At 35.3% G+C, this 144,179-nt stretch overlaps 9 protein-coding genes, 1 long non-coding RNA gene and 2 pseudogenes across 16 annotated transcripts in view; 5 read left to right on the top strand and 7 right to left on the bottom strand.

Annotated features, from left to right (window-relative positions):
* Positions 1–654, bottom strand: part of LOC113740452 (putative disease resistance RPP13-like protein 3) — a 2,673-nt gene extending 2,019 nt beyond the window's left edge. The window contains exon 1 of the mRNA XM_027268082.2: positions 1–654. This exon is cut by the window's left edge and continues 2,019 nt beyond it. Within this exon, the coding sequence (XP_027123883.1) occupies positions 1–654 (654 nt within the window).
* A 1,423-nt stretch (positions 655–2,077) lies between these two features.
* On the bottom strand, positions 2,078–3,074 carry LOC113739006 (uncharacterized). Its single transcript, XM_072044826.1, has 4 exons — positions 2,823–3,074; positions 2,434–2,711; positions 2,353–2,375; positions 2,078–2,294 (listed from the first exon to the last, which is right to left on the bottom strand). The coding sequence occupies exons 1-4, from the start codon at positions 3,072–3,074 to the stop codon at positions 2,140–2,142; spliced, it is 708 nt and encodes a 235-aa protein (XP_071900927.1). The 3' UTR covers positions 2,078–2,139.
* Positions 3,075–12,602: 9,528 nt separating this feature from the next.
* LOC113739899 (uncharacterized) lies at positions 12,603–19,511 on the top strand. Its single transcript, XM_027267308.2, has 6 exons — positions 12,603–13,037; positions 13,578–13,691; positions 14,262–14,342; positions 17,829–18,001; positions 18,139–18,235; positions 19,110–19,511. Exons 1-6 carry the CDS (start codon positions 12,609–12,611, stop codon positions 19,218–19,220), a joined length of 1,005 nt encoding a protein of 334 aa, XP_027123109.1. The 5' UTR covers positions 12,603–12,608; the 3' UTR covers positions 19,221–19,511.
* A 56,010-nt stretch (positions 19,512–75,521) lies between these two features.
* On the bottom strand, positions 75,522–80,992 carry LOC113739005 (DUF21 domain-containing protein At2g14520-like; annotated as a pseudogene).
* Positions 80,993–82,096: 1,104 nt separating this feature from the next.
* LOC113739898 (uncharacterized) lies at positions 82,097–88,247 on the bottom strand. 2 transcript variants are annotated; one of them, XM_027267306.2, is made up of 5 exons: positions 86,391–88,247; positions 84,546–85,535; positions 83,709–83,934; positions 83,003–83,145; positions 82,097–82,601 (listed from the first exon to the last, which is right to left on the bottom strand). In XM_027267306.2, exons 1-5 carry the CDS (start codon positions 88,002–88,004, stop codon positions 82,296–82,298), a joined length of 3,279 nt encoding a protein of 1,092 aa, XP_027123107.1. In that variant the 5' UTR covers positions 88,005–88,247; the 3' UTR covers positions 82,097–82,295. The 2 variants fall into 2 exon arrangements, with proteins under 2 accessions (XP_027123107.1, XP_027123108.1); XM_027267307.2 differs by having other exon boundaries at positions 84,546–85,439.
* Positions 88,248–91,661: 3,414 nt separating this feature from the next.
* LOC113738416 (M phase phosphoprotein 10-like) lies at positions 91,662–99,140 on the top strand. The gene is made up of 13 exons (XM_027265606.2): positions 91,662–92,507; positions 92,650–92,714; positions 95,261–95,390; positions 95,560–95,676; positions 95,783–95,920; positions 96,501–96,569; positions 96,688–96,729; positions 96,889–96,957; positions 97,391–97,462; positions 97,540–97,593; positions 97,686–97,827; positions 98,471–98,533; positions 98,614–99,140. Exons 1-13 carry the CDS (start codon positions 91,782–91,784, stop codon positions 98,628–98,630), a joined length of 1,704 nt encoding a protein of 567 aa, XP_027121407.1. The 5' UTR covers positions 91,662–91,781; the 3' UTR covers positions 98,631–99,140.
* A 763-nt stretch (positions 99,141–99,903) lies between these two features.
* Positions 99,904–102,989, bottom strand: LOC113739004 (transcription factor ABORTED MICROSPORES-like). The gene is made up of 9 exons (XM_027266261.2): positions 102,700–102,989; positions 102,474–102,576; positions 102,222–102,401; positions 102,060–102,138; positions 101,881–101,949; positions 101,024–101,707; positions 100,633–100,941; positions 100,370–100,546; positions 99,904–100,269 (listed from the first exon to the last, which is right to left on the bottom strand). The coding sequence occupies exons 1-9, from the start codon at positions 102,833–102,835 to the stop codon at positions 100,057–100,059; spliced, it is 1,950 nt and encodes a 649-aa protein (XP_027122062.2). The 5' UTR covers positions 102,836–102,989; the 3' UTR covers positions 99,904–100,056.
* Positions 102,990–108,009: 5,020 nt separating this feature from the next.
* On the bottom strand, positions 108,010–111,696 carry LOC113738687 (uncharacterized). The gene is made up of 5 exons (XM_027265930.2): positions 111,507–111,696; positions 110,537–110,641; positions 109,520–109,775; positions 109,285–109,362; positions 108,010–108,488 (listed from the first exon to the last, which is right to left on the bottom strand). The coding sequence occupies exons 1-5, from the start codon at positions 111,546–111,548 to the stop codon at positions 108,352–108,354; spliced, it is 618 nt and encodes a 205-aa protein (XP_027121731.1). The 5' UTR covers positions 111,549–111,696; the 3' UTR covers positions 108,010–108,351.
* A 3,812-nt stretch (positions 111,697–115,508) lies between these two features.
* On the top strand, positions 115,509–118,080 carry LOC113739492 (uncharacterized). Its single transcript, XM_027266713.2, has 3 exons — positions 115,509–116,575; positions 116,758–116,808; positions 117,818–118,080. The coding sequence occupies exons 1-3, from the start codon at positions 115,759–115,761 to the stop codon at positions 117,865–117,867; spliced, it is 918 nt and encodes a 305-aa protein (XP_027122514.1). The 5' UTR covers positions 115,509–115,758; the 3' UTR covers positions 117,868–118,080.
* A 2,654-nt stretch (positions 118,081–120,734) lies between these two features.
* Positions 120,735–124,416, top strand: LOC113739895 (anthranilate phosphoribosyltransferase, chloroplastic-like; annotated as a pseudogene).
* On the bottom strand, positions 123,636–125,240 carry LOC113739896 (uncharacterized). Of its 2 annotated transcripts, none has more exons than XR_011813079.1 (3): positions 125,024–125,240; positions 123,968–124,028; positions 123,636–123,866 (listed from the first exon to the last, which is right to left on the bottom strand). It is a non-coding gene; the product is annotated as an uncharacterized lncRNA (long non-coding RNA). The 2 variants fall into 2 exon arrangements; XR_011813080.1 differs by having other exon boundaries at positions 123,973–124,028.
* An 823-nt stretch (positions 125,241–126,063) lies between these two features.
* LOC113739894 (TSL-kinase interacting protein 1-like) lies at positions 126,064–139,286 on the top strand. 5 transcript variants are annotated; one of them, XM_027267302.2, is made up of 15 exons: positions 126,064–126,448; positions 129,773–129,940; positions 130,834–131,034; positions 131,483–131,565; positions 131,667–131,714; positions 131,829–131,938; positions 132,752–132,836; positions 132,958–133,240; positions 134,674–134,808; positions 134,901–135,025; positions 135,115–135,353; positions 136,725–137,082; positions 137,853–138,272; positions 138,377–138,502; positions 138,748–139,286. In XM_027267302.2, exons 3-15 carry the CDS (start codon positions 130,899–130,901, stop codon positions 138,967–138,969), a joined length of 2,370 nt encoding a protein of 789 aa, XP_027123103.2. In that variant the 5' UTR covers positions 126,064–126,448; positions 129,773–129,940; positions 130,834–130,898; the 3' UTR covers positions 138,970–139,286. The 5 variants fall into 5 exon arrangements, with proteins under 5 accessions (XP_027123103.2, XP_071902166.1, XP_027123102.2 ...); XM_072046064.1 differs by lacking the exon at positions 126,064–126,448 and adding an exon at positions 127,037–128,313 and having other exon boundaries at positions 129,920–129,940; XM_072046063.1 differs by lacking the exon at positions 126,064–126,448 and adding an exon at positions 128,773–128,787.
* The last annotated feature ends 4,893 nt before the right edge of the window (positions 139,287–144,179 follow it).

Here is a 144,179-nt window from a genome sequence, read left to right as displayed (position 1 = left end):
GCAGACCCAAGCACGACAGTTGAATCTCTCCCTGACATCAGCATGGTTATAACCTTTTTTGGCTAGGGTTGTCTTACCAGCACCTCCCATGCCAATGATTGAAACCACACGGCGGTTTCTGTCCTCTTTCAAAAGTTCTGCCACCAGGGATTTTGTTATCTCCTCGAAGCCCACTATATCCTTGTCCTCGTTGAAAGGAGAGGACCGCCGGAGCCGTTGAAGCTCTTCTCCATGTGTAGTCGTTCCCTCTCCAAGATTTTTGATACCGTACTCTTCGCGGCTATCAGCAATCTCCTTAAGCCTCATCCGTAAGGACTTAATCTCTTTACCTATCTTGTAGAGGTTCACAAATTTCAAGGGATAATATGTCAATTTGGTGACGAGTCCCTTGTCCTTTATGAACTCAACTTTGCTGGCAAAGATCTCAATGATATCCTCCGCATCGTAGGCAGCATCTCTGATTTCAGAAACCCAGTGGCGAATCCTTTCCTCTTCATCTTGCCTTTGATCTGCATCTTTCAGGAAACACCGCATCCGGACCAGATCATTTCGGAGTCTCTCAACTTGACGTCGAACATCTTTCAGGAAAACAATTTTTTGAATCAGCAGATCGCCAGTTCTCTCAATAACAAAAGAGAGAGCAGGGTCAGCCATCCTGGAAAAGTGAGATTTGCTTTCAATAACCAGTAAAGGAGGAGAGAAGCTCTTGCTGTTGGGTGCAGCTGCAAAACTTCTAATCTCTGTGGTTTTTAACTGATCTCAGAAGAGAGGCTCGATTCTCACGTGGTTCATTTTCTCTTCCAGTCAAAAAGAAAGCAGCTCAATTCACATGCTGGGTAATTGTGGTGCTGCTGGTGGCGTCTTTTTCTCTTCAATGATGGATAATTGTAGTATTAATTTTTGGCAACATTTGGATAGTTACAACCACCAATGAAAGGTATCGAATGAAAAGCAAACCAAATGATAAATTCTACGAATCTTTGGGACAAAATCACTGGGCCAATGGCTCAATGGTCACCGGGAGGGAACTTGGACTGTCGGTGAAGGTTCAAAGTTCACCAGCAATGAAAACAACCTAAGAATTGAATCATAGTATTCTTTTGATCTAGTTGGAATTATATACCTATTAGTCCCTATTACAGCCTCTTTAGGCTCCTCTTCCCCTAGATTATGATAGAATAGATTATACAAATATATCGTTGCTGAAAAAAAAAATCTTTGGGACAAATTTGTGCTTCCAAAATGACGTAGGAGAAAAATAGAATCATTTTTAGTCCAATTAATTAGGAATCTAAAATGTAATAGAATTCGTTAATTAAGAGTTAAAAAAAAAGGAAGAAAGCAACCAAATACGAAATTACAATAAATTACCCAAACCACAACGCATGAATTGCCTTGCAAAAATTATTCATGATACATATTACACTTTAAAAAAGATAATAATGTGTCTCTGCCTTAAAAATCTAAAATTAACTATTGACTAATGCTGTAGCTCATATGCATGTATCATATAATAATTGCTAAAGTAACTTTGTGACTAAATACATTAATTTTTCTCCCTTAATATGCAAGTGTTCTAAGTGTGAACAAAGCTAATGTTATGTAAGTATTAATTAATATAAGGTGCATTAAATAATACTACATGTTATTTAACTACTTTAAAGAAGTTGGTAGTCAATTTACAAAATTTAGCCGACTGTATCCGTTATTCATTAAAAGATATCGTGAAATTCATTGATATTTGTTTATTATGGTGTGCAATGAATTATGTAACCAACTGAAGACTTAGATAATTGCTTAGTATTTTGTCACTAGGTAGCACTCGAATTCTATACTTAAACAAAAAAAAATGGTAGCAACCAAGAAAAAGAGAGTTAATTGTGTTTATATCACCAAAATGTGCAAAAATATTGCACGTTCAATCCAAAAAAAAAGTAGGAAAAATTATCAATTTAGTCCTAAACTTTTTTTTTCATCGATTTAATTTCTATACATTATTTATAGTCAATTTAATCTCTAAATTTATATTTTGGTTCCAATCAAGAAATTTAACTAGTACCGCATAATTTCCATCAGCTTCCCAATCAAGCAACCAGAAAGGATATTTTAGGGACTTCCATTGTGGAGCCTTAACCAAAATTAACCGAAACAAAATCTTATGAGAAATATCCACCCAAGCTTCCTATTCTTCCAAAAACAAGCCTCCGGCATAAGCTTAGTCGCCGCCGTCCTCATGGGCTCGGACTTACACCTGGTCAACACAAACGGCTCGTTACCCCGACGTTCACCAGCTTCTGTTCAATCATGGCCGCCATGGACACAGCTGCTACCGTCGGCAGAGAGCAGGAAGACCTCGGCGGCAGAAAAATCTCCGGCTGTTGTTGCTCTTGCTCTTGCTGTTAGGACATAAGCTCCTGCGGCGATGGGTGTGGTTATGGTCCCATTGGAGGAGGGGGAGGATGATTGGAGTCGGTGCAGCTGACTTCCATCTTGGGGTCCTCTGGAGCGTTGACTAATTTCTGGTTGGTGACAGCTGCTGCTGGCCGCCTCTCCGGTAACCATCGGACGAAGTCCGTACTGCAGACCCATGTCTCCTTGGAAACTTTCATTGACAGTTTCGGCTCACACATCATCAATAGCAAACATTCCGGCAGCGTATTTGACGATGATGATGAGTTTTCCTTTTCTTCATCCTCCTGGATAGTCTCTCTCTATGGTGGTGCCTTTGGTTTCATCATTTTTATCAACTTCCACATCTTCGTATGCTCCTCTTGAGGCGGTTCTTGGCTTTCTTGGCCATCTGCTGCTTCAATTTGCTCGACCTTTTCACTATCAGATGCATTTTCTGCATCATCAGGTTCAGATAACAAAAAGGTAGCGGCAGCCACCGGAGGAGCCTCCGCAATCCTATTTCCAGAAACATCGTACTTGTTGTAAGCCACTGCCGTCTCCGAAGGAGCCTCCTCCGCGATCCTCTTTCCATAAACAGCGTAATTGTTGGGAGCCACCGCCATCTCTCTACCGCTGTGAGGCCCAACCTTCTTCTTCTTGTTGTTTTTCAGTCCAAAAACCATGAGACGCCATGGCTGGCAGCGTCCTCTTCACCCTTTACAGGTAAAGCTACTCTTTTTCAGTTTTCAGTTTTCAGTTTTCAGTTTGCTGGTTGCCGCCTTCTACTGTTTCCTGGGCCTTTTCCTCGAGAACACCATAGCCGAAATCACCGTTACCACCGTCTTTTCTTTTGCGGTAAAAATAAGTAAATCCATCCCCTCCCCCAAAAAAAACACAAAACACCTTCTCACCATAGTCGCCACCACTGGAGTGTGGAGTGTGGACCAATCCCTTTTTCCCTTTCCCTCTCATGTGGGATGACAAGAACAGGCCTGAGTCCACTGGAGCCTTAACTAGATTCGGTATCCGGCTGCATTCGAGGATGGGTTGAAGGTACTGCATAGGTTGGCTAAGCAGGCCACCACCCCTCTTTTGTGAGAGCTGAGCAAGAAATTTTTTTGTTTTCATTTTGGGTTTTGGTGGGTATTTCTCATAAGATTTTGTTTCGGTTAATTTTGGTTAAGGCTCCACAATGGAAGTCCCTAAACTACCCTTTCTGAGTTGCTTGATTGGGAAGCTGATAAAAATTATGCGGTGACGTCGCCGCTAAGCTTCTTGATTGAATCGAAATATAAGTTTAGAGATTAAATTGACTATAAATAATGTATAGGGACTAAATCGACGGAAAAAACAGTTTAGGGATTAAATTGACAATTTTTCCTAAAAAGTATGGCCAATTTTATGTGTAATAGATGAGCTGAACATTGTGTTTAATACATAAAGGGGAGAGAAGGATTAATTAGTTATAGGGAGGCTTCACCAAATGAAAGGAATTAGGGGTTATTTAGTGAAGTGAAATCTACATTTAATGAATAAGAGAGACTATGGAGTAGATTGTTATTCTGTTGCTAAATAGTGTAATCACAATATCTATATTATAGAAGGTTGTAGGAGATTAATTAGTTTTCGATCGTTAAATAGTGTTACGAATTTTGTATATAAGAAATCAGAGGGAGGAAGCAGGGGGATTCTCCTTTAATTGCTAGATAACATAGGAAATTTGATAGCGGGTTGAATAAAAGGGTGTAAGCGATTAATAGGTTGTGTTTGGATTGCATTTTCCGTCATTTTTCATGGAAAAATTACTGTAGCGATTTGATATATGTGAGGGAAAAATGTGATAGGGAAATGTGATCACGGAAAACGATAATATTTTCCGACGAAAACCTTCAATCCAAGCAAGGCCTATTAGTTTTTATCGCCAAATAGTATACTGAATTTTATATTTAATTTGAGAGTATATATGGAATTGACTATCATTCAATTGCTAAATAATCCAGCGGACTGTATATTTAATCTATAAAAGGTTGTAGCCTTGTAGGAGACTGATAAGTTATTGAAAACCCTATGACTTTGAATTCTTTAGTTTTGATAATTAGCAAACAAATTATAAAATGAACGAATATTTTGTTCGAGTAAAAATGTCAAGAAATGAAGAAGGCTCATTGAATATTAAGAATTACACCAAGGAAATCAAACAAGTACACGAAGGATGAAGAATGAACTGAGTAGTGTTTAATAGTTAAATTTCTCATCTACCAGTTTACAATCACAAATTTTTTTTTTCAAAACTAAAGTAGCAATGATTTGACAAAAAAGAGTTTTTTTTTTTGGAAAGAAACATTTAAGTGGAATCGTGATGGATTCAATATGGATATTTTTTTTTATGCAGGGGGTGTCACCCCAGACTTTCGGTCCAACTAATTCCTTACAGTTCAAGAAAGGACGATCCAATTCACTCCGAGCACGATAATTATGAAACTCAACACTGGTCAATGACTTAAAAAAGGATTACATAATCGACTGAGCTATTCCACCGGGTCGATTCAATGTGGATATTTGAGTGGAACACTTTAGGTGGATGCTAAATGGACATCAGGCGCTTTATACCCATATAATATTATTAAAAATTTTTAATTTTCAGCATCATCATTCCTAAATCTATATCCATGAATGCGCAATAATTATATAGTTGATGAATTGGGATTTCGCTATATTGAATTCTGCAAGTTCAAATAAATTTGCACTTTTAAATTGCAATAAGTAGTACAGTAACCCAGTAGGTTCCATTTAAAAAAATTTAATCGAAATTTGGTTATCTTTAGTTCAATAATAACTCCTTAGTTTTTCAAAATATTACACTGACACCGGTTTTGCTTTTCGTTCTTTTTCGCTTTTAAATTGGTGGATGCTGTAATCCATTACATCCAAATTGGACGGAATTGATACCGGTTTCCGTTTTGGTTGCGTTCTTCTCAAAATAACAGCCTTGATTTTGGTGCCCATGGTTTTGGATACTACGGTAAAGTCTTCATCCTTGGTATGAACGGGGAACGATGAATTTTCCACGGGCCATACCCATGGCAGCTTTATAGGTAGAAAGAACAAAATAGTACAAGATTCCTCTCTTATCAGATATCAAGTCAATTTTCCATCATTTACCTTTGCTTTCTCTCTTTGGAGCAGAGCGGAAAACTGGCCTCAGCTGTCCCCCCCATTATTGACGAAAATATGGCATGTAGCGTCCATGGTCACAGGGCCTAGATCTCATAAAATCCCTTTGCGGTACATTGACATGAAATTTGCCAAATTATTGATGATGGGACCAATCCTAACATGCATGATAATTAATCTGTATCTCTTTTTTTTTTTTTTTTGAAAAAAATGATTTGTTTCATCTCTTACTTTTTGATAAAAAATATTTTTTATCTCTCACTTTTACAACGCTGTAAGATAATTCCTCACTTTTTAAAAATAAAACAAATTAGTTCCATATTGATAACCTAATATATTTGGATTGTAAATTATTTGATATATTTTTATTGTAACACTTTTTGTGATGTGATGTATGTGAGATAAAAAGGTAATTGAAAAGATAAAAAATTGTATTGAAAATTGTAATGGTGATGTAAGCAAATAAATTTGGGTAAATAATTCTCCTATCCAAACACTTTCGTGACATTAAGTCTAGCAACATCACTATAGTTCTTCCAAGTCTAGCTACATATGATACATACGTGACATTAAGTCACTATAAAAAGGAAAAAAATTAAAAATTATAACATAGAAAACAAACATTTCTACCTAAAAGAAGTTAAATTTTTTTGAGATAATGACATTAGTCAACATAAAAGGGAAAAAAATTAAAAATTATAACTAAAAAGCAAACCCCTAAGTTAAAAAATTTTATACAAAAATTTTTTAAACATTTTAGAGCGAAGGGTTTGTTTTTGATGTTATAATTTTTAAATTTTCTTTTCTTTTTAGACAGAATGATTTGTTTTCGATGTTATAATTTTAATTTTTCTTTTTATGTTAACCTAATATCACTTTCTCAAAATTTTTTAATTTTTAAGAGAGAAGGTTTTTTTTATGTTGTAAGTTTTAATTCTTTTTCCTTTTTTTGTTGACTTAATATCATGCATATGTCAGATATAGGTAGATTTGGTTAACACTAAAGTGATGTTTCAATTTTACCCTTGAAATCTATATCAAGTTGTTATTTTGGGATTAATTTGCTTTGTTTTTAAAATGTGAGGGACTGATTTGCTTCATTAAAAATAGCTTTTTTCCTAAAATGCGTGGGATGAAACATATCATTTTATTTCTTTTTATTAAAATACAGAAAAATCCCGTACAATTTTAAAACATATATTTCTAATATCTCGTGATTTGAACTAATTTTAAAAAGTGATAGAAATCATCTGAATTAACTAGTTTGAGATACACACACCACTATTGCGAGTATTTACTGGAAACAAGTAAATTTTTAATTGATATACCTATCATACCCTTAGAGTTAAATAAAATGGTAAAATGCACAAGGTCCCTGGTGGTTAAGCAAACTTACAAAAAAAAAAGCCTCTTATGATTTCAAGTCATATAATTTGATATTTTGTGGTTTGAACTAATGTAAAAAAATCGAGGAAAATCATTTAAATTCACAAGTTTGAGATAAACGCGCTTCTATTGCAAGTGCTTGACTTGGAAATTAATTTCTTAAATCAATTTTTAGTTGATATACCTATTAAACCCCTTAGAACTCATAAAATTTTTAAAAAACAATCGAAAACTGCTAAATACAATTCACCTTGTTTCTATACATAAAATAATAAATAAAAATAAAATACCACCCCTATCTCTTTCTCCACTGCCACTCTTCTTTTGCCACCACCACCCTTCCCTTGATCACCGGCCCCTCTCTCTTCGTCTTCCTCCTCTCCTTTCTTTCTTCCTCTCTTCCCGTTCCTTGCATCCCGCTCTCTCTCCTCCCTTCAAGGCCATTTATCTGCAACCCCTGTCCTTCCAATGACCATAATTAGTTGTGGGAGAGAAAGAAGGGGTCGTGACCAGATCACCATTTCCCCAAACCTTTTCCTCTCCCTCCTGCAATAAATTTGATCACAAGAAGAAGGTGAGTAGGTGCAAGGAAGGGATCGCAAAGGGATAAGAAGGGGAAGGAAGAGAAAGGGGGAAGTAGATGAGGAAAAAGGAGAGAAAGAGGATTGTGATAATGCGGAGGGTAACAATTGAAGGTGGAGAATGCTGGTGACAGCAATAGGTAATCATAGACGGTTTTTTTTTTTTTTCATAGATTGGCTTAACCATAAGAGATTTTTTAGTAGATTTACTTAAGAAACTTAAGAAAAAATTGTTTAAAATGTCTCTCATATTTTGCAAAATGACTTTTTTCGTCCCTCACTTTTAAAAGTGTAATTTTACGTTCCTTACAATTTCACATTAGTCAAATTTGGTCCCTACTTAAGTTTCTAACTATTTTTTAGTAGGAATCCATCATGTGCTTTACACGTGATCATTTTTGAATGGCAAAATTATCAAATCAAAATTTACATAATTTAATCCATAGTTCCTTATATTTTATAAAATGAATTTTTTCATTCTTTATTGATCATATGTATGAATAGTTTTTTTAAAAAAAATTCATGTATATATCTATTTGATTTTACTTGAACAATATGAATAGCATGTAATATATCTCTATTTGATTTCGCTTAAATATACTGTTTAGGTGAAATCAAATAGATATATATATATATATATATATATATATATATATAAGGGTTTAAAAAAATTGTTAGTTTTTCACTCATGTTCATTTTCTTTTACTCAAAAATTGAAAACAAAGAAGACATTTAATTCTAAACATTATCAAGTATTTATATCAAATTAAATTTGCACAAAAAGAAACAAAGGAAAAGTATGATAAAAACAATAAGTGATTGGTACTTTCAAATTTTAAAATAATCTCAAGACAAATAATTCAACTGTCGGTCTTAAAAGTGGAGAGAAGAAATTTTAAATTTAAACTGTAATTTATAAACATGACTATAGATTTCGAATTAGGACCTATTAATTAGATAGCCTTACTATATAACTCAATAAATGAATTATTACCAAAATAGAAAATGTCATAAATATTGAATAGATTCACATAGTGAAATCAAATAGATATATACATGGGTATAATTTAAAATTATTAATTTTAAACCCATATAAATATCTATTAAATAGCATGTGTACAACTACAATTAGTCTGTTTAGGTGAAATCAAATAGAAATATATTATATGTTATTCGTACTATTTAGGTGAAATAAAATAGATAAAGCCATGTGTTAAAAAAACTATTCGTACGCATGGTCAATGAAAGATGAAAAATTTTATTTTGTAAAATGTGAGAGATGAAAAAACTTTATTTTATGAAATGTGAGGAATGAAACAATTCATTTTGTAAAATGTGAAGAACTATGGATCGGATTATGTAAATTTTGATTTGACAATTTTGCACCTAAAAATTGATTACATGTAAGGCATGTGGTAGATTTCAGCAAAAAACTAGTCGAAAATCTAGGTAGAGATCAAATTTGATCAAAATGAATTTATGAGGGATGTAAAATTACACTTTTAAAAGTGAGGGACGAAAAAAGTCATTTTACAAAATGTGAGAAACTTTTTGAAAAAATTTTCCCTAATTAGGATGGTCTTGTAGGGGCATTTTAAATATTTCGTAGAGTAAAAACAGTCAAAAAATGTCATTAATATTTTCTTTTTCGAAATATCTTTGCAATATATAATGTCAAATGATAACTGTACGGTGTAAACACACAATGCCATTTTTGAAGTTCCTATTTACCCTTAATTAGCCCCGATCTATTGTAAGACAACTCCACAATTTTTTTTTGTCAATTGTTATCATCCATTTTTATTTCTACTCCTATTTTAACCTATTTTAGAGGAAACCCAACTACATCCATTGAAAAATTAACAGGAACTGAATCACCATTGGATCAGATGGGTACACAACGCACCCGTATGCATTTGAAAAAGCCACATATTATGGTAGAGTGATGAAATGTTAGGTTTGAAGTTTTGACCTCCCATTTCATCAAGACTTTAAGTCATTGGTGACAATTAATATCAATTCACATTATCCACTAACTAGTTTTGTACCCGTTCGTTGAACGGGAATCGTTGAAAAATAATAAATTATTTAGCCAATTTTATAAAAATGTTGATATGAAATACAAACTTAATGTATGTTTTATTATAACCTTTCTTAAATACAAACTTAATGTATATGAAAACTTACGATAAAAATACTTGTTTATATCCTATCTCTTCATACAGAACAAATAGAAAATAAAACCAAAACACACAAAATTCAAGATATGTTACTAAATGCTTACAATTGAAGATGAACATGTCTTTTTAAAAAAGAAAAATATGTATCGAAAAAAGATGTACCTGATAATCAAGAGGAGTGAAAATCTAAAATCGATACTTTAATGTGCAAACCACTTGCACTGAAAATACCTAACCATGAATTTGATGCTTGAAATTCATTTATTAGGGGCTATATGTAGTCATAAGAATTGATAAGCGTATAAAGAGATATTGATAAGAATATTAAAAGAAGTTTTATCTTAATTTAAGTTGCTTAAAGTACGTAACTTTGGGTAGAAAATAAGAATTGATAAGGATATAAAGAGATATTGATAAGAATATTAAAAGTAGTTTTATCTTAAATTAAGTTGCTTAAAGTATTTAGCTTTGGGTAGGAAATAAAAATTGATAAGGATATAAAAAGATATTGATAAGAATATAAAAAATAATAATAAAAAATAGTTTTACTAAAGGCGTGCATGTTAAAGAAATTATACGGGTCATATTTTGTTATACCTAGAAGTTCACAAACCAAAAGAAGAGCAAGCAGTCGCAAATATATGATTATGGTAGAATGATAAACTGCCTCAAATATAGGATAGAATGCTTAGGATGGTTATAAGACGGTTTTATAAGTCATACATGGATGACAATGATGGTTTTATATAGAGGTGGCAATTTGGATTGAAATCCATTTATCCATCCATATAATCCATAATTAAATGGATTTGGATTATCCATTTATAGTATTGGTTTTAAATGGTTGACCAAAGTAAAATCATTAAATTAAATGGATTTATATGGATTATCCACAAAAATCACATATATCCGTTTATTTAAAAACCAAATAAAAGTAGCGAAACTTATTAGCTAACTGAAATCTCGAATTTTATATTTGAAATTAAATTTAGATAGATATTGATAATTGATTTCATACTTATGAAAAAGAGAGAGATAAGCTCCATATAGAGCATAAGTTATTTTTAAAAAAAAGGTGGAAATTGAGATGGAAGAGCGTAGGTAATTTTATAGAGTAAGTTGAAACTACTTGCCGTGTCATTAAATCACGTAGAAAAGAGAAATTATAAAGTGATAAGAATGAGAATACGGCTTTATTATATATATGATTAGTAATTACCACTCTCTCATTCCAACTCGCACGCTCTCTCTCTCTCTCTCTTCCTTCTAAAGCAACTTCCTCTTCCTATACTATCATCCGGAGGAGAAGTCCACTAATTCCTTTATGGATATGGATATGGTTTGATACCAATATTTCAAATATTAATAAAGGATTGTGACACAAAATAAAAACTTTATAAAGACATAATTTCCATATTTGTAATTTTTATTAATTGCACACCCATTAGGGTGTGCCTTATTCACTAGTGATATATAATAGTTGGACTATGTGTTTAAAGAATATTTAAACAAAATTTTGAAAATGATCCTTCTAAACTTTACCCATGTTTACGCACATTACAAAACATCTTCGCTAGCAACTACAGAAAACTATCAAGGACTAAAAAAATGTGAAGGAATAAACGAAAGAATGTGATTTACCAAAAAAGTTTAATGCGTCAATGATTCCTTAAAATTCATCATAAATCATAATCATGCATTTGAATTCTTATATCTATTGTAAGCCATCTTGCATAGGAACTTGCATTTAGGTATGAGAGAGAAATATGTTTTTGATCCCTAATTTTTACTAACAATCATTAATTGACTAATGAATCTACTAACAAAATATTTTTTTGGGTACATAGGAAAATATTTTTAAGTTAATGAAAAATCAATTTGTTGAACAAAAATCATTTTAAAAGCAAAAGTTGGAAAATGCAAAAGAAGAAAAGCCAGGAACTCGCCCAGTTGTCCTTCGATCACAAAACATAAAATATACACGTGTAACTTCCTCCATCAGAATCTACAAATATCTGACTTAACATCCTTTTATTCCCCAAATTGCCCTTGTAGTTTCAAACAAGTTGGTTACCATACCGCAGAGTGCAAATGAGTCGAGCATAATCAACAACCTTGCAAGCTTGTTGTTAAACTTCAAACTTGAACTTACATTGAATAAGTTCGAAATCAAATTCAAACAAATTAAACTACTTGACAGTTAAGTTCAAGTTTCATATGTGAAACTCAAAAACTCAATCAGTTTAATCAAACTTCACACATATACATATATAAATATATATTTTTTCTATTTATTAGTATGAAATATCTATTTTATCTCTCGTACAAATTTATATATTTTCTCCATCTCATATATTTAATCACATTTAGAGATATGTGCTTTTTATGTATAGCACGCTCCACTAGAAAAATTTTTCTTTTATTTCACTTTTACCTTTAATCATGGCTGGTCAAAATAAAAAGTAAAAAGTAATCACATCATATTTGTCTTTATACATCATTAACGAAGGGTACAAGGAAAATTTTACAATATAAAGTAGTTCGAAATGTCAAATATGACAAATATTTTGTAACCGCTAAAAAAAAGTATAACATTTTTAATGGGATAAATAGGATGTAAATATAAATTTATATTTTTTAAACTCTCAATTACACTCGAAACAAGCTCAATTGGGTTTGATGAGTATGAAATCAACCTTGAGTTTGAGTAATGTAAAATTAAATCGAATTCAAAATCTGGTTTCACCTTCAAGAATTTGATGAATTTGTGCCCGAGTTTGACTTCAAGTTTTTTTAACTTAGAGTCGAGCTAGTAATCCATTCAATTTGATTCGACTCGACTCGACTCTTGCCCCCAAAACTGTAATTTCACACAGTGTAAAGTACCACTAAAGAAATGCACCCCATTTCCGAAAGAGAGATTCAATCTTCATATCCCAAAAATTCCTTCAGGAAAAACGTTAAAAAGAAAAAAAAATTCTTAAAAAAAAAAATGCAATCAATAAATTTCAATATCACAACCGATTTCAACGCGGTCAGGAAATCGACGTGGCCGAGGCCCAGCCGGCTCAGCAATGGACTCGGCTACGGCCATGGCGATTTCCAGAGAAAGCAAAGGTTGAATTGCAGACATGATAACGATTATTCTTCGCGGTCTTGTAGGATTGTAGCTTGTGCTTCGGAGAGCCAAAGTCCGGGTGGTTCTAATCCGGGTTCGGTTCGTGGGTCGGGTCCTGGACCTGGGTCAAGCCAGAGTTCGTTTCTTTCCCCGGGCCAAACTTATGCACTGTTGAAGCAACAAATGGAAGTCGCCGCAAAATCTGAGGTTAGTTAAATTAGTGTTTAATTAACAGTTAATTAGTATCATAAGTTGAGTTTGTTAATGTTTACTCAACGATTTATTAGCTAAGCATCTTTAGTTTGAATTTGCTGATTTTAATTTGGCATTCCTGAAATTGTTAATGCCACTTCTGTGACTTTTTTTTAATGATGTGAAAACACAATTATACCTCTATATTTGCCTTTGATTACATTTTAGAGTGGTTGTAAATTCAACAGTAATATGGGTAATTTTGTCTTTCCATGCATATCACACAAGTCAATGTGAGTGTCAATGACAAAATACAGGGCTTGCCAATATTAATATTGAATAGATATTGATTCTGACTTACCTTGACAATGTTGGAATATTTAGAGAGAATTCTAGTTTGTCAATTTTGCTGTGATTTGAAACTCTGTGTGTGTGTGTGTGTGTGTGTGTGTTTGTTTGTGTTGTTATTATTATTTTTTGGGTTGATGTTTATGCTGGAAGAGGTTAAGTTGGGAGAAAGGGTTGTTGTATAATGGTAGAGTTGTTTGATTATAGGATTACGAGGAAGCAGCAAGGCTGCGGGACTCATTGAAGACTTTTGAGGATCAGGAGCCAGTTTTGCGGCTTAAAAGATTATTGAAAGAAGCCATTGACAATGAGCGGTTTGAGGTATGTATTTCCTCTTTGCCTAAACTCTTTCTGTATCAAGGGATATCATATTAAGAGTGGAAACAAGGTTTAAGCAATTGAAACGTAAGGGAATGCGGAATGTTGAGGCAATGTTCAATAAATTGGATTTGAAGTGAATTATGCTTATTTAGCCTTTTATATATTGTTGAAGCATTTATGATTTAAAGTGGACTATAATGCTGGTTTTGCATTTCTTTTATGGTGTTGTGCATAATATCACCACAAGGTTATTAACATGAGAATCACGGACTATTGACTAAATGTAGTAGAATATACTTTTTATTTGCTGTATAAACTAAACAATTGGCAAGTGTAATGTATCATGCTGACTGTGACATTCTGTCCTTTTTGAATATTTGCTTGTTGGGTAATAAATTTGCTTACCTCAGCCTTCGGTACATCATTCCACTAAAGTGAGCAAAAGCACTTGGCTAAGATGTATTCTTTGCTAATCTCTTGAACTAGTTGTTTTTGATACTCTTTGATAATCTTTCTTTCTGTGGCCTGCTGCTCTTGGTCACATGCATATGTATGCAACTGCACATCCAGGATGCAGCTCGGTATCATGATGAGCTGAAGGAAATTGCCCCACATTCTCTCTTGAATTGTTCAAGCGATGCTACAACCTCGGTACGATAGCGCTATTTGAACCTAATGCCTCATTTCTGATATTTCATCCTGTCACTTGGAGTAGCTTGTCATAAGTGTCTTTCTTAAACTCACGCTTTTTTATTTTCAGTTTTTAATGGTGGAAGCATGTTCACTGTTTTGAGGTTATCATATTGTATCGGGCGTTGGCAGCTTAGATGTAAAATTTTCCTTTTCTAATGCAAACTCTGAAATGTTTGTAATTAGCATGCAGTTGAACTTTCCTTGCATATATCTGGATTCTTTAATCATAGCACAAAATGTTGCAGACTAAAGTTTCATATGAAATAAGTTGCTGAATTTAACAGGATGTTTTAATCCGACAGTTTAAGAAAGCTTGGGCTTCCTGCAGACTTATACAGCTACACTACTTGTCAAAAACCTGTCCATAGGCACTTAGTTATGTATAGCTAGGGGCGTGAAGTGCCTGATCTGTTAGTGCACTTTTCATGCTGCTTACTTGCACTCGACAACAATTGTCCTGTACATCAGATTATAGATGTTATATATACTGATGAAAGTTATATAGTTACTGAAGCCACATGTGCTAAAAGTTATTAATCTTCAAATTCTTCCAAAGATATTCATTAGAGATTGCTCAGTAAAGTTATGGAGAAGGAGAAAGTTGTTTAAAGTTTACCACTCAGCAACTACTCTTTTCATTGCTCATTAGCAGAACCCAAACTTTGCAACTACTGTTGCTAGTGGTCCTTCTAGGATTTTGGCCTATAGTTTATAGGACAAGAGATACAGGCAAGTGCTTTTGTTAATAACTCTGCAACTTGTCTTTGTCTAGGAGGCTAAAGTATGCTACAGTTACAGTCAACTAGGGAAGATCTATGTGAGAAATGATATAGGAGATTATGCGATGCTTGTCATGTTGTGAATTGTGGTACTTCCAAGGAGTGTGTTTAGGGATATTACACAAATTTGCTATCCTTGTGGAAGAAAAGTACCAAGCAGAAGAATTGATAACAATATGGCCCATATAGTCCCATGGCTAAAGGAGCTTAAATAACACTTATACCAGATATAACCTGTAGCTCACTTTTGGTCTGATAATTAAATAGCTATAGCATTCGCAAGGAATTAGCATTCTTCCAAGCAAGTCAAATCTGGAGGTGTGGTATAACTTAGTAAAAGAAGGCATTACATGGACAGAATGAGGTAAAGGAAATCAAGAAAACGGACATTGTTTTATTCATGAAACTTCAATTTGAGTTTACTAGAAAATTCATCCAAATTCAGGTATATGTTGCAAACTATTTGGATGACTAGAAGATCATCACAAAAGGAGTAGTTGTTTAGGGATAGTGGTAAACAAAAACCAACGTCCTTCTTATAGATGTTGCATACAGTAAAGAAAGAAAAAATGTCTTTGGAGCATGTGTTAACATGTGCACCAAATGTAAAATTATTTGGGACAATGAGGGCAAAGGCGCAAGATCCCCTTATGGGATGTTGTCCTTTAACACTCCAGAGAATCCTTGAAACTGAAATGGGCACGTAAAGCCTGGGTCTAGTTATGGATGAAGATCCCATAGAGTCCTCAAGAGGAATTGGCTTGATGCACAGGCGAATTTAGCCCTCTTAGGCTGGTTTAAAAGCCAAGGGCTAGCTTTGATATGAAAGAATCCATGCATCTAACTCAAAATGAGTCCTAGCTAGTTCGGGCCTGGCATGGCATCTATATTAACTTGTTTAGGATCCCTTACCCATTTGGGACTTTGTCCTTTAGGACATGTCTACTTTAGCTACAGAAGTAATCTCTTTGGGATCCGTTTCTGGCAAAGAAGGATGCAGGAATTTTTCTGTTGGTGGGAATAAGTGAACTGGTCTATACTGGTGAAATCTGTTAGGTTTCTAAGTATGAGATGCAAGTTATTTCCATAGACAGACCTAGAAGAGGAGTAGGTCACCAACCCCAAGATCTAGCAAATGACCATGCAGGTTGCTTCTTTGAAATGGTTTTTTCTTCTTTGAGAAATGACCAGTATCATCTTCAAAACTCCTGTTTCTTTTGCCTCTTAAAAAGTTAAAAAAGTAGAATTAATTCCTTTGGAAGGTAAAAATTTTTCCTATTAAGTTGTAGTTAGATTTTTTGCTCTAAATTTATCTTATGTAGAAAATTTTGTTCTCAATAAGTGTAACTTCTGCACCTGTCTATGTTAAATGATAGTTCTTGAACTTGAAAAATGTAATGGAGCTTAACATAGGACACTCAAAAGGCAACATAACTTCATTGCTTGTTCCAGTTTCAGAAATGGCATCACAAGTAAGCGAATGTTTGCCATATGACAGTCCTGAATACTAGTCACTTTGGGATTTCTCATTTTTCCCACTGAAATGACCTAAATCATCTACCGTCTCTTGAGGTATAGTAAAAAGCCATGATAGATATTGATAGGTGCTATGGACATGTGATGCATTTTTAGAAACAAGTTTTGAAGCATTACAGTGCTTCTCAACTCAAATATACAAATTCAAATTGATTTTTGTGTGGCTACCATGCCCATTTGGTATGTGGGAATTAATTCTTTCTTCACAAATCAGTTGTGTGGCAAGATTTCTGAAAATTGGGCGACATTTATGCATATAGAGAAGTATTATGCAGGTAGTAATATTTTAACTTCTAGTGGTGTATTGTGTGAAGAGTGCGCCATCTCTCTCTCTCTCTCTCTCTCTCTCTCTCTCCCCCTGTGTATGTACAGAATAGTCCATTCTAGAGTTTTCTCTACAAAAACATCCAGTTTTTAAGCTTTCTTCACAGCTTAAAAAGTTTGGCCACTGTAAAGTTGTATTAAGGAAGTTGTCATATTCTTGTTCCTAGGCTTTGTTTGGTTGCCTATATAGAAAGTTTTCACTATTATAAAAACAAATGAACAAGAGAAATAGTGGGATCTTACCTCTTTTCTTGAAGATGAGCTCGTTCCCTGGTTAGTGTACTTTTTTCAGTTTGTGTAGTTTGTACCCTATTCAAACTGCTGTTCTTGGTGTCCGTATTTGTTACTTACTAAAAGTCATAGTACTACTATTTGAAGTTCAAGTTATCTACATTTGAGGTCTATTTTGTTTAGACCTACCACTTGAAAGATTTCTTATACTTTCTAAAACTACCAGATTTATTTCCTATGCAGGAAGTGATATCTGAACATTTTTTAATTTCATTTGACTTCTGATGCTATCTATTTATGAGTTTTTCATCTCTTACATGATGGATATTGGACTTCTTTTTCATTGTACATGTATCTGCATGTATAATGTACATATACAATATAGGAAGGATAATTTAAATACCTATGTTCATGTCCTTTTTTTTGTCATGCATCAGTACTAGTGCTTTGCACACCTTATCCATGCACATTAGGAACTTTGCTTCATCACTCAGTGACTTATTACTGCTTTTGAGTTTGGGATGGTTGAGACCTTGTGCCGTTGCATTTTCTAAGGATGTAGTACTGTTTTCAGGGCATAAGGGTCCAAGTTAGGAGTGTCTACATAGAAGGCCGAAGTCAGCCTTCAAAAGGCCTGTATTTCTTTGCATATAGAATAAGAATCACCAATAATTCAGACCGCCCTGTTCAACTTCTTAGAAGGCACTGGATCATCACTGATGCCAATGGGAGAACTGAACATGTCTGGTAAGTTAGATTTGCAGTCTCATATGTCATATACAGACTGAAGTTATCAAAATTGGATTTGATATCATCATCTTAATAACCCTAAAAGGCTGCTGACCAATCTAAATTTCTGGCTGTCATTTGTCTTCTTCCGACAGGGGAATTGGAGTTATTGGTGAACAACCAGTTATATTACCTAATACTGGTTTTGAGTATTCATCTGCATGCCCATTGGGCACGTCGAGTGGGAGGATGGTAAGATAGTCTGATATTCTTTAATGGCTATACCTGATGTAAAGTGCCTATAGTCCTTCAAGTTGTAAAATGTAAGATGATATTTTATTCTTTAAAGTTATACATGACGTAAAAAAGCCTAAAGCATTTTAAGTGGTAGGATGGCAAGATGATCTGTTATCTGTTACTTATTAATATTATACATGCCATAAAAGCCTAATTATTTTCTTGACAAAGTAAATCAGTAGAAGTTGTGGGAAAATTTTTTTTAGAAACGAAGTTGATGGCAGCTCCTCAACAGTATTAATGCTAACAAAAGAGGAAAACAAATATATCTTCTCCACAAACCAAATTACTATGGAAGTTTAAGAGAAAAACGAATGTTTGGACCATTTGAAGCTTCATTAAATCTTGAAATGACGTTATGAAGTAGATTATTAGGTGGTAAGAACTAGTTTTTATATCCAGTAATTCCATTTTAAGGAATGAGATACTTAACCATTCTGGAATACATTAAGAAAACACATGGGTGTTTATCTTAATACAGCCCCTGGGAGAGGATGGAAAGGTCTAAACTATTGTTCACTGTTGAAATCATCTTTTTGATAATAGAGATGATTAGTGTTCTATGCGTTAAACTTTTTTCCCTTCTCCACCCCCTCTGAGGACAAAAGGTAGTTTGACAAGTACATATTGATGCCAACTTATAGTGCTGTCATCTGCTGTTCTGCATAATATTGTGAGTGCAATAAATTTTAGGGCTAAAGGTGTCTATTTTGCAGTTTGCCAATCTTTTGGTGACAAACTAATATTATTTTTCAATGCATGTTCATTTCAATTTCCTGTTTAAAATTAGTGGTATATTTATGTTTCTGCTGGTTTGTTACTTGAATAGGAGGGGGACTTCGAGATGAAGCATGTCGATAAAGTAGGCTCGAGGACATTTAATGTGGCTATTGCACCCTTTTCTCTCTCCACATTTGAAGATGGTGGAGATAGTTTTTGAGACGAGAACTGAGAGAGAGACAGCACTGAGATTTAGTTGAAGATGCATCAATTTGGAAATGAACCATATTTTAGTATATTTGTAGACAAAGAATCTGTAGAGTAACTTATAGGACATAGCCTTGTATCCACAAACAATGCAAGAATTTATTTTCAGGTCTCCTAGACTTTGGCTCGTTTGCTGCTGTCTGGAGAATAGAAACAACTCTCACATACAATTGTACAAGCCTTTTGTACCTGCATTGTATACTCACATTGGATTATTTTTAAGTGCCAATTTTTTTAACTTGTATATTTGTCTGATAAAATACTTATAGGTGAACTTGAGAATAAGCTTCAGCTGCTGGGGTTTGCAAGTAGCAAGAGTGCCTCTCCCACCATTTTCCCCTGCCCACTGGTTTGCCCCAGTAACCACCCCCCCCCCCCAAAAAAAATTCCAATTAAAGAACAGATTGAGATTATCCAAAATAGACATTTCTTGCCACTTTGGAAGGCAAGTGTCATCAACCCCTTGATTTATGTTGTTATGCTCCAAAGAGGTCGAAATTTCCTAGCTGCACAAATTAGAGAGTACCAACATAGAAGACAGTCAATTAATATCACCTTTAATAGCATAATTCATAGTTCCAAGTATGAAATTTTTTTTGTTTTTTTTTTGTTTGGATACTCTTGAGGTCTTTATTGCAGTCATCCGATGATTCTTGAGTCCTGACCAGATTCCTCTTCATCAATAGATGGATTTTCCAATTTAGGAGATACCCAAAGTCCAACATTGAGCCCAGACAATTTCACACCTTCTTTTTCCATATTTCTCTCCATCTGCATAAAACAGTTAAACATATGAATCATCTCCCGTGGAAAGCATAACAAAAATGATCAAAACGGAAGCAACAAACAAGGACCAAGCAGTAAGTGAAAGTAGAAAACATTCTTGTTAGGAGTTTGGGACATTCCTCCTAGAACATAAGACTCTTGGTACAAGTACTCTCGGTCAAAAATTCTTATTTAGAATTTTTCTTAGAAATTTATTGTGCAGACCTATATGCTTAGCAATCTGTTGGCTGATAGGGGAATTTAATTGGTAAAACGTCATTAATATCCTTGGATATAGTTAAGTAACCAAAGTACCCTTCTTACTCTGCAACTTATTGTATATACGCATATTGAGGTCTATTTGTAATTTGTATGGAGAGAGAGGATTCGGGTGAGAGAAAATAAATAAATTCTTGATATACCTAAATTATCGGTTAGGTTTAGAGGGAAAAGGGTAATTTGGCTACATAACAAAATTTAGGAACATTAATAACTTTCTACTCATTAAAATCTGCAACCAATGAATTGATTGGAGGAGATAAAAAAAATTTAGGAATGGCAACGGGGCGAGGGACACTTGTCCCCTCCTGCCCCCACCCCACCCTGCTATCCCTATGGGAGCACCCATCCCACCACCCACTGTTATTGTGTTTTTTTAGAAAAAGTATTATTGTGTTAATTGTAATTAGGAATTTAGTATAAATATATTAGTAAATTTAGCATAACTAATTAATAATTTCTATTAGTATACATGTATAATTATTAGTATAATTAATAATATTAATTATATTATATATACTAATATACATTATATAATACTTATAACTAATAATATCATTATTATAAGTTTATAACTATTTATATATACATATATAATTTTTTTAATCAGTGGTAGGGCGGGGAATGGGGCGGGGGACCTCATTTTTAAATGGGGGAAAAATGCCCCCAGCTAACCCCACCAACTCTCATTCCACGGGCACTTGTCCCAATTGTCATCTCTAAAGAAGTTTCATAGTTTGGAGGGTATATAGTGCTGAAATTAATTGTTTGTGGCACTTCGACTTTGAGAAAAGTTCAGAGGGGTGCTTTTGCAGTTTAACCTTCAAATAATGAGAACATCTGGATTTTTACGTGCTTTTGAAAAAGTGCTGCCTAACAAATTAGTGTATGGCATTAAAGACTGGGGAAACTTCAATTTCAGAACAAATTTTTGACCACCCCCCCCCCCCCCAAAAAAAAGTTAATGTACAACATTTTCTGGGTGGAATATTATGGAAAAATAAAAAAAAAATACATTTTACAAGTTTTGTAAATCAATGCATACAAGTCAGTGCAAACAAAAAACAACAGTGTGAAGTACATAGCATTATTTAGTTAGTACAAATATTTAACCTTTCTTACAAAAAACCAAAAATTTGAAGGGGAAGTTTTGGGTCATTTGGATTCAACCAAAAATATTCAACCCAACGCATAAGTTTGACTTTGTGAAATATGTAGTTCCACCAATGACTACATAGTTCGTGTAAAAGTTATATATACTAGTGTTAATGGCACACCTAATATATGTGCAATTAGGGAATAATTAAAATAAATCAATTTTGTATAAATTTTGTTTGTTACATACAAAAAATTCATCTAAAATTTTCATGAAAGAAGTTTGCTTTACATGATTATAGTAATATGGTAGTTACAATACTTGGGTGGTTATGAGTAGTTACATTGGCAAAATGTGACTAGGGCTCCGTTTGATAACACTGAATCGATATCCTGAATTCTGAATTCTGAATTCTGAATACTGAAATAATTAATTTGCTGAATTTTAAGCACTGAAAAGAGATATATGAATGTCTGAATCTTAATGCTGAATCTATTTATACTGTTTGATAAATATTCATAACTTAATGCTTAATAAGCTAAATTGTACAATTTTGCCCTTCTATCTTTTAATCCAAAAAGGAAATAGAACCTATGATTTAATTAGCTTAAAATTGTTAGGTATGAAAAAGACAATATTTATTTTTAAATCAAATTAATATAAAAGAAGAAATATATTATGCAAAACATTACAATCCAATAATTCATATAACATATAAATTCGACCTAAAAAATTTAGAAATGATTGTTTGAATAGAGAATATCAGATTGTTTTGTTTAATTAGATAAGGATTTTGAATAGAGAATATTAGGTTGTTTAATTAGATAAGGATTTTGAATGTAATTAACAAACAGGGATAGATTTAGTAGATAAGATAAAGTAGTTGAAGTAAATCTCTTGATTCTTATCAAATTAAGCATTCAGTTACGATTCTTGTGCTGAAAAAAATACATACAAATTCAGCGGGTGAATTTTTATTTATCAAACACCCAAAACCTCTTAATGTCTGAATGAATTCAGTTTCAACACTTTTTTATGTTATCAAACAGGCACTAGGTGATTATGGTAAAAATTGAATTTTTAAAAGAATAAAATTGAAAGTTCAAAAGATGACAAAAAGTGTTTACACTAACTATCATTGCTCAAGCATTATATCTACTAGTGCTTCATGCACACCCAAAATGTGTGCAATCAAAAATACATAATATTTATGGTCATATATTTTAAATAAAATTTTTATTATTGAAGCAAACTTTAATCTTTTAAATATTTTTCACAGAATAATTTTACATTGGTAGTTATAATGTTTAGGGGTAGTTATGTTGAAAACATATACATAAATAGTTAAAAGCAAAAATAGTCATAGGTAGTTATAGGTAGTTAAAGTAAAAGTTGTTTTATAAGGGAAAAAAAAGCTTATAAGTGCCAATAAATGTTAATCCTAATGTTAACCCCAAACCCCTTTCTCAAGCTTTATATATAGTATAGATTAGTGTCCAAGGCACAGATTAATAAAAAAATTGTAAAATTTTTTTATTATATTTATTGAAATCATTTTGAGTTCATTAGTGGGTAGCTTTGATGAGTAGTTTATTATGGGTGTTATTAGAGTTTTTTGCTAAAATAACACTCTTTCTAAAAAATATTCTCAATATGATTCACTTTCAAATTTTATTCCCATAATGATGTTATTATTACCATCTTATTATCCTGATTGCCACATAGGATAACAAGAAAGGAAAGTTTTGATCTAGTTTATAGTTTCCAACATGAGTTAAAATTTTTAATTTTTTTTAATCATAGAGACACAATAAGATTGCATAACTTTGATAATTTTCTTATAATTATTTAAAACAAATTCTACCATTATTGACCTGACTATGATTGGTCTCTACATTTTTCTTGAAATGAATCAAACCTATTGCATATATTTTTTTTTCAAAAATTAAATTTGAAAAATTCAAAAATTGCAACAAAAATTATAAGTAATAACAAGACAAAGTTACAAAAACTTCAAGGTTATCATATTTGTTTATATTATCCTTCTTACTCTTTGAAAAAAAACTTTTACAAGATGCAATAAAACTGAAATTTTAAAGTTTTCAATTGCAAACTAAAAACTGCTAGATTATTTTCTCCTAAACTTTTTATCAAACACACGGTGTGAGAAATCATTTGTTAGACAATTAATATTCAAAAATTTTTTGAACGCCATAGCAATGTTCCAAAAATTGCACAATAGAAAAGATAAGAGAATAATCTTTGTTTACTTTGATATTATCAAGGATGATAATGAATTTTTATATACTGTTAATATAAATATTAACTTCTCAAAATTACGTTTGACAAGGAAAAGGCAATGAAAGGAAAAAACACAGGAGAGAGAGAATTAGGAAAAATATTAGATGGAAAAAAGAAATAGAGTGTGCCTTTATCTCTATCCTAACACATGTGCAACCTATGTGGCAAAAAAAAATTATAAAGGTAATAAATTTTAAAATTAGGTTACTTTGGGTATATGTTTTAGAAGGAGAATTATTTTGATAATAAACTCGGTGTTATTATGAGTAGAAAATTGTTTCACAAATTGTTAGCAGTTGTCGTCCAAATTAATTGTGGGTTTACAAAAGATATAGCCATAGTTGTCATCTTAATGATGGTTGTGGAAGTTGTAAAATTGTTTGATCCTATCATAAAGGGGAAACTTTGGTAAAACAAAAAAGATTAATCTTTCCTACTCTAACAGCGCTGTATAAATGATAACTATACAAAATCTAAATTTCAAAATTGAACTTTTGCACCATGTTATTAATCTAATGGTGATAGTGTATACACTGTAAATATATATAAGATTTACTCAAACAAAAAATGATAGCAAAAGTTTACACCCAGCCAAACTCTTACTTCTGCTTTATTATAAAAAGCAAATGACACTATTGATCGCTAAACTATGCATAATTCTCTATATTTTGGTCATCAAAGTTTACTACTTATTCACCTAAGCAGACCAAATAGATAAACCCATTTTTTTAAGAGTTCACTTACAAAAAGTGACTACAAATTATGATATTACCAGGCGATAGAAACAAATATGAGAATCTCTAAAGCATCGTTTGGATTGAGGGAAAGGAAAATAGGGGGATTTGGTTTTTGTTGCTTGGATGGAGGGAAAGGAAAGGAGAGGAATTAGAGGGATTTGGTTTTTGTTGTTTCGATTTTTTTCAATGCAAATGCATAGCTTTTATTGATAGTAGAAATGTAGCTTGACAAGTGAATCTCAAGTGCATGAACTGTACTCTTTACAGTAAAAATTAAGAAGAGAAACACTTGGGAGATATTCCCCAATCCAAGCACAACTTCCAAGTTTCCTGATTCTTTGGAATTTGTTCCATTGCAAGCATCACATGATGAATCTCATCTATGATTTCCAGCATAATACCAATATTTGTCGTAGGCTTTGATTGAAAGCAACATTCCTAGCTTTCCAAATATGATAAACCATAACAGCAAATGCTAACCTTTTGATTCTAGGAATAAAGCCATCACCCACCCAATAATGAGTAATCCATTGTAGTTCCTCCTCCAATTGAGAGAAATTGTTGTTTGGATTGACTTTTGATAAGGGAAGGGAAAGGATAGGGAGGGAAAAGAAGAAAGAAGATCTAGTTATTTTATTGAATTATACTTTCTGTGCAAAAGTGGGCGGAAATTGAGGGAAATAAAACTAAATTAATTAAAATAATTTAAATTCTTTTAAAAGATCATTTTTCTCTATCTTTTTCATGAAATTAACACTTAATCTTTTCCTTCTTCAGTCCAAACAAAAAATTAGTTTCCTTTCTTTTCCTTGCATACTTAACCCAAACAAGATGGAAAGAAATCACTTTCCTCTACTTTCCTTTTCTTTATTTTTCTTCGGTATCCTCTCCTTTTTTTTTTCTTCCTTTTCTTCAACCCAAGCGGAGTTTAAAGGAAGTGAATTATTCTTTAGTTTGTTTTTATCGTTTAATTGTAATGTTGCTAAATATAGGATTTTCCTTTTTTTTTTTTTAAAGAGAACTTAGAAAGATAGACGAAATACAAAAATCTACATATCTACGTGATGCATTATTTTGAAGTTGGTAAGAATTGAATTTCCTCATCCTTGGAGACTGATTTATCTAAAAAAAAAATTATTGGGTAATATACTTTTTGGATACCATCCGTGGGGATGGCAGAATTCGATAGGATTTAGGAATTAGAATAGAAATTTTTCTAATTTGCTGCTTCAACAAAGAAAAGGAATAACTTCTTTATTAGTAGTAGTACGAATTTCCTCATTACATGAGAAACTCATTCTCTCTCTCTTTTTTTTTAAATTATTGGGATATATGTTTTTTTGGAAACTACCACATATAACGGGGTAGAATTCGATAGATACTAGAATTTCACAGTAATTTCTTACTTACTCTTTCAACAAAGAAAAGGAATAACTTTTTTATTAGCACCAGTCTTGTGTCAAATTTACTATAACAATCCTTAACAGAATTGTTTAAGTATGGAAACTTGGAGATGTCCTAACAATTTGAATATAATCAAGTAAAATTCTACAATCTCTTTTGGATACCATATCTATGATTGTAAGTTAATAAACTTTGCCGGATCATTCAATCATTTAAACTCCTAAAATCATCTAATGATTGATATCCTTTTCTATTATATCCAACGGTGAATTGATACTCATTGGATATAGCACGCAAAAGATACTGTACCATAGGACTCTCCTAAAATTGGTCTCCGTGAAATAGTGTACCATAGTTATCCTCTTAGGAAACTACCGTAAGTAAGAATGGTAGAGTTTGAAAGGGAAAAGGATTCTAATCCTTGAAGAAGTATTATTTATGCCAAGAACTTATCATTATAAATAGCAGTATAGTGTTATGTTTATTCTGCACCTCCTCCTTCGTGTTCTTGACGCTTGGTCTAACAAAATACCCAGCGTTGCGGGGCGTTTCAAAAGTCCAGGGGTAATCGCCTTCATCATAACAACATAATACAGTAAGTTTCTTTAGATTATGTATTTGCTTTGCAGTAATATTTTTTTTAAGAGTATTCAGTTGTTTTTTCTTACTTTTCTGTTCAATTGCTACGTAAATTGTCTATTGTTGTTCAGTTATTTTACTTGTTGGATATACATAGCAAAGGTCCACTGACAAATAGATATTACGTGTTAGGTTTTATTGGTTACTTTTATTTATTGTTTGAAAATTACATTAACATCATGAATGGGTTCTTTTTTTAATTGGTAAATTAGTAGGGAAGGGATTGAGGTTGAACTACTAGGCATTTTTAGCGATTCAATGGTTCTTTCCCTCGGAATCTAATTAAGACAAGGTCCTTCGCCACAAGGGCAATGCGAAAGCGGTATGGCAATCACCCGAAAAATTGGACATCAACTGGTGGATTAAAATTAGCCCGCAAAGCCTTGTAAAGTTAATAGGTGCAATATATTTAGCATAAATAATCTATCATTTAACATTGTCAGTATTTTTATTCCATTTTTTTGTTATATTTGTAACAACGTGGTCCACAGGGGCAAAATTACGGGCCTAGTCAGTTTTTTGGATGTTTATAATAAATTTCACTTTAACTTATTGTAGAAGTAGAAAAACTTTGTGCAGGGATGGAGCCAGAAAAAATTCTTAGTGGGAGCAAAAGTAACACTAAAATTTTTTACCTACACTTTTTCTAGTTTTTTAAGCAAAAAAAAAATTCACCAACAAGTACAAATGATGCATATATTCCATGAAAAATATAAAAAGACAAATTCAAAATTATTAATGTAATAATAATTTTATTTCAAAAACAAACTAAATTATTTGCAATTGCTCACTGCGAATTTTTATATTTTGATAACTAATTTGGTTGTGGAAATAAGAATGGCTCTCAGTTGTGGAGGAAAAATGGGAGACCAGTGGAGGGAAGGGAAATTAAGAAGTGGGGACAAAGGAAGTGAATGATATGATTGAATGAATTGATCAAGAGTAAGAGTAGCTAGCTGCTTGGTTGTGCAAGGTAGTGGCTCTCGGTTGTGGGAGAAAAATGGGGGACTAGAGAAGGGAAGGGAAATTGGGGAGTGGGGCCCAAAGAAAGTGAATGATAGGATTGGTACTTGCTAGTTGAAATGAAAAGATTTTTTCTTAACTTATTTCAAATGGAATTTATGCCCACGTATCTTTTTAGAATTTTAGTTTATGAACTAATTTAAAAAATCATGTAATTCTTTCACATCATTTCTAAGAAAACTCTAGGGGCACACTTAAAATTATGTTAAAATTGTATAAGTATTATAGGAATTTAAGGGGCCCCCAATGCGCCCACCTTAAATCCACCCCTGACTTTGTGTATTTGATAGTTAGACAAAATTTTTCCTTTTCTTTTTATTTTTTTTTCTTTCTCCTCCCTTTTCCCCACATCACCATTGCTTTTCATCCTCCCTCCTCCTTCACTGCCAGCCTTTGCTCTCCCTCGCCACCGCCATCGATATCGACAGCTACCACAACCTTTCCCCTATTTTCTCCCTCTTTCCCTCCTTTCTTTTCTCCTCCCTTCGGCTCCTTCCCGCCCCTATCTCCTCTGGTCATGCAACTATTGGTCGCAAGGGGGGAGGAAGAGGAGAAGGAGCAGGAAGAGGAGGAGGAAAGTAAGAGAAAACGAAGGGAGGGAAGAAGGGGAAGGGGAAAGAGGGAGGAGGAGAGGCAGAGGAGGAGAAGGGAGGAAAGGAAGAGGACATAGAAAAAAAAAGGAGGAAGATGGTACTGGTGTTGGCGCTAGCAGTGGGTTGAGGTACGAGGGGGGAAGAAAGAAGAAGAAAAGGGGGAGGAAATAAAAAATTGTATGTTTTTGGGATATTGTTGAGGTTATGTATATTAAAAATTTTGGGGGTGATTTAGAGAGGGATGCAAAGCTTGAACGGTTACTAGTAACAACTGTTTGGAACATTATAACTCTATGTGAACAAGGTGTAATTCTACGTGAACTTCTTGTATATTCTTACAATAGAGGTAGATATTCTGTCACTATTCATGTGAGTTCCATATGTGATATTAGAGGTGTGATATTCTGTTACTGTTTATACGGGTCCCATATGTAATACTTGTAGCTCTGTTAAGTTTTACACTTTGTTCACGTAGAATTACATTGTTCCGAAGTAACCCCTCAAGCCCCGCACCTTTTAGAGAGTTACTGTAGACAAAGTTGAAAAAAAAACTTATCTATTAAATACCATTCAAAAAACTTGGTATCCAAATAAACCCATTATGGGTTCAAAATGGCCAACCTAAGTTACAAAGTAGTCTGTAGACTTAGGGTGCATTTGATAAAATTGAAATCTAAAATCTGAAATCCATTAAATTAGTGAATTGTTAAGTATTAAATTTGATACATTTGAGTGTATATCACATTAAGTGATAAATAAATAGTTTATCGCTTATTTTTTGGAGTAGATTTTATTTAGAGAATTCAGTGTCATTTAATAAATTTAGACGTTCTAGTTTGGTTATCAAACACGTTTAAATATATTAAGATCTAAATCCATTAATTTTAAGTATTGAATTGAATTATCAAACATGATCTTAAATTCTTATACAATTCCTTTCTTTTTCACATCTTCATTGTGGGACTAGGTACCTGAAATTATTTTGCATCCTCGCAGAGTCCATCACAATATAAATTATCCAATCAGTCATGCTCGAACTCTAGAAGTAATCCTTATCCGATGTAACATTTAGTCTTGTAGGTTCTAGAGGTGGCCCTCGTCGAGTATGGCACATAACTTGTTGCGATTCCTTGTGTAGTCAGAATCATAATACCGCTTGGCCCTAAATTCACCATGCAAAAGACTACGCGAGATTTACTTTAATATCAACTATAACGCTCTAGGTTCATGGGTTAATCTAAATAACTTTTGAGTAGAATTACGAGTTCAAAATGATTAATCCAAGGCACTAAGTAGCCCGCAGGTCTAGATTCTCTTGTTTTCTTTTAATTTTTTCTTCAATGTGGGATTACGGGCCTCCCAAATGTTTTTTCATTATTATGTAATTATTGAATTTGTAAATGCTCTTAAATTACAATAAACCCATCCTATGGATAAATATTTGAGTTTATAGATTTCTTGTTATTTTGGCATCACATATTTTCTCATGCTTAGGGTATGCCTCTTGTAGGAGATCTTTAATAGATAAGTTTTTTTAACAACTTTATCTATAGGAATTCTTTAAAAAAAAACTCAAAATTTTTAAAATACACGTTCCAAAATTTTGTTTGCCTTTCATCTTCTCCCACTTTACCATCTTAGTTCACCTTCAGTTGTGCGGCCATAGGTTGTGGGGTGGGAGGAGAGGGAGGGGGCACAGTGAAGGAAGAGGGGTGATGGTGGAAGGGGAAAGGAGGAGAGAGAGAGGAAAGGAGGCAAAAGGCAAAGAGGGAGGAGGAAAGGGAAGGGGGGAGAGAGAGAGAGAGAAAAAAGAAAAGAAAAGGTGGCAGTGGCAATGAGAAGGAAAGAAGAGAGGGAGCAGGAAGAGTAAGATCTAGAGTGGGGAGGAAGAAGAAAGAGGAAGATAAGGGAAAAAATAAAGAAAATGAAAATGAAAAAAGAGAGTTTTTTCAATTTTTTTAAACCCTAAATACGCAAAATTTTCTACAATTTTTACAATAAATTTTCAAATAGACACCCACAAAATATGCGTTCTAAATTTATCTTTGTTTTGAAGACAAATCATATTCCCAACAAAAGAGTTTGTTTCTGTCACAAGATTGTAACCTTGTCTTCAAATAGTCATCTTAAATCGCCATTTTTATCGTTCTTTTTCTCAATAAAATACTAGCAATAACACTTCTATGGTAAGGTTTCACTCTTTCCTAGTCCTGATCCAACTTCATCAAGAATGGACCATTTAATCTGATTAATTAAACAAAAATATACTTTGCCTCCACTAAAAGATTTTGCCGTCGTAATTTTCTTAAGTACATGAATTTTTTGCATAATTTTCTTGAATACATGTTATTTTGATCAAGTGACTCCATAAATTTGCATGTTATATTATGCTAATAATTTGTTAAACTATTTGATTGTAAGTTTACTAGATTTTATTTAAAAGTAAATTATATATATATTAATAGTTATACATTGTTACGGTTGGTCAATGACACATGCCAAATTTGAAATCTATATAAGCTAAATTTCAAATTCAAAATTTTTGAAATTATTTTTCATTTAATTCTTTCAAATAAGTCTAACAATGTAAACATTGTCAGTGTATAAAAAATTAAATCTTGTATTTAATTCAGGGATTACATTTTTTCTTAAAAAAGCAATTATTTACTAGTTTTTCAAAGAAGTGTTTCTATTTTATCGGAATTTCTTAGCTCTAACAAAATTTTAAGGGTTAGGGTTTGTTGACTCAGAGTACCTCTCTTGTGAAGATGCCTGCAAAGCGATTACTTGAAGGGGATAGTCATCATAATGTCAAGAATCCACCCAACTTTAAGCGTGAAAGGGCAAGTCAAGGTTTTTTAGAGGTGAAGGACATGGATGAAATTTATAAAGCTGCAACTGCTATAGTTGCGGCTATGAAAGCCAACCTATTGAGAACTGCAGGACCAAGTGAAGTGAATAGTGAGTACATAAAGCCAAATGATGCAAATAATGTCAAGTCTTTTAGGGCGAAGTTGGATTTGAAGAATGTGAAATTTAATTCAGCAATGGCATCTAGGGGGCTTCATTGGGATGTATTGTTGCCTAAAGCAATAGATGATATGTCTCACTCGAATACCTCGCATCAACCTCTACCACTTGGTAGTGATCATCAAAAGTTGAAGGCTACAAATTCAACAATAGCAATAAGGGAGATTGAGATTGATTGGGATGCTTTGCCATCCGATAAAAGTAATGATTTGTCTAACTTGAAGACCTTTCCCTTGCCCCTGAAATGTGCTAGCGAATATGGAAACACAAAGATTCAAGAAGGGATTGGCCTTTTCCACAAATCACCAAATTCTGAAGAGGCTCATCCTTTGGCCAACAGAAGTTCTAATTCGGAAACAAAGCCATTCAAGGTGAAAGTAGAAACTAATAAGGACATAGATGTGGATGAAGACAATGATGACTGTATCATTGTTGAAGAGAAATCAAGTAAAGTTTGTCAAGGAAATTTAGTCAAGGACCTATTCGTTTCTAGTGACGTCACCCAACAAATTTCCAACCAATATGTTCAAGGGCAAACGTTTAGACGATGCGAGGTCAAAGAAGAGGAAGATGATAAGGAAGAATATGACGAGGATGTTTCGGTCCTATGTGCTTTTGAGTCGAAGAATCTTCTTCAATCAGGATTCAAGGACCACAACAAAAGTCAGATAGACCATACAGTTGAGATTAGCTATTCATCTGAGAAATCTGGGGAATCTTGTGTGGGAAAAATTGGCAAGCATTCTGATATTTACTGGGTTGAAGATTATAACAAAAAGAGTATGGAAACAAAGGAGGCCCATGATTTGATAAATATGAGTATTGTTCCTTATGATGCAGCCATTGACATTGTGAGTCGTAAAAAGGTGCAGAAGATCCGTAGTCTCTATAATGAGCTATTCAAAAGTCTCCTGCATGAACATGAAGAAAAGCGGAAAGGAGAAAAAATTTCACAGCAGATACATGTTAAAGCAGCAATGGTTTTAAAGAAAGAGCAGAGATGGGTAAATGTCAAACCCTCTTTTGGACATGTTCCTGGTGTTCATATTGGTGACCGGTTTCAATACAGGGCCGAACTTTGTTTGGTTGGCTTGCATCATGAACTAAATGCTGGTATCAATTATGTAACCGTTGGAGGAAAAAATTATGCCAATAGTGTTGTGGATTCAGGCCGTTACGAGAACATGGTCAAACGTCCTAATATTCTTCTGTACTCAGGGCAAGGTGGAAATCCTAAAACCAGTATTAAGAATATAGAAGATCAAAAACTAGAAAAAGGTAACCTTGCCTTGAAGAATAGCATGGATGGGAAATTGCCAGTGAGGGTTATTCGTAAAACCAAATTGGCACAGGATGCAATTGGTAAAGAGATGTACATCTATGATGGTCTTTATGCTGTGAGTAGGATTTTGCCTGAAAGATCTGCGGTTGGCAAGTTAACCTTTATGTTTGAATTGGTTCGAATGTCAGACCAACCAGACTGTACTGCCTTAACAATCAGCAAATCATGAAGAGTACAAGTTCAATAACCAACTTGGACCATAGTAAGGCTATGTTATGATGCGCGATGCCAACATGTCTAGTCAAGCTCAGGAGACAGGTATTAATTTTAATACGTAATTCTTAAGTTATGAGGAGTGAAGTCAATAGTCTAGTCAAGCTCAAGACTACAAGTTCAAGTTTACTTTGATTGCTAATTGTCCATTTCTGAGAATAAATTCTTGTTCCTTTCCTCCGCTACTTATTACCGTGTTTAAGTTACGGAGTTCACAACCCTCGATCATCTCTCTCTCCTCTCTCTACCCTCAACCTTCTCTCTACTCTTCTTACTCTGTAGGAGAGAGATTTTGGCCTTAAGCCAAGGTCTCTCTTCCTCTTCCTTTGTTCTTACTTTTATTCAATAAAGTCTTTTCCAGGCTATCCTGGTGAGAGCTTTTTTCTCTCTCAGGCTATCCTAGTGAGAGTTTTGTTTAGATTTTATTTTATCTTTTGTTATTTATCTTCTCAGATCTAAGAATTTCTTCAGATCTATATGTTAGATTGAAAATTTTTTGGATCTTCTCATCAAATTTCAACATTAGTTTTGATCTTGGACTAGTTGGGTACAGATATCTATGGAGCAGTTCATTCAATTGGTCAGATTTGATGATTTGTAATTCACAATGTAATCCTTATATTTTGTAACTCTGTTAAATCTAATGATTTTTTAGATCAAATATATCTGAGACATGTTCAATGTATTTTCTGCCATTAGTGCAGATTACTTTATCAAACAAATCATGCTGAATGATTTCCAGCTAGATTATTAATAATATTAACTTATGTTTTATATAAATAAAAAAGGTTACGGAGTTATGAACCAATTTATCAACCTTGGCTTTGTATATGTCATAATACTTATATCACACTAAGGGTGCGTTTGATAAAACTGAAATATGAATTTATTAAGTTATTGAATAGTTAAGTACTAAATTTGATATATTTAAGTGTATATCATATTAAGCGATAAGTGAATAGTTTATCACTTATTTTTTAGAATAAGTTTTATATAGGAAACTCAATTCCACTTAATTAATTTAGATATTCAATTTTTTTGTTATCAAACACTAGGGGTGGGCAAAAAAATCCGCCGATCCGAAAACCCGATGAATCCGATCTGATCCGATCCGAAAAATAGGATACCCGATCCGATTTTTCTTAGCGGGGCAGATGAGGGTCGGGTACCCGAAAAATCGGGTACGGATACGGATCAGAAAAATAAAAACCCGCGGGTACCCGACCCGCAGGGTATATTTTATAAATATTAAAAAAGTAGGGATCATTTTATAATTTTCTAATTTTTAATTCTAAGTGCAAGTGAAGTGGCTCGCAGCCTCATATTCTAATCCTATATGATCTACTCTTCTCATTTTTTTTTTAAGAAAGCGAATATTCTCGGTGAAACATGAACAAAATGAAAAAAAAAATTTGTGAAACTCTGTTATAAAAATTGTTCATCCCTTTCATCTTTTTTATTTTTATTCTACCTCCATCGATCTTTCCTGCAAATCTTGCATCAATTCAATCAAAGATTTTTGTTTGGAGTTTCAATTTTCTGTTAGCTAGATAATTAAAATATTTGTGTCATTCATTTGCAATTATATCTCTTTAATTTGTCTCTTTTATTTAGTGTAAGAAATTTATTTTTCTTTTTCATCACCTTAATACCATAAGGTCTATTCCAAAGATGTAAAGAAGTTGGGGAAGATTTTTAACATTATTTTTGGTTATATTTTTTTCAAAAATAATTAGTTCTATTCAATTCTTTTCCGAACTTGATTTCACAATTGACTTATTTGAGATGCGGTCTTGTACCATATTATCCTTGGGGAAGTTACCAAATACTTATTATCCTTGTGTTTGTTGTGTTGTAGAAGTATGAAATGTGTGAAAATGGTGATGTACTCAAAATTATTATGAAACTTCGTTTTGTCTATTAGATATTCTAATATGTACTAAATTTATGAGATCGATTTGATTATTGGATGAAATGTGTGAGAATGGTGATGTATGGACTTTAATTACAATATCTCTACCAATATTAATTGGAAAAGCATGTTTTTTTTTATTGAAAAACATGTTGATATTAAGTAGAAAATAAATTTTTTTTATTGAAAAATAGTTTTTTTTAGGGGCGGGTACCCTATGACCCGCCCCTTTTTTTCGGGTACCCGAAAATATTAGGAGCGGGTTAGGGTCGCAAAATGGCTGATCCGATATATTAGGGTCGGGTCAGTCAAATCATGTTAGGGGCGGGTACCCAACCCGTGCCCACCCCTATCAAACACATATGAACATGATAAAATTTGAATCCATTAAATTTAAGTGCTGAATTGAATAATCAAATAGCACTAAATCTCATAAAAATTGAGAGTCGATTTGTATCCACTATGCAGATTTGCGCTCGGCAAGACAGATGTGTGAGTAGGGCGGACAAACGAAGTTTTTAGCCATTTTTACTTTTTAATTGCTTCGTTTTCTATTCTAATTAGATGTATTTAGGAGTTTCTTACATCTTAATTAACTTCCCTATTGTACAATTTCCTATTCCTTATAGGTAACTAGTAGTAGTGGTGCTCATAAATAGATTTAGTTAGGACTATTGTATGAATCCAATATCTTTCACAAACAAATCAAATTAACTCTTTGAGTTGTTGGCTTTGCCATGTCCCCTAGGGTACGCTCTAAATTTTTAGATTCTTATTGAATCTTTTTATTTTTGAGGTTCAAAATATGTATCGACCTTGGTTCTTTCTTATGAAAGGTATTCATGTGACCCTTTCTTCTAAATCACTTTTGTCGCCGCGCTAGTTGGTACCAAAGTAGGTTTCTTCTACGATGACCTCTAATACACATCACGAATGCCTAGATATCATTAATGCTCGCTAGCATCAATAGATGCTACTCTAAATAGGATAATACAGAAACTTAAGGTCCAGTTTGGACAGCCATTTTCAGCTGAAAAATTGCGTTATTTTTCGTGATCACATTTTTCTATTACCTTTTTTCCTCATATACATCAAATCACTACAATAATTTTGCTACAAAAAATCCAAGAAAATGCAATCCAAACAAGGCCTAAGTATGCAGCTACAAGAGAAAGCCGTAAACAACATGTTAACATGTTCGAGATTGATATGCAGTTAGGAGATTCGCTCATGACAAACCAATTATTCATCATATCTCTCCATGACCTCATAATTATCAGATTTATGAGGGTCAAGACCAGATCAATTAATAATAATATCATATCTAAGAGATTATAACACCATTTGTTGTAGCAAAATCTGAGCTAGAAGTAACAGAACCTGAAATCGAGGAGCAGGAATATATCTGTGAACTTGAGAATAATAGGAAGGATTACATTTAGGATTGTATTTATGATCCTAGTGAAGAAGATGAAGAAGCTAAATTTATTCCATGTTTGTCCATAGTAGAACCTAGGGTAGATTTAAATTCTCCAACCATAGAACTCAAGGTGTTGCAAGAATTTAAGAATCTAGAAATTGATGAAAGTTTTGTAGATTATGCACCAATAAATCCACCCCCATCGAATTTGTTGTCTAACAATTTTGTGGAAGCAGTTGTTTTCCCAAACAGAGAAAACATCACTCTTGGTGAAGAAATTATGTTTGACAAATTTTCTTCGGCTAAAGATTTTCTTGTAAAAACTAAAAAATTTAAATTTTACATCACCCTGGCATGCACAATCAATTTTTTAACCTTTTTTTTACCCTTTCATCCCTACCTACCCCTACCTGTCAGGCACATGATTCGATCCTTGAACTTGACAATGGAAAATATTCAAAAAACCTTTCTCTGGCCACTGGAATTTATTTAGTTGCTTCTCTAAATTAAAAAAATAAATGTTATTTGGAGTCTATTTTTTGTTATTTGCACTCCTACGATTTGCTTTATCATATAGTCTAACAAATGAAAACTATATGGGTAAAACAATAGCGGAAGTGTGAATAACAAAAATGGAAGTGCAAATAACATAGATATCCAACTTACTGATTTATGAAATGCGGCTAAAAGAATTCAAATGAAAGTTGATTAACAAAGATATTGAAAAGTATACTAACAAAATATCGCTTAATTGGTAAAACATTTCATCTATAATTTAGAGATCACAAGTTTGAAAGTAGAGAACTAGTATTGATTTTTTGTTTTTTGAAGAACAAAGAAGATGAAAAGTAAAACAAACAAAAGAAATACGTTGTTTGTCCCATCTTGACTAGAATTAATCACTTAAAATCAATATTCAAGCGATCGATAACAAATGTAAGAATAGTTACTTTTGATCCTATTGTCATTTCCATGCATGTCAATAACTTTTCCAAGAATATGAACCAAAGAAAAGCTATCGCCAAAGAAAAATATTAACCAAAATATGAAACTAAACATGGATTGAGTTTCTAAACATTTTCTTTTTTTTTTTTCAAAAAACGGCAACGTTTTATTACTAGTGAAAACGAATTACATCATAACTAGGCAACTGCCATACAATCTACTTGTGCATGCTCAAGCAGCCAAGCTGGGAAGTTTTCCTTCCATTCAGTAACTTGCTCCAAATTGACAGCTAGTTTAGCTAGATTGTGACTAACAAAGTTGTTTACCCTATTTGTAAAGGCAAAACAACATTCATCAAATTTTGACTTAAGTTCCCTAATATCATGCACTACTGTTGCAGTGCCCACATCATCTTCCTTCCCATAGACTATTTTAACAACCTGCCTGCAATCAGTTTCTAACTCTACCCTTCGCCAACCCTGTTGCTGTGCCACTAGCATAGCCTCTCTTAATGCCTTCGCTTCCTCTAGCTTGGGATTGGAACAACTTGAGTTTGGTACAGCCCAAGCCCCCCAGCAACTTTCCTTGGCAGTTTCTTGCTACCAATCCCTAACCTGCTCTATCATATTTTTGGTTCAGAGCTGCATCATAGTTAACTTTCACCCAGCCTACCTTTGGCTTCCTCCAGCCTATCAAGGCTTCATCCTTGCTTGCACTTTGTTCTCCAGCACCCACCCCTACTTCCTAAGCATCCTGATACTCCTTCCACTCCCTCATAGTTCTATCAACCGTTAGCCTCGGGTCCCTTTGATTGTCATTGAACTGCCTCTCATTTCTTGAGTTCCAGATCTATCAAAGCAAGTTAACAGTTAAAACAATACGCTCCCTCCCATTCTCCTTCTTTGCTGCCCCCCTCAACTCTTCCCACCAATGCCAGAACTTATTTGTATAAACCTCCAGCCCTTCCCAGCTTAATGGTGCAGCTTTCCATATGATCTTTGCATTGTTGCAAAAAACCAAACAGTGTTCAATAGTCTCCGTACTCTCCCCACAACATTTGCACATATGGTCCCCTTTTAAACATCTCTCCCTGATTACAGCATTTACTGGACGAACACCATGCAAACATTTCCAAATGAAGTGTTTCAGTTTATGTTTCATATTTAATCCCCATAAAAAGTTCCAATTCTGGTTTGTACCTATTCTAGTACAGCTAGTGTCGGTCTCTGTTTTCCCCTGCAACCCCTTCCTTCTCTTTTTTTTTTTGCCATTCTATATCCTGATTTGACTGTGTACATCCCAGTAGTAGACCAATTCCAATAAATTCTATCTTTCATTGGCTACACACTGAGCGGAATTCTCAGTATATTCTTCCCTCCTCAAACACTTGTTTAATCAGCTTTCTATCCCACTGCCCTTCTCTGATAAGTTCACTCACCCTCTGAATCTTGATTCCTTTCCTTCTCTTAGTCCTGACTCTGCCACTTTCTGAGCTAGGAAGCCATCGATCCTCCCAGATATTAATGGATTTCCCATCCCCTACCCTTTTTCTTATCCCCTCCTCCAGCAGTTCCTTAGCACTCAACAAACTCTTCCAGCACCATGAATTAGCACTAGAGGCCTTCGTGTTCTAGATGGATGCACCCCTGAAATATTTAGCTTTCATTATCCTGCTCACCAGTAGATTGGGCCTAGTCAGCAGGGTCCAGAGCTGCTTAGGTAGCAGTGCTAAGTTAAACTCATGTAAGTCTCTAAAGCCTAGTCCTCCATCTGCTTTGACCTCAGTCATTCTTCCCCATCTGAGCCAGTGAATCTTATGCTCCTCCTCCCTCTGTCCCCACCAGAAATTAGCCATCTCTGAGCATATCTCCTTGCATAAAGCCTTTGGTAACAAGCAACAAGATATCACATACGTAGGCATAGCCATTATGACAGACTTAAGAAGCACCTCTTTCCCAATTTGACTTAGTAGCTTCTCCTTCCACCCTTTGAGCCTTGCAGTGGTTTTCTTCCTTATAAAGTCAAACACTTGCCTCTTAGATCTCCCAATAACCAAGGGCAAACCCAGATATTTGCTCTGCAGCACTTGTCTCATCCCCTGCAGCACTTGTCTCACATTTCCTATATGCATTCCTAACATTCCTACTGAAGAAGATGGATGATTTTTCCATATTGATCAATTGTCCAAAAGCTCTTTTGTATACTTCTAGAATTTCCTCAAATGATCAGCTTCCTTCCCACTTGCTTTGCAGAAAATCAGTGAGTCATCTACAAAGAACAAGTGAGAAAGCCTGGGGGCTCCTTTAGCAATCCTCAGACCTGTCAGCTTTCCCTGTTCATTAACTTGCTTTAGCAAAGAAGAAAATCCCTCTGCACACATCAGAAACAGATATGGGGATAAAGGATCCCCTTGCCTTAACCCTCTAGTTAGTCTAATGAAACCTGTATTCTCACCATTAATGTTCACTGCATAGGTTACACTAGTTATACAGTTCATAATCTAATAGGTTAAAAACAAAAAAGCCCCTTGTGCTAAACCTAATATACAAATAAGCCCTCTATGGTTTCAAAATATACAACGCGACACCTCGTGCTTTGAACTAAGTTGTAACACTGACGAAAATCGGTAAAATTAACGGGAACTGATGAAAGGACCAAAATGCCCTTGTATAATACCCAAAAGGCAATTGAACGGACTCATTTCTTCCCTTCAAACCCTACGAAGAAAGAGAGAGAGAGGGAAAGCGAGAACGAGAGAGAGGAAGTAAAGCCCAACCAAACGGAATCAAGTAAGAAGATCGAATGAGATGAAGATTTATTCTAGAAAATCGAAGGCAAATAGGTATGTATGCTATACTTCGTTCATGTTATAATTAATCAAAATCAGTTCATGTATGTTATAATTAGTTTACAATTTAGGGTTACCCATCTCAGATTTTGAGGGCTGATGATGTTATTTACACCCAAATATGCAATATTTGGGTGTTTACCTTAGAAAATTTCTGATTTTGTGAGTTTTGAGACTGGTACTTTGGATTTAAAATAAAGATTTTGCTGTTTTGGGACTACGACTTTGGTTTTGAAGCCGAGATTTTTTTTAAAATTTTGGGTGTTGGAACTAGGAGTCATGCAAATAATTTCTGATGGGAGATTTTTGCTGATTTGGGACTGCAAGTTTGGATTTAAAGCCGAGATTTTTGTTGATATTTGGGTGTTGACTAGGTGACGCAAATAATTTCTGAAATTTCCATTTATGATGGGAAATTTTTGCTGATTAGGGGTGTTGAGTAGGATCTGTTTGTGTGTGTTTATGTGTTTGAGTACGACTCAATCACTTGTTATTATAACAAGATATTTAACAAAGAATTGTAAGTAAAATTTCTATAATTGTTACTGTCTTCTCTGATTTAGTGGTCCAGAATGTTATTAAAATTGGTTTTCTGTTTGTGCTTTTATGTTTATTTGGTTTTCTGTATATCAATGATGGAGACATAATAGTTGGGAGACTAAAGAATATTTATTATATTCCTTGAAACACTCAACAGAAGAAGACAAGTCAGAGAAGATAGTAGATATACATATGTATTTTGATGAAAAATTTAGAGAATATCTTGCCCTCCACTACACAGGAACCCATATGGCTATCTTAAAAAATAGACTTGAGGACCATATTTGCATAGTTAGCCTTTGCAGGATGTTTAAAAAAGTGGATGAGGATACAACTAGAGTGACTTTCTAGTTTTGTGCTCCAGAAGTAGACTTAGATGGTGGCCTACATCCAATTAGGGACCATGATGATGTTAAATTGATGAATAAAGCACATTGGGGTTTGGCAACAAGGATAATATATGCCTATAGTGGGGATGATCCTTTTGAAAAGCCACTAGAACATGGTAGGGACAATGTGTTGGAGCCAAATTCGACAATGGATGCATCAACAACAAATAAAAATGCAGATGGGGTACATAACACCAAAATAAACAGCGGAGATGGTGGGGTACAAAAAAAAAGATGGTGTTAGTAATTGCAATCCAAATAAGCCAAATAATACTGATGATGATGAGCCTGAATGGTTGAAGGAGGGATTGGAAAAAGCAGAGGATGAGGACATTTTCGCAAGTAAAAAAGATGTGGACAGAAGTAGTAAACCAGAAGGTGGGTCCATGCTACATTCCACTTATTTTAAGCCTTATCACGTGTTCTCTTTCCCTGAGAAGGTGGCAATCAAGAGTCTTGCCAAAAGTGAAACTAGTAAGGAAAAAAAGTCCAGTAAAAATAAGAAGCAGTCTGCAGGGCCAAATAGCATTGGGGAAATTTCACCTCATATCTCATTTCAGATTTCATCTCAAGCTGCATCTCAAGCTGCTGACCAACACCCATCTCAGATCCCATCACAAGTTGAAGTAGGGAACAGTAAAAACGCTGAAGAAAGATCAACAGAAGAAGGAGCACCATATACACCAGAAGAGGATTGGCAAGAACTAGTAGTTTCTGATTAAGAGTTGCTGGACAAGTGCGGATTTGATGATGAAGGCCATGAAGAATGTTACGACTTTAACCCTGAAGTGGAGTTTCTCAAGCCACATTTTGAGTTGAAGGTTGGGCAGAAGTTTTCCAATTTCAGAGTTTTTATATGTGTTGGTCGAATGGTTGGTAAGAGAGGGATATGAGGTTGATTGGGTAAAAAATTACTCAAAAAAGATTATTGCGAAGTGTGCAAAGGGCTGTTCTTTGAGGAATCGTGCAACACCAGTCCAAGGTGAAACTACTTTTCAAATTAAATTATTGAAGGGCCAGCATGTTTCTGCTAGAGATTACAACAAGAAGCATGTAACAGCCAAGTATTTGAGCGTGAAGTACCAAGACAAGATAAGAGGTGATCCGAAATGTGCCGTGAATGAATTTCAGAATGATATTAGAAGAGATCTAATGATTAACGTGTCCGTTGCCAAGACACGCAGAGCAAAAAGAAAGGCAAAAGATGAGATGCTTGGCACGGATATGGAGCAATATCACCACCTTTGGAGTTATGCAGCTACAATTAGAGAGACAAATCATGGTAGCACTGTCAAGATTAAGCTTGATACAGCAGAAGAAGGTTCACAATAGACATTTCAAAGACTGTATTACTGTCTTTATGCTTGCAAACAGGGGTTCCTCGATAGCTGTCGACCAATAATTGGTCTTGATGGGTGTTTTTTGAAATCTGCGTTTGGTGGTCAATTGTTGTCAGCAATTGGTAGAGATGGCAATGACAATATGGTTTCAATAGCTATAGCAGTGGTAGAGGTAGAGAGGTATGACTCATGAAAGTGATTTCTGGAACTACTAATGGCTGATCTGGGACTTGGTGTGGAAAACATACTCTGGACATTCATCTCAGATCGACAAAAAGGACTGATCCATACAGTGAATGAGCTATTTCCAAATTCTGAACACAGGTTTTGCTTGAGACATATGTACCAAAATTTCAAGCAGAAGTTCAAAGGAAAAGAGTTGAAAGACTTGTTCTGGGCAGCAGCAAGTGCTGGGAATGAAGTGGACTGGAAATTAGCAATGAATTCCCTTGAAAAAGCTTTAAAGAATGCAGTTGAATGGCTGCAAAAAGTGCCAAGTGTTTTATGGAGTAGATCACATTTTAAACAAAGTAGCAAAACGTGATATTCTTGTGAACAATCTTTGTGAGTCATTTAATAACTATATCTTAGAATCTAGAGAGCTACCTGTCATAGGGATGCTTGAGTGGATTCAAAAAAGGCTCATGCAAAGGATTCAAGTGAAGAGGATTGGTATGTAGAAATTTCAAGGAAAAATATGTCCTAACATTATAGAGAAGATTGATAGGAATCTGAAATTCAATAGGTTGTGTATTCCCACATGGGATGACAAGAACAAATATGAAATTGACTATGGGCCCAGAAAATCTGTTGTGGTGGATCTGAAGGAACAGACTTGCACATGTGGCTATTTCCAGTTTACATGTTATCCTTGTACTCATGCATGTGCTGCAATAGGAGCACGTAGATTGCCTTTGCTTGATTATGTGCATGCCTGCTACAATAGAGAAAATTACTTGAAAACATATGAGCACACTATCACACTTGTCCGAACTAATAAGTACTGGGTGAGATGTGAAGAACAACCCCCAAAACCTCCTGCAGTTCGAAGAATGCCTGGCAGACCCAAAAAGATCCGGCAATGGGCAGCCGATGAGCCTAAAAAGGGTCAAGTCTCAACCAGGAAGGGTCTTGTGATAACTTGCAAGAGATGTTTTCAGCCAAGACACAATTCAAGGACTTGCAAGAATGCCATTCATCCCAACTCTAAATTCTACAAGGTAACACAGCTTACAGATTTCATAGGCTGAGACTGTCCCAAATCATTTTAATTGAACATTAATATGAACTTGTTTTTTATAGGCACCTGACACTAATGTAGTTGAATCAAGTTCAGAACTTCATTCATCAGCTTCTTCATCAATGGTGCCCCCGCAACCAGTCCCAAATCAAGAACAAGCTTCACCTGTTAAAAAAAAAGCTGCAGGCCCGGGAAGCAGTATACGCAGCCAAAAATTGCGAGTGTGGCAAAAAATGTGCCTGCTCGACAATCATGTTCTCAGGTTGGATTTCATGTAACGCAAAAGTGATTTAATGAAGCATTTTTCCTTCAAACATTCATATTTTCTACTTCAATTGCAGCCTATGAGTGGAACAACTTCACCAGCAAAAGGACCCTTTCGTCCTACTATAGCTAATGTTCTATACAACCTAAGGTCTAAAAAAGCAAGAAGATGTTAGAGTTGATTTTTGAAGTGAACTGTATGTTTGTTGATTGTCTTTTTGTGTAGTTTTAAGGAATTAGTGGTTGCCGTTAGAGTTGGTCGCAAACAGCTGGAATGTATGTTTCTGATGTATTTTGTCTACTCTGTTTGGAATTGTTATCAATTATTGCAAACTGGAAACTTTGATGTATTTTGATTGGATGTTTTTGTCTATTTTATTTGGAGGATTCTTGTCAGGTGTTGGACACTTTAATGTACTTATTGACTGTTTTAATGGAGCATTATGATTATGGGCTGCAATGGTATTTCTCAATTGCAGAAGAAGCTATTTCTGGGTAGTTTTTATGGGCTGGAATATTTCATGTACTGTTTGTCTGGGCAGTTTTTGTTTGGTGGGATGTATTTTGTCTACTCTATTTGAAATTGTTATCAAAACTGGAATGTATAGTGGGATATATTTATGGAATGTTGGGTGGGATATATTTTTGGAATAGTTTATGGACTGGAAACTTTAATGTACTTTGGTATACTTATTACTCAAAACTGGAATGCAGAAGATGGTATTGTGTGTGCTTATTGCTCAAAACTGTTTTTAATGCACAAATATGATTACAAGTGTATATAATAGTTAGATGTTTGTTTCATTGTTTTAGGTAGGACATCTTTCGAAAAAAATAAAAGAATAAAGTGCACATTTCCATGAACAAAACAAACTGCCTGATTTTCTTCATTTCCATTCATAAGCTTCTTCATTGTCTTATTTTATAGACATTTTCATCAACAGAAGCAAAAGTGAAAAAATAGATACCATTAGACAATAGCTAACTAGTACTTTCAAGTTCTTCACTTCATCATTCAAGTTTTTCACTTCAGAATTCGAGTTCAAGCACGACATATGTTCTTCAACCATTGGCCTCTCAAAAAAGTTTCCTCCGCCGGTTTCATCTCTATAGATGGGATTACACCATGAGAAAAATCTGCATTCATCCCTTTCACAAACAAAGTACAACATCCCTTTGGATGGCTTTTCGGACTCAACAATCTTCACCTTTGCCTTTCTTCGACAGTCGCATAGCTTATATTGGTACCGTAGATTTCTAGCTCTACTATCCCCTCGAAAGCTTGAGGAAGACATGAGCAAATTTTTTAGCCAGTCATTTCCCTTCATCAGTAGATAAATCCCAATTTAGTTACCAACATTCTTACTTTAAACCCTAATAACAACAATTTGTTAGCCAAAACCCAAAATCAAATCCTTTTACCTTAGCCAAGATTGTGTAGTAGTTCCTCGCAGGTTGACTTCGTATCTGGAGAATGGCTTTACCTTTCAAACCTCCTGCGTGGTAATTTGATTTCTCCCAAAGGCTAGTTCAATTTCTCTCAATCAAGTAGAAATCGATTCTGTACACAAGCATCGCTGGGAGGGAGTTTTATTGGGGACTAAGGGGTACAATAGGGATATTTGCTAAAAATTAAGTATAAAGAATTTGTTTTTAGCTTCCAGTACATCAGTCCCGTTAATTTTACCGATTTCCGTTACGGTTACAACTTAGTTCAAAGCACGAGGTGTCGCGTTGTATATTTTGAAACCATAGGGGGGCTTATTTGTATATTAGGTTTAGCACAGGGAGCTTTTGTGTTTTTAATCCTAATCCAATTAATCCATCTGGGACAGAACCCCATTTTCAGCATCACTTTGGCCAGAAACTCCCACTCTACCCTATCATACGCCTTAGTATATCTAGTTTGATAGTCATATATCCCTCTTTCCCAATCCTTTTGTTTTTTAGGAAATGGACACATTCATGAGCTACAAAGACTTTATCTAAAATTTGCCTTCCAGGAACAAAAGTAGATTGTAACTCACTAATGCAGCTATTCGGGACAATTTTAAATCTATTTGTGAGCACCTTAGAGATGATTTTATAGACCACATTACACAAACTAATAGGTCTGAACTCTGTGATTGTGCAAGGGGAATCTGTTTCAGGAATCAGACTTATTAAAGTCTCATTGAATGACTTAAGCAAAAAACCAGAATGGAAGAAACTTTACACTGCCTTAATAACATCAGACTTAATAATGTGCCAAAATTTTTGGAAAAAAAACAGGAGACATACCATCTGGCCCTAGAGACTTGTTTGGATGCATCGAGAAGACTGCTTGACTTATTTCCTGGTCTGTGACTGGCCTGATCAGTCTCCTGTTCATCTCAGCAGTGACAGTCTGTGGTATTCCTTGTAAAATTTCTGCAAAATCATCTGGCTTTTCTGAAGTAAAAATCTGTGCAAAATAGTCTAATATCTCCTGGTAGGTTTCCTCTTCACTTTCACACCACTCCCCACTCCTTTTCTGTAGTACACTGATCTTATTCATTTTTCTCCTACTATTTACCATAGCATGGAAATAACTAGTGTTCTTATCCTCCTCCTGTAACCACTTCACCCTAGCCTTTTGGTTCCAATATAATTCTTCTCTCTTATATGCCTCAGCCAGCTTCTTTTTTAGATGTAGTAACTGAGTCCTATTACCTTCATCTGCCTTCTCTTTGATTTTCTTGATTTCTTTTTTCAGCATTTCTATCTGTTTCTTTGAGTTTCTTGCACATCCTTTGCTCCATCTCAACAGGGTTATTCTGACTTGCTTGATTTTACATTTGACTTTGTATAGTCTACAACCTTGTTGCTGTTCTCCCCAAGCCTTCCCTATCACCCCTCCTATGTCCTCTTGCTGTAGCCATCTTCTATCAAATATAAATCTTTTCTTCCTTCTCCTTCTATCAGGCCATGTGTCCAACACCAAAATACAGTGATCAGATGCCTCAGTTTCTACATGGAGGCACCTTGCCTTATCAACCTTTCCAGCCCAATCTCAAGTACCTAAAATCCTATCTAACCTCTCCTTTACTTCACTTTTATTTCCTCAATTATTACTCCATGTCCATAGAATTCCCACATATCTTATATCAACCAATTCATTATCATTTATGAAGGATCTGAAATCCTGAAAACTCATCTCTGCTCTCTGTGTTCCTCCTCACTTTTCACTGTTAGACAGAATATCATTAAGATCTTCCATGATGGCCCAGTGCTTTCCCCACATCACACTTCGCCTAGTAAGTACCTTCCACTGATCTCTTCTGATTCCTGCATCTAAACTAGCATAAGTGCCTATACACCACCAATCAAACTTTGCTTCATTATCTTCTATCAGCAACTCTATAGTAAAGTTGGTAAATAGAATTTTCTTTACTACCAATTCCTTTTTCCACATTACAGCCAACCCCCCTGCTATACCAACTGGATCCACCACAAAAATATTGTCAAATTGTATCCACTGCTTCACTTTATTTAGGTAGCTCTTATTCTTCTTAGTTTCTGATAGAAACACTAGAACTGGAGAGTGGAGTCTCACGACTTCCCTCAGTTGGGGAACTGTCAAAGGACTCTCCACACCTCGACAGTTCCATAACAGAGCCTTCATGTAAACCTTGGAGCCCCTTTTAGGGTGGGCTCCATTCCCTCAGTCAGGTCCATCCTCTCACTAGATTCATTCCCAGTTTTAGCTCTCTTCCTATTTTCCTTGCCTTCTTGCTCCTCAAACACCTCCCACTCTCCACTATCTAGCTTCTTTTTCCCTTCCCTAGCTCAGTCACCCCCATATTAATCTCTCCTAGTGGCTTCCTCTTACTTACCTCCAGCACAATCATTCTTCACGTCTTATTGCCATTTTTCCTCCCTGTAGACCTGTCTTTTTGTTCATCCTCCTTCCTTTGTCCCTTGCTTTCCCCACTCAACACCTCACATTCCCTCCCCCCTAATAATCCCTCAGCAAGCCTGTTCTCATTTGCTTTGCCTTGTACTCCATCAATCCATATCAGGTCATCATCTCCTTCCCCTCCTCCTCCAAACTTCCCTTATCCTGTTGTTCCCACAGCCCCTTTTCCTCTCATATCCCCCCTCATCTCCACCCTCCCTAACTCTACCTATTCCTACCTCCCCATCTCCCTTACTCTCCCTAGCCTTTTCAACTTCCCCTCCTTCAGTACTCCTCCCTTCTCCCGCACTTTCCTTCCTTTCACCCCTCCCAGACAAACCATTTGATTGCTCACCTTTGTGAAAGTCCTCAGTATAGGCTAATAACAACTTATTCTCAACTCTCTCCTTATTCCTATTATTCTGAGTGTAACCTCGCTCCTCATCAGCCTCCCCGTTCCCATTCCCATTCCTATTCCTCCTGTTTGGACTTCGAGGATGACTCGCTCTTAGCTAATTTCCATACTGGGAATCCCCCTCTATATTCATCCCTTTCTTTCCACAATTACTATGCCCAATCAAACCGCAACCGAAACAGAAATTTGGGCATTTTTCATATCTAAATTCAATCCACCTCTTCCCACCACTACAACTAACTATGATCCCTCGAGGTAAAGGCACTGAAAGATTAATCTCAACCAAAATTTTCAAGTGTTTACCCTCCTTCCCTCCACTCTATGGGATAATCACATCACATACCTTTGGGAATATGCTACCTATCTTCCTTCCAGCCTCTTTTGTGGCCCAATGTAAAGGAATGTTCCAGATCTGGACCCAAATTAGCTTTTTCTTCAGAGCCTCTGCATCATCCTCCAGCCCTGCTACCCATTTTAGCAGAACTAGTGGTTATCCATCGTAGATCTATGGCCTCCTACTCATCACCGCATCTATGTCTCTTTCCCTCTCAAAAATAAACTGAAACAATTGCGTCCAATTTCTATTACCTTCACATTCTTCACCTGAGACCACACACCACTCACAAAGCTCCTCATTCCACCTATGTTCGCCTGCTTCTCTCCCCAAACCTTCCTGATCAAACTCAGTCTACATACCAATACTCTTTTTGCTACTTCTTTCTCCTCCAGGCAAACACCCTCTCTTTCCTCCTCAGAGAGCTTGAACTTTCTTAGAACTTCTTCAATATTCTCCATTCTTCCCACAGCCTGTCCACTGCCTTTTCCAGGTTCCTTTACAGGGCAACACCAATCTGGAATTAGTCCGCGTCCTATGATGCCTCCAGTCAAGATCCAAAACCAAATCTGAAAAAACGCACCAACACAGAATCAGAACAAAAACGACACAAAACACGAAAACGAAATAAAGAAAAAGAAAAAGACACAAGTTCTGTCACTCCTAAAACGTAAAGGACTGGAACATTGGGATAAAGCTGGCTACATCTCCTAGAAATTCCAAGCTCAATTTCAAAGAAGTAGGTAAGTTCGGTAGGTTTCCTTCTTTGGGAAGTTTTTAATTTTGGTGCCTAGATATGAAATTATTTTGGGAAAGTTTGAAACACCTACAGGGGGTGATTTTCTCTCTCTAGAATAGAGAGAAAGTTGCTCTCATAGAGAGAGATTGTAGATAGCAGTGAGTTTCTAAACATTCAATAGATTAAAATGTTGGTTCGAGGGCAACTTTTTGTTACTGTTTTCGGTTTACTTCATTGAAATAGATAAAACTTATCAGGCATTGATTAAGAGCTTGAGATCATGTTGCATGGGTTTGTGAATTGACATAATGGCCATCACTTATATTTTTCTATTGAGAACTTTATGTACTTTTCTTTTCTTTAAAGACATTGGATACTGATTATTTTTTGGGTATATATATATATATATTGTTTTAATTCGACAGAATGATAGTATAAACCAATAGTAGTACTACGCTTGATAAATCTCCTAGGCCTTCAAACAATTGTCCAAGCATATGCCTAGCTCCTTTGCATCTGCAAAATCAAATACTAATTGTTAGTCTCAAAAACAATGCATCTCTGTATATTATCGGAAGTTTTTCTTAATCCTATTGATAATGTAAGCTTACACCACTGGCTGTTTCATCCGAAGTGTCTGATTTTATCTTTTAACAAAAACAATTGCATTGAAAGGTCGCTTTAAAACTACACATTAACAACAGACCCATTTATATTGAATGTTCAATAAATTCATATTATGAGCAACTTTTTTTTTTTCAAAATTTTTTCCATCAGGGGAGGGATAGAATTTAAAAAACAAGCAGAGAGAGGAGATTTGAACCCAAAACCTCTGCATCCTAATGTCTCAACCTAAATAGTACAAATAGATAATTACATGTTTGTACCTTTAACATATGTATACACGACACAGAATATACGCCAGCATCACTAGTGATTAATTGATATTAGTTTTATTAATTGTCGACAGCGTCATGTCATGCTAATGAAATCAAATTAACAATTAACATTTAATTGACTATTTAGACACTAGCAAAATCATGTATATTAAGAACCACGAGTAAGAAGAGCCTGTGCCAATATTATGGGTTTATGTCATTCCCTGCATAAGAAATTTGTTCATAATCCATGACTATATTCAAGGAAATGTATCTAACTTACTGTTTATATATATAATCACAATTATTACATCTCACAAAAATTAATTACAGTTTTTCAAATTAATTACACTTTTTCTATAAACTAAGGGTGCATTTGTTGAAATTGAAGTCTGAAATCTAAAATCAATCTATTAAGTTAATAAATTGTTAAAAACTAAACCTGATACATTTGAGTGTATTTCACATTAAATGATAGTAATAAGTGAATAACTTATCACTTATTTTTTTAAACAAGTTTTTTCATAAAATTCAGTACCACTTAATTAATTCATATATTCTATTTTCTATTATCTTTTTTTTTAATTTTTTTTTAGTGTAAGCAGGAAGGCTCGAATCCGAGACCTCTTGCTTACACTCCCTCCCCCCATACCACCCAACCCAACCCTCCCCCTTTCTATTTTCTATTATCAAACACATCTGAACATGTTAAAATTTGAACTCATTAAATTTAAATATTGAATTAGATTATTAAACAAAGCTAACACTTGAAACCTTTATTAATAAGTACCCAAACTATATATTCAATATGAATTAAAAGAAACATATATATATATATAATATCATCACATTGATCCTTTGCATTTAATTTATATATTCACTATTAAGGTGGTAAGAATGTTGAAGAGTTTGTCAGGTAGGCTTAGGCAAATACAACATCGTTCTTTTTTGGATTTGTCTAACCCCCAAGTCTTATTATAATGAAAATGTGAAGTTGATCAAGGAAACTATCTAAATGCAAAGAAGGGTGAAGATTTTATTGGGTGCATTTAATACATTGGATTTTTTTATTGGAAGTATAATGGATACGCATTTTAGTTACTTAAATTATAGCTAAACTATCATATAAATACATACTAATAATTATTATCCTACATTGGATACATTAAATGTATCAAAAAATCCAATCACTAAATCGAAATGATGATGCATACCTAAAGCAAGGATGAAAATGAGATTCGATTAATCCTCAAGAAAGCAAAGTATAATTATATCTACACTTGATAGATGGCCCAGAATGGATGAATACAATAATTCCTTTTTGTGATGTGACATATATGAAATGAAAAGGTAATTGAAAATATAAAAAAATGTATTGAAAAATATATTTATAATACAAGCGAAATATTATTTGAAAAACTTATCTATCCAAACACACCCGCAAATGAGTCCAAGGTGAAGTGGAGCATCTTTTTTTTTTTTTTTTTTTCTGTCATGAGTTTATGGGAGAGTACTCTAAGTCTTACAAATTTAGTAAAATAAAGATGATTTGAGAGTTGAACTTAGTATCTCACAATTCATCATCCCCGCTCTGCTGCGTTCTGATCTTGAGGACAAGTGAAGAAGAACTTTAAAGTATTTAGCACTCAAATTGGTTACAAGAATATAGTGACTGATATTCCAGCTTTTGGGAAAAAAAAAAAGAAAAATCAATACTGGATTTTTCTCAAAATGTTACAGTTTCTATTTATAAAGTTCTTTCAAGTCCTACATACACAATTTGTGTTTCAATTTGCACTTCTTCAAAGCCTTCATAAAAAAATGTAGATTTTACATCTGAAGTCCCAAATTTTGTAGAATTAGTAAGTTGCAAGTACATTTTATTGCTTCATATGCATTTAGTCACTTATCTGATTTAATTTCACTTTTTCTAACAGGGAAAAAAAACTCGAAATCCGCCTGCAAATCATGCAACCAACAACGGAGTCCCCGCTTGTACAAAATATAACAAAACCCTCTGAATGTCAGTCTCTTACTCCTCTGAAAAATTGGTTTTTTCATCTTGTGCTTCTATAGAGTTTTAAAGGGCTATTTCTTGTTCCAATCCATACTTATGGCGCTTGTGGATTGACTTTTTGCGGCACGTCATTTGATCAAGGAAAACTAACAGAAGGCATAGAGTCATAGACCATGCAAAAAGCCAAAGTAGAAAGAACATAGGAAATTTTCTGTTTTTCTTGTATTAATTCATTAATTGCTGGTCCTCCTAATGGTAAGTGGCAAGTATACATCTCCACAAGAAATCACCCACTAATATTTTGAAATCGTTCTTGTAATTTGTCCTAATTAGTACTTTATCATCTTGTCGATACCATACAAACTATTGACTAAAAAATTTTTAAAAAAAATTTCCCTCCTCCAACCCTTTTTTTCCTGGTAAAAGGAGAGTAGGGGAATGCGAGCAAGGAGATTGAACTCACTATACCTAATCTAGTGGAACAGTAAGAGTTTACGACTGGCGATTCGTTTTTTCGCCCAATTGCTAATCGTTCTCCAAATTTACTGCTTCATCAATATACGACCAAAAGTTTGGCATTGTTATAGACAAGTTTGATGCATAAATAGACCATCTCACAATAAGTTGTCGTGCCCCATTTTTTAAAAAAAAAGTGTTAAAAATAAATATTTTATTTTATTTTAGAAAATAAATAAAAAAGGGTCTAAAATGGAACTTAGAATATGCGACGATTTAGACCCAAAATGATAGTCTAAAAGGGGTTTTTAGAAAAAGAGAGTCACCACTTAGTATTGAATTTAGGTGTACCAAGTCACCCAAAATATATTTTTAAATGAAAACAAATAAAACTTTTTTTAGACGATTCCAAATCTTTAAAAACGAGAGAAAAGAGCTCGTGAGTCGCGGTTGAATAAAAGGAAGGCAAAGATTTGATTCATTCAAATCTAAGGCACACTTTCAACCAAATTAAGGTTAGTTGTGAGATTTAGTCAAAAAAATTTTCTAATATAACCCTTAACTTATTACAGCTTTTAACTTATTACAGTTGGATGTTTCCTATATAGATGTAAAACTAAATCTAGGGGGTATCGAGAGAGACAAAATGTCCCTTTGAGATTTAGTTGGTGCAAATCACATTAATTGTGAAGTTCAAGAATAATCCTTTGAAGAGGTCACGAATATGCAAAAAATGATACTTAAAAAGGAAATTATGATATATACATGACCTAGAGGGGAATGTAAAATAACAGGTATGAGAGACTAAGATTTGTGACACAATTTTTCTTCTTATAGAGGGGTAATAGCATGCTAAAGCTTTAAAAAGCCATATTCGCCCATTTTCCATATTCAAAGGGTGATTCTTTTAATCTAGACAAGTAAATGGACTAATCTATTTTTCTAATTATCTAAATGAAACGCAAGTTTAAATGATATGATTTGCACACATAGGGATAAGGGAATAAGAGAATATATCTTGAAAATATCCTAAAAGGAAAAACGCATGAAATGCGATAAATGTCACACAAAGTATGAATCTAGCTAGCACGAAAATGGCCTAGAAGGGACTAATATTGGACTTCTACAAGTTTCACTAGTATTGGACTAGTGAAAAATCGGGGAGAAAAGATACAACTAGTGTTGAACTAATGTGGTGACGTCATACACTCACTATAAATAAATAAAGCATATAAAGTATAATTAAAATAAATAAATACATAAAACACATAGAGTATATAGAGCACATAACACATGGATATAATATTTAGATGCAAAACCCTAGAGAAGGCGAATAAAACACATAAGCACATAAGACCTAACTATTACATTGGAAACCCTAACTATAATCTAAAAAGGGAAATATAAGATAATAAACCTATTTAACCTATCTATTACATTTATCTAACTCATTACATTTCTTGCAAAAATAAACCTATCTATTATATCACCTATCTAATTATATTTCTTGCACAAAAGGATATTACCTATCTATTACAGTTTGGGCATTTAAATGCCTCCAAATAATCATAAAACTTAAATTAAACAAATATAAAATGAATGAAAGCTTAAAACAAACAAACAAAAGAAAAACACATAAAACATATAAACACATAGGAGCACATAAAAGGAATTTAAAGGATAATAGGGGTACCTCCCTTTTGAAATAGCAGCTAAATGTGGGGAAGGAAGAGTTGTTTGCTTTTCCAAAATCAACACACGGGTCAATACATCAATTTAATTGATAATTTTAAAAGAGAATGCAAACATATACTAAACTCCCCTTTTTATTGTGAAAAATGTAAATAAACATAAAGCAACCAAACTTTACAAATTAAATACATTTAAATGAAGCACAATCAGCAATTAAAAAAGAAAAACAATTATAATTGAGAAATAATAAAAATTAGGGATTAAATTACAAAAATTAAGAAGCTTTTGGGGTTAAATTATGGTTTTTAAAAAGATTAGGGATTAAAATTAAATAAAAACAAAGTTTAGAGACCACAATGCAATTAATTAAGGACCCAAGTGGAAAAAATCTAAAATTTTAGGGCTACAATAAAATTACTCAAAAGATTAGGGGCCAAATTGCAGAATTCTTTTTCTGGTTTCACAAGAAAATTTACATTGCGCCATCTTACACATTTGGGCTGAATGACTTCAGCCCAAGAAAAATAAATAGATCCATTTTATTCAAAATACAGCCCAACCCAATTCATTTCGACAACCTGAAACCTAAAAAATATTTGGGCTTGAACTCTAAAACCCAATATTACAAACCCAAGCAAAATAAAACAGCAGTCCACTTCTCCCCAGTAAAGATAATATTCCAAGACAATTTTCCTTTTTCTGCCCGTTTCTTTCTTTCTCTCTCCTCTTGTTGCTTGGCCGACTTTTCTAACCCTCTACCCTCTCCCTAAGCACTAATCTCTTAGCTTGTCAAACGAAACCAGTAAGGTAAAACCTTGAGAATAAAGGCTGAGATGAAATCTAGGGTTTGGTGGCTTTATTTGGTCTTTTAGATCCATTTTACCATCTGTTTCTTGCTGGATTTTTGGGTGGTGAGGTGTTCTGGTACGAACTAGTCTTGGGGGTGGGGAGGAGAAATTGGAAGCAAAAACGAATTTAAATTGCGCAAGAAAAAAAATCCAGCTGTTTTCTTTGCTTCTTGTATTGCTGCGAAGGAAGAAGAAGAAATCGCACATGCAAGTTGCAAAAAAAAAAAATTATTCGTTTGGATTAGCTGTTTTTTGGAGTATTTTTGAAAAAATTTACTGTAGCAGTGTATATGAAAAAAATTTTACTATAAAATTTTTTTGAAATATTTGATATATTATATGGATGAGATGTTTTTTTAATTATGTGTATTACTGTAGCATTGTATTTGAAAAACTTATTTTTTGAAAAAAAAGCCATTTTTTTTTGTTTGAACAATAAACACATGGGCCAATAGGCCTTTTCTTGACTTCTTCTTCAGGCTTTTTGGTGGGTTTTTGCTTGGGTTTTTGGGTGGATTTTTGGTTGAGTTTTGGGTAGGAATTTTAATTGGGGTTTTTGGTTGGGATTTTTATTGAGTTCAAACAAAGAAAATCCCTACTTTTTTTTTCAATTTTTGAAATCCCATTTTCATTTCTCCTTTTCCCTACAAAGTAACACAAAAATAAAAATGATTACTTAAACAATAAAGATGAAATAAAAATAAACAAGTTTTTTTTTTTTTGGGGAAAAATTTGGTGCCTACATCAGCTAAATCTAACCTTCACCTTCACCCTCCTAAACCACGTTTTATATGGTGTTTCAAGATTTAATTCATCATCTAATACTAAAAAGATATGAACTAATCAAATGGTAATCAGGCTACATTACACTTTAGACAGTGGTTTAAGGGAAAAAATAATAGGAATCCTAATCAAGATATTCAGAAAAAAAAAGGGTGCAATTGGACCAAATCTAGTATTTTCTCAATCAAATCTTCCAAAAAGATCAAATGAAATCCGACAAACAGTTGATTTCTACCTGATTTGACTCATTATTTGGTTTACAAAAGTTCGGTGGAGTCCGCGCCGGCCATCTGATTTCACTTGTTAGTCTAGCACAATTGTGCCTGCATGATGGATCCTTAGCGCTTCGGCAACATAAATATATCAAGCAGTTTACCTTGATTTTTGCGAAGAGACACTACTGATTACTGAGCGTGTTTATCATTCTATTTTCCTTTCTTTTTGTTTTCCGGTGAGGGGAAATAGAGAAAATCATTGATTTTATCCCTTGTCAAGCAGTGTTTGGAAGAGCATCAGCAGCGAAATTACTTTCTTTGAGTTTATATTCTGATTGACAATTGAGGTTCCTGTTCATCATCTCTTGACCCTCCATCAATGCCAATGGAGTTGTACAAACAGATTAGATTTTACAGCTAGCGGGTAGTTGACTATCTGAATGGATCGGCAAGGCAAATGATCTTCTATATCTTGAGCAAGTCCCATACCATTAATCATAATTAAAACGTATTAGTTGAATATTTTCTTTACGATCTCGAAAATGACTTGTTATGCCTGCTAATCCATTAGGAATCCTAGAACCATCAGTAGTAATAATAATTAAGGGACCGATTACACGACCAGGAATCCATGGCAATTCAAACATTTCAATTCATCTATTCGGAAATCTGTCCGGGTCCATACATTCTAGGTGCCGTTAAGGCGGTTGCCGTGGAGGTTGAGGAGGCGGAGCTGGTCAAGGGAGAAGAGGGAGTCGATGGGGCCTCGGAGTTACCATTAGAAATACCCAAAATACCCCTGCTTAAGTGTTCAATTAGAAGTTTGATCGAAATTACAAGATGGCGCCGCCGCGGTGTTCCTCAATTGAAACCGATAAGTAAGTATAGAGATTAAATAGGGATCAAATTGACAGTAAAAAAAAAGTTTGGGGACTAAATTGACCATTTTCCCGTTAAGTTTCATTGAGCCCATAAAGTAGACCATGACCAAGTAATGGTTCAAGCTTGCCAAAATTCAATCCTTTCGGCAATAGTTTCGGAGAAAAGAAACTTCAACCAAGGCGTACTGTTGCGCAATGCCAAGTATAACAGTTCCACGTTCATCAAAAACTAAAGTGCAGTTTGGCAGTTATAACAAACTACACCAAATTACAATCAAAAATAGTGAAATTCTACCATCCCTTTTGGTTATCATATTCATGATTGTAATATTCCAATAGATTTTTACTATATCATTCAATAATTTAAATTTCTAAAACAATTTGAGGTCTGATAATTCTTTAATATGTCCAACTCATCGACATGGTATCCAAAAAGTACCGTAGAACTCCCCTCAAATTTATTTTGCATTCGTACCTTCGGATGTACGTAAGGTATATGTCTTCAAAATTTGGCACGGTGTAATTTTAGTTCTTAAAGTTTTGACAAAAATAAATTTGGTCCCCAATATTTGGCATCCGGTGTGATTATAATCCTTAAAGTTTTAGCAAAAACAGATTTGGTCACTAATGTTTCCTAGTTGAAGTAGATTTAGGACAATTGATGAATTTTTTCAATTACTAATGGAATCAGCCATGTGCAGTCATGTATTTGTTAAATTAATTTTTTTTAAAAAAAATCAGGAGAGCACTAACTTTGAATAATAAAAATAACTGACATAATAACAAATAGCTAATTTTAACCAAGAAATCATTAAAAAATAAAAAAGAAATTCGTTGTACCGTACTAAAAAATTGAGTGTTAGATTTTCTATTTGGAGGCAGTGGGTATAGAGAGTGAAAATGAGTTCAATATTAATGAATTAGATGCTGTGACGGATTTCAATTTCATAGTTTAATAAATTTTATTTTTTATCTTTTTTGAATGTTAATTATTTAGCACATGTGTTACTATTCCTTAATGTTGTGTTTCTCTATTTTTAAATTCAATTTAAACAAAACATGACTATACTGAACTAATTTTGTTAGTGATTGTCCTAAATTTACTTTAAATTGCAGACATTGACAACCAAATTTGTTCTTGCCAAGGTTTTAGGAACTAAAATTATACCTGTGCTAAATATTGGAGACCAGATTTATTTTTACCTAAACTTTAAGGAATAAAACTGCAAAGCTAAAGATTAGGAACTAAAACTACATTTTTGTCTCATTAAAATGAAGGGTTAATTAGAACACCGCCCGTATACATGATTTGCCAAGAAAATAACTCTAACATCCCAAAAATCACATTAAGTACAATCTGGAATGGAGATCTTAGTTCCTAACACTATACTGCGCCTTCCTCGAACCTCTTGTAATTTTGTGCAAAATATTCATTTGGCGCAGCTCGATTTTGTGTTGAGTAAAACCAGCGATATTGGTATATTTCCTTTCTTTGAAAGTAATGGGCAAATTTATTTTAAGATGAATTAGTTAAGAATAGCAATCACAGTGTAAACAAAGGCAAATATTAAACTATACACGTCTTTGTGTGTTTCAAAATATCTATTGAATAGCCCTCGGGTCAGCTCAGCCGGTGAATTCTTGGGGATATTCTTTGTTGGGCGCGGTTTGAGTCTGGCTTCACATATCGCTTGGGTGCTCTCAGGGGACGGGGTACTCCAGGTCCAGGAGATTAGTCCGACAAAGTTGGAATACTCCTGGGTTGACAAAAAAAAAAAAAACTATATATTGAATAGTAAGCAAGAACAAACTATTGCCAGTTAATTGCCTATTATGAAATTATACAACTAATCTATTTCTCTATTGAATCTTTCTTGTGGACCAAGAATAAAAGTATAGCTTGATAAAGGCACTATTAAACTTTGTACAACTATAATATCTCGAAAGTCACCCAAAGTATAAATCAAACAACATTGTTGTCATTATTATTCTGCATTTTCATGAAGAGCATGTCCGAACCTCAAAACTTTTAACTATTCTCGATCACAGATGAAACAGGAAGCTCTTAAAAAATGGAATGACAATTGATTTAGGGGTGCAAGGTTTATTATTTATTGAAAGATTTTTCTTCAGAGCTCAGGCAACTTCAGCTGTCAGTATTATGACGTCCATTGTGGATGAGATACAACATGTGGTAGTAGCTTGGTGGAAGATTCCATGAACACAGTAACCTCGGAATTTAGCTCTGGAATGGGGCGTGTCCCAGAAGTGTTTTTGCTGATCTACTTGTATATAGTATAAGCTTTATTATGTAAATCTACATTGCTGATGTTAACAAAAATTCTTATAGTACCCCCGCGCTCCCCCCCCCCCCCCCCCCCCCCCCCCAAACCACCCTAAACACCAAAAAAAAAGGATCAACTAAGCAAATGCATATATTCATTTAGCCCAATCCGCCATATTTTTTGTTTCAAGAAACCTCCAATGTGGTGGATACAACTGAACCACGTTCAAGAGTTCTAAGAGAACTTTCTAGTTTTCATTGGATATTATGTGCACATCAAAACTCCTTAATCTCTATTAACAAGAACATGTTCACTATCCAGGTTAGGCACTCCAACAGGACTGGTAGCCTGCTTGCTTTACAGGTTTACAATCATAGCTGGTCTATCCACTTGAATAGTCATTTAAATCCCAAATCATATTAGAAATAGTTTTCGAAAAGGGGTTCTAGTTTTTATCCTTTTTTTCTTCCTTCATACCCATTTTGGTTTTGGTTGAATTGCAATGGCAACTTTACATGAGATCCATTAGCTATGCTATAAAAACAGGATTTGATTCTTAAGACTTCAGTGATTTCAAGTGGAATTATTAGTTTAGTGAGAATCCGTCTTGCTGCAAATCACTTCACCACTCTATGGAGAACTTGAAGAAGGAGCATGTTTGTGAAAATGGTTCAACTTTGTAGCATAAAATTGTTACATTGATTTTGCTTTAAAACTATGTAGAGTGGCTAGAAAAATAGCTTTAAGTTCGATTAAAATTAACAACTCCTTATTTTGGAGTTTCAGTATTATTCTTTCTCCGAGAAAAAAGAAAAGTTGGACAAATTGTCTTTTGAGAATTAGTCTTGTGATCGGACCTTTCAGCAGTCACAAATACACTTCATCACCTTCAGTACTGTTTTCCCCACCCTCGTATACACAAACTTTAGATAAACTTCTATTTTTAATATAACATTTTCATTAGTTCCTGAAAACCTTTTTCTTCTCTGGTGTTTTTCTTTCTGCAAAAAAGCCGAATGTATTGTGTTTTAGCTTGTTGTCATAGTCCGGACATACTCTTTTTCTTTCTTGGTCACTTTATATCGCGCGTTTGATTTTCTTCATTTAGGTACGATCTTAACTTTCCACCGATTCAAATAATTTAACTTAGATAAAAGTTTCTGAATCTAATGAAAGCAAATTAAATTTAGATACTGATTGATGTTTTATAGCTCATTAAGCTTTCGGGTTTCTCATCCGTCATGATTCTTATTCTAAATTAATTTCCTGTTCCCTACATCTGTTTGGTTCTTTACAAAGGAATTTTTCTCATGCAACTGATGCAAGTCACACGACACTAGATATAGCTAGTCCAATCTAGCCACCAAATTTTGGTTGACATCTTTTCTTTCTTTTTTTAATTGCTTTCTTTGGGGAGAGATGTGTATTCATGCAGAGAGGTTTTTAACATCTTTGTACTTGTCATATTTCTCTTCCTACCTATTTACTATTTGTAATTTTCACGAAAGAAAGACCGGAAAGAAAGCCTGTTGCCCTGCAACTACTAGTTCAGCATCCCACATGAACAGCTCTCTCGGCTGGACAGTTATCAGCACAGAAGGAATGAACCATAAATGAGGTGCCCATTACAACCTCCAAGCTTGACTTTAAAAGCCTCTTAACATCTTCTCATGTCTTTCAGGAGCTGAATTGGGATTGATCATCAACTCAAGTATCTCCTCGAATAAGAGGTATGCCCTTCTTCTTCTGTCTACTCTCTATGATTTTAGGCACTTTTAACTTTTTTTTTTTTCATTCTAAAGATTAATTTGTAGGAAGCAATATCTTTCCAAATCTGTATGTAATTGAGCATATAATATGCTGTGACAATGATGAGTGGATTTGCGTCAAATAAAAGGAAAATCTTAGTAGACTTTGGTCCTGTTGATGTTTTTAGAGGTGCTTTTTTCTTTTAGTCTTCATTGGGAGTTACATTAATATTTTCACTTCTTTATATTCACATTATTGAATGCCGAGTGGATTTTGAGTGAAATAAAAGGAAACTCTTAGTAGACTTTGGTCTTTTTGATGTTTTTAGAGGACCTTTTTCCTTTTAGTCTTCATTAGGAGTAACATCGTTTGCACTTCATTAAATTCACATTATTCAAAAAAGTTGTTGGAATATCATGTAAACACGTTTTCGACTCACCTTTTTATTACACATTCCAGGCTCAACTTTTTAACTGCACATTCAAACAGTAATCAGTGCTATTCTTGCCAAAAAAAAAAAAAAAAAAAAAGCAACTGAACTGGAGGTGCTTTTGATAGGGTAAGAACATGCACTATTCTTCGTTCTTGTGGCAAATTAATAATTACTTTGCTAGCCAAAAAGAATGTCCTTTAATCTATTCCCTGATTTTTCACTATCAGTAAAAAATATCGCTTAATAATCTTTTACCTGTTCTCTGTACTTACCAGTAGTTACTACATGATTTTAACCTTTTCTCTGTAATAGTACTTACTCCATGATTGTGGTTTTGGCATAAGAGCGCGGAGTTACTTTACCGGGTGCTTGCCAGTAGCTAACTTTGGATCCTGGAGATTAAGTTTCTAGCAATGAAAGGTGATTCTTCTTCTTCTCTCTTTTTTTTTTCCTCTTCTTTTTCCTCTTTTAAGCATTCTAGTGATCTTTTTCTCTCTTCTTGGACCACCTTTATGAAATCCCTTTTTTTTTTTTAAATGGAAGGGCTAATTCTACAAATTTCGTACAATTGCATTCATTGTACAAAAATGAGTCAATCTTGAAATTTTGCATCAAAATTTGAAAAAAAAATTTGTTTTTCCTCTTCATGTTTTAAAAGACCAAAAATAACTCAAGGGCTACTTTTTATTAACAACTGGTAATCATATAGGATGTAAAAGCTGCAATAATTAGTCTCTGAATTGTCATCTTGAACTCAATGTCTAGACTTAGACAAATTTGCCAAGTCCATTTTGTGACATATTATGTACATGTGGATGGAATAAAAACAGCCTAAGCCCTAAACCTTAAAAAAAATAACTAGCCGTTATATGACTGCACGTCTTGATGATGTTGCTTAACTAATTATCCAATTTTTTCCTTGTGTGATAATGAAAAAAAAATTAGCTAAGAAATACTAATCATTGGAACAAAACAAAAGAACCCTTTTATGAAAAGGCGGCATTATCTGTATCTCTAATAAAAGAACCCAAAATCTCAAGATTATAATTGATGAATCATTATTTTGTTGCCCCTATGTTGGGGAATGTCCTGTCCTATTCAATGTTGGCATGGTGTCAATCCATCTTTCAATGTTTACTTATTGAATACTTAATTTTACTTCTTGAAAAAGGAACAATTTTGCTATACGTGTGTTGGCACCCTAAGATTCCAAAATGTATGGTCCTTTGGCCCATCTACTCACGGGGTGTTTGATTGAATGCATCCACTAGTAATGTAGCATATGACCACGCAAAAAAGCTACTGCCTAAGCCAATTGCTTTTACTTTGGATCATCACATGTACCGAATCTTCTTTGTATCGTTTCCTTTTCTGTTTTGCTGAGGAGATTCTAATGCTTGGTCATGAGACATAAATTATCAATTGTCATCGTCTGCTCTAACGAGACATTGAGATATAAGAATGATTCCTCTTCCTGTGAAAAGATGAATATAAGATTTATTGTCGCTCTAATTGTCTAGTTTGGTTGGTCAAATTTCAAATAGATAGGAAATAAAGGGTATGTCATGCAATTAAAACCCTTTATAGTGGTGTTCGTTAGTGTAAAATAGGTTTATCCTGATATGATGGGAAAAAAACTATTTTATTTTACCCGCACATTATAAAAAAAAAACTTATTCTTAGAGTACAGATTTCATTTCCAAGTTTGCTAACCAAAAAAAAAAGAACACCATTGCTAAGTACATGTATCCTAGGTAAATGGTGCCTCATGAAAGAACATTTTATGTCACCGGCAATATTTATTTTTCGTATCATTCACCTCTCTTGAAACTTTACTTGTTTCGTGATATTAATGCAATAGTGTCATCATTTCTTCTTCTTTTTTCATTTTCTTTTTTCTGAGAAATCGCGTAGACAAATGCCTACACATATGTAAACATCACACTTTACAGACTAATCAGTGCCTCTAATTGTGAATTAGCATATTGATGAATTGTGGATTGAGCCCTAACCTTGCCCTTAAATTAAATTAGACTCACATTTCATTAATTAAGACTAGTCCGAATAATTAGTTTATATCATAGTATGTATTTGAACTTTGGACTGATCCTACAGTAATGATATTTAAACTTTAGCAATCTCAAAAAATTGCTTGAGAAATACTTGAAACATTTTACCCCTAGGTTTCATGATTATTTTGAAGAACATCTTTAAAGTTGCAATCCTACAGTTGAAAAGTAGACATGGGGGACCTAGACATGATTTTAGCCCCAAATGGTCAAATATCAACAATGTCGGTGTATTTTAGAAAGTCCTTAACAGATTGTTTCAGATTTAGGAAGTACCAAATCAATCCCAAAAAAAAAAGGTGATGAAGTAGTAGTCAATCGTCAAAAACATTTATGCTTATAAAAAAAATCCCCAAAAGTAGAAACTCAATAATGTTGTAAAATTGAGAATGGCTATTTTTTGAAGTTTTTATAAAAAAATATATTGTAATGATTTGATATATATATAAGGAAAAAAGATAATTAGAAAATGAATTTACAGAAAGCGTAAAAATTTTTCTGAAGAAAAATAACAATCCAAATGAGACATTTTGCAACCTTTTCTATCTCAAAATATAAATGAAACATTTTGGGAATACATTTATAAAGGTGTGGAAATGTGTGTTGGGAATCCCATAGGAGCAAACATTGGGGAAAATTTTTCTAATCTGAGAATGTGTTGCGAGTGAATTCAACAAGAGTAATCATTGGGGAAAATTTTTTTGATTTCTAGTCAAAATCAAACTTGATTACATTTTGAAGACCACAAAAAAGGGGGGTGAGGTCCAAGGTGGACATAACACGGGTTCCCAAAGAAATAACTTCAAGAGAAAAAGCAGTGATAAATAAATTTAAAAAAAAAAAAAGAGAAAAAGAAAAGGAGGTTTTCTGTTAATTCTGTTGACCAGGGTCCCACCGAACATGAGGTCCCACCTACACCGACATAGATCAAGACCTTTTTGCAAAGACAAAGAGTATACGAATGTGATAACGAGTCACCTCTTCAAACTTGGAAATTTTTTTTTTTTTTTTTTTTATCTCTGAACTAAGGATAAAACGTGTACGCAATATATATATTTATATATATATGTGTGTGTCATGTAGGGAAAAAAATTGAATGCCTATATAGCGAAAAACAAATGTATATAGTTAAATAAAATGATCATTTTGAGATTATTACAAAGAACTTATACAATAATATGTACTAGAGCTGTAAAAGTCAATATGTTGCTTGTAGTGCATGATTGTGTATTATTCTTTAATTCCTGAGTTATTATGGTAGACTGAGCTAATTTTTGGAAGCTCTGGTACAGGTTAGATTTGATATAATTACCGCAATATGCAAAATTTTACTATAGGATTGAAGATCTGGACAAAGTGAAGAGTTAAAATATGGCTTTGATTGGTGGACTAATCTTGATCTTTATGCCATAATTATTTCATAGAGATGTCCTCGTACAGACCTTTATGCCTTTATTGTGTGAGTTCAGAACAAGTTATTTAAATGTTCAAAAAGAAATCCAACACAAAATCCATGTAAACAGAGATGGGGTCCCATATTCCACTGTTTGAGGAATATGAAAATCCACAAAAGATTTAAACAGGGCAGCTGCACTGTTACACTATACAAGAAAAGGTGACAATAATTCCTTCAATTCTTGAAAAACAATTGTTTAATGTTTGCATGGGACTTTATGCCATATGGAGATTGTGACAGGAGATATAGACTAGACTAGTCCTTTATTGTGAGATGATCATATGGGGATAAACAAAAAAGAAGCTTATGCTCCAAGAACAGAACAGAACACCGCCCTTTATATGCCCCTGTATTTGATTATTTTCTTATAAAGCAAAGAAGCAAAGCATCTCCTCCCTCCACATATCTTGCTTTTCCCTGTAAGCATTCCCCTACTTTTCTTTGCTTGCAATTAATAACAATACCCTTCCCTTTTTCCATCTTTATGTTTTCAAATTTTTTTGTATGTGTGTGCCTTTCTGTGTAAATTATGCTGCGCATTTATCTTTCTCTGGAAATGCACAGTGAAAGTTTGGAATCTCTGCTTGCTTCCTGCCATGAATGTTGCTCAGTTTTCATACCATCATCTTCCCTTCATTGGTTCTAGCTGGCAATATTCAATGCTTAGGATTTCCACAAATCATTCACTTCTTTTGTAGTTTTTGATTCAAGTATTTAAGTACAGCTTTCATGGACTTTGTATTTAAAGTCCTATACAACACGCTTCTGTTACAAGTCTCAAGTTCTTGTACTGAAAAGCCTGCATTTCACAGAAGATAGTTGAAACTCTATTTGTGTTGTCTAGCTTTTGGATTCATTATCAGTTCCCAAATTCTCTGTAGGAAACACCATTCTTGGAATTGTTTCTGTTAAATTATTCATCATCCCAAGTTATCTTTTGATACACTGGAAAAACTTAGCCCTTTTTCTTTTTTGCCTTGAATACAATTTTTGTTTCATACAGAAGGAAATTTCTTACAAATTTGTTTATTCTTTGGTTCCAAAACCTGTTCTTTGGGATTTTTGTTCCCATTTTGGTTTATCATTCTTTTCCAAATTTAACTTGGAACCAAAGCTGAGAACTGGCAATATTCAGCTATTGTGTTGCTGAAGATTGAAGCAGAGTATTTAACAGCATGAATTTTTTAACAGGACCTTCAAAAAATTCTTGGGAGCCAATCATGACTGGGGACACAACAACCCCAAGTTACTGGCTTAACTGGAGGGTGTTGCTTTGTTCCATTTGGTTATTAGTCTCGTTGGTTTTTGCATCAATTCTTATTTCCAAGTACGAATGTTTGCGCAATTCGAAAAGTAGGAGTAGGGAAAGACTAAAAGATTCAGCCGGAGTTGTGTATGAAGATGAAGTTTGGAGGCCCTGCCTCAGAAGCATACATCCTGTTTGGCTGCTGGGATACAGAATTGTTGCTTTTATTGTGCTAGTATTAATGCTTGTTAAAGTCAAGCCACAGCAGCAACTCTTGACTTCTTGCTGCAGCCGCAATTCTTGATTCTTGACTGTGGCAGAATTTTGTAATCCCACATCTCCAGAAGCTGAGGGAATAGCCTCCATTGTTTCCTATAAATAGAGAAGGCCTTTGAGAAGTTTAAGTGCACCACTTAAGAGAGTTATATGGGCTATTAGCTTCTTGAGTCATTTAGCCCATTTAGTCAAATATTTTAGGCTCTCTTATTTTGAGTTTAGGAATATTTTCTAAACTCTTTTGTAAGTGCCTATTGGCCTAGGAACCACTTTCCTACGGTCTTTTGTATTTCTTCTTCATAGTAGAAATATTGCTCCTCCCTCGCCCGTGGACGTAGGTCAATTTGACCGAACCACGTAAATCTTCTGTGTCTTTTATTTGTTTTGTTATCCGTCTTTATATGGTCGGTTTTACCGCCTAATTATTATATGGCTGGTATCTACCGCCTATCTATTATATGGTCGGTTATACCGCCTACTTTGTGCTAACTTGAGTTTGTCTATTCCTGGCCCGATCCTAACAAACTGGTATCAGAGCTGGTTATTACATTTTGCAAGACAGGTTCATCTGGTGGAGTCCGTCCATCCTGTGGGGCCCACTCATCCTGTGGGGTCCGTTTATCTGTGGGGCCCGCTCATCTTGTGGGGTCCTTTCATCCCCCGTGGGGCCCGCTTATCTCGTGGGGTCCGCTCACCCTGTGGGGCCCGCTCACGAGACTTGCATATTTGTTTGGCCAGTTTTTTTTGAGACAAACTTCACGTTACAGATTTTGTGGCAACAATGACGATAACAAAGACGGTTGTCGAGAAATTCGACAGGAATGTCAACTTCGGAATGTGGCAGCTCAAGATGGAGGCCATTCTTGTTCAAGACGGAGTTGATCTAGCGATTCACGGAATCGAGAACAAACCAGAAGAAGTCAAGGATGCGGATTTCGCCGATATGGATAAGAAGGCCAGATCCAGCATAATCTTAAACCTCTCCGATGAGGTATTGCGTGAGGTAGCAACGGAGACTTCGGCCAAGGCTATGTGGGATAAATTGAAAGCCTTGTATATGAAGAAGACAGTCGAAAATCGGCTATATTTGAAGCAGAGTTTGTACATGCTTCGGATGTCTGAAGGTACATCTATACTCTCCCATCTTGATAAATTTGATTCCATTATTATGGATTTGGGGAATATAGATTCGAAAATTGATGATGAAGATCAAGCCCTATTACTTTTGTGTTCCCTTCCCCAGTCTTTTAAGCATTTTCGCGATACTATGATTTATGGAAAGGAGACAATTTCGTATCGGGAAATTAAATCTGCATTAAAATCTAAAGAGCAGATAGATAGGGACATTACTGGGGAAACTAGTGGGAGTCAAGCCGATGGCTTGTTTGTTCGGGGTAGATCTGAAAAGAGAAACACAGAAAATAGAAGTAGATCCAAATCCAGACATAAAAATGTGGTGTGCAATTATTGTAAAAAGAAGGGCCATGTTATCTCTGATTGCTTTAAATTGAAAAATAAAGAAAAGCAAAAAGGGAAATTTGTTGAGAAAAATACTGAATCCGCTGAGGCTAGTATAGCAGCTGATGAGAATGATGGAACTATTTTCTGTGCAACGGAAAATAATTTTAGGTCTAACAATGAGTGGATTTTAGATTCGGGTTGTTCATATCATATGTGTCCCAATAGGGACTGGTTTTCAACATATGAATCAACTGAAGGTGGAGTTGTCTTAATGGGCAACAACGCTGTTTGTAAAGTTGTTGGCAAAGGCACAATCCGGATTAAAATGTACGATGGTATTGTGAGGACGCTCACAGATGTTAGACATGTTCCAGATTTGAAGAAAAATCTCATCTCTTTGGGCACTCTTGAGTCTATCGGGTGCAGGTATTCAGGTGGAGACGGAGTTCTCAAAATCACTCGAGGAGCTCTTGTTGTTATGAAGGCACACAGATCTGGTACTTTGTATATTTTGCAGGGATCTACTGTTACAGGTGCTGCTGCTGTTTCTACATCAACTTTGTCTGATTCTGATTTTACCAAATTATGGCACATGAGATTGGGGCACATGAGCGAGAAGGGCTTATCTATTTTATGCAAACGAGGTCTTCTTGGTAGTCAAAGTATTGGAAAGATGGGACTCTGTGAACATTGCATTTTTGGAAAGCAGAAGAAAGTTAGCTTCCAGTTGTCGGCAGTTCACAGGACAAAAGGAACTTTGGACTACATTCATTCAGACCTCTGGGGGCCTTCTCGTGCTTCTTCTAAAGGAGGTGTCAAGTACATGTTGACTTTCATTGATGATTATTCAAGGAAAGTTTGGGTATATTTTCTTAAGCATAAAAATGATGTTTTCCTAACTTTCAAGCAATGGAAAGTTTTGATTGAGAAGCAAACAGGAAAACACATTAAGCGGTTGAGAACAGATAATGGCATGGAATTTTGTGGAGGTGAATTTAATGAATTCTGCAAGAATGAAGGAATTGTTCGGCATCACACCGTCAGGATGACGCCTCAACAAAATGGTGTGGCTGAACGTATGAACAGAACGCTTTTGGAGAGAGCAAGATGTATGATCTCCAATGCAGGGTTGACAAACGACTTTTGGGCAGAGGCGATCAATATGGCCTGTTATATTGTCAACCGTTCTCCTTCTGCATCTCTTGATTTCAAAACTCCTGAGGAAGTTTGGTCAGGTACTCCTGCTGATTACTCCAATTTAAAAGTTTTTGGGTGTCCAGCATACATGCACGTGAATGATGGAAAATTGGAGCCTAGGGCTAAAAAGTGCATTTTTCTTGGGTATGCTTCTGGGGTGAAAGGATACAGATTATGGTGTCCTGATCCCAAATCTCCAAAATTTGTGATCAGTAGAGATGTTACTTTTGATGAATTGTCTATGTTATCTTCCAAGAAGGAGTCTTCCAGTCCTTGTACTACTGATAGTACACAGAAGCAGGTGGAGCTTGATATTGGCAGTTCTGGTCCTTCTCAGACCAAATCTTCTATTCAACAAATGCCAGTAGATGCACCTGAGTCTACTGTGGAAGATAGTTCAGAAGAAGAGGAATATTCCATAGCCAGAGATAGACAAAGGAGAGACATTCGACCACCACAAAGATATGCAAATTTAGTTGCATATGCTTTGTCTATTGCAGAAGAAACTGATGCAGTTGGTGAGCCTTCCACCTATTCAGAAGCAGTTTCTTGTGATGATTCTGCAAAGTGGTTGATTGCGATGAATGAAGAAATTGAATCTCTTCATCGTAATGAAACTTGGGTTCTTGTAAAGCCGCCGTCAGCTAAGAAAATTGTCGGTTGCAAGTGGGTCTTCAAGAAGAAGGAAGGTATTCCAGGGGTTGAAGATGCAAGGTATAAAGCACGATTAGTTGCAAAGGGCTATAGTCAGGTACAAGGTGTTGATTTTAATGATGTGTTTTCACCTGTTGTTAAACATAGCTCTATTCGTGTTTTACTTGCTTTAGTTGCCATGTATGATTTGGAGTTAGAGCAGCTTGATGTTAAGACAGCTTTCTTACATGGCGAACTTGAAGAACAAATTTATATGAAACAACCCCAGGGTTTTGAAATTGAAGGTAAGGAAGACCATGTTTGCTTATTGAAGAAATCCTTATATGGATTGAAGCAGTCTCCAAGACAATGGTATAAAAGGTTTGATTCCTTTATGTTGGGTCATGGTTATTTGAGGAGCATGTATGATAGTTGTGTTTACTTCCGGAAGTTAAATGATGGTTCTTTCATTTATTTGCTGCTTTATGTTGATGATATGCTCATTGCTGCCAAGAATTTGTCAGAAATTCACACTTTGAAACTGCAGTTAAATAGTGAATTTGAAATGAAAGATTTGGGAGCAGCTAAGAAAATTCTTGGCATGGATATCAAGCGAGATCGAGGAGTAGGGAAGTTGTTCTTGACCCAGAAAAATTACCTTGAGAAAGTTTTGGAGCGTTTTGGCATGAAAGATGCTAAACCAGTATCTACTCCTCTTGCTAGCCATTTTCGGCTATCTGCTGCTCAATCACCAAAATCAGATGAAGAGGAAGATTATATGGCACGTGTACCTTATTCCAGTGCAGTCGGCAGTATTATGTATGCAATGGTTTGTACTCGTCCAGATATTGCACAAGCAGTCAGTGTTGTTAGCAGATATATGTCTTGCCCTGGTAAAACACATTGGCAGGCTGTGAAGTGGATTCTCAGATACTTGCGAGGTACTTCAAATGCATGTTTGGAGTTTGGAAGAAATAATAACACTTTGGTTGGTTTTGTAGACTCAGACTACGCTGGAGATCTTGACAGGAGAAGATCACTTTCAGGCTATGTATTTTGCATTGGCGGTTGTGCTGTTAGTTGGAAAGCTACTCTACAACCTGTCGTAGCTTTGTCTACTACTGAAGCAGAATATATGGCTGTGACCGAGGCAATCAAAGAAGCCTTGTGGTTGAAGAGTTTATTTAGCGAGCTAAGTCTATATCAAGGTGTTACTGATATTCACTGTGATAGTCAAAGTGTCATACACTTGACTAAAGATCAGATGTATCATGAGAGGACAAAACACATTGATGTGAAGTATCACTTCATTCGGGATATCATTGCTGAGGGAAAAGTCCTTATTCAGAAAATCAATACTAAGGACAATCCAGCTGATATGTTTACGAAACCTCTTCCAATTTACAAGTTCAAACAGTGCTTGAACTTGATTGGTATTCATTGTTGGTGATTTATGCCCATTGGGGCTTATGTGGAGAAGGTGGAGCAATTTTACTATTGTCGATAGTGGTACTCAAAATTATGCCAAGGTGGAGATTTGTTAAAGTCAAGCCACAGCAGCAACTCTTGACTTCTTGCTGCAGCCGCAATTCTTGATTCTTGACTGTGGCAGAATTTTGTAATCCCACATCGCCAGAAGCTGAGGGAATAGCCTCCATTGTTTCCTATAAATAGAGAAGGCCTTTGAGAAGTTTAAGTGCACCACTTAAGAGAGTTATATGGGCTATTAGCTTCTTGAGTCATTTAGCCCATTTAGTCAAATATTTTAGGCTCTCTTATTTTGAGTTTAGGAATATTTTCTAAACTCTTTTGTAAGTGCCTATTGGCCTAGGAACCACTTTCCTACGGTCTTTTGTATTTCTTCTTCATAGTAGAAATATTGCTCCTCCCTCGCCCGTGGACGTAGGTCAATTTGACCGAACCACGTAAATCTTCTGTGTCTTTTATTTGTTTTGTTATCCGTCTTTATATGGTCGGTTTTACCGCCTAATTATTATATGGCTGGTATCTACCGCCTATCTATTATATGGTCGGTTATACCGCCTACTTTGTGCTAACTTGAGTTTGTCTATTCCTGGCCCGATCCTAACAATGCTGATCCTAAATGTTGCCGTTGATGGAGGAGGCATTTTTTTATACTATACACAGTAAGTTCCCTGAATTTCCTTTTCTGTTTCTTCTGAGCTATCTAAAATCAAGGTTCAGGCTTAGACAAATGCTTTGGTGGATATTAATTTTGGCACATAATGGAAAATCAGGGCAAATACCTCCTTTATGAATTGCAGATGTGTTATCCGCTGGATTTGCTACCTCCTACTCCCTTTTGTTGTGAACATTCGTTGGCATGGAAAATGCATCTAATTTTGCTATTGGGTGATTGGCAGGTGGACCTTTACATTGGTTACTTTCTATTTTGCCGTAAGTCAATGGAACCTCTGATAGTAAGCATTTTTATCTTGTACCCTTGCTTATGAAAATTGTTATATTGTAGCTTGGATCTGTGCTCTCCATGTATGGATGTTACCAATATCACAATAGAATCGGTGCTCGATATGATGATGAGAGAGTTGATACTGAGCATGGTGCTGATGGAACCTCCAGAAATGCTGCAGAAAACTCAAATGTGTCCAATGGTGCAAAAGACTTTGACCCTAGTGAGCAACTACATGATCGGAAGATTGCTAGTTTTTGGGGTTATGTGTTTCAGATCATTTTCCAGGTATGGACAGATGCAGCTAGTGATATTTCCTAAGAAGTGAGAGCAGTGTCAGTATTCTCCATTGACCACCCTTACCTCCTCCAGATACAGTAAACATTACGTTTTCAATTAAGATAATAAACACATTCAAAAATTGTAAATCTTTTTTAATTTTGTGCACCAAATTTTGACAAATAAGCTATTACTGTTTTCTAGATGAATGCTGGAGCTGTATTGCTGACAGATTGCGTGTTTTGGTTCATAATTGTACCGTTTCTTGCCATCAAAGATTACAGACTGAATTTTGTAAGTATCATAACAGCTTGAAGTTCTTTCAGTTTTCATTGAGATTGTAATAAGCGTCATAATGCTCGGTGTTTACGCAACTTTACGTGTGCTACCACATGGAAATGTTTTCGAATCAAAATTTGATAAATCATACCAAATGATACTTGATGAACTGCCTTTCAGCAGAAACCTTCTGGAACTTGAGAATTTTGCTTTATATGAGTGGACTTTTTTGCTCTCAGCTTAACTAGGATTTTGCTTTCTAAGACTATGGTATAAAGGCCATAGTCTGTGCATGTGCCTGGCTCTAACATCCAGAGGTTCTAAGGAGCCAGCTTTTATGCAGCTTGTACCCTACAATATACCCAAACTTGCCTCATCTAGTGTATGAAATTCATGCACTTCTAAGTTTGTTACATAGACAAGGTGTCTGCAATGGGAAAATCATCAAAGTTCCAATGTATGGTGTATCCAAGAAAATCTGCTTCTAGCTTCTCAAACTTACTTTTCTTTTTCTAACTGATTGTGGAACTTTCATTTTGCAGTTGATTATAAATATGCACTCAATCAATGCCGTTTTTCTGCTTGGTGAGACTGCATTAAACTGCTTGGTGAGGGTTATCTTGCTGCTTTAATATTCATTTCCTAGTTCTTATCATGAGTCGCGACTTACTGTATTCTGTTACTTCATTTTCAGCGGTTCCCTTGGTTCCGAATTGCATACTTTGTCCTATGGACGGTTGTTTATGTCATTTTTCAATGGATTGTTCATGCTTGTATTTCACTTTGGTAAGCTAGTCTCTTTCTTCCATCTTCGTTTCATATAAATGCTTGTTTACGTTTCTGGTATCATAAATAACATAATTTCTGAAACAGGTGGCCCTATCCATTCCTTGATTTATCATCTCCATATGCTCCGCTGTGGTACGTATTCTCGCAAAACTCCTACATGAAGATTGAGATGCTCATTATAAGTTGGTCTAGAGGAGAGGTCTTTTCTTCAATTATTAGTCAAGAAAGAAAAAAATTTGTATGTAGTGATCGATTTTCGAGTTTGATCCATAACTTGTCTTGGTATTCAGATATGTTTTGCCTTCAATCTTTAAGATCCAATTAGAAGTACACAGTTTTGGCCCTTTGTACTCTTTTAAAAGCCATCAGAATGAAGTAGGAAAGATTCACCTATATTTTCCTCTCGTTTTCTCTTTCAATGCCCTTTCCCTGGTTCTGGTGCTCTGATACAATGCAAAGCCTAGTTGTATTTTTTCAGATTGTTGTTCAGATGAGATGCTTTTGAGGACTTATCTGATATTTCTTTAACCTTAATATTTCATGTTAATGACCAAGGATCAAGCAGTAGGTCTGATTACATTCTGCTTCTTAGACTAACTAATGAGTTATATGTCTAAAATGGATATTTCAGGTACTCATCTGTGGCATTGCTGCACATACCATGTTATGGTCTTTTTGTTCTGGTAATTAAGCTGAAACACTTTCTTCTGTCAAAATGGTTCCCGCGGTCTTATCAATGTGCTCGGTAATGCGTGCTGAATTCAGTCTTGAAGCCAAACTCAGCTCCAGAAGGAAAAAGTTGGTTTTCTCCCTTGAATATACTTGCTAAACAGGAAATCAAGAATGCTATCCATGACAACCAAGGTTCTTTTGAAGATCAGATTTTGAATGGTGTTACAGAAATACAGCATACTGTTACAGTAGGTGCAAGAGACCATAAGGGGGGGTGCTGCATTAAATTTTGGTTTGCAGCACACAAAATCTAGTAAAGCAAGTAGAGCAAATCTTGTTCATGCAACCATTTTCCAGTGCTAACAGACTTGTAACTGTACACAGATGGTAGAGAAACACATAATAATTTCCATAAGCACAGATTGCCCTATTTTCAGATATAGTTTGTGCACATTCTTGATGATCTTTGTCTCCTACAAGGTAATGCTGTTGATTATTAGGCAAGCCTGCAGAAACTGTCTTTAACTAAAATCTCATTTCTAAAACTCCAAAACCCTCGTTCTAGATAGGGCTGCAAACGAATTAAACTTCTCGCTAGAGCTGCAAATGAATCGAACCTCTCGCGAGCTAATCGCGAGCAGCTCGACTTGAGTTCAAGGTAAAAAATACTAAGTTCGTTAACTCGCGAGTCGACTTGAGTTCGATTATATGTATATATTATTTTTTATTTTAATAGTAAAATTACATTTATATTCTTAATATTTTATTATTTGTTAAGAAAAATTATTATTTTATTCATTTTTTAAAAAATAAAGTAACTATTTTTTATTTTTTTAAGCTTGTGCTTGACTCAAATTTATTTTGAGCTCGTCGAGCTTGAGTTTCATAAAATTATGTTGAGATTCAACTCGATTAAATCGAAATTCGACTCGACTCAACTCGTTTGCGCCCTTTCCAGAGCACTATAACAAATAGCTAGTCAGTTATGGGTAAGGAACCATCAGAGTTCTCGGATCAACTCATGTCGGGAGGCAAGTGAAACAATTCAGCAATCATTAGACTGAGCACCCAAAGTGATTGAAGAGGATAACAGAGTTTTTTAGAAACATCGTGCGTCATAATACTCGGCACAGTTCTTGCAGTACGCACTCCGCAAAATTGCCTCCAGAAGAGATGGGAAAACCACGCTCTCTTAGTTCAACAGTCATCAAATGATAGACAACTACTAAAATGCACCTTTAAGCACAGATTGTGCAGAGACTTAGTCATCTGTGCTGCTTTGGCAACCATTAACAAATACTATATTTTGGTAAACTGCATTTCCATAACTCTAATTGGAGCAAACAGTAGGGAGAGGTAACCAGGTCACGGCCTTGACAAGAATTTCACATAATCATGTGGACTGTGGTTAATTCATGCAGATAAGTTTAAGCTCATCAATTACTTTTGCTGCTCAAGCTTCTTAAAATTCCAGAGTAATACAACTTACACGACTTCAGCTTAGAAATATCAGTCAGACAACTCCTCACCACAGATGGTTGCATGATATCAAGCTGAACTTCTCCTTGCAAGTTGGAAATTAATGTAATATGAAATTTGATTGAAAATTTCTGATAGGAGAAAGCAAAAGTTTCAGATCTTAATTACAAGGTCATATGCGGATTGCTATCAATCATAGAACAACAGATTCCAGAAGTTTTTTTTTCTTCTTCCTTTTGTTTTCTGGAATTTATACATGGCAGTGTTGAATAAGTAGACTTTTTCTAACCTAAAGCGCTATAAGTTTCGAATAGTGCTCTAGCTTTACATGATAATCCAAGTTACAACCAAAATAGCAGCAAAATTTTGAGGGTTGACAGATATGTAGCTTCACTTCTATGGACAAAGTCAAGCATGAACTGAGATTGCAAATAAGAAAATATGAGATGCACCAAGTTTTGCAAAATTTCATCCCTTCTTTTTGTGTGGAGAACAGGAAAATTGAATCTTGAGGACAAGTCCTATGCTGCAATATATGACCACACACAAAACATGAATTACTCCTACTTCGAAATGTTTTGCTCGATGGCTACTTCATTTCATGATGCATCTGCTCCCCCGGAGGAGTCCTATTCCATTCCTTCTCTCTGCCATGCTTCCGTGCCAAAAATGAAAAAACTCATATTTTCCAGCGGCATAGATTATAGTTATTATCCTTTCTTCTTACTCACTTTTCTTTGTCGACCAAGAATCAAGAATCATGACAACTCAAGAAATCAGCATAGACTCTATAGTTTTCTTTGCTTCTTACTCACTAATTTTTGCGTACCAAGAATCAAGAAGACTTCGGTTGTATTAGTAAACTAGGGAAGTAATTTGATTGTACTTCTATCACTAAATTCAGTGCTCCCATATCTTGCTTCCTGATCATTTAAAATTCTTTGTGAGGAGCCGCGGAAACTTGAGCGAGATGAGCCAAGATGATCCATCTCATCATAGATGTCCTCCTGGATCAAGGGATATGTTTCTTCAGAGATGAGTAGAACAATAATATATTAAAATGGCGGGGAAAAAAACCGAATCCTTACTTTCAGTAACTCCTCAATGACATCTTCCATGGTAATTATACCAACGACTTCCTCTTCTTCAGGGACTGTCAAAAGAGGGTTATCACTTATATTCAAGATCTCTGGGTGTGATTCTCCAGACCACCTCCTACTCCTTGAGTTTCTTCTTCTTGAAACATTGTCATTTCCAGGCAAAGTCTTCAGCATCCTCAGTGATCTTTTGAAGCTTCTTCCCCCCAGAAGGCTTTGACCAAGAACTTCTAACCTTATTTCTCTTTCTGAAGATGAAATCTCTTTCAATTCAAGATCTTTAAGAAACAGGTGAATGCAGCTTCTAACATGCAGGTGAGACTAACCATTATCTGGGGGTCTAAAAGCCGGCTTCTCAAACTTGCCAGTTCGTGGTCTAGTGACTACAGCCATGTGGCTTAGCCCTCTCTGAAACTGATTCAATAATTCAACTAACAGCATTGTTTCTGGCACCCTAGCAGGTCAATGATTAAACTTTATCCCATAACATAGCAAATACGCATGTAGTATGAATCATTAGTCAAAGAATATCATTGAAGAAGTTGATGGATGAAATTCAGATACACCATGACAGCACTCATCTAGATGAACAGCTCCAAATGTACGTTGAAATAACTACTTCATGTAACTAAGTTATACCAACGAGGGAAAGCAGTAGTTTGCATTCCTTCCCCTATTTGAATTTTGAATCTAACGTCTATGGAATTCAAATCTTTGTTATTTCTGTAGAAATCAGCACTGGAACCTAAAACATCTGTTCAAGGAACATAAATCCAAATTATATGAAATTCAAATGCAGTGTGTATGAAAATTTTCTGCTATGCTTGGACAAATCATCAGTGCACAGTCATTCTGTGTGAGAATCAAACACAAGTACAGGAAGGAGAGTGTAGAAAAGCATTATAAGGACCATCAGAATATCAGATACAATGGATGATCACATCAGAAAATACAAGTTAATAACTTCCTTTTTATTATTATTATTATTTTTTGCTGCATTTATTGGGCTCACAAATACAGTGTAAACAGAGTTTAAGGTTTCTCTTCTCAAAAATATATTACAAAAAATTTCTTTCTAATTCCTTCAGTCGAACATTTTATGAGCTCAATTGAATGATGCAGATACCTAGGAATAGAGCGGATTGTGATGTTCTTTACTGTTACTTCCTCTGCTGGATTCATCGTAAGTAAGTTTTTCACCTGCAGTTTACATTTATCATATGAGCAACAAGCACAAAAGAAAGATCTTCAGTAGCTTAACCTCAAGTAGAACATGAATAATGGATGACAGTGAGGAACTCTTGCTCATCAAACTAGAAAATGAGAAGCATCAGATTTGGAAATGTAAAATTTCAACTATATGTACTATTCAGTATTGATATTTCAGGACCAAAATCGATGAAATTGGATACCAATAAAACTAGTTGACTTTCTCAAATACTACTTGTAATGGTTCAAAGACTCGGCTGAGACTAAGACAACTCGGCCGAGGCTTGGCTGAGTTGTCACCGAAACGGGGCTTCCCCAACCAATATCGGGACGGGATGATTTCGAAATAATGAGTCGCCAAGAACTCGTCCGAGACGTCTCCGAGACGGATAAAAATGGTCGAGTTGTTCCGTTTCATCCCGAGTCATCTCAAATCAGATCGAATTTTTATTATTTTTGCTAATTTTTATCATATTTTTTTACAATTTTTAGAATATTAAATATTTCAAAAAATTATGTCTCGTCGAAACCGCGACCGATATGCCAAGATCGATATGGAACGGTCCAGATTGACGTTGAACCATGCTTGTAACTTTCATCAAAGGAATACTTTCAAATGCTTGTAACCGTTCAGGCATTGTTTTACAGAGTATTCCATGGTAAATATGAGGTGTATCAGTAAAAAGGAAAACAATTCTACAAGATTCCTGTTGCTTGAGTACCTGGAGTATTCAAAGGTCAGATTATCCAACATTCGTCGTTGTCAGTATCAAGGACAAGCAATTACAAAAAGTAGGAAACTACAAAGTCTAGCAGACATCCAAAGAGGAAGGAAAGAAGCAGAACTTGGGGAACTATTTTACAATGACAAAGACAAAAAGGGAAACAAAAAACCAAAGAAGTTGCAGTAGCAGATTACCAGAATAAGTCCTATGATATGGCTTGGATGGTCATGGTATACTGGCACCCTGCTATGTCCCTTTACAAGGATCAAGTTTAACAAATCCCTGCTTGCACAGTTAAAAATGTTAAACATCTGTACTATGGCTTTTTAAAAAATCTTTTTCTTTTATACGGGTTACAACTTGTGAGTCAAAATATAGGTCCTACCTGTCAAGTTTTGCGTTGATGTCAATTGAAAAAATTTCAGATGCAGGTGTCATTGCATCTTGGCTGTTTTTTCAGTGAGTTCAAGTGCGCCTTTGATAATTGATACCTGATGATGTGATAAGTCACCACCTTTCCCAGCCTATTCATTCCGAAATGAGGAAAGTTTCTCGAGCATGGTTTTGGATCCATACAAATTGGACGACAAAGCAGGAGACAAAAAGGGGTATCCACTCATGATTTCCTCTACATATGTAGATCACAGCATTGCCACACAAAAAAACAAAAGAATCCTGTTGAATCAGGAATAAGCCGTACCTGATTTCCATGCAAGTCAACCAGTGTTTTCAACTCAGCCCGACGATACAGCGCAATACGCCCTCTTCCTAGCAAAAAGTCTAATAGCTGACAGAGATATTTCACTATAAGTTGGTAGTCGAAAACTATATATCGAGGAGTAAATTTAACACTTCAGTTATGACTTAAATTAGGAGGTTCACTGGAAAGACACACATGAAATTAGGACAACTAGGGAACCTTGCTGATAGGATATGCAGCAGGAAAGCAAATCCAGACAAGTAAATGGACAGCAGGAGCCATAGCTGCACCGGCCACCAAACCATGCTTGGAACACACAGAATGTGGTATAATCTGCATATGAAATGTCCTTTTAAATCAGAACAATGAATGATATACTAATTTGTTATTAAGAATTTGCACTCCAAGTACTTTGTGTTTTGGCCTCTTTTGGCCCTATCTTAGCTTTTATTCCCTTATCTTCACAGCAGGAGAGGGAGAAGAAGCAGAAGAAAGACAAAGGGTAATATATCTAACACCTATTAAAGTATTCTATCAAGTTCTGGTATACTAAATTTTTATTTTACTGACAATTTATCAGGTTCAATATAAGTTCGGGCAATCCGGGATCCAGAGAGGAACTTACCTCACTAAAAATAAGTATAAGTGCTGAAGAAATAAGTATTGTAGCTGTTTCTGGGATCAAATGATGAAGAAAAATAGGAAGTGCCTGAAAAAGAGAATTTACTCAACTTGCTTCTAGTCTTGGCATGTTGGGGGGAAAAAGAAGCAAAGAGTACAAATATGAGGCTCTGTAGCTACACCAATTTAGTATGTGCTTCCAATATATATATATTTATGCCTTACCTCCACAGCAAAGGCTTTGCTGATTAAAAGTGTGCAGAGCAACAGATGGCGTCTCTTGACAAGAGACAATATCCTTCCTGTAAGAATGTTTAAGCACCATGTATAAAACAAGCACATCAATGATCAAGAAATGCCTAAGAAATTGCAATAATAAGCTTTTTAAACGCCTACTCAGTCATAGAACTAAGTTGTTTGTAAGCTAGATTTTTGCATCAGTTTATAAACTACTTTCCATTTGTCCCCCTGCACAATATACCTTCTTAGGCTGATGTGCTCAATAATTTTAGCCTCCTGAAGTGACAAAAATGAACGAATTTCATTTCTCTTTATCTTGCTAACACCATAAAAACTTTTTGAGTGTGGAAAAATGTGGCTAAAAAAGACAAAGGAATGGAGCGTTTGTCGATTTTCCCTTTCTAGCACTTAATGCTGTGATGGCCTTTGTCAGTGTTTTTCGGCTAGATAATCAAACTATCAGCTGAACAATCAGAGGTTCAAAATTAAGCATGTATAGTCAGGTATTTTGGGTTACAAGTCAAACAGTAGTCATCAAAGAAATAAAAATTGGATTCGAAATCGGCAATTTGATATGGTATTTGTGGAGCAGCAAACAAATTAAAGAAGAAGAATATCATCTACAAAGTGGATTTCGGTGGCAGAAACAAGAGGGGTCGAAATGAACATACTGGCGTAGAGACGACTCTTGGATGCACCAGACTTCACAAGAACTTCAAGATCAACGAGATTCATAGACATGTACCCCAATGTAAGGCCATTCATCAATCCAGCAAACAACATTAAAATAATGACTACTAGAATCTGGAAAAAGAAATCTGAACCACAGCATTTGATATACTTCTTCACATGATGATTCTCTACATAGTTATCATAGTTCATCTTTGCCTTTCTTGGCTGCCAACTTCTCATGTGCATTCCTTATGATCTTGTCCCTAATTATAGTACCAAGAAGAATCATTTATTTCTGAAGGCTAATGAGCATTTAGTATTTAGAACTTAGGTAATCAATTGGACAAAACTGCATTAATGGGGCGACAATTCCAAACCTCTTGTGTAACTCAAAAGCAAAGTTCAGCTTGATTGGCGCAAAAGCAGAATATTATGGAATAATCCCTTGTAAGTAATGGCTGAAACCAATTATTTGAACTGAAAACAGTTGTACTTTTGATCGAGCATTTTGTTTCTTGTGCATGCTGCTATATACACTCAAAGCTGCTCATTGTTTGTTGAACAAAGAGTTCAAATGATAGCAGCAGAATTGTATGCATTGCATTTGGATCATATCACTTCTATTCATTCACTCTGACCCTGTTTGCGTTTCTGTGAACAATCCAGAAATGATTTGAAAAGCTTCAAATTGCACGAGAGAACCAATTGGAGAATAAAACAAATGTTAGGAGCCATTAGTACAGAGTTCTCCTGATCAACATGGCGATGCCCGTCAAATATTGTTGGACAGAATAATAAATTCAACGAATAATTAATTACAATTCGTTCATAGTTCTGTGCTTGGCAAACCATTTAAACAGGTTTTTTAGAATTCTGCCAAATAAGTTAATGGGCTAAAGTGCTGAAACTGCAGTGAGCAAGTTTAATCTTAGGCTGAGCTACCAAAGAAAGTTGAAATAGGCAAAAAAAGGTAATTGCTATCAAAGTTGAAACTGCAATAGCCAGAAGGATTAGTTGTCCAGCATGTTGCAAGATGACAATAACTATTACCTACGCACTTAATTGGATATTCCAATATCCAAAGTACATGTAACATCTACTTTTCATACAAAGACCTGCTGAATATTCTTCGGTCAACAAATGTTCAAAAGGAAGATTTCCAATTCATACTTCTCATGGTTTACAAAATGTCATTTCTGAAAGTTACATATCAATCCACGAAAATTAGTAACCCTCTATCCCATAACAATATTACAATGCCTCATCTTTACTCTCTAGAAAAGAACATCAAAGGTGAAGATAAGACATTTTGCTGCAAATCCTATGTAAAGGAAAAAAAAAAAAAAGAATCATTATTGTTATTTAGTATGGCGTTCCAAAGAATACAAAGAGGCTCAAGAATAAGGATACAGAAAACGTGCAACAACATTTTGAGACCAAAGTCTGGCCAGGTCTGGCTAATATATATACAAAGGTACAAGAATACTCTAGGTGTAAGGGTTTTGGAGATGATACCAAGAAATACAATGCAAGAATTCACAAAGAGGTGCTTGGCAATGAACCCATTAAGATGACAGTATTTTTGTCTTTAGGACCCTCTTTATGTCCCTGGGACATCTGTGGCGTTGCCTTCGAGAATAATCCAGAAAGAAATCCAGCACTTGCATCCGCTGACTTTAAAGTGCTAAACATATCACTGACAAAACCACGCCTTATCCCAGCTGTGATTCCCTTGGCCTCCTCAGGCTTAAGACGTGCACCACAAGGACAAATCTCTATTCTTCTGAAGCAATGGCTGTGGAAAACAGAGTCACAAGATCTGCATCTCTCAACCTCTCCACCCTGTATAACGAAATGTCAAAATTTACACATTAGCAAAGACATGCACACAAACAGATATACATATGTACACTTATTTGATTACATTCTTCAGATTTGTTAGAAGTGGGGCAAATCAAGATTGCTCAGCAACAAACTTGGCAGCACTGAGCTTTCATGATTCATGAAGAAAAAGAATATTAACAGTCAAAAAAGATAATTATGTGACAAGCAATTTCATAGCAAGATCGGTCTTGGTATTCTCAAAACTGCCCTGAGAGAATTATGCAGATTCTGAGTTGGATTGTCGTCTGCTGCCTTAATCCCTCTAGATGAAGATCATGTCTTCGGTGTGGTGACAAGGGCCAGACAAAAGGAAGGTATCAACATAGATGCAGAAAAGCAAAATAAGACTATGCACATACCTGAAAAGGAAAAATGAGAGATGATGGATCATTACAAGCTTGCCGAGCATTACAAGGTATTCCCGAGTCACAGCAAATGAGGCATTGTTCTATGATGTGTTCGTGGATTTTTTTTGAGACTGTTTCTACAATCACTGGTAATGCTGTAAGAAGCACATCAAATATCATAAGAAACAAGAAACAATTAAATAGAGATAATCCATATACTACTACAAACAATAACATGGCTGACTATGAGCTAGTTCTTTATGACACACAACAATACCTAGGCAACTAGTTAGTTTGACCTAAACGATATTGCACACATGACAATCCCTTGGCCACAAGTGGGCTTCAACCAATTGATTCTCTGGGACAGTTTAACAAAACAATATCAAAGTACTGAAGGGATAACGAGATTCTAAATCCAATATAGGGAAACAAAGGTAGCACAACTTAATTAAAGTCTGCAGCCTATGTAAAGCTGCATGAGATGGGGCGCGAGGAGCTGGAGAGAAAACATGGAAAACAACGGACTGAATCCTAATCAGTTGGAGCCATGTGATTGTCTGAGCACAATTTAGAGGGAGGCTATTATTCAGCAGAATGATACAGAGTTACTGAAAAGATATCAAGACATAAGTATAATTTACCAAGACTGCATGCCTGACCCTACATATCTATTTAGAAATCAAAAGACATAACAAATTTGTCTTATAATGCTAACCTGCAAACATGCCCTTGGAGAGATCAATGAGATCTCTAAGCGCAAAGAAGTCATTACTTTCAAGAAGATATCTACGAGATCCAAGACCTTTATTAATGGACCCACGGAATGGGCACCGAACATATGGAAGCATAGCTCCTATCTTTTTTCTAACGTTTGTTACATGTTGCAAAGCAGGGACTCTTGAGAATAGGAACGGGTTAACTGCACTGACACAAAGCATTGGCTGCAAGGAGGAAAATAAGTATTAAGTGTGATCCAATCTTATAAACATATCAAATATCAATATGGCAGTGGAAGCAAATTATTCATTTATTTCTAAAGCTCCTACACGCACCACAAGCACTAGCCTTAATTTCAACCTGGATCCTGATTCCTGAATGGTGTGAGATGCTACCACAAAAAATTGCAAAGTTCAAAACTTGTACTCAATCAAGCAAAGGGGAGCAATTCCCTCCTGCTAAGTTACACAAATTGTTATGATTGATTATTCACCAGAAATTTTCCTAACTGAAGACCAAAAATACAACTATTGATACAATCCTGCATCTATAGCTACAAAGAGTCTTTTTATTCTGATGTCTTCTGAAGCAAGAATTGCCCTTCTATTTTTCATCAAATAATTTCTTTCCATGTGTCAGAACTAGCAAACTAGTAGTCTGCTATCTAAACATATAGAAATCAAGGTGTGGCCCTTTTAGCAAATGTATGTCACACAAAGAGAGAGAGAGAGAGAGAGGGAGGGAGGGAGGGAGGGAGATCCAGTGCTACATCAATAAAACAATCCAAACATTCTGTTTTATTCCAAACAAAAGAATTTGAAGATTTTCCAATTACCTTGTCAAGGATAGAATCCAGATAAGATTTTGCAAGCTGTGAAACTGGGTATTCAGCAAAGTCCCACAGATGCAGAACTCTGGCAGGCAAGACAGCCGTGTCATTACTATGGCATGATGAGCAGAATAACTGACCACTGTACTCACAAAGTCGGGGTTTGCCCCATCCAAGCGTCTGTACAAGTTCCTTCATCCGATTTTTTCCCTCATCGAAATTCTTGTGGCAACCAGCACAGATATTATGTTGAGCATCTAGCATCTGTTTTACAGACTTGTGAGGCCAGACCTGAACTACAAGAGATATAGTGCTCCCCAGCATGGAAGCATTCTCTAAATCACTGCCTTTGGCAGGCAGTTGTGATTGTGATAAGGGTGTAGCATTTAAAGGAGAACTAGGAATGGCTTTTGATGGGTATAAGAAGCGTATCAGAGGATTGAGAGTGCTGGAGGAAATATTGAAGTCGATAACAGATTGTAAACACTCCTGGATCAGAACACTTCTCTCAGCAATGACATCTGGAGAAGCATTACCAAAAATCTTTCTAGATTCTCGATCAACAGAGGACCAAGGAGGAGGAAGAATCAAGCCTTGATCAGCAAAGAGCTTCTTTAATTGGTGGTAGAGAGCATAGAAATCACGATATCGGTGCTCAACTTCCCAGGTTTCTTCTCCATTCCACACTCTTATAATATAGACCGTGTATTTTTTCACACCAACCAATCTTTCACTAAGTGAAACATCACCTTGCTTCTGCCGGGCACCTACAACCTCTAAACCATCAATCCTCAGAGGAAGATGAATCAGAGGGTAGGCATCATATGTACCAGAAGTGGAAGCAGTAGAGCCACCATCTCTTGAGGGTACAGGTATCTGGGGTTGAAATGCAGTCCTACCCTGAGTTAATTGAGCACCATGAGACTTGCCTGTATCAAGTAATATTTCTTCCATATCATGAACCATCTCATCATAGAATTCTTTATAATTTCCTCTCTGCATCACATTAGAGAAGAAAAAAAGAAATGTGTCATCTTGTACAAAGATAGGAAAGCCACTAAATCCCATCCCAAAAGAAGAAGATGACAATCTACACTCTAGAACGAAATAGGCAGCCTGCACTAGCAGAAGAAAAGCAGATCTATACTCCAGATTCCAGCCCCCTTGAGAACACAACTACCAAGAGGAAAAAGATAATGCAAGTAAATCATCCAGATGTCTCATGCCTCTCAGAAACTCCAATTTGCATTTTGCAATTTTACAAAAGAAATTAAGAAACCACTATGATCAAATAACAAGTTGTGCAATCTCAGCAACCAAATTAAATCTACATTTACAGTACATAGAGTAAATAGACAATACAGACCTAGCCACTTTACTCCTTGAACAGTTCACAAGAACGCTAAATTTCCAACCTTCCGTTCAAACAGAATCCAGCAGAACTTCCCTTTCCCACATGAACAGACAAAGGGCAGTTCAAGTAATCGAGAAGTAAATGCTTGAGAAAAGCAACTGCCCCTAGTTCCTTCTTATACAACCACATAACTAGGTATGGGGAAAACTTCATGGAATATTTAGTTTGTTCATGATGCGTAAATTTCCAGATATGTAGAGAAGCACCATTATGGGCCGAGGAGAGAAACACTGATTGATGATGCATGCAAAAGCTAATATTACTTAATTTGTTACTAAATGATTGTCCGCATTCAATAACTATTGAACACGTCTATACATTTAACATGCTTCCGATCACCAATGGATGCCCATAAAGGGATAAATACAGTGCAAACAAAGTAAGCCTCAAACAGGCTCAAATTTATGATTGATATAGGAAAGAGAATAACAACAGACCTTAACTGCTGAAAAGTGATCTTCAAAGTGATTGAATAAAACAGGTGGATTCTCCATGAACCCATTTGTTTCATTCTCAGCCAGCAATGATGATGAGCACGTGTTATTCTCCATAAAACTTTTGTCCTTTCTATCCTCAGTATTTTTTCTTGAAAGTGAAAAGGATTGATTATCCACATTATGAGATAGAGGGTCACAAACTAAGTTTCTTTCCTCCAACTTCACTTGCTCCAAAACAAAATCATCAAGATTGCTAGTTACTTCCCCTTTGTTTGCACATTGCTGCACTTCTTCCATTTCAGGGTTCTGCATACCCAAGGTTATACCTCGAGGGTTCTCTTTTGTTAGAGAACCCTGATCTAATCCATTAGCACAACTGATTTGGTTATCTTCATCAGAAACGCCTTTCCCATCTCCTTGCTCTGCTTTATCAAATTTCATATCTGAAGTGTGTGAAGATGAAGCATTCACAGACTCTGATGATTCACCATTATCATATATCTGATGGTTGGTTCTTGGAATATCTACCACCTCTTCCTCCTGCTCTCTATAACCAGAGACAAAATGTCCAGTACTATTAGCAGAAGCTGAATCCAAATAATCAATTTCATTACCAGCAATCTGTTGTTTCTCATCACGATATCCATCGTGTACCATGGTATTCACAACATTACCCCCAGTTTCTTGCATAAAATCATCCCAATCATCTGATCCAAAGGCTACTGCTGAAGTCATAAACAATTCATTTTCGTTTTCACTAATTCCTTCTCTACTTGAATATTGTACATTGTTCATGCTGTACAAATCAGCCTTTGTCCCACCATCTGAACCATCACCAGACATAGAATCCTCACCTTCAGAATGCTCATACCTTGATGAGCTCTCATCTTCATCAGAGCATCTCCCGTCATGCCCTCCATATGATTCTGACTTAGATGTTGAACCTGACCCTTCCAAGCAACCATCCACTAATTCAACACCTCTACTTGACCTAAACTCCTCTTCCTGATTACCATTTACCACCTCTGAACCCTCTCCAATGTCTCCACTTGAACCACGACTAACCCCTAATCTAATCAAATTCCCATCATTACTTACTCTATTGACATCCTCATGAATACCCTGATTTCCCCAAGAATCTTGATTTCCCATAATCCCCATTTCATCATTTCCCACCAAGCCAACCTCATTGTTATTCACTAAAACATCAGAATCTTCATATAAATCCATCCCCTCACTCATCCCCAAAAACCCATCAAAATGTTCTTCGTCACTTCTCTTTTTCCCATCAAAAAATCCATTTCTTGAATGACTACTATTGCTACTAGCAGTACCAGGATCACTACTAAAACATGATAATTTCATGCCAACACCAAGATTCTTTAAGTTTCTATTTTCACCCCCAAGTTTGAAACTTTTCAAAGACCCAAATTCAGAATCAGCAAACTCATAAACTGAAGAACCAGAAACACTGGGAGTTCCCAGAGCTGAATTAGCACTACAATACCTCTCAAACTCCGATTCACCGCAGGATGAGTAGGCTGACGACTTGTCCTCTTCTTCACTGTCTGATTTCTGACCTTCCCAAGGCAGCAACTCATCACCATCATCCATTTGATCCTACCTTGATGACAGGCAACCCCAGATGATAATTTCTCCTCAGACCCCCTGCTCACCAAATTCAAAACCCACAAACTATTTTTCAAATTATGGTAAAAAATGATCAGGGTTCTGATTTGATTGAAATTTAAGCAAAGATTCAATAACAAAACTTGATAAAATCGTGCAGATGGGGTCTGAGAATTGGGAGAGGGAACAGATTTGGGCAAAAATGAAAGACGGAAGGCTATCATTATCTTAACAAGAAGAAATCAGTAATGATTTGATTAGTGAAATTACACAAAACCCCCCTCAAAGTTTTAGATTGTTTTGACTTTACCCCAATTTTGAATAATTGGAGGTTGTTGGACAAGCAGCATAGTAGAAGACTGGTAGTTAACTTTTATTTTTTTGGTCTAGTTTTTAGTTTTTTCTTCTTTATTTTCTTTTCCATTTTATGTTACATTATTCAATAGCAACCCAAACTTTTTGTTAAAAGGAATAGATATTCAATTGAGATTATTTTATCTTTTAAATTTGCATAAAAATTTTTTAGTAAATTAGGAGATTGAAAATGTCATATCTTAAATTTTTAATAAGCTTGTCTAATGAGTATTTGTAATAGGATATAAGCACTAATTTTTTAAAAAGTAAAATTAAGTTGAAAATTAGAAATTAATAAATTTCTTATTTGATAAATATCCAACAAATTGTTAGAAAAATTGTAAACAACTAGTTAACAAAAGTAGAATGATAATAAAGTAAAATACGAAATGATAAAAATGGGAAAGTGATTATCACTCCTTGTATAAGTTTTCAACAATTTTTTATTTTTAATTATATTTTCATCTCATATAAACAACTTAATAAAAATTACAATAATGCATTATACAAAATAAATTTTTCAAAAGATTGCAATTATTATTTCAAAATAATCTTTTTCAAAAGACTACAGTTATTATTTATAAAACTATATTTTTTTTGCAATTTTTACAAAATTACATTCGAAAAAATAGTTATGTGCCATTGACAATATTTAGAGTGTCTATGATATTAGAATTTTCCAAATTATATCCAAACTAATCCTTTTTTTCTTGTAAACTTATTAATTAGATATTTATATTTAAAAAAATGTAAAATTATATGCAATTTACAAGTATTTAATCTTTTTTCATTTTATACATTTTTTGAATATTTTACTGACTATTATTCTTAATATTCGCTATCTACTTTTATTTAAAACCTTTAAACCCTAACTAGTTGGGATGAAAAAATTTGAACAGAAAAGATAAGAAAGAAAGGACAAGTTGATACGAAAAGAAAAAAAAGTTAACTTGTCAAATATTTTTGAGAGATTTTCATCGGATAGGAAAGCAAGAAAATATAGAAGGATAAAATATCTACTACAGTTTAAAAAAAAGGGGTAATTTCAGAAACCTCCCCTGAGATTTCTAACAGTCTCAATCACCTCCCCTGAAGTTTGCAAATTCTCAGCTACCTCCCCTAAAACTAAGTAGATGGTATCAAATTCAACCCATTTGAGGTGGACAATCAATATAAAATATGTATCAAGAGAGAGAAAATAAAAAAAAATTCCACCTCTGCCCTCAAGATTGTCATTAGTGAGGATGTTTATGTTGAATAGTACAAAGGCTTCTAACAAGTATGAAATTTCAGGGGGTGTATGTGAAACTGATGAAAAAAGGCAATGATGCTATTACAATTTGTCTTCTACTTCATGCCAACGGCCCTTTGTCCAGTACAATTTAACGGTCAAAAGAATCAGTAATCTTGCCTGCTTCTCTATTTAATTGCAAAGTGGAGTTGCAACAGATAACAATGCATCTTGTTGGGTTGTGGCTGAGGTAAAACAAAAGTAAACAAAGAAATATAAGCTGAACTAGCTACAAACAGATGCACATGGCTTCTTCAAGCCTGGTAGATTCATCATGGAATTCTCCAACTTCATTTTCAATAAGAAACAGATATTGCCTAAACTTCAAGTTAATCCCAGTTAAGTTATGAGACTGATTCTTAGCCATTTACAATTTAGTTATCAGATGCGGTCCTTTTCAATTGGCAACATTAAGCTGCATCTCTTAAACAGAATGCATCATCTTTTGTTGTTTGGTTGCGAATGAGTTTTTCATCTATGTTTGAAATATTACAGTGAATGTATGATCAGGTAATCTAAGATTGTTTTATTATCTTCACTGACCACCGTTGTGACTAAAATTCCTTTAGAAGGATGTCAACAGAGACAAGAGATTCTATCCATTGAAGCAAAGCCGGGATGGAAGAAGGGAACAAAGATAACATTTCCTGATAAAGGGAATGAGTAGTTTAACGAGCTTCCTGCAGATCTTGTATTTGTGATTGAAGAGAAGCCTCATAACACATACAGGAGAGATGGTAATGATCTCATCATGAAATATACAGTGACGCTAGCTGAGGCATTAGGAGGGATAACAGTAAACATCACAACGCTGGATGGACGCGAATTGTCAATCCCAGTGAATGACATTATCAGTCCTGGTTATGAACTTGTGGTTGATAAAGTAGGAATGCCTATTGCAAATGAGCCCCGTAATAGAGGTGATTTGAAGATCAACTTTGAAGTTAAGTTTCCAACAAAAATGACAACTGAGCAAAGAGCAGCGATCAAACGTGCTTTAGGAGGTTAATATCGTTTAATGTTAATAGCCCATAGATGTCGTGTTGTCAGCTTTGGCATTTATGCTGCCATCAGATCACAGCTTTCTAACAAGTTGCAGCCATTATGTATAGAATTTAAGTACTGTAGTTATTAGCGTTTAGATTTAGCAGTATGGAAGGTACTTTTGCTTTCAGTTCTCTTTGATTGGATTAATGTGCTTGCCTATTCACACAGGGAGAGATGAAAGAACGCTGAAAAAGAGCAACTGTGTGTACTTGAATTAACTAAAGAATGGACCATGAACTTTGAATTTCTGGAAGGATGATAATTCAGCTTACAAAGAGGAAAAATGCAGTGTTGTTCATATTCTCCAGATTCCACCATAAACCAGAAGGTGGGGATGAAAATGTATAAGCTGATATAACCCTGAACCATGCAAAAATAATACTAATGGCAATGAAACGTCATGAATCTTGCTAAGAATAGAGAGGAAATTTGGACCGCATCTGATAACTAGATTGTAAATGGCCAAGATATTGCCTTTTCTCTGAATTGAAATTAGGAATTCATTTTGCATCCAAATTCCAGTTAAGTTAGTTAATCCTTTGTATTACTCATTTCACTAATTATTTCATTGCACTTTTCAGAATATATTATAATTACTGAGGATATTTTTGCCAATTCATCATCCATGATGTCACAATTGAGGCCTAATAATCTGACAGGGAAAATAGCTGAGAATTTGCAAACTTTAGGGGAGGTGATTGAGACTGTCAGAAACCTCAGGAAAGGTACATGAAATTATCCCTAAAAAAAATTTTCTACCAAATTTGGGAGGAAAACAAAAGAAAATATGAGCCAAACAAAAGAAACTGTTAAAAGCCTACTGATACTTTTTAAATACCTATCTTACCCTTAAAAAGTCATTACATGAATTTATATACCCAAAATAATTCCATTTATTTTCTAAGCTCCCAAACAAATCACTTTTCTTCTCTTCTTTTCTTTTCTTTTCTTTTCTTTTCTCTCAAATTTGGGCGGTTTTCTCGTCCTTTCCTTTCTGTCCTAAACTCACAAACTAGCTATAAAACCCCTAGTGCACAAAACCCCACAACCAATAACCACCGGACTCAGCCATGCCAACCGCCGCCGTCACCGCCGGAGACGGCCCAGAAACCACGGCGGGCAGAGAAGCCCTCCGGAAGCTAAAATCTACCGATCCACCATTATATCTCTGTCCATCGGAAGACCTATCTAAAGCTGCTCGTTTAGCTTCAGAATACTTGTTTTCTTCTCTTAAACCCTACACCCCAAAATCCCCGTTTTCGCACCTTTTAGTAAATGGGTTCGACGCTGAGCAAATTTGGCAGCAAATTGACCTACAAACACAGCCGTTGATATCCTCCCTCCGCCGCCAAGTTAAAAAGTTTGAGAAAAATCCTGAAGAAATCAGGAATTTGTTTAATTTAGGTGAAAAAGATAAGAAAAATGATGGTAATGACGTTGGTACTATCAGTAATGGTGACGAAAAGATGGAAAATGAGGAGGGTTTTGATGAGTTTGAGGATGAGGAGATGGAGGGGGATGATGATGATGATGAGGAGGAGGAGGAGGAGGAGGAAGAGGAAGAAGAGGGCAATGCGCACGAGGGGAAGGAAGAAGATGGAGGAGGGGGAGGAGTTGAGGATAATTTTTTGAAGATAAAGGAGTTGGAGGAGTATTTGGAGGAGGACGAGGCAAGGGAATATGGGTTGAAGAAGGAGAAGAAGCAGGGGAAGAGGGATCAGGAGGATGACAACGACAAGGAGGGAGATGATGAGGATGAGGATGACGATGAGGATGAAGAAGAGGAGGATGACGAGGTGAGTGAACTTTTGAGAAGTTGTAGCATAATTTGGGGAAAGTTTTCATCTTTAGGGTAGTTTTTGGGGTGTTTCATTTTTTATGTTATTTGCTTTCAACTGCTCTAACTTTTTTTTTTTTAACACTCGTTTATTTTTGTAGCTAGGAGTAATGGGGGTTGATGTTGGAGAAGATGATGAGAGTGGAGAGGAGTTGGAAAACGCCAGGTTTTATACCTATTTTTTGGTTTTAATACTTTCTGTTTCTAGTTGTAAATATGTAGTTTTGTTGTGCCTGTAGGGTGAGGAGAGCTAGTAATCGCTTTAAATTTTGTAGATTTAAGTTCTTGAATAACAGCGTGTTGAAAAAAAAAAAGGAAAAAAAGTGGTTTGAATGAAGTGGTAGAGAAGATATCAGTTTTTTATAGGTAAATCTTCAAGGTTTGCTGGATTTACAGACCACATGGATGTTAAGTTATTGTTTCTGGACAAGGGGTCAAGTTTTGTGTTCATTAAAAATTGTTTCTGCAAGGTGCAGTAATAACATCAATCTGCCTCCACATGGGTTTTAGAAAGCTGGAGGCAATCCAGTTTTAGGGTATTTGACTGCTCACCATTAGCCCCTTATGTGATGGTTAACTGATGCATCTTTGTGCATCTCAATCAGAACTTCTGTATCTGCAGCTAACGCTTAGCTAATAAGATAAAGCAAATTAAAATAGAAGATACCTTTCATGTTAGGTTTTATGTATTTGTATTTGTTCAGCTCTTTGGCTTGGTATTGGAATTGTTGTGGAGGGCAAGGCTGTCTTGTATTTGGGGTCATCTGCATGTCGATGGTGCCCATTCCTCCACAACAAGCAAAAAGAACCCAACAGATAACCTGATTGTACGGTTGTACCCTTCTCAGTTGAGAGAAATGTCAGAAGGAAACCACATTTTCAGAAGAAAACTTAGCTTTTACTTATAAGTGTAGATTTTTTTTTTTTTTCCTTTTTGATTTTTGGGTAAGTAACATTTCCCATCTCATCTTATTCTAAGCTTTCAAAATTTCCATTCTGGCATGTCCATCTCTTGTTTATTTTTTTTTTAAAAACTGTTCAGCTTCCTGCTTATCTTGATACAAGATCTAGTGGATGATTGTGAGAGAAGTTCCTCTTACTCATTAAACATGAGAACTGTTACATAATATATGTACTGTCTGCCACACTGCTGAAAGAAATTGCAGAAAAATCCAGGCTTTGTAATTGCATTGTAGTGAATGATCATTGGAGCTAAGTACTTTAGATACATTTTTACAGTATTCTGGATTCTTAACGTAAGATGCCATACTCATGTAAAAATGGGTGTCGGCTAATCAGTTAACCAATGAGAGCTGCTCTGTGTTCCCGACAGTATGAGGAAGAAAATTTTCTCTAATATTGTTAATCAAGGATTAATGTGTATATAGTTTATAACTAAAACTTCATGCATATCCACCGATGAGCATTAAATGTCATAACTTATTGCAAATCGGTTCTTGTTTCAGCTTATAGGTATCATGAGGGGCCTTCTGGTTACAATAGCATCTTTAATGCATCATTAGGTAAAAGCTCATGCGTGGCAGGGGGGAAAATCTGCAACTGAGATTGCTTGCTTTGTGGACATGATGTATGCAAATGATTAAATAAGAGTTGGAAGGTAGATGCTTTTCATGAATGCTGACTAATCAATGACTAGAAACCTGCAGAAGCCATACAGTATGAAAGAGACTGATCATTCATTTGACATCAATTTTTGTCCCCAGGCTTCATGTTTGGCCTCCAACAGAAGCACTTATTTTAGACGTTACAGATTTCTTCTTTTTGAATGCCTTTTGTTCTTCTTTTGCCTTGCCTACTTGCACCTTTGTCCCTGTCTCTGTCTCTTTCTCTTTCTGTCTCTCTCTTTCTCATGTGCACAATCTTATCCAGTTGTGTGCTGGCTACAGATGAGCCCTCTACTTTGGAGAATTTAAACTTTTGGCCTTTCCTCTAGTTTTCTTCCTCAACCATATTATCACATCACCAAGTAACTTTCTGATCTTAGCCTGTGATCACAATTTCATTTAGCTATGGCTTGTTTTTCAATTTGCTTGACCAAGCTCAGGTAGGACAGTAGGAACTGTCATGAGTCAATTTCAGGCTAATTGTAAAGTGCATAGCCATCAGTGGAAGCTTTAAGGACTTTAAACCTGGAATTGGATGTTCTGATATTAGTTCAAATTCACGTCTTCCTTAAAAGATATGAGCAATTTGAAAACCTGTCTTTCTTGTTAGTGAACTGATTATTCTTAAAGTCCCCTTTTTCCTCAAGATACTGCAGATTCTAAGTTTGTTAAAAAGGAGCTGCTATATTTATCTTTAATGGATGTTAAAGAGCATGGTAGTAGAAGGTCTATGCCTTGTATTCAAGTTCTTACAGATGCATGCCTTTTTTCCTTTATTTTCCCCTCTTCTCTTTTTGCTTGTTTCTACATTTGAATAGCTAATTGGTGATTGCAACGTACTAGTGTCATAATCTATTAAGTCATGATATATGTCGCTGCTTATTGCTTTGGTCTCTTGTTCATTGAGCTTCAGAGGGTACCTTATGCATTATCACTGTACTTTTTTATCGATTGTTATACCTTGAGGCTGTATTTTTCCTTTTTGTGCATTTCTTCAGTTTTTCTTAGTATACATTTTGGTTTCTCTTTGTTTGTGTTTAATTTAAAAACTTTGAACAGCTCTCATTTCTGTACTTGCACCTCATAGATATGAAGACTTCTTTGGTGGTAAAGGGAAAATGGGTCAGAAGAGAAAATCTAAGCTTCTTCATGGATCTGATAACTTGGACATGGACGGGGAATTGAGTGAAGAATCAAGTGATGATGAGAAGAATCAGGTAAACAATTGTTTCTTCTCTGACTGAGGAAAAAAAGCTAGAAAAAAAAATAAGAATGGATTCATTATCTGTATCTTAGTCACGTGCACATTGTTGCCTCCTGTCAACAATCCATTTGTCCTTGCTGTTGTAATTATTGATTATTCAAGGAATTTGTTTTCCTCTTTAGTCACAGAAGAAACAGAAGCTTTCCACTCATGAGAAAGAGCTTGAAAAACTCCATTCTACAATAGAGCAGATGGAGAAAGCGAACTTAGAACCAAAGACCTGGACTATGCAAGGGGAGGTATTGTTCTTAGTTTCTCAGCATAATTATCTTCCATCAAGCAATGTAGATCTAGTGATGCATTATATGCCTGATAAGTCCTGAGCCATATAGTCTATGATCACAGGTAACTGCTGCTAAAAGACCAAAAAACAGTGCATTAGAAGTTGATCTTGATTTCGAGCACAATGTGAGACCTGCCCCAGTTATTACTGAAGAGGTTACTGCATCCCTGGAAGAATTGATTCAGAAGAGGATCCTTGAGGTGAATTTCTCTTCTGACAGTTGCGATATTTGTTTATTACAATTTAAATTAGTGTACGTGCTTGCTTCTTCGTAGATGGATTGATTACAATGATTTTGTTGTAGCAGTTGGTTTTCTTAGAAATGAAAATGAACCTCAGAAGTAAGTGTTCTCCTTATGCTTATGCCCTTTTTTTCTTAATGCCTTTAAATCTGTTTCCCCTGGGTGTGCATGGTTTGAAGTTTCTGGACTCCTAGTTTTCTGTAAATCTTGAATACAATGTGCCATGACAGGACAGCAGCTAATGTCTTTGGGTTAGTATATGAAAATTGAACTGGGCAATCATTGATAAAGTATGTGATTGAATGACAAAAAAGGATGGAGAACATGTATGTCTACTATTGGCTTGTGTTAGTAACTACCACAGGGGCAAAGGATATATTAATTGTCTGTTTGCATGTCTCAGTTCCTGTATCATTCTTTTACTTCTAAAACATATTGCTTCAAGGAATTGATGATGTTGTTTTATCTCCGTTGAAGTGCTAATATTCACTTTCTTCTTCTTCTTCTTCTTCTTCCTCTTCTATATTTTTTCCCTTAGGGGCGCTTTGATGATGTTCAGAAACCTCCTACTTTACCATCCAGAGCTCCAAGAGAAGTAAAAGAATTGGTAATTGTATTTCGTGCAAGTTTTCTTCTTCCTGTAAGGTGGATATTCAATGATATCATCCTTAGTAAGTTAGATTAACATAAGATATCTGTGTTTTTTTTCCCCCAATAATCTGCAGGATGAGAATAAAAGCAAAAAAGGCCTTGCTGAAATTTATGAGGTTAGTATAGCTGAAATTGTTGTTACCTATCTTATAGAAATCTATTGGCTACTGTTGATGCAACATTTACCTTTACATGCATGTGTATATACTTTTCTCTTAATCTGGATTATTCTTCTATGGTAACATGATAACATCGTCGTTTTCCTATCAATGCAGGAAGAATATGTCCAAAAGTCTGGCCTGGTTTCAACAGCCGTTTCAATCTCAGATCAACAAAAGAAAGAAGTACTTCCTTGCCCTTTACCTCTGCTTCATAAAATCAACACATCAGTCTCTATTCAGCTTTTCTGCCAATTTCTTTGTTAATGCATATTTAGATAGAATGTATTGAGTATAATGATTATTACAAAAAAAAAATTTTCCCAGTTCTTCTTTGAACAATATTTTTTGACTTTTAGGGAATCTTTCTTTGTTTATTAGTACAGTTATTAAGTCAAATGTAGGATTCAACTTCACTCTTTATAATCTGATGCTTGAGTTCTAGTAAAAGGCACCAATTATACAGCAGGTATAGAGTTGCACACCTTCAATTCTGTTGCATGAAGGAACACTGTACTTTCCTTGCATAGAAATCGGAAAAGGTTCAAAGATATAAATAATATTTGGTGTTCAACTTCTTTGTGATCTCTATTTCCTCTTTCTTTTTGTGCATATTCAGGCAGGTATGCTGTTCAAAGAACTGTGCTTAAAGTTGGACGCTCTATCACATTTTCACTTCACTCCAAAACCGGTATGGTTTCTGCTATAATACATCGTATAGCATTGAAACCTTTTTATGCTACTTACATTTGACTTTGATGGGGGTAGGTCATAGAAGATTTGTCTATACAAGCCAATGTCCCTGCACTGGCTATGGAAGAGGTATGTTTTGCTGTCTTAAAAAAGTTTATCATCCGCAGTTCATAGTTTTGTAACTTGGGGTGAAATTGAGTTATTTACTTTTGTAATTGTAGATTGCACCGCTGGCGGTCTCTGACGCAGCCATGCTGGCTCCTGAGGAAGTTTTTACTGGAAAAGGAGATATTAAAGAAGATTCAGAGCTAACACAAGCAGAGAGGAAGAGGAGGAGAGCAAAGAAGAAGCGGAAATTTAAAGGTCAGATTTGCATAACTGCTACAATGGAGGTCAAAGAATCGGAATGAGGGAAACTTTTAGGATCCAGTCATGATATATGAGAACAAAAGATTTAACATTTTCTTAAAGTTAAACTTTGGCAATATCTCTTTATTTTACCTCTTTTTCTTGATCTGAGTTAATTAACTGATTGTGTTGTTGGAATCTTTATATGAAGATCAAAATGGAACTTCCTCTTGAAACCATCCTGCTCAGTACTAGAGCATACTTGGTTTGTGCAGTTGGTCCTTATGGCGGACAATATGCATAACTGGAATTTCCATTTGATTCTTCAACCTCTTCCCTTCTTTTTTTTAAGTTGTTCGGGTAGTTAGAGGCTCTTCTAAGATTTTCTTCATCTATATGTTCTGTCTGTCTCCAATAGGAAATTCTGTTCATTGGATTTTGAATGTGATTAATATGTTTCTATCGTTTCTTGAAGTGTTGGCTGTTTCTTTTGATGGTTGGAAGTCTTGTGTTGTATGATTGAATGTGCTGGATAGTCCTGCTAATGGGTTTCTGAAATGTTATATCTATGTGCTATTGGTGCATCTTTTCTAATTATCTTTAATTAATTCTCAATAAGTTCCTCTTCATGACTGTTTTCTGGACAACAAAATCGCAGCTGTGGCAGCAAAAAGGATGGCAAACAAGGTACAACACAGCTCACTGCAAAATCGTGTCGATGGTAATTATTCTCCTGGTGAATTTTTATTAAAAAGTTTAGTTTCAGAATAATTATCTTATCCGCTTTTCTTATAATTACAGGAAATGAAGAATCATGAATCAAGTTCACTTTGATGTTTAAAGAGCCCTATCTTTTGGTATCACCTTAAGTTGGCAGTTTTATTTGGGGACTGCAATGAGCTTCCAACTTATGGACTTGACAATTGTCTTCTTCTGGTTTTTTGTTTATCGATTACTAAAATTTTCTCCCAGTTATGGAAGGCAGCCAGAGGCAAGATGATGCAGAATTCAGAGAAGCTAAAGGTAATACACGAGAGAAACAGAAGACTAAAGACACAGGAAGCAATCAAATTGCGCCGCATAATACTCGACAATTGTTGTTCTCCCAAGTATATTTTCAAGAAAAAAAAAATTATAGCATTAGTAGGTAAACCTGTATACCTGTGGATGAAATTGATTAAGCGTATACTTATTATTTCACAATAACCTTTTCATTGTTTGATAGACGTGGCAAAGTTACCTTCATAATGAAGGTACAAGTACATTTTCAATGCATCTAGGAGAATTTTTCTTCTATATAAATATATGCTAATAATGTCTTGACTAGAGTTGTTAAACGAACCGAGCTGTTCGTTAGCTCGACTCGTTTAGGCCATTCGTGTTCAATAGACTTGTTCAAAATTTTATGAGCTGAGTTGGAACAAATATTTTGGCTTGATAAGTAATAAAATGAACACAAGTTCGATTGTGAATTTAAACGATTGTTCGTCAACATGGAACTAATTGTCATTTCATAAAATTTATAGTTAATATTGTATTCTTACTTCCTAATTCTAGGCTTGATTGTTCGCAAACGGCTCGTTTATATTAAAGGAGTTGAGTTCAAGCTTGAACTTAGATTTTGCTTAACAAATTGAACACAAATACAGATTTGGAGCTCGAATATTATCCAACAAACATGAGTATTGCTCGGATAGCTCAATGAATAGAGTTCACAAGAGATACTTGGTTCGACTCGATTCGTTTATAGCTCTAGCAATTACCACTTTTGAACCATTTTTTTCTATATCTCAAGATAAAAGAACAACCGATGAAGTGTAAAACAATACTATGCACTATTTGTGAAGCACTTCTGCAGTGGTTGAAAAATCAAAATCTTGGAGCTTCAGGACCTCTGAACATTAGTTCAATTATCCAATAGGGGAAAAAAATTGCATCCTCAGTCTAAAAAAACCTTAGGCTGAAACATGTAATCCAAATTTGTTTTCGTCCCAAATTAATGGCAGCAATTCCAATGAGGTATGAGTTTTTATAGTTGAGATCATCTACGTCCTTGCTGCAAATTTGGAACACACATTTAGAGGTTACTTGCCAAGAGATATAGTCTTATTAATTATTGTCATGAGGGGTACAAAGCTTCATCTTATTTCATATCATATCATATCATAATGAAGCTCATAAATCATTCTTTTTCGATTAATGTAACATCAATAGAAGGACAACTGCTATTCCTATTGTGCTTAATTAGTTATGCAGATGTTGGAGGTGGTGAGAATTGATTTGGTGGTTGTGAAGGCGGGAATGGTGGTGGTGGTGGTGGTGGAGTTGGTAAAGATCCATTTTGTCTTCATTTTCTGATGCTTTAGCCATATCAGACCACCCTCTAGATGGATTTCGAGTTAGTTCGAGCAAGGACTCCCTAACATGATCTGCCTGGAGCATTTCACTGTCCTTTCTCTGAAATCATAAGAAGTAAGAAGGCAACGATTACTTTCATCCACTTATTCATGGTTAGACAAATTAATCAATTCAATCCAGAGGAAGCATATACAATTACCTCCACTTTAAAGATGTATGACACTAGGCATGTGTGTCTGGTTGCATTTACATTGTTGACTTCCAAACCAATTGAATTCAAGGCTTCCATCAACCTAACAAATCCACCTGGTTTATGCTCACAAAATACCTTGACAAAGAACTCATTCCCATCCAGTTGTGTAACTTCCACTTGTGGCTACAAATGTGAACTATGCATCATGATGAAAGAAAAATTGGACAACAAAAAATCAGCACTATAATTGAGTATAGAAGTGGTTATACCTCCATTTGCTGCACCTTATCATCAATATTCTCCGGTTCCTGACTTGACAGATCCGTGCCACCATTACCTGATATTCTCTTATGATTTCCATTTGAGGTAGTTTCATGCTCAGATTTATATACTCCAAAGTTCATCCCATTTCCCTGAAACACATTTGGTGGGAGAATGTTTGGATTATTGGTTATTCCAGAGTTCCTCGGATCCTCATCGTCTGAGTTCTCTTCAAGCTCATCCTGGAGATCTTTTACTTGCTTCTGTAATTCCTTCACATACTCAATTGCATCCCCAAGTATGGAAGCTCTATCCAACTGAAAGACATTTCAAGTCATAGATAAGAAACTAATCATGGTTATTGATTTTAGGCTCATTACTATAGCCTGATATTGTTACCTTTGAAATTTTAGGGACCAAGGCACGGAGGGCGTAGAGCCTATCATTAAGCTTCTTTCTACGCTTCCTCTCAGCCATAAGATTTTTGGATTGCCCCTTTTCTGTTCTCCTTCTATACTTGGCATCATCCTCATCATCATTTGGATCACTGTCAGAGACTGAATTAGAAGGACCATTCTCCTGTTTGTAAGAATCATTTTCATTACCTTGATCTTCCTTGTTAGGTAAGGGTTCCATCATTTGCATAAGCATGTTTCCTGATTGGCTCATCATGTGCTTCTGCAATGCTGCCTCCATATCCTGGATTCCATTTTCCATGGAAGATGTAAAAGTATTCAATTCATGTGTTCCCTCATAGAACATCGTATCATTCTTGCTTCCAGCATTATCCGAAATATAACTAAAGGCTTGCGCGATATTCAATGGAGAATGGTTCAAGTGTATTTGATCCATGGATACATCAGAAGGCAGCTCCAGGGTTTGTTTCCCCGTAGAGGGATTAACTGGGGAACTGAAAATTTTGCATGAGGCCTTTCCGTCACTTCCTTCAACTGCATGAAGCCCATCCACATTTGCTGAGAAGCTTGAGTGAATTGTGTCTGCATGAATGAATATGGACTGCTGCTCCAAAGAGATGTTGCACTGAGCCGTAATAAATTCAATAATTTCTTGATCCTCAGGTACCTGTAGCAGAAATATGAGAAATACACCAGAAAGTACATTCAACAGGAACCAAAATTTCATATCTATAGTTGCATATATTTATTAGTTATCAGAGGCAAAATCAGTCCTGATGAAATAGAAATAGGCTTCTCTAAATCACATGAAGAGGGAAGAAATTAGACAAAAGAGTTTACCTGCTTAGCAACATAAAACTCAACCAGTCCACCAGGTACCGGAGTCAAAACTCTCGTTCCCATTGAATTCTGTAGTCACGTGACATAAAAGAACAGGTTATTCTAGCATTGCATAGGAGGCTGCTTAATTATGGGAAGTTTGGTACTCACGAAAACTCATTCTGAGGACTAAATCTTACTCCAGAAAGGGACGAATCCACGTTAGGGGAGAAGTTCAACCATCTGGCCTGGTTAGACATCAAAGTCTCTCCATACATGCTGCAAAAATTGGCCATTATGATCCAATGATTCAAAGAATCATATAGATGGAATATGAAAATCAAGTTCCATAGGAGGCTTACCCGCAGCCAGAATCCAGCGGAATTGAAGAAGGTAGCTGTGCTAGCAAATCGCAGGCTTTGGTTCTTGGATGCTGATAGATGACATCTCTGCAAGGAAGGGAAGGAGAAAGAGGGAAAAGTTCTTCACCACTATGGATATTCTCAGTTCCAGCACAGCAGCAGTCCACCAACTCAAGAGACCTGTAACAAACTAAATTTTGAGTATAGGAAGGACTATTCATTATGCATGGCATAGATTACAATGCATGCTACCTTTGATCTTCAGCCAACCTCCAAATGGCAAAGTAATCCCAACTTTTCAAGCCCAATATCGGCCTCAACCGTTCTGTGAAGTTCTGGACTAGGTTCATATTTCCTATCATATAACATCCGAGCATGCGTAGTAAGTACTATTTGCTTAGATAATCAATACAGATTGGAAATAGGAATTGGTCAGAGAATCAGAAGATTATGTCATTTTCATTATGTTTCAAAGCACCTGTCCAAGTAGACTGCTTTGTCTTGCTTAAATTGTCTTTGGCACTACTACTTTTGACTGAACAACAAAGGGAAGACACAAGAAGAAAAGAGCAAGATATCAATATGAAGCATAAAACACAGCACCACAAGCCCATAAATTTTCAGTTGAAAGCGATGTCTAACTGATGCATTATCCCAGATACCATCATCATTCCAAGAATCCCATCTCAGCAAATGCAGAAAAAGATACTTTCTGTCTACTTAATATCGGAGTTTATGATTTGGAGAACCATGCATGGAAGCAAAGTGATCACTTGTCTCCTTGTAATTGACAGTTTCCTTTCTCCTTTTCCTTTAAATGTAGAAATATAGTTGGCTGCTGTTATATTGGTAGGTAAGCAGCAGCTGATGCATGACAAAGAGGGAAACTTGGGTTCGTTACAACTTATAACATTTGAAAGAAGTTCCCAAAACACAAAGTATATGACATAATCAAATACAGTTATGGCCTTTTGCATGATTTTCTTTTAATTGATGGTGTATATGTTGGTTTATTATAGTGTACAAAATTGTTAAAAACTGCTATCATTACTCCATTGGAATATTTACCATTTGCTGGGATGATGGCAGGGACATACTGCATGAGCTATGATGGCGTACAAGCCCTAACTACCTTGAAAGTTTTTCATTTGTTTGAGTTTGGCACTCTCTCACACCTCAGCTTGTGCATGCCGGAAATCAGGAATTGAAACTCTTGCCTCCCTGATGAAAGAAAATCAGTTCAGACTCAAGATGAAAGTTTTTTTTTTTTTTTTCAAATACAAAACTAAAATAAGACTTAGGCATTTGCATCCTTGCATGGAGCAGAATGTGAAACTAGAAAACACTTTTTTTTTTTTACCTTTTTACCTTTTTGCCTTTTGCTTTTGGGGTCTTCTCTACTTAAACTCGTGGACCGTGACCTCTAATTTCCTGACAATGGACACATAAATTGAGACGCGGGGCTGGAGCGGTTGTCAGAAGGTGTAATACCATTTGTATATGGTGTAACATCATTTGTACAAGGTGTAACAATTGAACAACAGTGAGTAAAATAAAACAACATTTTTGTGAGTTCCACACGACGTGAAAATCGAATTACAAGACGTGATTTGAGCTGCACAAATTTTTTAGGCTTCATCCAGGCCATGAACTGCCTGGAACGGTTGTCAAGGCCCCTCGTCCCATAAGTTGTTGCCGACAACCATCCCAAAAGGTTCATGGCCCAGATTCTGTCAATAATGCAAAAATTCAAAAGATAGAGACTAAAAAAAGTCACGTTACTTTTATTCAACTGAAATATACAGTCTGACATGAGAAATAATTAAATATAACATTTCTATAAGAACTCTTACATGGTTTAAAAACGGTTGCACCAATAATTTTGCCTGTCCTTCTATCTTATTTAAACTCATTGTCATATGGCATTAGATTATTGATATTTTTACCTAAAGTTATAGACTATATGTAGTAAAATCATCTAAAACTAGCAGGAACTGCATGACTTGAACTAGAGGTGTCAAAATGGGTGACTTGGGCGGGTTTGGGTTGGGTAAAATGGATAATGGGTATAAGTGAGTCAACTCATTTTTACCCATTTAATTAGATGGGTATAAATGGGTAAGTCAAAAAATGAATTGGGTAACCCAATTACCCATTTATAACTCATTTATTTTAACTTTTTGCAAACTCATTTAAATCCATTTTTGCAAACTAAGTTATCAATTTATACCACTCTTTGTACCCATCATTAGTTTTAAATATTTACTTATAATGTTCAATAAACTTAATTACCAATTTTTTTCATTTATACTCTATGTCACAAAATTACCTATTATTTAATAATTGAATAATACGAATATAAAAATTTGAATTAAGTACTATAAAAATTAATATAAAAACTTAATCCAAAAATTTTGAACCCCTAACATTTTTTTCATATATAAATTTAAAATTTCATTTTATAAAGATAAGAAAATAGGCTAAAATTTATCATAAATTGGTAATGCTAAAAAATGAGTAAGTTAACAAACTAAGAAAAAATAAAATAATAAGATAAAACCAACAAATAATAATAATAATAATAATGTTAACATCATGACAAAATGAAAAATTTGAAAAAAAAAAAGGGTAGGGGAAAAGAAGAGACTTGGGGGAAGAGAATTTTAAATAGGTTAATTGGGTTTGATGGGTTATCCAATAATACCCATTTATTAAATGGGTATTAAATGGGTATTATTGGGTAACCCATTTATATCCATATACAAAAATTTAAGCTACCCATACCCATCTATTCATGGACGGGTATGGATAAATCTAGTTAAGTGGGTTGATTTGCCACCTCTAACTTGAACCCACGAAATTGGGCTCAGTAGTAAAATATTGTTTTTGTTATACTTTTTTATCACTAAGTTACCCCAGAATAAAGAAACATTTATCTTACTGCTAAGACAACGCTTGATGGTATACATCTAATTACATTTTAAAACGTTTACTGAATATTGCTTAAGTTGGTATCTCTTCTTCTAAAGCCTATTAATTCAACTTTGCAGCCAAACTTGCAACTACTAGGTTTTGCCCAAGACAAAATTTTCTTTCTGGCATAACCAAAACGATCCTCCCAAGGAAAAAAACATTCCCATAATTTTGCATGCATAGTCGTGTTATATAAGCTCCAACTCCGATAACATAGGATTAAGATAACCTTCATGGTAGAAATTTATAATGGATTAGTTAGAGAAAATGCATATTCTGATAGCAATATTTGGATCACAGAATCAAGGGATTTGAACCTTCCTGCACTACAAAACAAAATTGCTAAGGTGGTCTATGGCTAGATCACCAAATTTGTGGGATGCCCTGCTGAGACAAAAGTTATTTCTTATTATAGATGATGGTGATTTTACATCATTTCTACTTCATGTCGACCACCACGAGTCATGCAAATATACATGTATCCTTATACTATATAAGAATGAGTTTAGGTCAAAGAATGACTTTGAATTTCAACCGTAAGAGTAGGGGCATTTTAGGATTATAATGTTATTTTGAGTGTAGTTATAACGCTGGGTACTACTTAAGATAGCATGTGTATTTTTATATTTACTGAAACGTTCTTGTGATTTGTTCAAAGGTTTGGGTATTTTAGGAATGTGTGATTATGTGGTTGTCTTTTCTACAATGGGTATAAACCATGATAGCTTCTTTATTGGTGTAATTACTTAAATATCCTTATAGAGGCATTGATTGGCTTGTGTTAATTAAATTATAAATAGTATCAATTATTACCATTGCTTTACTATTATAACTCGAAGACATTCAAATGCCATTTTCATCTCAATTAAAGCGTTTATTAAGGAATTTATGACTAAGTATCAGTTTCATCTTCGTTTCTTCAAATGTGCTCTCCTTCACATTCTTCCGTTATGTTCCTTTCATCTTCAAGTAAATACTTATTTGTACTGCCATTGTACTCTATATTTCAATATGGTTTTATGCTGAAACTATTTTTGGTGGTTTAGTTTGAGGTGAGCTTTTATTATTTTTTTTTATGGTATGATTTGCTTGTAAAATCATAGTTTCTATTGTGAGTTAAATGCTTCTATTCTGAAATTAGATCCTCTGTTAGCGTAATTTAGTGTTAATATTATTGCTTCCCACAAATTTGGTTGTTGTGTACAATTTAAACGGTGTGATTTTGTTGAAATAGGTTTGGAGCAACTATGAGAAAAAAGTTTTTGCAGGGAGTATTTGGAACAAGGTAAGCCAAAAAAACTACTGCAATTGATGCATTATGGTGTGGTTTATACTGCAATTGATTTTTCTACTGCAATTGAATTTTTTGAATGTTGTGATTTCTTATCTAATTGTTTGCTTTGGTAATAAGGTGATTCTTACGCAATTGATTTTGGTGATAGTTAGATTCCGAGTCATTTTGAATTGGTAGTTAATACTTTGTCCTACTGATTTGAGTTTGTATCAAAGTTTATTCTTTTATGTATTCTTTTGTACATTTGCTTAAGCTATTCATCAAAGTACTTGACTTGAATGTGGATGATTAGAAGGTGGAAACCAATAAAGAATAACTACCAATAAGAATTGAAATTCCAAGTAAATCTACCTCTAATAATCAAACAAGTAGTTGGCTAAAGTCCTCTCCCTCTTAGTTGCAATTTCACACTGATGATCAAATTCTGAACGTTGTAATCATGTTGTCCCGTGGACCATTAAGTACATTTGGAATGCTCCTAACTTTTGGGAACTTGGTGGAGCTCCTATTACTTTAGATTGTCTGTTTAGACTGTTAAATCATTGCCATGCACACAATTTTCTCATGATTATTTTTCTGTTCAGTTCTTTTCCTTAGTTTCCTGTTTGGAGATGAAAGTTCCTATAGACATTTAAACAACAATATAATTTATTCTTCTGCCTTTATGACTTCATAAGTGCATTTTTTATGTAACATTTGTCCAGGAAATGAGTTTCCTGAAGATGATAAAATACGAAGACTCATGCTTTATACTGGTGCTAAACACGTTTTACATAAGGTTTCAAATTCTAACTTCTTTAGTGCTGAACAATGAATTCTAACTTCTTTGTCGTATTTGATGATTATTTCTTATTAAAATGTACTATTATTTGTTTGTTGGTAGTAATAGCTTGCGAACCTTGATTTTCACCGGTATGATTTGATTCTATTCTTAGTATCATTTTGTTGTGTACAAGAATCAGGTAGTACCATCCAATGTCATCTATTGTTAAACACAAGCACTTCTATGTATTATTTCTTCCTGTTAAAATACATTTTTTTCCCGTCTGGATAGTCTTGTGCTTCTCATTTCTAAGCTGGGGATGTTCCTCTTCTGTTTGCTCAGAATCTGCAGGAAGTTGCAATAGTCAAGTTTCATTGTTCATTGTCTGATTCATAATAGCGAAAGTGAACGTTTTGCTCTGAGAGAAGGGAAATAATGATTTGGACAAATTAAAACTGAGATTTTAATCTAAAAATATATCTAGCAATTTTGCAGTTCTCAACCTATCTACAAGATAACAAAGACAATGCAAGGAAAGCTACTACTACTACAACAGACAACTACCATGTTCGATAGAAGTTAAATGCAACAGCCTACTACTTTACTTTCATGTAAATATGAGTACCCGTTAGGGAATGAAATTCATGGATTCCATTTTTACTCAATCTTCCATTCTTACGAAGTTTAATATATAGTTATCCTTAATCTTTTCATGGTTATCTTTCTATTATTAAAAATTAGTTTTCCACACTGTTACATCAAATAAAAAATTAAAAACTATTTTATACCATATGCACCAAACTCCCGCGCTATCTTCCTCTAGTAATGCTAAGAAAGGCAGGATTTCCAAAGGGGAAAAAATATTCCCCAGCAAAAAGAGAGATTAGTGAAAGCAAAAGAGCCTATTCTGCTCCTCGTGACCAAAGGAGCTGAAAACAAAAAGGATTACATTGCTGAGAACTTAGAGCTGTCGCGAGTCCTCTCCCATCTCTGGCAGCTTTCGCAAGCATTCTGGCGGAACTGGATTTTGTTCCCAACTGTTAAAACAGTGCTGCTTTGCCCAAAAGTCTATTGACTAAAGACTGAGCAAACCAAGTGGTTTATTTACTTAACTGCCCCTCAAGCCTCTGAATTGCAGCACCAACACCGGTCTTTCCTCCTGTAGGATCACTCTTATCATAAGTAGTAGCCAGTTTCTCTTCATTTGCTTTTTCTACAAGCTTCAAATGAAGCCAACCTGCAGTAAAATGGTTCATTAGACTTTTAGTTGTGTTATTCCCCACAAACATCTGTCGACCTTTTCCAACTGACTTTCCTCTTAATACAACATTAAGATCCGAATCTGAAACTTTAATAAGGGTGGACCAATAACATCAGAAGTTGAAACAAGGAAGTTGTAAAGTCAAGCAAAAGAAAAGAAAGTTCCATAATGCCACACAACTAAACTTAGCTCGCTCAAACATTTGTGCATGACATGCGTGCAATAGCATTGAAGAGCATAATTTGGTAGCTATAAGTTTGAATGAGAATCAAGCTAATTTGGCAGCTAAAGTTTCATGATCACAAGAAGATTCCTGTAAAATACGTTTGAAGCTTCTTAATCACTAGATATGGGAGACAAATGTCCATGAGTGACAAACTTAAGTCTTATTCAGGGATCAAGTTCTTAGGCCTCAATATACTTTGCCTCCTTTGACTTCAATTCTGTTCATGTATGCAGAGGTAGGGGTTGGATTGGGGGAGAAGGGTCGAGAGGAGGCTTGCTAATTATTCCTGATCCTTCATTTGTAGCGGAAAATTAATATCCCAAATTGACAGACTGAAGAAACATCAGAAACAAAAACCATAGCTAAAAAACAAAATGAGAAATTGAAGGAGAAACTTTTTGTCAATCAATTTACGGCAACAGGTGTGATGATACTGAATTTTCCATAGCTGACAAAATGAAGAATGAGAGGAAGAAAGATTTATGACACCCTTCATAAACTAGAAAGCAGATTTGATGGTGAAACAGTCAAGGTTAATTATATTACCAAGAGGGAAACAAACTGCTGCACCCAAAGCTGATCCCAGCATCACGTTCCTTACACGCCAAAGGAGTGATCCTGGCACTACAAACAGAAGGAATGCATGAATTTTAGTAGACAAATAATAATTTCTGTTGCTATAAGGTGTAAATGGATAAAACCAGCCTTCGTGTTATGCACCCCTAAGGTGACTATCAAGAAAGAGAAAGACATAAACACAGAGAGATAAAGGGGTTCTTACTAATTAGACCAAAGGTTGCAGCAGTAGCAGAACCAGCTCCCACAACGTTATAAACATCACGCACCCCTCGTTTTTCAGTAAGTAGATTTTGTAAGCTGTAAAAAGCAGCAGTAAACATCCCAAGGCGAACTCCACCAACTATAGAGCCCCGAGTAACTCGGATAAATCTTTTCTCCATAGCATCTCGCATCAGTCGATACTGCTCACGTTTATCTGGTGTGCTTCCCATCTTCAACATTACTTCAGCATCTTTACTCTGGGTACAACAAGACAAAAATGTCTTAAAATTTAAAGTTTATAACAGAAAGTATGAAAAGTCCAACTAAATCACATCTTATAGAAGTATCTAATGAGCAATACTTGTTCAAAAATTACCAGAAAAATAATTAAATGGCTATACACCATCAGATTTGTAATGGAGATATAAACTAAGCTATGATAATGCAAGATATAAAATTGCACTAATTTTCAAAGCTGACCAACATTGCTCATCTGCAAATTACTCTGATGAAGTAAAACAGAAAAGAAAAAAAAAAAATCATATTCTATTTCAGATTATAGTTGACAGAACACAATATATTTGTTTGCTAAAATAGCTGGATTATACTATCTTGGTAAAAGTCACTCCCTTCCATGAAATTCCAAGACTTTAACTTCATCATCTGGCAGTCCTGAATGTGAAAATATGGTTGTACAAAAATTTCTCCAAAAAAAAAATTTCTTTTCTCATTGTCAAAGACACTAAACATGTTTTTGACTCGACAAGAATGGCACAAGGCATAAATGTGATCCTACAATGAGATAAATGCTCACAAAATTCAAGAGATCATAAAGCTATCCATTTCTAGGAAAATCAAAAACTGACCCTAAACAACCAAAATAAATGCCTGTTCTCTATCCAGAACTGAATCAGACAGCAGGCCAGACAGGATATATACCTTCAGCAAATGGTGTGAAGCTTAAATATTCTCATGCAACAAGATGAAATAATAAACATATATCCTGAAGCATACTTACAGAAGAAGCAGCTGCCTCCTTGCTACCCCCATATAACATGCCAGCAAATATTCCAATGACAGTTGCCGTACCCCAGTTGACTGTTCCAGCCATCTTTCTAGTTTCCTTTCAAGAGGGGCAAAAAAAAAATAGAAAAGAGTTATTCTACTAATACACAATTTTGTCTCCCTTGTCATCATCAACCTGCAGTGTCATTCGACGCTACAATCATTGTATATTTCACAGTATCAATACAGTTAGTACAAAACTACAGCAAAATCATGTTATGACTTGTCTTAAACAGGTTTTTCTACCGGTACAACAACGTATTGCACTATAAAACGAATATTTAGGCCCTCTCCCCCTCCCTCCAAAACCACCCCAAAAAAACACACACACACACATACACACGGGGTAGCTGCTACTTCATCAAGTCCAAAACTTGGGAAATTAGAATTTGTTTCATCACTTTGCCAATGCTTAATACTAATCCACTAATCATGGCTATAATTCTCAGTCCAATACTACTTTTTCAATTCTAAAATTACATACATCGGTTTTATACTCGTTAGATCATATTTTAAATATAAAGAGGATTCTCAATATGCTTGTGACAGGGTTTTTCGTTCTTTTTCCTTTTCTTTTCCCTTTCTCAGACACTAAGAAAATCAAAATGAGATGCACGAGAATCATACTCTCTCCTTAACTACTCCATCCGCAAAAGAATATACAGTAATTACCAACTAGCAAAAATATTACTAAAATTGAACCACAGTCGAAATAACAATTTCCTTTACGATTAATTGCATCCAAACCTGATCATTTCCGCACAAAATCCCAACTTCTTCTATTCACTATAGCGTATACGAGTTGGGAATGAAGGAAAAAGTTCCACAAAAATTCAACGGTAAATGGAAATGACGATAAAAAAACTACACAAATACCCAGAAAATGGAATGGAAAAATAAAAAATTGAGTGGCAAATGCTTACTTTTGAAGCAGTTTCCTGTGGTGGTTTTTCAGGGGTGTCCATAATGATGAAACCCTAATATCTCAATCAATTTGTTGGGAGGTGGGGAGAGCTGTGCAGGTTCTTCAGCGACCGATTGAGGCGACGGCCGGTGGACTAACGTCTGAATTTCCAAGCGTCGCCGGTTTGAAGGAGGAGGGGCAAGTGGCTCCGCCTCTAGACTGTAGGCAGTAGTAGTTTCGAGTGTGTGGAAAACGGTAACGGGTCGGTTGGAACCAGGCTCCACCCGAGCTAAATCGGGTAATAATTAGATCCATCGGTTAGCTACCGGGTAATCCTAAAAGGTATAAAAAGGGGAGTTGGCTTATGAATATGAGCAGCAGTAATGGTAATGGTCCCCTATGGGCACCATGACTAGGTGGCTAAATTTGGAATTTCACCTTAACATGTTAGTATTGTACAGATTGAGTTGAGTTAGTGGAACTAGGGCTGCAAACGAGTCGAGTCGAGTCGAGTTTTGAGCTAATCGAGCCGAGCCTAAACTAAATTTTACCAAGCTCGAGCTCGACGAGCCGGCAAATTTCAAGCTCGAGCTCGACTCAAATCAAGTCGAGCCGAGCTCGAGCTCAAAAAAAAATAAAAAATAATTATTTTATTTTAAAAAAATAAATAAAATAATATTTTTTTCTTAATAAATAATAAAATATTAAGGATATATACGTAATTTTACTATGAAAATAAAAAATAAAAAATATATATAATATACATATTTTTATTATTTAATAAAAATAATATATATATATATATATATATATATATATACCCAAACTCGTGAGCCGGCTCGCGAGCTAACGAGCTTAATATTCTGAGCTCGAGCTCGAGCTCGAGTTTGACTCGAGCTCGACTCGAGCCGCTCGCGAGCGGTTCGATTCGTTTGCAGCCCTAAGTGAAACATTGCTCTTGTTGCCTTACTACGTGGAAGCAATTGGAGGCTGGTGAAGTTGCGTATCTGTCTAAAATGCTCCAAATGCAAATTTAGTGTTTTTTGTCGTGGCAATCTCTTCTTCCCACCTATGTTTAAAACCATGTAGCCCACCTATGTTTTGCATAGAAGTATCAAAATAGGTGTTTTGGGCGGATTTGGATTGGTTAAAATGAGTAATGAGTATAAATAAGTCAATCCATTAATTAGATGGATATAAATGGATATGTTAAAAAATGAATTAGGTAACCCAATTACCCATTTATAATCCATTTATTTTAATTTTTGTAAACTCATTTAAATTCATTTTTGCAAACTAACTTATCAATTTATACTACCCTTTGCATCCATCATTAGTTTTAAATATTTACGCATAATGTTCAATAAGCCAATTATAAATTTTTTTTCCATCCGTACTCTATATCACAAAATTACATACTATTTAATAATTGAACAATAAGAATATAAAATTTTGAATTAAGTACTATAAAAGTTAATAGAAAAACTTAATCCAAAAATTTGGAACCCCTAGCATTTTTTTCGTGTGTAAATTTAAAATCTTATTTTAAAAAGGTAGGAAAAGAGGCTAAAACTTGTCATAAATTGGTAATGCTAAAAATGAGCAAGTTAACAAACTAAGATAAAATAAAATAATAAATAAAACCAACAAATAATAATAATAATGAAACAAAAGTAGTTAACATCGTGACAAAATGAAGAATTTGAAAAAAAAATGCGTGGGGGAAGACAATACTAAATAGATTAATTAAATTTGATGGGTTATCCAATAATACCGATTTATAAATGGATATTATTGGGTAATCTATTTATACCCATATGCAAAAATTTAAGATACCCATATCCATTTATTCATGAGCATGTATGAATAAATTTAGTTAAATTGGTTTGTTTGTCACTTATAATTTTGCAATAGCTATTGACATTTGTTTTCTATCATGCAACCATCTACTTTTGCTAAGGTAAATAGTGCTTTTGTCTACGGCTCTTCGTTTGAGCTTTCTATCCTATAATAATCAACTTTTGATAACGTACAGACTACCACAAATCAATGTACCTAAGTATTCTAAACTCCACTCTTCCATCATCAAATTCGCTCACACCCACTCTTAACTCTAACACCCAACTAACAACTTTATAAAAAATTGGGCGCCCTCATGCATCTCATGAAGCACAAACAAACTAGTAATTAATAAACGCCCAAAACGGACCCTGATGGAACCGAATATTTGATGATTAACATTAATATTGTTTTTTTTAGTATTTTTTACGACAAAATTATCGAATAAATCTTTTATATACTAACACTGTACATATAAACGAGAATAGATGCATATAATGTATGTAAATTTTAATATTTAAAATTTAAATTCAAATAATATGATATACATTCATTCAACTCCATCAATGTATACAAAATTATTTTATTATTTTAATAACTTGAAATTACATATAAGTTTGACTTATTTTATCTTTTGTACCAAATTTGCTTGATTTTTGTAGAGTCAAGTCTAAATTTAAAAGTAATTATTAGTGTTAAAGTTTGTCAGTGTATAACTTGATTTTTTAAAATATTTAACTTGATAATTCTTAACAATTCTAATATTAAGTAAGTCGATTCATCTTTCGGGTTTCAGCCCTATCATTATTCAATTAAAGCAAAACTCACAATCCTTTTCTCAATAAAATTTTTTTTCCGTCCTTAGTTATGTACACATCATTTAGGATTTCATTTACATGGTCAAATTGCTTAGCAAAGTAGTTGTTAAAATTGCGAAGTATTTGTGTAATAAAAAATTATTAAGTGCAAGAGATGCTAAGATCTAATCAACAAAAAAAAAAAACATTGGGTGCCACATTACCAGAGCTTTAACATTTATACTTCTTTCTTCTAGGATGAAATAAAGTAAGTTACTAGTAGATTAGCAAAGTGCACTGGTCTTAGAAGTTTGTGATCAAAACTATCCTCCCTCTTAAATTGTTCATGTGCTGGAGTTCAGACTCTTCCTGCAATCATAGACACTAGTGATAGTTATTTTAGGAGTAAAAAACCCGAGAAGCCCCTAAATTATCATCATTATCTACTTTTGGCCCCTGATCTATTTTTTGTCTCTAATTAGCCCTTGAACAATTAAAAGTGCATAGTTTAAGGATTTCTGGCCATTTTAGACATAAATCCAGATGGAATCGAAGGGCATTTTTGTCCAACATTAATCAAAGCATTGAGAGCAGGAGTAGAAATTCCAAAAAAAAAAAAAGAAAACCATTCATTTTCCTTAAACTCTTTGTCAAATTTCTCCATAAAATTTCCAAATTCATTGATTTCATACTTGAGAGGGACATGGAAAGTCTGATGAAACTTTGGCCACTAGGGTATGAAATCAGTGAATTTAGAAATTTTGTAGAGAAATTTGATGAAGATCCAAGGAAAATGAAGGATTTTTTCTTTCCAGGGTTTCTACTCCTACTCTCGATACTTTTTATTAAATTCTCAATGATTTTGATTATGATCGGACAAAAATGCCCTTGGATTCTAGTAGAATTTAGGTTTAAAATGACCAAAAGTGTTTAAAGTATACACTTTTAATTGTTCAGGGCCAATCGGAGACAAAAAAATAGATCAGGGTAAAAAATGGACAATGATGATAATTTATGGGCTCCCCAAATTTTTTACTCTTATTTTAGTGATGGAACCTGCTTCAATTTTCTTTCTTGGATGTAATTCCTTTTTTCTCCCTCTCAGATTCTCTGCTTCCTGGTGCACACACATGTTAGCCTCTCTGCTGTAGAATACTACTAAGTAGTAATTGTGGAATTTCATCTTCAATGAAATCGAAAAGTGTTGTTGGACCACCTGCAACCTGGAGTAACAACAATAATAATGTCAATAGCATGTCAATATATATTTTTTTACCATAAAGCAACCAGCAGCATCATATCCTTCAAAATTTTTATTATCAAAAAGCATATTAAAGCGAGCTTACAAGCTCAAAAGTCAGCCAAATCTTCTGAAAGAAACCACAATCTTCTCCTCATAAAGCAACTTAAAAGTTAAAACCTGTATACAAATCAATCAAATTCTTCACCCCCAACATGTGAATATGAATAAGGTTCTAAACTCTTCAGCTTAAGCAAAGAATCATTGCTTCCTCTAATATCCTTTTTCCTTTCACTAAGCAGATTAAACTAACAGTATCTTCTCCTATACAGTCTTCCTTTTTTCCCGTCAGGAATCAACAACTCTCATCTCTGTCAATATCAAGAGTTTCATCCATGGCTTGCCTCCTCATGTTCATTCTGTTAGTACTATTTCAGGCAATAATCCCAGTAGTTCTCAGCCATGGCAATGCTCAGACATGTAGATCTTATTGTGGGAACCTAACAGTTGACTACCCTTTTGCAACTCAATCAGGTTGTGGCCATCCAGGCTTCCGCGACCTCTTATTCTGCATCAATGATGTACTTATGTTTCACATCAGCTCAGGATCATATCGCGTTTTAGACATCGATTATGCTTACCAATCTCTCACATTACACGATCCTCACATGTCGACCTGTGACTCAATCGTGCTAGGAGGCCGAGGCAACGGCTTTGTAGTCGAGCAGTGGCGATCCCCATTCTTAAATCCTACTACAGATAATGTGTTCTTGCTGATAGAATGCTCACCCGAGTCACCATTGTTTGAAGGTTTTCCAGGGAAGCACTTGCCATGTGGAAATGTTTCAGGGATGGGATGTGAGGAGTATTATAGCTGTCCTGCCTGGGACATAATCGGGCCTAAACGGGTTGGCCCGGTGTATGGATCGGGTCCTCCCGAGTGTTGTGCAGTGTCATTTGAGGCTATTAAAGCTGTGAATCTTACAAAACTTGGTTGCCAGGGGTATAGCAGTGCTTATAGTCTAGCACCCCTGAGACTTTCAGGGCCTGATGGATGGTCCTATGGGATCAGAGTGAAGTATTCTATACAAGGGAATGAAGCCTTCTGCAAAGCATGTGAGGCCACAGGTGGGACTTGTGGATTTGACATTGATGGCAATAGTGATTTGTGCATGTGTGGAAGCTGGAATTCCACCTCAAATTGTGATTCAGGTATGATTTTTATGGTCTAAATGGAAACTTTTTTCAACTTGGTTTGATTTCCAACATCAAAGACTAGTAAGGGTTTCTTTGATGTAGCCTGCATCATGATTAGACTTGTTGGTCATTCAATTTCTGGTGGTGTTTTGGTTAAAGGTCTTTGTTCTTAGCAATTGAATTCTTGTGCAATGCAGTCCACTCAACATCCAACAGAATAAGATGGACTTTCATGGATGCATTAGCAGGTATGGTCTAAATTTCCATTAGGTGACTACCATTTTCTGTTTTCATTTCAGATTTAAGACAAAGATCTAATTGGCATGTCATTCATATTTAGAAACTTGTAGGAAGGAAGGAGTTTTTAAGTGGAAATTCCATCTTTGGGTTAAACTGCACCTTTTGTGGTCTCCACAATATATAATTGTCAGAAAGTAGTGCATAACTCCTCATGAGGTCTATTTGTTATACAATACATCGAATTAGAAACTCCTACAAATGGAATTTCCCCTTTCTAAGAAATATGAGAGGTCTGCACCAAATATAAATGTTTTAGATATTGGAGCTAAATAATCTATAAACGGCATTCAATTGGCTTTAGTTTTCGCTTTTTGGGCTTTTTATTTATTTATCTTTTGTCTACTAGGATAGGTGTGGAATTTAAGAAGTGCGAAGGGAAAAGGGAGATTAACCTTAGTTACTAGACTAAGATCAAAGAACTTTAGTTTAATAGAAGTTTTAATCTAGTGATTAAAGTTGAAACTTACCTTAACTGTTTCGAAATTAAACTGGCGTCTTTTCTTTGACATAATTTTGGGACTCAAACATTTGAAGAAACATGTATAAGACACTTTTAGAATTCTATGAGAAAAAGTCCTAGAAATTATGCTGGTTTGTTTGTATTTGCTAGTTATTCTTAAAAATTCTCAATGTCATGCCAAAAAGAAAAATGAAATTTAAACGTGTTTGGATTGTCCATTATTTCACTTTATTTACACCTTATTTACACACACTGATTTACTTGCATCATTAACATCATATCAAAAAAGTGCTACAGTAGTTGTTTACAAAATTATCTCAAATAATTTACAATCCAAACACAAATGAGACTTGAAGGGATTAAGATGCTAATTGTACTTGTATCAATAATTTAAGGGATTCTAATGGAACAAAATGCTGGTTCTACTATTATTCTTGTCACTGGTTATTAAAAGTATTTGACATTCCACCCAATTAACACCCCCAATATTTTTGCAGGCCTCTTGATGACTGAGATTATTTGGAGAAATCTCCCCAGCCTTCAGTAAGAGAGATTAAAAAAAAAAAAAACTTTTTGGGCAAGAAATGCTGAGTATAATTATGCCTTCTAGTGTAATAGTAACCAAAAAAAAAAAAAAAAGGAAATTTTGTTTTTACTTGTGATATGCCAGCATCCCCATTTTCACAGCTCAGTGTATAATATATTGATCAACAAGGGAGAGGCTTTTGTGAATCAAATGAAAAAGGGGAAAATTTATGCATATCTTGAGATCTTAATTTCCTGTAAAAGAGAAGAGAACTTGCATTTTGACTATTGAGAAATGAAAGCCAAAGAAAGGATAGGCTTTTGCATCTCTAGGAATCAACACCTTAATTTTGTGAAGCTCACTGTCAATATGTCCTTCTACCCGTTAACATCTATTTCTTATTATTTTATATCATTTCAACTTAGTTAATAAATCTTAATTTTTATTGGCAACTGTGAATTACAGTTATAGACCCCAAAAACAAGTAACATTTCACCTTGTGTACCATTCAAAAGGGGCAAAATATTTAGGTGACAATTATTCAACTATCAAAATTATGAAAATTCAATTATTAAATTTGAAAACCTTCAACCAAGAATTAAAAGAGTTTCAATGTATAACATTCCTTCAAATTGGCATGGAATATCATTTCTATCGTTGTTGCAACATATTTTTTCCAGCTGCTATGTTAAAGGGGAAAAAAATAATCTAATGCATAAAAATAAACAATAGAGTAACTAAAGTATATGGGATTAATGTGTTGATTGAACAACATTACGTTGGAAATTTTTTTTTTTTTTTTGGATAAGAAGCAAATTTCATTAATAAAATTATCAAAAAATGTCCGGTATGATTTGATTTATATCACAGAAACCCGCACCAATGGCAAAATAAACATGCATTAAAAATAATATATATCTAATTTAACAGATATTTAACAAGTTACAAAACATTGTGCATAATTCAGAATTTGGAAACGAAAGCATGGCAAAAGGAAGGGTTGATGCTAAGATGGGCAGAGGAAATTTTTTCAATTATATGGAATCTCATAAAAGTTGAAAATTTATATAAATATTTCAAAAACACGTAGTAAAAAGGTGGCAACTACAGTTTGATATTTCTGCCAAGGTTATTTGTTTATGAATAGAATTGGAAACTCATCCACAATGCTTGTACTTTTTTGTTCGGAGACCAAAAAAAAAAAAAAAATATATGTACCAAAGTTTTTGGCAAATGATAGTGCTATAGACCACAATTTATTTTCACAAAACTTTTCTTAAAATGACAAAATTATTCTTTTCTAGGTCCAAATTATTTTGCATTTGAGTAGGACAAATTTGGCATTTTATACAAAATTAACTGTAGAAATAAAATTTGAGTTGTACATGATATTAATTTTAGATAAATGACACTTATTTTGAGTTGTACATGATATTAATTTTAGATAAATGACACTTATTAAAATTTGAATTTAATAATTTTTATTTATTCATTAATTTTACCCAAAAAAGGGGTCGGAAGAAAAGAATGCAGGAGAGCCAAAGGAGGAGGCAGAGTCTTGCACGTGTTTAATTTAGGTAATCATTACCAACACACGTGTACGCAAAGCCGGCATCTGGTGACTGACTTCACAACCCTGCCGTTTTTCTTTTCTTTTCTTTTTTTTTTTTTTAAGAAATGAATGAACAAAACCATGTGAGTCATCATGCATACGTCTTGCCCCTCGGTCTTCATTTATGATTTAATTGAGTTGGGCAATGCACAATTTGATTTTTTTGATGTACAGCTCCGTATCAATTAGTTGTTTTTTGATGTGTTTTACAAAATTTTACTGTGGTATTATTATAAAAAAATTTTATAACAAATATTTTTAGTGATGTTTTTTGAAATATTTTTAGAATTTAATTTTTAAAAATTGAACCAACTACTAACGCCACCTAGTGCCAATCCCTCTTCTCTCAAATTGAAATGCCACTACCTTAGTCGTGAATGGAAGGTGGCAATCAGTCGCAGCTGCGGGAGGGGAGGGGAGGTCTAGGGTGGCAAGAGGAGGAAGGGAAGGGGAGGAAAGGAGGAGGAAGGTGGAGGAGGAGAGAGTGGGAGAAAGAGACAGCAAAGAGAAAAAGAGAAGAGAGGAGAAAGAGGCGGGAGAATCGAGCGGTGGCGCAGAAGTAGCAAAATATGATTTTTTTTTTTTGGTATGTATGAGTTGTTTTGTTTGGTACATTATTACAGCATTGTATTTCAAAAATTGGTTTTTTGGAGAATCCAAACAAAACTGATGTATTTTAGTAAAATGTGGAATGGATATAATATGAAATATTATACATATTTGCATATGAATTTTTTTTAAAAGAATAACTAAAAGTTCGGGAAAAAGAATATGTGTAAAATTACATTAAATGTTTATATATTTGAAAGGTACAGAACTAAATATATGATTAAAATTACTACTATTATTTTAAATATTATATTACATTTATGTCAATTTTTAACTCTTATCCTTATGTGGATATTAAATTTATTAAAATTTTATCACTTTATTATTTTTATATGTACAAATCTACAGAATTATGTTATATGTCGCTATTATTTTGTACAAACTAAGAATTAATTCATTGTATTTCTCAAATTTTAATTTTTTTAAAAAAAGTTAAAGTAAGATCTTAGTTAATGTGTGTGTGTGTGTGTATATATATATATATCATGCATTAATTAGGAAACAAACTTTAAGATAGCATGATTAAGTGAACTCGTAAATTTAGTTCCATAATTTTCAAATATATTTACAATATTCACTTAGCATAATTTTTTTAATCATAATTTGAAGAAAAATTCACCTAATTTATGTTCATTTTTACTAGTAAATAAATATAGCAATAAACCCCTACCACACTGTAGAAGTCAAAGCAAACACGATACGCTGCAAAATCTCCCAGACAGAGCCAACGGAAAATTTCCTGTCTACATCTTCTTCTTCACCACCGGCGACCATTACTCCTCTCCCCCTCCATTTAAGAACCCTAATTAAAGACCCTACAAGATTCCTTTATATGCAAGAATTCCATTCTGCCTCCACTTGCCCATGATTTTGATATCATAGCAGCCCCAATTTACTCAGCATCATTAAAATTGGTCCCCTTCTGGTACAGCTCCACAAGCACCACATTCTTCCACTTGTACCTTATTTATTTTGTCAGAAGGGCGGGGAGGGGATAGAATAGATTATCAGTAATGGCCCTGTTTCAGCATTGTCATCTTTCTGTAGCTTCACTTCAGTCTTCCGTGTCAGCCCAGAAAAATGCTCCAATAAAGTATGAGCTCAAAAATTCAATCTTTTTCAATAGCCCTTTTGGGGAAACAATCAAAAGAAGGTCCGCAAATGCTCTCCCGGCTGTCACTGGTTCTAATCAGCTCTCATCATCCATTTCTTCTTTTAGTCAGGTAAAACAAGAGGTTTGAATTTCTGTTTGTTTTGGTGTTTCGTTTGACCTACTTTGAACAACCCTTTTGGCCTATGATTCTGATTCTGGTTCTGAATGGGATTTTGTGATTAGTTGATTGAGACTTTGATAAGTGGGGTGGACTTATCAGAATCTGAAGCTGAGGAATCCCTTGACTTCTTGTTGGATGGTGCTGACGAGGCATTGCTCAGTGCTTTTCTTGTTTTGTTGAGGGCCAAAGGAGAAACTTATGAAGAAGTAAGTGTTCTTGCAATTTTTTTTTTTTTTTAATTTAATTTAATCCTCTGAACTATGTTGAAATTTGATAGTAATCATGGTTATTGATGAGTAGGTGGTAGGATTAGCAAGGGCAATGATAAAGCATTGTCGGAAAGTAGAAGGATTAGATGATGCCGTAGATATTGTTGGGACAGGTGGTGATGGTGCCAATACAGTGAATATCTCAACTGGTGCTTCTATTCTTGCTGCTGCTTGTGGCGTGAAAGTTGCAAAAGTAGGCCTTTTCTTATATCCTTTTTATTATTTTGGATAGTTGGAAAAAGTGGCATTGATCATTGAGAATTGTATTGCAGCAAGGGAATAGGTCAAGCTCTTCAGCTTGTGGAAGTGCTGATGTCCTTGAAGAATTGGGAATTGCAATTGAATTGGACCCTGAAGTAATGTGCATTTCAACTAATTCGTTAAAGATTAGTTTGTTAATTGCCTCTGTAGTATATAAAGGTGGAATATTTTACTTGCATTGACTTAACTTTAGCATTTAATTGGTGGGAAGCTAGCCTGCAGATTACTCATCAGTTACTTGAGAATGGTTTCCTCAGTTGTGCTAGAAGAGTGTCTTGCTATCTGGTATCCATTGGCATAATTTGTCCAGAATAGGTGAATGTTATATTTTGTTGTTCCTTGGCTGCTATGGCCTCAACTAAACAGGGCTACATGCAAATTGTTCATTCTCAAACTCTCAAGTTTATCACTTCTTGTGCTGAATACATCACTTGTTTTGTTGTGCCGTTTCTCTTGCAAGTCCATTTATTTGCTTACGTGTAATTTTCTGACTGCGTGTATCGAATGAGCAGAATCTGTCATACTCTGTGAACTCTGGTCCTAATATTCTATATTTGGATTGCAACCAAAGTTATACTCTTGGGGAAAAGTTTACATTCAAATAAACTGTTGTGGCATCAAAGATGTTCAAATGACTGCCTGACTTATCATGTTCATCCATTTGTTTTGATGAATATCACTTCCCAAAACACATGAATGCCATTACCGCACGGAGTGTTTTTTTTTGGTGGGTCGTGTCTTTCAAATATTTACTTTGGCTGAATATTGAATTAGGGTGTGAAAAGGTGTGTAAATGAAGCAGGAATTGGTTTCATGATGTCTCCAATCTACCATCCAGCCATGAAGATTGTTAGGCCGATTAGAAAGAAGCTAAAAGTTAAGACTGTTTTTAACATCCTGGGGCCCATGCTGAATCCAGCAAGAGTACCTTATGCTGTCGTGGGTGTATATGCAGAAGATTTGGTATGTACTTCACTCTGCAGCCATTGTGGTTTAGGATCTCACTTTTTGTATTTTTTTTTTAAAACTGAACTTTAGCAGCTTCCTACTTCAGGAGGAATGCTTAAATCACCAACTCCAATGTCCAACCTTGTCTTTGCACGCTTGCATGAAACCTATCATAGCTTGTCCAGCTTTTTGATTAATTATTTATCATTTGGTGGTCTTTCAGGTCCACAAAATGGCAAACGCACTTCAGAGATTTGGCATGAAAAGAGCACTGGTTGTTCACTCTGAGGGCCTGGATGAGATGAGTCCCTTAGGTAAAACTCCAACTTTATCTTGTCAATGTCTCTCTTCTGGCTATTATTACGGTTTAATCTATTTTAGGTACATTTGACAAAAACCATGCCCCCCACTAAATTATGAACAGGGCCTGGGGTAGTTCTTGATGTCAAAGCAGATAAGATTGAAAAGTCTCGTTTGATCCTTGTAAGTACTTTCCATTTTATCTCGATCCTGCAGATTCAATCTCCTTTTTGTTCATATTATTATACAGCAATAGGTGCAAAGTTATCACTTCTGATTCCTCATTTCCAATGTTCTTATCACATCGTCTTTTAGCATAATATTGTTGTAAATTTAGTGACATATAGCTCACGCATTATTTTGATAGTGGACTTTGGGATTCCGCGTTGCACTTTGGATGCCTTGCGAGGTGGAGAACCAGAGTACAATGCAGAAGTGCTGAGACGTGTGCTATCTGGTGAGCAAGGGGCCATTGCTGATGCATTTGTAAGTACTTTATAAGGATTAATCACTCTATGTTCTAATTCGGAGCGGTCTTAATAAATCTGTCAATCAAATTTTGCACCAATGAAATAACACTAGGACATATTTTTCACCTTAGGTTTACCATGTTTCACTTGCCATGATTTTGTAATCCATCTTGCTTGTGAAACTGTTAGGTGCTAAATGCAGCAGCAGCCATCTTGGTTAGCGGACACGTTAAAGATCTGTCTGAAGGAGTGACCTTGGCTCGGCAAACATTGTTATCTGGGAAAGCATTAAAAACCCTTCATTCATGGAAAGAAGTCTCAAATGTAAGTGCAGCGCACTCAATTATATGATTTCTTCAGCTTCCAAATTGACAATACCTCACCATAGTTTTTCCTGCATTTCAGAAGGCGAAAGAAGAAGCACAGAGTACTCTGACATCTGCATAATTTCATAGCAAGTGTTAGTAATGAAAACACACAACAGAGTTAATTCATAGCTCACAGTCAAGTGTATTTAGAGCTGTTCAAGCACTGCAAGTTTCATCACCATCTTGCACTTTATTTTGCACCATTCCATCCATGAGGATGCAGATCACAAAGAATGTATATGAAAGATCAGGACAAGAAATAAAAACAATTTTTGTTTTGTAGGATCCATCAAAGAACTTCCAACTTCAGTAGAGAGTATTGAGTTGTTGTATTTCGTGTAGTGATTTGAAGGCAAACGAATGTGAGTGAACCCTTCTAGAGATAAACACCAATAATTCCTGTAATCTGTTGTTGTACACTTGGTTTGATATAATAATTACGAACTCTTGCGTTTGTCATGCTTCAGTTTTCTGTGTAAAAAGATAGGAGAACTAGCAAAATGATGTTTTTATCCGACTGAATCATCATTGTAGTTTCGAATGCAAATATATGAAGAGATTCATAAAATTCTGTACATGGTCTAATAGGGTGTGTCAGAAGGTAACATAGAAGACACTTTCCAATCTTTTTCCAGATGACAAGATAATTAAGTATTTTTAGAGGTTATTGGGTGCACAGTAGACTTGCATCTCAGAGCACCAAACAAGAGTATTGCTGAACACATGATTACTAGAATTTAGTATATATCTTCCATCATTTACAGACTCAAGTCCGTTGGCTTTACATGTTATTTGCTCCTGGCAGGCAGAGTGACAGATAAATTGAAAGGAGACTAGGAGTTTGGGTCATTTTGAGAGCAAAATTTTATCCCTTGAGACCAGGTTAATCTGTGGCTTGAAACTAAAGGTGCAGTAGGTTTCAAGACAAATGAAACTTTTTTTCCTTTTAGGCAAGTCAAATGAAACTTGGAATGCAGACCAATCAAGATGCAACATCCTTTCTTGAAAAAAGATTCCCTGGACTCCTTGATTGAGGTAAACAAATAGCATAAGTTGTGGGAGTTACCTGCAGTAAGAGAGAAGTCCTCGTGGCTTCCAGCAGACAAAAATAGCAAATAAAGGAAAGTAGACTGATACGAGGAAAGGAGAAAACTAGAGGAGCAAACCGCTTTGGAGAATAGACTGATACTGTGAAGAAAGGAGAGAACTAGGGAAGCAAGGAGACTGTACTGTAGAAGGAAAACAAGGTAACAAATGGCATCAGATGCTCTTTTGGAACTGATATAATATAACTATATATAAGCAACAAAGGCAAAAGGGCATTGCTGCAATGCTTATGGCTTTGTTCACCAGATATTGGTGGCGCAACCATTCTGCAATAAATGCCTATTCTGGAAAGCTGTAGGGCTCAAAACTACCCATTTGTCCTCTTAAATGCATGTTGCATCAATGAACGCAGGCAAGAAGTTCTTGTATAATGGACCATTCTTCTTTTGGGAAAAGTTTTGTATAATGGACCTTTACAAACAATTGTGGGAATTTATCATATCATATGCAATTGCAAGGAATTAGAAACAAAATATTCTTTACACTAGTTAATCCAGATGCTTAATGCATAAGCACTTGTTAGATGATATGACTAAATGCAGAAATGCACATTGGCTTGAAAATCTAAACCCACTCATGCAAAAAAAAAAAGGTTACATAATCCATAATGTAATATTCTAATACATTAAGTCCCAATTGTATATTAGTCCCAATTGTATAAACATCAGTGCTAGTCTTGATTGTTAAAATCGCGATCCGGATCGTAGGATCATACAATTGCGATACGATTCTACAATTTGGAAAGTCAAAATCGATCCGGATCGCACTCAGAATCGCAAATTCCTTGAATTTACATAGGATCGATGTAGGATCGGTAAGATCATGTAGAATCGTACGATACTATTTCGATCCCACAAATTTTTGCTAATTTGTGAAATACAAGGCTCATTTGCAAGTAAATGAAAACATTTGGGCTAGACTTGTAATTTATCAAAGAATTGCAGGCCTTAGTTGCAATGTTTTAACAAATTTTGCCTCAAAGTAAAAAACTTTGGGTCTTCTTCTTCTTCTCCGCAAGCAGGCCTTTGTCGTTTCTCTTCTCCTCTCCGCTGCCCAAATCAAATCCCTAATTTAAACCATCAAACCACCTCAAGCTTCGGCTACAGCTCTTACCAAGAACCCACAAGGCAAATCGCTGCGGCTTCTACCAAGAACCCTCAAGCTACAGCCGACAGCTTCAAGGCTTCAAGCTTTAAAGCTTCAAGCTCCAGCAGCCATTGCTTCGGGAAGAATATCAAGCTACGAAATCCTCTGTTGCCGCCGGATTTTGGCCGTTTCAAGCTTCAAAGCTTGAAACTCCAGCACCCGTTCTTCTCCAATTTTCGTGCTACCAGCCTGCCACCACACTTAAGCTCAAGCACCAGCACTTCAATTAAAGTCACATGTGAGTCTGGTTATTTTCTTGCTTGAAAATTGATACGTGGGAGATGGTGATTGATAAAGTTGTGATTTGTATTTGGTTTTCTTGGTATTTGAACATATATTGCCTTTGATTGAATTGAGTTGAAGGGAATTATTAACGGGTCCATTAGGATTTGTGAAAATTTGGTTTTCTTGCTTGAAAATTATTGACGGTTCTGAAGCACCAGCACTTTGTCTTAGGATTTGTGCTCTCAGAATCATTAACGGGTCCATTAGGTACACTCTTTTTTGCCTTCTCCATAGGAAGCTCTGATAATCGAGACTCTGCTACCATATAAATCTTCCCATTGAACTTGTTGAAGAAATCAGAATTAGGAGTATTTTTATTTTATAGTAATGAATTAATGATTAGAGACTAAATCAGAATTCAGAAGACATTACTAGATAAAGAAGCGTACTTACCAAAAAACTTAAACACAAGGGATCGGGTAATTGCAATTCTCCTTATAAGAGAATAGAACAACCTACAATCTCTCTTATCATAACTTTTTGTTGAATGTAATGAATGATCCTTAACTTAACTAGCTAAATGCAAATATTTTTGTCTCAGACTTGAAGAAAATTTGGATGTTTCTTTGCTAAGCCGTTTGCTAATGATGTGACCTTGCACACACAAATCCAACCTTTTGTTTAGATGTCAAGAGAAAAAGTCTCTTTTACTGGAAAACTAACCTGGAAAAATATTTAAAATATCAGCCCATATGATATTAGCAAAAATTTCAGCAAATAAATGATACAAATCAGAGGTAAACTAACCTGGAATGAACAGAAATTTCACTGCAAAACCTTTTCTATTTTCGGACCAAAGCTGAAAATTAGAAGAAAAAAAAAATTACTGATCAGTATATATGTCTGTGGTGCAAAAAAATAAAGAAAAAAAGAATGGCAAGAAATGTATTTACCAGGATGCAAAGGAACAAAAGGCACCAAACCACTTGTGAGGATTCTCCACTTTCCAAACAAAGCTGAAAATACCAAAAAAAAACACTAATTGTGTAGCATTCGTGTCTGCTATGCGAAGAGGAAAAAGGCAAAGATGAGTTATTTTGATAGACTATATGTAAAATTCATCTGAGAATTTGTGGCATATTCAACCTTAAAATAGACTTGACAGGCTAGTTAATGGCATACGACAATGCCAATAATAAAAGTCTGTAACTTCAGTCACATCCAAATGAATGACAGAATATTCCACACCAAATAATGCAATTGAACACCGACACTTTTCTCATGTTGCATTATGCTGGGTAATTTGCAAAAGGTGAAGTATGGATGTATGATTTTAGGTGATCCATTTCTTACACAAAACATGATTCATTCAATAGTCAAAATTTGACTCAGCACAAGAAAAGCTACCCAAGAGTCCACAAAATTAGGTTAAACAACGTCAACAGCTCTCAACACACAAGACTTTTTCAATCAGGAAATTAACATTGGAACCACAACCATAACACATTTTAAGTTAAGATGGCAGCCAAAGCAAAGAGTACTACGGCAGAAAATTTAATTGCAATACGGTCTTAAATTCCACATTACAAGAAGAAATAGAACAAACGTTTTTCTTTTTTGAGAAATAGAACAAATTTGAATTAAAATATTAGATTTAATTTTTAAAAAGTATTCAAAATAGATCGCAAATTCAGCTCCCGGATCGCCAATAAAAGAAAACCAAAACCTCAGTATCACAGGGTAAGAACAAAAAATAAAGCAGGATTTAAGAAGAAGCAGTAGCATATGAATATGTAAAGCTATTCAACTAAGTATCTACTAATTAATCCCTAATCAAGATTGAAATACACACAGAGTAGGAAAATTACCATAGATTTCAGCTAAAGTGAGAAATCAGTGTGCAGAAAAAACCCAATTGGAAGAAAACGGTAGGGTTCCAGTGGCGGTTCAGGCAGGGCGGAGTTGATGATTGATGGCTGATAGACATGAAGAAGCCTTGAAGATTACGAATTAGGGCAAAGAATTTGGGGGAAAGGTCTGGAAAATTAAGGGCATGTTTGGTATTAGCGTTTTTCTGTTTTTTCCAAAGCAATTTTTATGTACCTCGCTCTGCTAGTCTCTGCTTACACTAGGACAAAATATGCACCTACGTGTTCTCACTTATCACTCTAAGTCGTCCAACTATAAATGTAGAAGAATCAATAAACTAAATGTGTCAGGTATATCTTGTTATAATCATATTTATCACTCTATGTTTCATATAACAATTTATTTGTTTTTATCTGGTAGGTGATCCTCCTATATGCGATAGCTGCTCTAATTTCTTGTATGAAACAGTTGATAATCTTGCAGGTTTAACTCCTTAATACTATTTTTACAAATCTTGCATGCTTTTCTTGTTGGGCTCCATTGATGGTAGTTTCGATCGGTAAATGCATTAAAAAATGAAGCCCTTTTGGTGTACAGTCTTTTTGTTGTTATTGCTGTGTAAGAAAATTAAAATAACATTATTATTTTTCTACGAAAACTCCCCGAAAATGCAATCCATATAGCTTCTAAATGTTTTCCATTTCGCTAAAGTATTTTGTCGTGGTCCTCATTAAGCATGGTGTGCCCATTAAACATATCACAAGCAACTCCTGGACAATGCGATCAGCTAAGTCAATTACTACTGCTTCAAAATATTGTTGTACAGTTTCCAAGTGGATGGACAGTTCAGATTCTTACGTGTCCCATTTTTTATTTTGTAAGTAAGAAACAAGCTTTTATCTAAGTTGTTCATGCTATGACTAAAATCAAAGGTTGGTCAAACTCTACAAATCCACAAAAAGCATCACAATTACATTTTTTAAATCAACTTTTTATCTTTCTAAGGACTTTTTTGTCTCATATACATCACATCATAAAAAGTGCTATGGTACTTAATACAAATAATATTTCAGATAACCTCCTATCCAAATAAAGTGTTACATACATCCCAATAACCTTTTACAATTCCCAATGATAATTGTTGTCAACCAACTAAATGAATTGTTCTTGCTAAAAGTTAAAAATGTAAAACAACCACCATATTAACGAAGTTTCAAAGAAAATTTTGATAAAAAACCCTACTATTTCAAAATCAAGAAGGGAGGTTTGTGATTTTTATCAAAACTATAAGGGGGTTAGTGTAATTTACCCTTTTTCTTATTTCTGAGATTTTGTAGAGTGATAAGTGAGAACACCTAGGCTCATATTTTGTTCTTGTGTAAGCAGAAACTAACAGAGTGAGGTACATAGAAATTACTTTGGAAAAAACATAAAAATGCTAATACCAAACATGCCCTTAATTTTCCAGACCTTTCCCCCAAATTCTTTGCCCTGATCGTAATCTTCAAGGCTTCTTCATCTCTATCGGCCATCAATCATCAACTCCGCCCTGCCTGAACCGCCACTGGAACCCTACCGTTTTCTTCCAATTGGGTTGTTTCTGCACACTGATTTCTCACTTCAGCTGAAATCTATGGTAATTTTCCTTCTCTGTGTGTATTACAATCTTGATTAGGGATTAATTAGTAGATACTTAGTTGAATAGCTTTACATATTCTTATGCTACTGCTTCTTCTTAAATCCTGCTTTATTTTTTGTTCTTACCTTGTAATACTGAGGTTTTGGTTTTCTTTTATTGGCGATTCGGGAGCTGAATTTGCGATCTATTTTGAATTCTTTTTTAAAATTAAATCTAATATTTTAATTCAAATTTGTTCTATTTCTCAAAAAAGAAAAACGTTTGTTCTATTTCTTTTGTAATGTGGAATTTAAGGCCGTATTGCAATTAAATTTTCTGCCGTAGTACTCTTTGCTTTGGCTGTCATCTTAACTTAAAATGTGTTATGGTTGTGGTTCCAATGTTAATTTCCTGATTGAAAAAGTCTTGTGTGTTGAGAGCTGTTGATGTTGTTTAACCTAATTTTGTGGACTCTTGGGTAGCTTTTCTTGTGCTGAGTCAAATTTTGACTATTGAATGAATCATGTTTTGTGTAAGAAATGGATCACATAAAATCATACATCCATACTTCACCTTTTGCAAATTACCCAGCATAATGCAACATGAGAAAAGTGTCGGTGTTCAATTGCATTAGTTGGTGTGGAATATTCTGTCATTCATTTGGATGTGGCTGAAGTTACAGACTTTTATTATTGGCATTGTCGTATGCCATTAACTAGCCTGTCAAGTCTATTTTAAGGTTGAATATGCCACAAATTCTAAGATGAATTTTACATATAGTCTATCAAAATAACTCATCTATGCTAGTAAGTTCACTTACCTAGATATCAATGACCTTGACTTTGATCAACTATCATTTTGTATTGATTCTCACAAATATTTCCTTCTTGTGTGCTGATATTTTGATGCAGATTTTGAGGAAGTAGCTTACGTGATGTTGAAAACTGGAAAATAACTAAATTCGGGTGTTCTCGTGATGACCTTAAAAATGCAAATGGAGCCACAGATATCCTTGGATTGCAATTCATGCCTCCATCCTGAGAATCATGTAAAAGAAGGAATTCCTGGTTCAACCATATCCTTGCAAGACAAAAATGCCTCAACTCTGCCAGGTTTGTGATGTGATTGGTTGCTTAATCATTTCATTATTAGCTCCATACATTTCAGACACACGGCATTTATACTATGAACTGCTCCTGATTTAACATATTTCTTATCCCATACTGACTAAAGTGTCTTGAATGCATTATGTTCTCCGAAGAAATTTCATGCAGAGAAAAAGATCTGCGTTTAGCCATGTTGTAATCTTTCAGTTTCCTGTTTCATTGATTTTGGTTTGCCTGATCCCTCAACGTTCTACTTAATTTCCTAATTTCATATTCTTTGCAAGTTCTATTATCCTTTTTTCTTGCAATTGATCTGTTGAGTAATTTTATGTGTGTTTATTTCTCTTTCTTCAGGAGAGTGTGACCATGTTCACCGACTTATGTCTAAATTTGTCTTGTATAACTGATACTTTGAGATATTGAACTTTAACGAGCATTCTATCTTCTAATTCAGTAAAAAGGCCAACACGACAATGGGCTGCTTGGACCCATCAAGAGGAAGAAAGTTTTTTCTCTGCTCTTCGACAAGTGGGCAAGGCAATCTACTTTTATTTTTAATGTTGATTAACCCAATATGTTCTTTTAGATTCCTACAGTAATTATTGACATAATGATGAGTATGATGTTTTCTTTGACAGAACTTCGAAAAAATAACTTGTCGTGTTCAGAGTAAAAACAAGGATCAGGTGCACTTACTGTTGATATTTGAGTTTCTATCTCTTAGTATCTTGATTTTTTTATGTCTAAATCATGATTTAGCTTTTCTTGTATTCTCGTTCTCCTTGAAATTGGGGGTTTAGGTCAGGCATTATTACTATCGCCTTGTAAGGCGTATGAACAAATTGCTGGGTCCAGAGCTTTGCCTTGATGCCAAAAACTCTAAGGATACCAATGCTGCAATGCTTCGATGGTAATTGTATATTCAATTAAACTTTCTTCTGTCTGTTTCAAGCTTTCTGTTATCATTCTAGCTTAATTGCTTTAGTGTATAGGCTAGAGTCTTCTATGCAACAAGCCATGATAGTATTCATCTATTAAGTTGTCAGGAGTCATTTTATTTGGAAATTTGTAAAACTCAGGATGAGCACCATCTGTGCATAGAGGAGAGGTGTGCTTTTTTTGTTTTTTCTGGTCACAACAATGATTTTGTTGAGAAGTTTTGGTCGTGTCATACTTGTGACCTGTTCTGAGGTGTATGTATCGTCAAGAACAAAATTTTGAAGGTAATTTACATACCTGTCTTTTTGTTCCTTTTAATTGAATAAGGCTGTGGAAAACTTGTCCAACCAGTGAAAGGTAAAAAGTAAGGAATTGAAGAATGAGATGCTTCTGCCCCCAAAAACTGTCCAGAACTATTTTTAGGATGAATGGCACAGGAAGAATTTTGTTCGTAAATGTTAAAAATGATGTACTAGTAACTTTTAATTGCCCTGAAATATGAGATTTCAGCTAGGGTCCTCTGTCACGCTCTCAGTGTGCAGAAAATCACAACCTGTCAGAAGTTGGAAAACTTGTTTATCATTAAGTGCACTTTAGCAAGCACCTCATCTACCTCATGCTAAGTAGTAAAAGCGTAACTCTTCGGAGGGGTTATTTCTATTCAGCTTGACAAGCGAAATGTGAATGGTTGTACTTGAGTGGTTTTTGGTTTGTCTGGAAAGAGTCTACATATGCTAATTTATTCAAAATGTACATCTCATAAATTTGGTTTTTTGGTTTGTAGGTGGTCTTTACTTGAGAAGTACAGCTGCAAAGCATCAAAACTTCACCTGAAACCCCGAAGATTCAAGTTGTTTGTAGAGACTTTGGTAAGCCTGGACCAAATTGTAGCCATAATCTTTTTTAAAAAGCTTTCTGGTGCCCATTGTGGGCACATTTGGTTTTGATCTTTTTTGTTGATTTAGTTACTATAGCTACTTTCTCTTGAAGGAAACCCAACTCTTGAAAGATAGGAAGAAGAATGTCAGAAAGAGAGCTTCTCAGGGAGAAAACAGTTCTATAACTGCTCCAACTGGCCTCCCAAACCAGGGTAAAGTTTCATGCCATGAAAGCCGCGTGGTCAAAGACGTTCTTATAGATAGTCAAAACATTCCAAAACCTGGAATTGGGAAAGGATCCTCTATATACCGCCATCTAAATATAGGCATCAACAGAGGCAACTATAAATCAGGCCCCTCTGCTCTTAAAACAGCTAGGTATCAGCGCAAAGCAGGTAACTTACTTCACAAGTTTTATGGTTGGCATGCTGTAGTATGTGACAGTTTTTCTTTTCTTTTTATTTTGATGTCTTAACTGTTTTATTCTAGTTGTAAAGGAAAAGGATATTGATAGATTATATTTGGTGCATCTCATCATTGAAGTCTTGTTTGGGCGTCTTTTTTTTATATTATAAATGTTGCTTACGATGTTGGAATACAAGAATTGAATATGAGCAGCTGCTTATTTTAAGTTTATAATATGTAATGGTGAACCTACTTGTGGTGATATCTTTTTTTTTATGCTAAAAAATCAATTAAGTGATGCTAATTTAACTGCAAATATAAATTTGACTTCTTTTTACCACCAATGTTATCCTAGTTTTATGATCCCAAAAGCTGTATTCGTCATGGATTTAAATGCTTTCAAAGAGGTTTAAGTGCAAGTTTAACTATTTTTGGGAGAATAAGTTCTGATTCTTTTTTCCTAAATGCAAGTAAAAGAGATTTTCATATTTTCTTTCCCCAAATTCTCCTTTTGTGTTGGATAGGACAGCAATTCAGGGAAAAGTCTGCTGTCATTTAGAGGATGTAGAATTATTAGTTTAGTCAATCATGGCATAACAGAGAGAGAAAGTTTAAGGCAGGTTGTATACCAGGCAGAAGAATGCTCCTGAAATAGTTGATACAATGTACTTCTGTAGAAATTGCATGTAAACCTTTTGAAGAATTTGACAGGTAGTACGAAATTCTATGAGAACTCCTTTAGGAAATGCTTGTGATGTTAATTTAGAAAGCTATGAAGAATTTACACATTTTCATGTGGTTTTAGTTGTATTTTAAAGGTGTGAGTTGATGATTATATGAAAGTGAGGCCCTTGAGTGGAGTGGTTGCCGCATAGATCTGTTACCTGGCATTGTAGCACTTCACAGCTTTAAGTATAGAAGTTATGAAAGATTATTGTTTGGGAAAGGTCTTCAGCGTAAAAGCTGGAATCTTGGTCAGGTGATTGAATTGCATATACAGGTGTAACAACAAAAATTTAATGTAGATCTGACTTGTAAGTGTGGCCATTAATGTACTTTGAGTTGATACAGGTGTCCTGAGGTGATGCAGCCTCAGTGCATTGGGTGTAACAAAAGGAAAAAAAAACAGTGTTCACATGGGGTAATAGTCTGCTGCTTGTTTTGATTTTCCTATGAGTAGTGAAGTATGCTTTTAAATGCATGATGAAACTTGTTTCTCCAGGCTTTTGAGCATAGTTGAAGGGATCAAGCAATCATCCTTGGTATTTACCATGATAGGCTTTGATTTTAACTGATCCTATTGACTCCGTATATTATGTTGACAGGCTTCTGTTCTTTTTGCACCTAAGTGATTGAAGCTCTTTAGGAATTATTGATGCATGGTCATCACCATTCTGGCTTATCTTGTGGTAATCTGTTGCAGGTGCTACATCAAAAGCTGCCTATAAAAGATGGGAGAAGGCTGCAATTGCCGGGGTTTCTTTGGTTGCTGATGCTGCTGAACATTTAGAGAGAACTGCCACAGATAGAGAGGTTGAACATGTCGAGGATGCTCATGGTGAGTTGCCAGTGTGATTTTCTGAAGCTAATTGGATTAGGACTTATTTGTAAACTTGTAGATTTTATCTGAACTTGCTCGTTACTTCTCAGTGCAAAATGCTTTTGACTACTGTGGAAAAGTCATGCCCTCAATCCTGAACAATATGCAGAGTTCAATGAAACTTAAGCTCCAGCTATTCCCCATTGATGAAGCTACCCGAAGAGCCTTGGAAATGGTGGGTTATTTAGTTATGTGTTTTCTTGTGCCAATCTAAGGGAAGTTGTATAACTCAGAACTTGAAATCTGGCTTTTATCCTTTCACAGGATAAACATAATCCATACCTGGAGCTGACTTTGAGTACACGAAAGAAGATATCTTCTGTACTGGAACATCTTAATCGCAAATGGGGTCAGTCAAGCATAGCATCTGGAGAACTAATACTCTTGCCATACTTTGTACAACAAGCGAACCAAGTTAGCTGTCCCAAATGGGCTAAAGATTCAGTTCTTAGTGCTTCAGATGTATATGCGCAAATTGGAAACCCTCCAGTTTTCCGCCTCAGGTACTCTATCCTCCTCCCACCCCCCACTCCCCCAACTGGCCAAAAAAAGGGTAAAGTACAAAAGAATCCTGTATGGTTAGGCGAATGTACACATTAACTCCCTATAGTTTTGGAAACCTAGAATCCAACTCCTTGTGCTTGTACTATTATGAAATGTTAAATTTTCTGTTATGTTTAACAGCTGTAAAGGTTAAATTAGTAATTCAATTATTAGGTCAATTAATAGTATGAAAAGAGCCTCTTGCCTCCACCTCTACCCTCCCCTTCCCCGGTGGCTTTCCCAGCACTGTAGAAGCCAGACATAAGAGCACCAGAGAGAGAGAGAGAGAGAGAGAGAGAGATAGAGAGAGAGAGAGTGTCAATCATGGGATGTTCTTATGTTTCAGCAAGATTGTTGTAAACATGACATCTGGATTCTCTAAAGATGTTGGATTGCTAAAATATTCAAAACTTAAAGGTGCATACCTGTGGGGACAGCAAATGAAGCAATCAATAAAGAGGTTGTTCTAAAACTGAATATGTTTCTATTATGGTTGCTTTGCTACTCTGATCAACCCAAGAAAGTTTTCTTTTTGGCATAAATGAGGATATGCTCTATTAGCAATTATCATTTCCTTTTCCGGCAAAATTACTGAATTGACTTGTGACAATAGGATAGCAATTAGAGTTTTCCCTCCTGCAGCTCTCCCACCTGTCATCACCTGCTTGTGAGAGATTGATTCAAATAATTTATTTGATTTTCCCTGTTGTGCTGGAATTGATGAGGATCCAATGGTCGAGTTGAGTTGGCCTCCACCCAAATTTGCCCATTGCTGGTGATCGGGGAATTTGGTTGGAACATGGATAAGCGGAAGTTGAATGGCACAGTTGGGCTATCCTTCTGGTCACAGGGATGGGACGTGAATTTTAAGGGGGCAGGAGAGTAGAGGGAGGATGACGGTGGGGAAAGGGGAGGAAGGAGCGACGAGTGAGAAAGGAATGTACTGAAGGAGATAGGAAAGAACAGAATTTTAATTTTGACCCCAAGTTTTCTTTTGTAATTTCAATTTTACCTCAATTTAAAGGGCAATCTGATAATTTCATCATTATTCCATATAAAAATGCTGACTATTGGCATTAGACCATTAAATGTGACAAAAAAAAAAAACTTACCATTTCACTTTAGTTGGAACCATAAGGAGCTAAAGTGTGGGTTTCCAAACTGTGGGAGGTTTTGTCTATACTTACTAAACTACAAGGGGTGCTTGTGCATTCCATCCTTCCCCCCCCCCCCCCCCCCCCCCCCGCCCAAAAAAAAAAACCAATTTTCTTCTTGTGAGAACAAATTCTGGAGAGCGATTTCAATGATGATCATTTTTTCTTTCCCTTTAGATATGGTTGGTTTCCTCATGCTGATCCTGGATCTGCAACATCTCTCGCATCATTATCATGCCCTACTCAGCACCATACGGAGACATCTATTGTGAATGAGCAGATTGTGGATACAACACCAAAATCGAGTCCACCTACTTATCAGGAAGCAGAAAACCTTTTAGGTATCCATGAAGGCTTGCTGTCTGCTGCAAAAATGACCACCTTGACTCCTTCAAGATTGCCCAATCATACCATTGGTTGTGCTGGCATAGGTCCAGATGTGAATACAGTCAAATCCTCTAATCACACTGCAGCACATGTATTGAACAGAAGAGAGAGTACAACTGACACAGTCGTGGTACAAGAGGAAAATCTGGTAAAGTATTCGTCATTTTAGCTCCTAGTTTTTTTAGAACATCTTAAACTAATATGTTCAGCGCACTGGAGGTTTCTGTTGTTTAACTCTCTCTCTTGAAGCTTCAGTCAACTTGGCCTCGCAATTGTTCTATATTAATCTAGTTCTCAAGTGAAATTTGCACTACCTGAAATTACAATTATGTATGCCTGTAATAGATCGATATTTTTCCTAGTTGTGATTGCTGTTCCAACTGTTTCTGGACAACCCGCAGTCAACTTGGCCTCGCAATTGTTCTATATTAATCTAGTTCTCAAGTGAAATTTGCACTACCTGAAATTACAATTATGTATGCCTGTAATAGATCGATATTTTTCCTAGTTGTGATTGCTGTTCCAACTGTTTCTGGACAACCCGTGATTTTTTTTGGGGGGGGGGGGGGGGGGGGGGGGGGGGCGGGGCGGGGCGCTATAAAGTGCTAGGTATAGATTAAGTAACACTTGGTAATATAGTTTTGTGGTTTGCTGAAAGTGGCATAAAGCTGTTGTCTATCATTGTGGACTTGTGGTAGCAATACTGCCTATTTCTGCCTCAAACTATCAGAAAATATTGAAGTCGTGAAATAGATAGTCTGCTATAAAAATATGATATGCCTGTAATATTTTGTTGGAAATAAATGGGTGATTTTCTTAGCTTCATACCATGTATAACTTTTTGCGCATCTCAAAGTCCGAGGAATGGCTGGTCCCTTTGTTGCAATTCTATCTAATTTCCTATTTGTGCTTTTTTAGGATGACTTGAGGCCACACAAGACTGTTGCTTTGTCAGCTGGGGAGTGGGCTGATAGCCTAACTAACATAAGCATTGGGGATCTGCTCACTGAGGCATCTCACAATGGAGAAGTAAATTGCATTGATTCAACTGAATTAAGGAACTCTCACTGCCTTCAGCAGATTCCATTTAGCTGTGACTCCTTTGATGCTGCAATTGCGGCTCATATATATAAACATCAAAGCCGATCTGCTTTGCAGCCACCTCTTCACACTAATACATCCTCTATATGGGATGGTGAAGAAACATGTGATGCTTTTGTGTTTCAGAAGAATAGTGTTTTCTCTGAAGAATTTCAAAATGCATCAAGAATTTCTCCTCCAGAGACATCCAGAGAGATTGCCAGTACAAGTTCGGCTGCATCTGGTAAAGCACAGGAGGTAATTGCATACAGATATTCTTGCCATATCTATTTCCTGCTTAGTATCAAATTCTTGCAATTTGAGTTCAGATATAACATATCCATTTTTGGTTGGCCTAGCAGTCTGATCCTGAGGAACCCTTACCTGATGATCCCATGCATGGAGACATTGTGGATAAGTGTCATGCCGATCAACATTCTTTTGATGACTCTCAGAGGGATCTCAATGGGCTTACTGACATTTACTGGGTACATTCTTGACCCTTTGCTTTCCTAGTTCGTGTTTCTACTGGTTTCAATCAAATGCCTCGTACAAATCCAGTGGAAAGATGGTTGTCTTTTTTGCTTTTTTCATATCAAACTAGTACACTTACTTAGTTATTTTATTTCGAAAGAACACGAGAAAATTTGCTAAAATTATGTAATATTACAGATATTTTTCTGATGTAGGATTTTGGCACCTATGACCTCATTCCATCTTTTCAATTTTGCAGCCTGATTCTTTAGGCGCACTAGATTTGGACATATCTTCCTGTAGATATCGTAGTGATGATCTGATTTTAAGTGATAGTCTTGGTGGCTTGAACCGCCTCATAGCTAGCAGTCTGGATGCATTCCAGAGTTGCTCCTTTTTTGGGTCGGACAAGAAAGAGTCTGCATCGGCTGTTGAAGCTGGAGAGATTGCTTCTGACCTCAAAATCAGCACTCAAGTTTGAAATGTGACCAAACTCTGAAGAAAAGTCTAGCAGGGGAAGTGGGTAAGCCTCCTTTTGGTCCAAAACACCAGGATGAATATTTTCCCTGGTTCAGCTGACAGAAGTATATAGTAGTAGAGAATTCTGACATGCATGATGGAGTTTATTCAAATGAAACTGTTCCAGATGCAAACGGCGGAAAGTTTGAGTCGCTTCCTGACTTGTTATATTGTTAATATAAGCATGTACATTTTGTTCTTTCATCTCCTTTTGTGCAGAAATACGGTAACTTTAGTCTATTTGCTTTTCTTAATTAATCAAAAAGTTATATTAGGAAATTGTACATTACGTTTTTCCCCCTCTTTCTATATAGATCGATAAACTTGCAAGTTAAAGTTGACTGATCTTTAGCACCAGATTAACAGAAGAGCTTGTCTTGTCAACGGGAAATCTCCTCATACAATAAAAAAATAGGTGTAACTTCAACCCACTTAAACAATTTGCATAATCAATTCTCGGAAAAATGATCGTTAACAAACCATTCCCCCCGTACTGAAGCAAAAACTTCAATACTCTTAAATGATCTAGCGCACTTGTACAAGGTAATTAAGTGCTAAGATGGATATAAATTTAAGGGTACTAGAAAAATGCTATTTATTTCAACAATGTGGCACAATTTGGCAATACTATAAGATAATCGAAACATAGTTTAATAATCTTATAAGATACTAATAATCAAGAATTAAACAATGGAGACTTTAAATTCTTTTTGAGATGCTGTTTGAAGGATGATATTCCCTTGTCAGTATCAAACATCAGAAGTTTTTAACTTCTTAAATTCTTTTTCTAACGAAAATCTAACTGTTGAAGGGATTGAACACAACAAAATACTGTATATCTCAATCCGTTATTATGAGAAGTTATTACCGAGAGTTCTGATAGACAACAGATCTGCTTTAAATATCTGTCCATGGAATATTTTGGTTAGGTTGGGATTTCAAGATGCTAAACTTCGGCCGTCTGCCACCGTGGTGAGAGGATTTGATGGCGCAAAAAGAGAATCAATGGGAGAAGTGAATTTAGTGCTGGAAATAGGACCTGTCCAATTCCAAGTCATATGCCAAGTTATGAATTTCTCAAGTATTTATAATATTCTACTTGGACGGCCTTGGATTCACACTTCGGGCGCTATACCATCTTCGCTCCATTAGATGTTGAGGTTTGTGGTGAATGGCCAATTAATCACGGTGTTTGCAGAGGATGATTGTACTATGATTGTCAATTCTGGGTCAAATGAGGAAGGTGATAGAAAATCTCCAGTTTTCCTCACCATGTGGTTGATATCGTTTCAGTAGGCTGGGTATCTAAGGAGAAATCAGGGATGGAAATGAATTTACCTGAACCCAGCGTTATGATGGCTAAAGGGATGATTCGAGGAGGATACGAGATAGGTAAGCGTCTCGAGTGTAATCTGTAAGAAGTCCTAGAACCAATAGAGTTTCAAGAAAAGAAAGACACCTTTAGATTAGGGTTTCGACCTACTACTAGAGATAAGAAAGAAATGTTAGATCGCAAGAGAGCGGAGAAGGAAGGAAAGCAAATTATCAGGAATATCCTATCGTTGTACTGCACTTTTTCCTATCCATAAGAAGTGATTAGATCTAAAGTGGACCCGATCGAGGAGGTGGATATTGGTTTGTCTGAGGTATTTGTAGGGGTTGCTTACGAGGATGAGCCGTCAGAGGATCCAGAATTTTCAGAGGTTCTCGTAGAAGCAATGAAGAATTGGACCAGTGATTTCCTTCCCTCCCGAAAAAAATTCGGTAAATCTAGGGAATTGCATTTGATTGATAGATATGAGAGAAATCATTCACATTATTTATCTTTTGTCTTTCAGTTTTGTAAATAGTTTTTAATCAAATGTCTTTCAATACAAGTCTTATGTTAAATAGCGTATCTTTTGTTAAATAGCATATTATGATGTTTTATCCTTTATTTTAAATTTTAATGGAATGCACAGTGTTCATTTTTCAAATTGATTTACTTACGCATTATTGTATCTATCTCATTCTTTTTCAGATGGCAAAAAAATGAAACACATTGATCCTTTGGATATCACTATTTTAAAATTCGATGATTGCAATCTCAATATCTCTCATGAATTTGAAATTTTGGAATCAGAAATTCAAGACGAGAGCGATAACGAGGAAGAATCTGAATCTTTGTTAAAGAATCTTGAACAATATGAAGAAAAATTCAAATTGAACTTAGAAGAAACAGAAACCATTAATATTGGCACTGATACTGAGGTTAAGGAAATAAAAATTAGCATTCAGTTGAATAAAAAATAGAGAAAAGAGATGATTGAGTTTTTAACCATGTTCCAAGATGTGTTTATTTGATCCTATAATGATATACTTGAAATTTCAACAGACATAGCGGTCCATCAATTACCGACTGATCCGAATTTTTTGCCAGCGAAGCAAAAATCGCGCAAATTTAAGCCAGATATGAGTCTCAAAATCAAAGAACAAATCGAAAAGCAGCTCAATGCCAGAATCATCATGGTGTCTTGTTATCCCATTTGACTTTCAAATCCCGTACCTGTTCCAAAGAAAAGTGGAGAAGTGGGAGTTTGTGTCGATTATAGAGATCTCAATAAAGCCAGTCTGAAAGATGATTTTGCGTTGCCAAACATTCATATTTTTCTGGATAATACCGCAGGGCATGAAATCGAATCATTCGCTGACTATTTTGCCGGATACCATCAAATTTTAATGGCAGAAAAGGATAGGAAGAAAACTGCTTTTATCACTCAGTGGGAAACGTTTTGCTACAAAGTAATGCCATTTGGATTGAAAAATGTTGGAGCCACTTATCAAAGGACCATGACCACCCTGTTCCACGATATGATTCATAAGGAGATAAAAGTTTATGCTGATGACATCATCATCAAATACAAGAAAGCGGAGGATCATTTGGTTGATTTCAAAAAGTTGTTTGAAAGATTAAGGAGATATAATTTGAAATTAAATCTTGCGAAGTGTGCATTTGGGGCCCCTGCTGGCAAATTATTGGAATTCATCGTCAATAAGAAAGGTATAGAGATAGATCCAACGGAAATTAAAGCCATTCGTGAAATGCCAGTGCCAAAAATGTAAAAGGATGTGAAGAGTTTCTTAGAAAAGATTAACTTTACTGGAAGGTTCATCACCCAGTTGACTTCTACATGTGAGCCTTTGTTTAAATTATTGAAAAAGAATGTGCCATTGCATTGGAATGAAGAATGCCAATAGGCGTTTGATAAAATTAAGGATTACTTGTTGCATCTCCCAGTCTTAGTGCCATCCAATCCAGGTCGACCTTTGATTATGTATCTGTTTGTGCCCGACAAAGTTGTGAGATGTGTTTTGGAGCAGCATGATGATTCTGAAAAAAGGGAGAAAGCCATTTATTATCTTAGTAAGAAGTTCACATCTTACAAGGCAAAATACTCATTTCTTGAAAAGAGTTGCTGCGCATTGACTTGGGCAGCTCAAAAATTGAGACATTACTTGTTTAGTCACACCACCTACCTTATCTCTCGTTCAGATCCTTTGAAGTACTTATTAGAGAAACCATGCCGACCGAATGCATGGTTAAATGACAAATGATCCTTTCTAAATGCGACATCATTTTTACCACGCAAAAGGCGATCAAAAGCCAAGGTATAGCAGATCACTTGGCTGAAAATCCAAGGGAAGATAATTATCAACCGCTTCACACTTATTTTTCAGATGAGGAGGTATTGTTTGTTGGTGTAGCAGAGGATATGAATGAATGATGCTCTGAGTGGAGATCGTTCTTTGATGGTGCTTCAAATTCTTTTGGAGCTGGTATCGGAGCTGTTCTAGTATCGCCCGAAGGAAAGCATTACCTCGATTCCGCTAAACTGTGATTTTTCTGCACTAATAATATGGCTGAATATGAGACTTGCATTTTTGGACTAAAAATGGCGTTGGAGATGGAAATCAAGGATTTAATAGTGTTCAGTGATTCTGATTTGCTCATGCATCAAACGCTCAAAGAATGGATTATTCGGGATTCAAAGATTTTGCCCTATCATTGTAGTTTACTAGATTTGGCAAACAAATTCAGAAGTTTGGAGTTCAGGCATATTCCACGTGCCAGAAATATTTTTGTTGATGCTTTGGCTACTTTATCTTCAATGATTCAACATCCAAACGAGTTGATGATTGAACTATTTAGATTCAGTTACAAGAAAAGCTTGCACATTGTCTAGTTTTGGAAAGATCTTCTGATAGCCATCTCTGGTACAGCGATATCAAGAAATTTCTCAAAATCGGATCCTATCCTCCCGATGCTAATACGACTGCTAAAAGATTCTTGCGCAGATTATCATCCAAGTTTTTCTTAAATGGAGAGGTGGTATACAAAATGACGCCGGACTTGGGCCTTCTGAGATGTGTTGATGAAGATGAAACAGATTATTTAATAAAAGAAGTGCACAGTAGTATATATGGATCACATATGACTGGCCATTTATTAGGGAAGAAGATCATGAGGATCGGATATTTTTGGCTTACTATGGAGCATGATTGTATAGTTTTTGTCAGAAAATGCATTAAATGTCAATTGCATTGGGATGTTATGCGCACTCTTTCTACAGAATTACACAGTATGACTGCTCCCTGGCCATGTTCAACGTGGGGTATAGATGTAATTGGAACTATTGACCCTCCTGCTTCAAACGGGCATCAATTTATTCTAGTGGCAATTGAATACTTTACAAAGTGGGTCGAAACTGAGTCTTACAAGCATGTGACTAAGAATGTGGTGACCGATTTTCTAAAAAAACACATCATTTGTCGATTTGGTGTGCCAGAGACATTAATCACTGACAATGCCAAGAATCTCAACAATGACATGGTAGATGGATTGTGCGAGCAGTTCAAAATCAAGCATCGGAATTCTACTATTTATAGACCATAGATAAATAAAGCTGTGGAGGACGCGAATAAGAACTTGAAGAAGATAATCCGTAAAATGAATGAAAGACATCGTGATTGGCACGAAAAGCTCCCCTATAGATTAATGGCATATAGAACGGCTATTCGGACTTCTACCGGGGCAACGCCTTACAACCTCATGTACGGAATAGAAGCAGTTTTGCTAGCCGAGGTCGAAATTCCTTCGTTTCGCATACTAATGGAGGCCAAAGTGGATGAAGC

The sequence above is a fragment of the Coffea arabica genome, chromosome 4c, assembly GCF_036785885.1.
Source record: "Coffea arabica cultivar ET-39 chromosome 4c, Coffea Arabica ET-39 HiFi, whole genome shotgun sequence".
Classification (NCBI taxonomy): Eukaryota; Viridiplantae; Streptophyta; class Magnoliopsida; order Gentianales; family Rubiaceae; genus Coffea; species Coffea arabica.
This window is presented reverse-complemented; position numbering and strand designations above follow the sequence as displayed.

Bases quoted from the DNA above. Each gene is read 5' to 3' on its own strand.
- LOC113739006 (XM_072044826.1), bottom strand. From the start codon at position 3,074: ATGGTTTTTGGACTGAAAAACAACAAGAAGAAGAAGGTTGGGCCTCAC. The intron at 2,712-2,822 runs GTCGAGCAAATT...GCACCACCATAG, and splicing joins ATGCATCTGATAGTGAAAAG to AGAGAGACTATCCAGGAGGA. The intron at 2,376-2,433 runs ACCACACCCATC...GAGCAACAACAG, and splicing joins CCTCCTCCAATGGGACCATA to CCGGAGATTTTTCTGCCGCC.
- LOC113739899 (XM_027267308.2), top strand. From the start codon at position 12,609: ATGCACCCCATTTCCGAAAGAGAGATTCAATCTTCATATCCCAAAAAT. The intron at 13,038-13,577 runs GTTAGTTAAATT...GTTTGATTATAG, and splicing joins AAGTCGCCGCAAAATCTGAG to GATTACGAGGAAGCAGCAAG. The intron at 13,692-14,261 runs GTATGTATTTCC...CTGCACATCCAG, and splicing joins TTGACAATGAGCGGTTTGAG to GATGCAGCTCGGTATCATGA.
- LOC113739898 (XM_027267306.2), bottom strand. From the start codon at position 88,004: ATGGATGATGGTGATGAGTTGCTGCCTTGGGAAGGTCAGAAATCAGAC. The intron at 85,536-86,390 runs GTCTGTTGTTAT...AATGTGATGCAG, and splicing joins ATCACTTTTCAGCAGTTAAG to AGAGGAAATTATAAAGAATT. The intron at 83,146-83,708 runs GTTAGCATTATA...TGCTTCTTACAG, and splicing joins CTCCAAGGGCATGTTTGCAG to CATTACCAGTGATTGTAGAA.
- LOC113738416 (XM_027265606.2), top strand. From the start codon at position 91,782: ATGCCAACCGCCGCCGTCACCGCCGGAGACGGCCCAGAAACCACGGCG. The intron at 97,594-97,685 runs GTATGTTTTGCT...TTGTAATTGTAG, and splicing joins CTGCACTGGCTATGGAAGAG to ATTGCACCGCTGGCGGTCTC. The intron at 97,828-98,470 runs GTCAGATTTGCA...ACAAAATCGCAG, and splicing joins GAAGAAGCGGAAATTTAAAG to CTGTGGCAGCAAAAAGGATG.
- LOC113739004 (XM_027266261.2), bottom strand. From the start codon at position 102,835: ATGGGCTTGTGGTGCTGTGTTTTATGCTTCATATTGATATCTTGCTCT. The intron at 102,577-102,699 runs GTGCTTTGAAAC...GTTATATGATAG, and splicing joins AAAGCAGTCTACTTGGACAG to GAAATATGAACCTAGTCCAG. The intron at 102,402-102,473 runs GTAGCATGCATT...AGTTTGTTACAG, and splicing joins AGGTTGGCTGAAGATCAAAG to GTCTCTTGAGTTGGTGGACT.
- LOC113738687 (XM_027265930.2), bottom strand. From the start codon at position 111,548: ATGGACACCCCTGAAAAACCACCACAGGAAACTGCTTCAAAA. The intron at 110,642-111,506 runs GTAAGCATTTGC...CCCTCTTGAAAG, and splicing joins CACAGGAAACTGCTTCAAAA to GAAACTAGAAAGATGGCTGG. The intron at 108,489-109,284 runs GTAATATAATTA...ATTTTACTGCAG, and splicing joins AGCAGTTTGTTTCCCTCTTG to GTTGGCTTCATTTGAAGCTT.
- LOC113739492 (XM_027266713.2), top strand. From the start codon at position 115,759: ATGGCTTGCCTCCTCATGTTCATTCTGTTAGTACTATTTCAGGCAATA. The intron at 116,576-116,757 runs GTATGATTTTTA...TGTGCAATGCAG, and splicing joins CACCTCAAATTGTGATTCAG to TCCACTCAACATCCAACAGA. The intron at 116,809-117,817 runs GTATGGTCTAAA...ATATTTTTGCAG, and splicing joins TTTCATGGATGCATTAGCAG to GCCTCTTGATGACTGAGATT.
- LOC113739894 (XM_027267301.2), top strand. From the start codon at position 130,899: ATGACCTTAAAAATGCAAATGGAGCCACAGATATCCTTGGATTGCAAT. The intron at 131,939-132,751 runs GTAATTGTATAT...TTTGGTTTGTAG, and splicing joins AATGCTGCAATGCTTCGATG to GTGGTCTTTACTTGAGAAGT. The intron at 138,273-138,376 runs GTAATTGCATAC...TTGGCCTAGCAG, and splicing joins CATCTGGTAAAGCACAGGAG to TCTGATCCTGAGGAACCCTT.